This window comes from Drosophila subpulchrella, chromosome 2L (genome assembly GCF_014743375.2).
Source record: "Drosophila subpulchrella strain 33 F10 #4 breed RU33 chromosome 2L, RU_Dsub_v1.1 Primary Assembly, whole genome shotgun sequence".
NCBI lineage: Eukaryota > Metazoa > Arthropoda > Insecta > Diptera > Drosophilidae > Drosophila > Drosophila subpulchrella.
In genome coordinates, this window is record NC_050610.1 from 15,165,117 (window position 1) to 15,304,554 (window position 139,438).

The following is a 139,438-nucleotide window of genomic DNA, read 5'->3' on the forward strand; positions in this document are numbered from 1 at the left end:
GATTCGTATCGACATATTTCGCCCGCATTTTGTATTCCGGCTGTCAACGCCAAAAGTTCAAGTTGATCAGCCCCTCTTGTTGGCCCCTCACCTCCTTCAATCATTCCCGCCCCCGCAGTGTTCCCCTCTCCTCTTTTTCGGGTAACTGACATGAGCTTACGTTTTTACCGTCATCCCCTCGCCATCACAATCCGGCTGATTGATGGGCGACAGCAAAAAAGTTGGCACTTGCTTTGCAGTGTGTTTTGCCCGAATCCCCAGAACCATCCACCCACCGAACCACCCATCCAAAAATCGAACCAATTCTCGGGAAGGGGGTCCGAAAACACTAACCGAAATAAGTCATCGCGTGCAGAGCTGCCATCAGGCCAAAGCCAAGATTGATTAGTTATTGAAAAGTCATCAGCTGAGGGACTTGCGCAACTTGAACTCACAGATTTATACCCTGTAATTAACATACTTTTTATGTATGAATGTATGTACCATAAACATATTATAATGAATGTTTTCAAAAACATTTTTTCCTAAAATTATTTATTACAGCTAAGTAAACAGCAACCTATTTAAAAAAAATTGTACATCCGTAAAATGTAATATAATATATATATTTTGAATTCTGTTATATTACCTTTAAATATTTTGATGCACCTAATTAAATTAAACACTTTGTTTCTCAAAATAAAAATCCAAAAATTTTTTTAAGTAAGAATAAGAATGAAATACCAAAATTCTCGCTGTGTAATCACTTTGGGGCCTTTCCAAATAAGTCATAATGATTTTTGATCGATGCGTCCCAGTCCGAGGACGTCGGCGGATCATTAACAAAAATGAAACTACCCGAGGAAACCATCTGATGTTCCGCACCGCACTCCCCCATCGATTGTGGAGCGTTCCCCGATTCCCTGTGCATAATCATTTTCAATAAATAATTTTTTTCCTCTGCCCGAACTTCCACTCTTTGTTGTTGGCGTTTTTCGCCGCTTTTTTTTTGTCGGTTGGCATAATGACAGCATGACAGGATAAATTACTGCCAAATGAATGAGGCAAAATATGTCTTAAGCGACACACTCGCACACAAACACACAGGCAGACAGCCACGCCCACTTGGCGCTGCCAAAAGCCAAACATCAAAAATTGTTTTCCCTCTTTTTTTTGTTCCGTTGTGTAATTTACCACCAAGCAGCGATGGGATGGATGGTCGAGGGAAAGGAAGGCAACGCCCGCATGGGTAAAATTAATAGGCATAATAATTTTTTGACAGCACACCCAAGGATAACGCAGGCAACTCATCAGAGTCCTTTGCATGCGGTGGTAGTACATTTTTTTCCTGCCCCCGGAGTGGGGGAATACGTTGAGTGACAGGCAGGTTGATGATAAATGATGTCGCTGATGTTGGTCCGGGTTGTGCTTCGGCAACTTGCCTCTTGCCACGTCATGGAGGCAATCATTTGGGGTTCCCCCGCCCCACATACCCACCGAAAGTCCCCTGCAGCCCCTTTTCCCTGACAGAGACAGTCGTCGTCGTCGCCTGATTACTTTGATGACGTTGCCACATATTTGTGTGTGCTCCTCCTTTTGCCCTCTGCCCAGAGATGAAATTCATAATATTTTGTGCACTCTCACTTTGGGCCCATGAAAACCGAAACTCGGGTACATTAGCTAAGGGAATCAACTAACTTCAAGATACACCACTTAAGAAAAGGTAAAAAAAAGGATGTTGATAAAAAAGTAATAAAATAAAATAACACAACATTATTTCTCAAAAATTATCCATACCATATTATGGTGTATCATCATGGGATCATAGGATATCATCATTAGATAAAAAGATAATAAATAAGCTATTTTTAAAACAATACATATTGAATATATTCAATGCATATTTTATTTATAAATAATAAAATTAACATTTTTTTATGTATTATTCAGGGTATTACTAATTCTATGTCCAATATCTATTCATCCTTTCCGAAAACATTGGTTAAGTTAAGTGTATTATTATACCTTCTGTAATATTATATGCAATCCTAAAGCTGCGATGTACGAATCATCATCAAAACTCTTGAATTTAAAAATTTAAATATACAAAGAAAAGATCTTAAAACCCAAAAATTTTCTAATTTTTCCCATTTTTTATACCAGGCTTTATACCTTCAGTAAACTCAAGAATTTTCACATTTCGTTAGAGTATACACAGAAAAGATCCAAAAATCCTAGAATTTTCTCGATCATTCTCATCTTTTCCTTATTTTAGCTCAGCAAATAAAGTTGAATAATTAATTGATGAAATATTTTGGTGCGTGTGTCGCTTTGACATTGAATAATTGCTTTCCATTTGGCCAAAAACCACTCACGTGGCCATCTCGCTCTTTTGCTGTTATCTATTCAGTATAAACGTACGAGCCTAGAAAAACATGGAGACGAGAGTCTATATAATAAGTGGCAAGTCATCAGGATACAATCTATCAGAGGCGATGTGTCAATTTAAAGTGTGAGAAAATTGCTAGGGATAATGAATGATGATGACGGTTCGGATCGCAATGGAAAGAAAAAGTAATTAGTGCGACTCAATGATGTATGCAGTCTTCAATTTTCGGGAAATACTTATTTATGTATTTTCCTTTTTATACATAAAATAAAATAATCCCTGGGGAATGATTAAATTTTAAATTTTAAGGCACGGGAATAATGATTTCGGAAGCCACTTTGTATAACGCACACTGCAATTAACCAATTGATTAAAATACTTAGTTCTATTGCTGTGGAAATGAACTGAAAATGTGGGCAAAACTTGCTCTGCCGAGTGGTATAATTAGGTTTGCTCTAGTCAGCGCTAAATGCACACAAAATGTGCTTTTAATTGCGGGCAACCAAATGGTTTAATTTAATATGATAGTTGGCTGGAGAGTAGGACTATTCTGTTGAATGTTTGTTGATAATTGAGCGATTTTAAAACAGGCAGATTACGTATACGTAATATACGTAATTAACTCAACGCTCAATAAAAACCGAATAGAATCAACTGCAATTGTGAAACTGTTGGCCGTGGCATAGAAATTGAAACCGACATCCATACAATGGATTCTGAACCTGAAATGGCTCATAAATAAAACAATTGAGTTAAGCCATAAATCAAACACTTAATACAATAGTTTCCGCTTTTATTATTATGTGTTCGCTTTCAACTTCCCAACTACGCTGTGCACTCGCATAAAATAGCCATAAATTAAAATAACAGTAAAATAAACCACTGAGTGCGGAGTATTTGCCGGCAAAGGAGTGCTATAGAGCTATAGACATAATACTATGGTGCTATAGCTCTATATATGGTGGTGTGTGTGGGCCATTGTGAGGCGGCCTAAGCTCGCAAATTAGCATACAAACTGTCTGGCAGAAAATTCGCCATTGAAAGCGACCAGGTGAGTCGCACGATAATATTAATATGTACCTCACTTAATCATAAATGCCCGGCGACATGCGAGAGACCCCCCTATACCATCCGATATGAAAAGCAATTGATGTATGGTAGGTACTTGTGCCGCCAACTGCCAACCAGTTATTTGTTATTTTTTCTGAAAGCTCAGCTGGCAGACATTTCGGAATTGGGCGGCTCGGTTCCAACAAGTTGCATGTCGCTAACTAGTTAATAATAATGCTTGGGACAAAAAGTGGCAACCTGTGTGACGTGACGCATTGCATGACATGCAAGTGGCCATTTGGGCGGTGTGGGGTGGCCTTTTGCCACCCAAACGATACGATACGATACTTAGACCCAGATCGAGACCGGGCCAAGCAAACCGAGCCGAACCGAACCGAAACTAAGCCAAATTAGAAGCTTTTCATTTTTTGTCGGATAATTTATGACCGGCACTTTTCGAGTCAATTCAGCCAAGCGTTAATCGTCGTTTGACTCGTTTTGCCCGTAGGCCCAACAATGCGCATTACTGAAAAAACACTGGACTCCAAAACTCAGTTTGAAAAATATATGTTCTCACATATTTTGAATAAATTGGTATATTCGATATCAAGAAATTTTTATTCATACAAAAATCCTTTAAATTATTTAAAACATCTACAATTTTGTACAATGGTCAATTCCATTTTATATTTTTAAAATTTAAGAAATCAATAGTACTTTTTTATTTTCAATATCAAGAAATTTTTATTCATACAAAATTCCTTTTAATTATTTAAAAGATCTACAACTTTGAACAATTTTCAATTCCATTTTATATTTTTAAAATTTAAGATATCAATAGTACTTTTATGTAATTCTATTTCAAAATCGGTTTAGCCAATGAACGATTTTGAGAGCATTTTCATCTTAAATTCAAGAAGATTTGTTCTCGAACAATTGAGAAGATACATTTTCAAATTAAGAACACTTAATCCTGACCGTCCTAAATTTTTCTGGCAGATGTTTTTTTTAAATTTACTGAATGCATTTAATGAATCTTCCAAAAACATTTAGCTTAAATGAAAACTTTTTTTAAGATAAGACCAAGAGCTTTTACAATCTGTAGTCTCTTTATTGAGCAACTTAGTTTACAAGATAAGGTCCAAAAAGTTTGAAATCAACACACAATTAAATAAAATAGTTTTTAATAATAATCGTATTTTTGTTGATCAGTGAAAGAAGTCAAACTCCAGTTACCCAACTCCGACGAATGGAACTGGGACGGAGACCGGCACTTTGTCGCATTGTCGTCCACATGGGCTGTAGACTATATAAAGCCCGCCCTGACCAAGTCGCCGGCTACTGTTCGTACTGTTATTATTATTGTAATTTGCTGGCTCAGACCCCACGTTGACAGCGTGTCATTTCGGATCGTTTTGTTTAGTCATAGTCTCAGTGGTTCCCCTTCCTCGTGGCTGCCCTGCACTTTGTTTCCCCGCTTCGGTTAACTGGTTCGGCTGGGCTTTTTTTTTGATAAATTGTTATACGGCATATTTCATAATTAATTGTGAAATTATACACAGGCATATGTATGCAAAAATGTTTGGACAAAGCCATAATTTTCATGTGGCTGTTACTTTTTTGCTGTTCTATAAAGACCGTACAGTAGCTTGGTTAAATATTTCAAGCATATGTAGCGTTGTGCCCAAGAATCCTTGATACTTGCCGACAATCACTTTCAACTTGAACAACACGCACCGGTGTAGAACCCAGGCCTTGGCTCATATCAAAGTCGGCTGTCCAAAGTTTGAACTCTTACAATTCATAGGAATTAATTGGTTTCCATGGAGGTGCCGGTGTCCGTGTTGAGGAAGGAACCACTTGCGGACAGGGAATGCTGATGCGATGACGACAGCGACAACTACATAAAAGTTTGTGAAAGGTGAAAGCATGGCCGGGCAAGGCAATGCAAATCAGGAAGCGAGTTCAACACCTGCTCGAAAGCCCGAAGGGCGAAACGTCACTCGGCAGTCGAAGGAACTGAGCTGAGGTATAATATATAAGACCTGAGGGCTGCGAACAACTCCCCCACGGAAAACCAACTGTCATTGCCTTGTAATGGAGGTTGATTTGGCGTAGGTGGAGGTGACGTGTCAACTGTCAATTTGTATTTGATAAGCTGTCACTTGCGCCCGCCCCCCGAAGATTCGTACTGCCACACACAAATCACAACAAATAAACGCCAATTGACAGCGACAACCAAGTGAAGAAGAAGCAATCGGGATACAGTGAGCACTAACAAAATGGAATTTTTTTACAACAAATCAATTTGAGCAGGAAAAAAATATTGTATCTAGATTATACAATATTATGTGACATATCTAATATATTATAATATCTTACAGAACTTGAAAGTTAAACTTTAATTGTATCAGTATTTTTAAAGATAATCAAGACGCTATATTCCCTAAAAAAGGGATAAGGAAAATCTCATATTACAAATTCTAAAAGATAAGACTTGGAAATTAATTTATTTTGTTGCACTAGGGATTATACTTATTTATACTATCGCCTTATATTTAGAAATCTGCTGTTCGAGGTATACCTTTCCCCATTTATACGGCCGTAGGGGTCACACTCAGCAATTGAACTTTGTCATGGGAGGCCCATTTCTCCGTCCGACTGCTAAATGCTCGTGTCTGGAGAGTTTATTTGTCTTACTTATTTATGTTTATGTGCTCTTCTTAAGCGTTGCTAAATTAGGCGCACGTCCGTTCCGGGTTGGGATGGGATTGGATTGGGGTGGCATGTATATGGTGTGTGCGATATGGGACCTCCGATCGACCCACACACCCGACCGAACCCAACCTCACCCAAATAGCAGCTGTGCCTAATTTATTTCAGTGGACGTGCCCCCATTTTGCCCGTGGCTGCCGCCCATCGGTTCGAATCAAACCGAAACCCAGAACGAATCCCACAGTTTGAAGATTTATTTCATTCTGAAGAACATTAAAATTTTACAAATTGCTTTAATCAAATAAATTGCCGCGTTTATGGTGATAAATTGTGTTTGGGGCCAGCAAGTTTTTGATTCAAGATGCGTGAACACAACTTGGGAATTAGAGTAATGGAAAGTGCGAGAGAATGAGTTTAATGCAGTGTGAAGAAATTAGTGGAGTGATATGTGGATTCAAACGGGTTTTAAATCTTATTTTCAATAAGATATTTAAGAACACCACCTATAAGGGGATATCGATTTCAAAGCTGGTAATGAATTCTGGTTACTAAGTTATTTAAAGCAACTAAGAAAAATAAAAAATCATGTTATTTTAAATCAAGAACTATTTTAAACCTCGCACAATAAAGTGGCATCTGAACCCTTTAGCTGAGCCCAGACATATTAAATATAATTTATGATTGCTTCCAATTTATTTTCAACGCCAGCCGACCTATTATAGTGTTTCCATCTTCACTTAAGTCCGCTTCCGATAACGATAACGATAAGTATCTTGCGTGTATATATAACGCTGTTCACCTAAGTGACTCTTTTGCATAATGAATGAATGGACGGGTGAGTAAAAGACGGCGGGCTTTGAGAACAAGAAGAAACTTAATGACTTGACATCTGCAGACATGGCCACCATAATACTTTGTATGTAAATTTCGCCAATAAAGTAATTTCTTTTAATGAGCCGCGGGCTAGCCAGAAAGCAGCGAAAGAAATTGGGAATGGGGATGGGAATGGGGGAGCCATTAAGTATCGCATAAAGTAACAAAATGAATTAGGCCCCGACAAGATGATGATGATGGCACGATGGTGGTGGTGCAGTGCTGATGGGCCTGGGCCCACGGCCCCTATCAACTCGGTAGTCCCGATGCGCGGAAGTAATTGAGTTAAATATGCACAAGATGACAGCATAAATTATGCGCCTCACAAAAAAAAGAGTTAAATGTGGTCTTGTGGCAAACAAAAGGGTCGGAGGGAGGGTCGGCCGGTAAAAGACAATGACAAGAACCCCCAGTTCAGGGCCGAGATGGCAAACAAAAGGCAACAAATGAGGGAAACCTACTTATCAGCGGCATGGGAACCGCACTGAAACCCGTACCATTGAGCACTCAAGATCTTCTGTTTTCTGTTCCTTCAAAGGGGTTGCAATTTACCTCCTCGACTTGAAAAAGTGTGCATAACAAATTCGATAATGAACTATGAAATTTTCGCCAGATTGTAACCCTTTTTGGCATTGTCGGATATCCCTACCCCACATGTCACAGTTGAAATTTATTTTGCTGTCATAAATTTTGAAATAACAATTATTGCCATTTATAGCTGGCAGAGCGAATCCTTGGGATGGAATTCTATTTGCATAATAAACGCTTGTCCCAAAGGAAGACGTATTTCATCCTTGGCATTGTCATAATTCCGGGTAAGGGTAAAGTCTCACGGATGACGTCTGAAAGATTGTGGAAATGCTATTGTAAGAGGTTGGAAAAATATGTCATTGTAATTCTGCTTCTTCTAGAATTATGAGTTTAAAACTGAAGAAGAGGCATTTAGCGATGTAAATTTTTAATCTTACATTATAACTCCCTTTTTATACTTTTCATAATTTTTTTCATAAAATAATAGTATAAGTTTAAAAGTTAAGAAGAGTTATTTATATTTTCATTAATATTTCTTATTTTTTCTTATTTCTTCTTATTAAAAATTTTTTTTTTAGTATTTATACTTAATTATCGAAATATTAAAGGCAACTTCAAGAATATCCTCATCATAACTGAAAAATTTGTATAACTTCTAAAAATTACTTCTGTTTTTTCAGGATGTTCTATATACTGGCACGTATATTCTTAGAAAAGCATACAAAATAAATCAAGTGTGAAAATGGCTTGGTCGAGGTCATAAAGTAGAAATTTGTTCCACAATCTGCAGAAAAATATGTCGGAAATATGCAAATTTCCCTTAGTTTTCCTTTACTCCACCTCCTCATAATTTTTATCCCAAAAATTGTACAACTAGTGAGTGTGTGAGAAAAGTTTCGAGATGAGAAATCTGTGTGTACCGAATGCTCGCACAACTTCCTCACCTCAGCCATTTTCCATTTAAATGTAAATTAATGGTCAGTTAAGCTGTCAGCCATGGAGTTTTGGGTCTCATTCAGTCTGTTCTGCGGCTCTAACGATTTGGGTGGATGACGGGATGATGGGAATGACCATCGCAGCACATCACAGATTTGTGGTGTTAATTTGCTGTGAAATGTTGACTGACCAGCGACCAGTGACCGGTGGACCAGTTTACCAGTTGATGCCATTTGCCTGTAATTAATTGTCTGTGTTTAATGTGGGTTAATTTTATTTATGGCCAGCTCGTTATTTACATTTACGTAGCGGAAGGAGCTCAGATCTTCACACGGCATGCAATTACAGAATAATATTTCAGATTTCATTCCCATTTTTCTCTCAGCTGCTCCTTTTCGTCCCAGAAGTCATCGTTGTTGTCGGCAATGGTTTGCCTGCCCGAGACGTGGCAACACTGACAGCCCAGAGACAGCAAGGACTAAGCTTTTGCTAATGTCAACAGCAAACAGTTCAAATTGTGCAAAACATAAGCAAAAAAACGGCAGAGCAGCAAGATACTCTTTAGAGTATTTTAAAAATCAAACCTAGGTGGAAAAAGTCGTAACAAATCACTACTTGACCATAAATATCGTGTAAGTAGTAAGGCCAAGTTAATAATGAGATCTTAATCTGAAAATAAAAAGATATATATAAAATACTTATATTGTATCTTTACATAAAACGTATTATATATTTTTGAAACCCTTTTTTACCAAATAAATAATATTGGTCCAGCAGTCTAACTGCGGTAAATAAAACCTATAGCTCAAATAAATATGGTGTGGCTTACGCTCTGAAAATTCATTACTTAAGACATCTAATAAAGTTATAGAACGCTTAATAATTTTTAATCAACTTCTGTAAAATAAGATCGTAAAAATTAAACTAAGAAACCGACCATCAGGATGTACGAGATCCAGCTAATATAGGGCATTTCGAGATATAAAACTGCATTGCCAGTAAACTGGTGAGGGAGGAGCAACAAAAGGGCTGGAAAACAAAGGCCAAACAATAAGCAACAGTGACAGTGGCACTGTTGTCTTCTGCTCCACGTTCCCTTCTGAATCTGACAGTTGTCAACTGCTGTTGGCTGCCGCCTTTTTCGTTACTTCGCTGTCATCCTCCGACCCTCTGCTGTTTTTGAAATTTTTCCTTATTTCTTATAAATATTTTTTCGAGACTTTAGTATTGGGTGTGTGTGCACCGCTCCAGTTATGACATTCTACATCAGTTCGGAGCTCACCTACGTTGTGGAACCGCCCGGTAAATCTAGTTGTAGTCCTCACTTACCTAGAGTAAACTTGCAGCATTGTTGTCTTCGGCTGCGATCATAAATTTCCTTTTAACCAGTTTTGCAGTGGGGGAAAAAATATCATAAAATACGAAATGAAGTACGCTCGACATGCCTCGGACGCTGTAAAATTTATGTGACAATTTTGTCCAGAATAAATGACTGCAGACTGGCCAGAGAAGGATGCGCCATATGTGTATGTGCGCATTCAGGTTTGTGGGAGGGTAGCAGCGGGTGTATTAATTAGGTGAAATATATGAACACCACCACAATTTATAAAAGTGTTTAATGTAATAGAGTACATGTGTAAACAAACCTTAAAAAATATGAAAAAATAATTTATATTGAAAAAATAAAAAAATTGGCTTTTATATTTTACAAATTTTGGATTGTATACAAAATCCTCGATGGCTTAATTTAAATTTATCCTTGGTTAAAAAGGCAAATTTTAATGTAGAATATTAGAGAGTTTGACCACAAATTCATAGAGGCATCACACGTCTAAATCGGAATTCAAAAACTCAAGTTATGGAATCTAGAATTGCAGTTTTGGGTTCCCATTCTGAATGCCATTGCAATTACGGAAAAATCTAACATGAAAATGGGATAAAAATGTGACCATCGTTAAAAAGAAAAACTTTAATGTAGAATACTACAGAATTCCACCACAAATTTATAGAGGTATCCCACGTCTAAATCGGAATTCAAAAACTCAAGTTATGGAATCTAGAAGTGCAGATTTGGGTTCCCATTCTGAAAACCATTGGAAATTCGGAAAAATCGAACAAGAAAATTGGTTAAAAATGTGATACTCGCTTAAAAAAAAAGCGTTAATGTAGAATATTAGAGGATTCCGCCACAAATTCATAGAGGTATCCCACGTCTAAATCGGTATCCAATAACTCAAGTTATGGAATCTAGAAGTGCAGTTTTGGGTTCCCGTTCTGAAATCCTTTAAAAGAAAAACGTTAAAGTAGAATATTAGAGGATTCCGCAACAAATTCATACAGGTATCCCACGTCTAAATCGGAATTCAATAACTTAAGTTATGAAATTAAAAAGAGCAGAAACGAACATGGTTATAATGGTTATAGTTAGTTAGTTATAACTATGCTTTCCGAATTTCAATGCAGTAAATATTTCTAAAAGTCATGCTATCATATAATATATCATGTCATACATACATATATCATGATATATTATCAAATATAGCATGTAAGAAGTTTTTGTAGAAAAACTATATATTTTTCGGAATAAACAAATTTTATCTTTAAACTTTATATGTACCTTTTGTATTTCTTGTATTAGGTACCTAGAACACAATACGATTTCCCTTTCACTTCACTCTCTAACTTTCTTTCTATCGCAGAAATTAGTTGGGTTAAAAGGCACACAAGGAGAAGGAAAACCAGTCGGGGGAAGGAAGAGTGATGCAAGTCCTGGCCAGCATTTGGCTCCTGCGATTGCCAGTCCACAATGCCCACAAAGTGGGTGCCCACTAAAAACTAACCCAGTGGCGCTGGGTCGGAAAAAGTGGGGTGGCGACCATGGGGGTTGTGGAGATTGCGGCTAGAGAAGGGGAGGACGGAGGAGATGGTCGTTACTGGGGAGGGTTCGGCACTTCAGCACTTGGGCTCTCGGCTCGCTTTTGTCTGTTGTCGGTCATGTTGCATAAATCTCATTTTGGGCTTTATTTACTCACAAAATGTTCACGTTTCGAGCTGGTTTGCCCTTCCACTTCCTGTGTGCTGCCCCCCTCGCAGTCTCCCTCTCTGTCCGGCAAATAAATTCATTTAGTGGCATTTAGTGGCCCCTTTCACCTTATTGTCCGTGGGCCCCGGCCATCCGATCTCACCCCAGAAGATCCTGGGTCCAGGATATTGCCAGTGTCCCATGTGTGTGTGCATTTTATGGCAGTCCCTGCGTTTTTGCGGCCAAACATGAAGTGAAAATTACACACAGACACATATGGCAAATGTAGCGCAATTGTTTTGCCCCCAACCCTCATGGCCCAACCCTTGGATATGGCTGCTGGATTTGGCTTTAGTCGGCAGTTAATTTTCATATTTTCCAGCCGCACTCGCATACCGGACCCAAACCACCCACCGCCACCACTGTACGGACATTTCGTCGTAAATAAATTTAACAATTTATTTAGATTGCAATGACAGGCGGATGCTATTAAAAGCGAAATTTATGGGGTCCTTTTGGCGCTCTTCAAAGGGGGGAAAGATGGAAACGGAAGATGCACAAATGAACTTACTGATGGTGCAAGCACAGCAGACGTCCTTCAACGTATACCTAAGTTAAGAAAAATTAACTAATAAATACCATAAGTACATTCTTAGTCCCCATTTATAGAGATTCTTTATCATTTCAGATTGATGGTAATAAATACAAGTATAGACAACCATTTAAGAGGTTCCTTGGTAGTTCTGAAAAACGGAAATGCATTTTCCATAAATAAAACAGTTGCTGACAGCAGGCCATAAAAAATCTTTAGTTGGTGCAGTTCAAAGTTAAACCACTTGACCAAACAATGTCATCAATTAGAAATTTGAACTTTCTTCCTGACAGATTCTCGCTCAAGTACAGCACTTGACTATATAGGGTCACCAAAATAGATCCATAATATATGTATAAACAACATGCTATTTTATTTTCGTTGCCGAGCAACATGTGCAGTAAGCAGAATTATTTTATGAATATATTCCGGATTAAATAATTTATCGACAACGTTTAACTAACCCCAAAAGTGAAAACGCAAAGGAAGTTGGGGAAGGGTTAAACTATGCACTGGGAAACCACTTTTGCCGTCTTTGTCAAGCTGGTGGAGGGCAACCGTGCGTTAAACAAACTTCCTGCATAATCCCAAACCCATGAATCTTGTCAGCCATCGGAATAGAGGAAGTTAACCCCCGTTCGGTTTTGGATATGCCTTTGTTTGCCTGAAATTGACTGATTACCCACAAAATTACCAACATTTATTTGTACGTAATTTGAGACATTAATAAAAGTTCCTTTTCTGTTTGCTCTCGCCTTTGGGTTCGATGGCGTGGCGTTAGTTTGCCGGATGTTACCCCTTTTCATGCCGGCATCTGACAGTTGGCTTCTAATATTTCAAAATTTGTAACATTTGTTACACTCAAATGACATCGCTAATTAGCCCGAGACAGCTACGAATTTGCTGATGTTAATTAGGTTTTATGACCTCTACGGGAGATCAGGTTTGGGTTCTGTGGGAATTAGAGCACAAAAAATCTTAAATGTGTGGAAAAGGTTTAAGGGTTTTTGGTTACAATTTTTTTTAGAGAAGGAACATTTTTTGATGAATAAAAATCAGTAACTGAAGATTTGTTTGTCCAAAAATTCATTTTATGGTATATTTAGAAGTCGGTTAAATAATAAAACATATTTAAAATGTTAAAAATCCCTTTTCACTTTAAATATCTTAAATGGTACTTCAGCTCCACATGGCTCTGCCAATGCTTCCTGGCAATTGGCTGTAGTGCGTTATTTATGACCCGTCTGAACCCAAGTGTTGACGGAAGTTGTGAGAACCATTCAATTTTCTTGGGGTCCTCTTTGTTAGAAATTCGGGGAACTAATTGAGCGTGTCTCATGAGGTCTCGGCACTTGAAACAAACGGAGACGAGCGACCGGCATCACAGCCAAACAGACTGCGACTACCGAGAACTCAATTTACTTTTTCATTAAGGCCAGGCGAGGAGGATGGTGGTGATGGTGGATGGCTGCCAAGGATTGGAGAACCCGAGGTGGAGGGCACTTGAGTGCAGCTCCAATTATGGGGAGAAACTGACGTCAGCTCGCGGCTCGAGTCGACTCATAATGAAAACATTTAACCTGTCGTCGTCAGTGATTCAACATGAAAATCATTCCGCATCCCGGCCAGGGGATTCGGTTTTCCACTGTCTATCCACTTTTTCAATTATTCGAGCGAGATGCGATGCCCAACGCCAGGGATCCTTTCGAGGAAACAGAAAGAAAAAAAAAAACCGAAGCACTTGAGTGGGAATTGACAGAGAGGCAGGTTTCAAGTTGAGTGCATAATACACCTTTCCTTCTGCGCGGGCTCCTTGTTGTCATTAATGAGACGTCTTCTTCAGGCCCTGGAACGATGCCGATTCTGGTCCGGATCGGGCGTTCCTTTGGTCCGGGTGCACAGTCATTTCCACTTCAGGTTGTCAAAGACTTTGGACAAGGCCCCTCGTCATCTTTTGTGGCAGGCTGAGACACGCCAGGTACCGCGACCTCTACCACTCCACACCCCAAGGGCTAACCCCACACCCTTTTCTCGCAGTGTGTGCTTTGGACATTTCGGGCATTATGTCGCGCCTACTTTTTCCGCCTTGCGCCCTCCATTAAATGAGCCACGTCCGCGTCTTGCCTTTGATCTTACGCTTCGCTTCTAATTTGATTATAAACGCACTCTATCGCAGAACAAAATAGTCGGGCATGTTCTCGGACTCACACTCGGGCACTCCGTCTTCTTTGATACCCTTTATCGAGGGTAGAATGTTTATTAAGTATCTAAAAAAGAAACTTATATTAAAAAAAAATAACACAAATATAGTAATTTTTAAGATGGAATGTTAAATTTACATATATGATTTTAAGAAGTACAGATTGGCTTCTGTTATAATATTAAAATTATGTGTCTTCAAAAAAAATCTTTGAGTAAGGTATTGTATCGTATATTTTGACTTGACAGAATTTTTAACTTTTCCCAGGTGAACAAAAGTATTAGTATTACAAACTTTTTTCTTGACTAATATCTTTAATATTACCATTAGAAGGAATGCTGTATCCATAACTATATATCACCTATATTTTATCTCTTTTTTTTAATCATCCTAAAACCTTTTGAACATATCTCTCTGATGGATGTCTCAAAGTGCTGATATCTAACATTAGAATCTACCTTGCTCCCATCCTAAACATCTTTATTTTCAGCTCGAATGATCTGCGGCTGGGGCAGCACTTTTATTCCACTCACCCACTTGCAAACACACTCCAAGTCCATTCCACATCCACTGATGTTGATGCTGATGAGTGCGCGCCGCGGCTTACTCAATGACGCGTTGAAAGTGCCATAAAAAAGGACATGAAGACATCGCCGGGTCTTGGGTCTTGGGTCTTGGAGGGCAGACAGAAATGGAGAAGTCAGGTCTGGGGGTTAGGTGCTGACAGCATTTTAAATGAAATGAAAACGAGATGCTTTCACTTTGGCCCACAGCCGAATGTCTCACTTGGGTAGCTTCTCCTCTTGCCCACTTATTTTCGCTTAGATTGCCAAAGTAAGCAGAAGTAATGTCAGCGACCTACATGAGTATCTTGATTCTGGGCGGTGGATATATAAACTGAGTAAGAAAAGGGTTAAGAGACGATTACACAACAAGTAGAGGTTGATTCAAACCGATATACTTAATGAATGAAAATATAATATTCATAAAGTGGTTAAATTAATGAGCATATAATGCTAGTTAAAACCAGTTTCAGTTCAGTTTTAAATGAATTTTAAGCTCCAGTGACTTAAATTTGTTTTCTAAACTTCAAAGATAATTTTTGCCTGCTTGTAGTATCCTCATAAAAATATTCCTTATACCATAATGATCCATAAATTTCGGTTTAACTTTTTAAATTATATATGATATCCACTTATAAGCCCCACCAAAGAGACCGACCAGATGGCGAGGGAATCAACGGGTGATACTTTCGACGTTTTTTTCAACAAAGTGACGATAAGCAGGCCCATCAATAAAGTAACACTAAAATCGGAGATATGCCAGCAAAATGCGAATGAGTAGTTAACTCAAAGGAAGCGACTGAATGGCAATAACAGGTCCAACAAAATGCCCGACAGTCGTAAAGGACCCTTGTAAGAACAAACATGCCATGCATAGCTGATGAGTCCTCCGAACTTGAACAGATATACGGAAAAGTGAGTCAAAAACCTCGCGCAATAAAAACTAAATTATATCCTTCGGGGTTCAAGTGGCGGCGGAAAAAGAACAAAACGCTGGAGAAGCAACATGTTGGCCAGACGTGAAGTCACAAGCCTTGAACAGAAAGATCCCTCCGTAAGACTCAGATATATACCAAACTCACCGAAACTCACTGACAGACGTCGCCGACCCACGCACTATTTAATTTAGTACAAAATTATTATGCGCAACATTAGCACTCGTCTCGGTTTGCCTGGGTTCTGTTCTGGGCCTGGGTTCTTTATCGGGGTTGGGATTGGGATGGGGATGGGACTTTTGTCGAGTTCGGAGCGTGAGGTGCCTCAAATGAAGTGTGAATTTCGCTGTCAGCTCGTCATTCTCGACGGAGCAGGCAGAACACACAAAAAGTGCCGACTTTGGTGTTTCTTCCTCTGCTGTTTTGAATTTATGTAAATGCAGTCGCTTTTAAAATTGAGCGTGACGTTGAGTATCGCAATTATTTCGATACCCATAATATCCCAGTTAATCGTCTAAGAATGGAAATGGGAAAGCATAAAAAACCCATGAAAAGAACTCGGAACTTCAAAGAAAGCTATTACCGTAAAATTGACAAAAAATTCGAATACGTATCTACGGTGATAAGTTTATTCATATTTTCGTTTGCTAAATATTATGTTCTTTTTTAATAGGAACCGGTTAATAAATCATTTTCCCTTTCAAATATTTGCCTTATACCTTTTTTAATTACACCCCCTTATGGCACACAAAACAATGCATCATTAGTTAAGTTCTTTGTGATACGTACGGGTTTTGTAAAAATATTCACAACGTTCGCCATTCCATATATCATAATCAAACAGAACGAACCGGGGGAAAACATTTGCAAAGGCACCCAGCGAGCATCAGCAGAACAACAAACAAAATATTTATGGCCAAACATAAAAATCTTTATGACCTTCCCGATTCAATCAGAGCAGGGCAGAGCCGGAGCAGGGCGAGAACAACAACTGAGCCAGGTCCCAGTGCGGCAACAACGACTACAACGACTGGCGCTTCCTGGCGAACACAGGATATAGCCATCCATAAGGTGTTTCCCCTGGCCAACTGGCCCAAACCCCGCCTAGCCCCTCCCCCACCCCATGTGTGTTTGGCTTGATAAAGAGAACATAAATTATGGCCCTATATATCATGGGAAATCTATCGACAACGTTGAATTTTTATGGTCTCCAAAGGAACGGCGCAGTTTAACGAGCCGGCGAGAGTCTGGCCATGTTTATTGATTTACTCGCTAATTTTTCAGCATCGGCAAGACGGCGAGGAGTGCGGTCAATCAAGGACATCCGAGGACATGCCGTGCTGGGATCAGATGGGATGGGATCATCTCTCTCAGAGGCAGAGGCAGGCCATTGTCCTTGATTTATGGTCCGTCATTCATTGCCAGCCACCAAAGTTGACACTTCTGCGTATATCCCGGAGTTCGTCCTGCCATTGTCATCCAGTCACTCCCCTCGATGTCGTCGTTCGTCCTTCGATCTCCCTCCCGTTGCGTGCATCCTGACATTTTGACAAATAATTTTATTGATGCTCTGTTCCTCGCCGTCTGTGTTTGGTTTTTAATTGTCGCTCAGCTGCGCTGGACGCACGTGATAATTGCTCATTTTATGACGCATTTATCAAAGTGCGTTCCGAGGTCGTTCCCGTTCTCGTCCTCGTCCTTGGCATTGGCATTCCGATTGTCCTTTGTTCGAGGTGATTTTCTACAGCATGCTGCGACTGACAGCCGGACGAGTAAACTCCTCTATCCCGGCTGCCGATCCTGTACCTTGACTGCCTTCTCCGTCCATTTCTGCCTCAGATCCGACAGTCACGCGTCATTTATTTGGCCGTGACAGTTCCACTCCTGATTGCCATTTTCCCATTTCAGGATTTAGGGATATGCCGGCTAGAGTCTGTTTGACTTGGCAATTGAAACCAAGTCTCAGTCTCATAAAATCGTCTTCTTACCAGATGATGCTTATCTTGAGTTGAAGATTTAAGAAGTTTATAAAAGTGATTTACAAAAAATCAATTGACTAAAAAAATAAATTCTAAATCATTTTAGTAACTCTAACGGTGACATAGAAATACATAAAACAAAATAAACGATTTATATCATCTTTGAGCCCTGTGATCCCATACCAGAAGTTATTGCGTTCGTATACAAAAAATACCAGTGATTTATTTTCTGGATTAAACCTTTATCAATAACCGCCGTGTATCACTAGGATATGTCCTCTCTTTGGACCCAACTCCGTTATATCGGATGTTGTAGGCAATTAATACTTAATACCCAAAATGGCAATAAAAATTGATGCCATCATTTATCATTTTAGAATCCTGCACGTGTCAACTTGTAGGTATTTCCACTTTTTTTTTTCGTTGTTGTTCATCCTTTGTTCCAATATTTTTTAGAGGGGAGCATTGGGAACGATTAATTTGCTTTATTAATCCACCAAGCGATGCCACACAGGGGGTGTTGCAAGCACAACCCGCAGTTGGCAAAAAGGATCCCTTTTTTTGGTGCATTACCGTAAAATTTCAATGTCACCATTATTCTTCTCCCTTTTTGGGCAACTATTGCGAGATAAATCGTTGTCGATAAATTATCGACAGGCAGCAGGCGGAGCTCGGACTCGATTCAGCTCGGTAGTCACAGCGGGACACCCTCGGCAGCCCCTTCATTGAGTTCGGGGTACATTTTTTAGGGATCCGTCGCTGTTCCGTGTGCCTGTGCCTGCTTAGTTCACTCTCATACGGTTCTATTGAATTTATTGCAGTTTGTTTTTCAATTTTTTAAATGGCATTTTCGCCCTCCCCGGTTGGGAAGTGAGTTATTGTCTTACTGCATGGCACGTAGACGCATTCAAATCGGAAGTAATTATGGTGAAACATAAGCGATTTGAGGGGGAAAAACTGGCTGGAATTGGACCTGGTTGATGAAGCGTAAAAATATGCAGTACTAATACGTTTCCTCATATATTTTCTTTAAACAATTTTAGAAAAACAATTTAATGAGTATGAAACCAACAGGGAATTTCTACTTTACCAATATATATTATTTTTTAGCTATACGGACCTTTTCTTGGAAGAAATATTTTGAAAATAAATCCGAAATCTTCAAAGTAATTAATTTCTTAACATTATAATTCATATATTCCTATCCCTAGCAGGATAAAATATGTCTGCCCAGATAGCTTTTTTATGACTGGTGGAATGGTACTTCAGCAGGCGAAATAAAGCAATTATCGTGGCTCGGTTGGGGTTTCTTCTTCGTGCGTAAGTCAACTGAAAATCCGCAGACAGTTAAACGACTTTCCCTTACCAATGGCACCCACTTCACGGATATATATATACCTTCATATTGCCGGAGATAATGTCAAATTTATTGCATTATTTTTCGCTCCTTTTGCTCGGCAGTTGTTGTGCATGCGTGGCCCCAACCACAGTGCCACAGGCAACCCACCCACCGCCCGTTATGCTCGCACCACCAACCCACCAACACCCACCACCCACCTCCCACTGTTGTGCATAAATCAAAAGGTAAATGGCTGCATTTTTATGACTGCGCCGCCATCGTCGTCGTTCATCGTCGTTCGCCTTTTGCGCTGCTTCGCTTTTATCACACAAACATTTCTGTGATAATAAATGCCATAAAAATGAAGAAATATGTGGTTAATTTTATGTGCTGCCTCCGCCCGACCCCCAACCCCCCAATTGTTGTGGCTTCCAGTATACTTCCTTTTTATATTCCTCATATAAATGTTTTCGCGGCTACAAATTTCTCTTACTACATCTGAATATCTCTGCGCGCTTTTCCTTACGACTTCAGTGTGGATATCTAGGGTATTCGAGTTTCGGAATCCTTAATATAGACATATAAAATGAAATACATGTGAATCCAAAAGGTTTTGGAAAGTTCTTTAAGACTAGCTGAGCAAAAATATTTGTAGTTCAAATAAAATTCCAAATATCTGATTGACCATATTTCCTAGCCCTAACTCCTTTAAAGTCTAGTGAAAAATTAACTTTACGACCTAATTTTATAGATTATGTAATTGAACAAACTAAGAAGCTAAGTGTATGTTAATCGTATTATCCCGTCAAGACTTTCCTTTGCATAAAATTAAGTTATCAACGCGAAAATGCTCCAGGGTGAGCATTAGTCTAAAAGCAAATCGCTTTAGTCACGGTATCAAGGTGTTCCGCACTTCCGCATCGCAATTTCTTTGGCTTCGTGTAATTTATAATATTTTTGTATTATTTATATGACACCCCCCAGCCACCGTTTCGAGATTGCCTTCGGCCCACACCCGCAATTTGCTAGTAAATAATTCACATACAGAAGCAGCGAATTTATGACGCTGACAAAGTGGCCATAAAAAAATAACAAATAATAAAGGAAAATGCAGGGGGGTACGTGTGCGTATACTCTCTAACCCCACTGTACCAGAATATACAAATATTTTGGCAACACTTTTTTTTGCTTTGTTGCTGCGTTCTGCACGCAAAACCGCAAATTATGTCTAAGCCGGATCGTAAAGTATCGCAGCACGCTCTTACCTAATAAATCTATCATTTTCGCTGAAGGTCGGTAGAGTTTCCTCTACCTGTTTTGGTCACCTCACAGGTATTTTGCTGCCGGGTTTCGGCTTAGGAATTCCCATCGAAAAATGTCTAAATACTCTAAATCGGGACTTAAATAGCCGCTTCTTGGTCTCGGCTTATCGCCCATATTTACACAGATTTTAATTTACTAGAAAGGGGCTTTGATGGGGTCTTAACACTCATCTCGGGGATTAGGTAACATTTCCTAAGCCCCGATTTCCATACAATCCCTTTTTGGGAATGATGTAAAGATGTTTACTGGGTTTTAATACTCGGTTTTGGTAGAACCAAAGGATTTTGTACGGATTGTCAAGGTATATTTAATATCGATTAGGTTGCGAGATCAGAAGGTTCCTTCTTGAACCAGATATAGTAAAATCGATCCCAGCAATATATCTTATTTTTGGATTAAAACATATTTCAAAAGAAAAATAAGGCACTATTTTTTTGCAACTTTTTGTATATTACTTTATATAGTCTAGTATAATAATTATCTCAAATTAGACGTATTTAACGATTCGTTCGCATCTGGCTTAATAATTAAAAATATTATGCAAATATATACCAATTATTATGTTGCAATAAGCCAGGCGCAAAAAATAAAACAATTAACCCGCTTAGTAATTTATAATGTTCGTGCTAAATTTAAATAAATAAACGAGGCAAGTGCTAACTGGAAAATTCAATCCAATTGTAGAGCGATTAAGAATGCAGCGAAGTTAACCAAACCATTAAACTATTACCAACTTTCGGAGAGCAACACACCACAACACACATTCGCTTGTTTGATGTGTGCAGATTAATTACACACACACACCGTGGAAAGAGGAAAAATTGCTTGGAAAAACTTTTCGACGCGACAAGAAAACAACGATTTCCACTTAAACAGCAAACGGGAGCCACAAAAAAAAAGTAGAGGGAAAACCAACCGCAGAAGTTAATCGAAAAACGCTGAACAAAGGCCACAACAACAGCTTTATGTGTATGTGTGTGTGGGGGGACGGGGGTGGTAGAGAGGTAGAGTGGAAAAGCGGGAGAGCGACAAACAAATTAATTTTTATATGACATTAAAACGAGCGAAGCGAGGCGATGGAAATGGTTGAAGAGTGTGTTTAAGTGTTGAGTGGTTTGCTTTTCCGAGCAACAAATCTCGGTGCGAAGACAATGCGGCCTCGGTCGCGTCGCTGCCGCAGCGCTGCTGCTGTTGACAGCCCCATCAGGAAAAAGTTCCCCCAGAGAGCCAGAGAGTGAGCGTGACATATGTGCCAAGATAAAATTAATGTGCCCCCCAAAGCAATAGCAACAACAACAAACCGCTGAGAGGCGCTCTCAGCGCTCAACTGTTGCTCTCCAAACGAGTGTTGCCGTGTTGCAGGCCAAAGACTACGAGTGCCATATGATTGCATAGCCGTCACGCATCTTGGTGAGAGCCAGAGAGAGCGTGAGAGCGGGAGCGGAAAACCTGTCTTGGCTTCCATTGCAAAGCGCATGCGATTGTGATTGGACAAAAAGTACGCCATATTTGAAAATTATACGCAGTGCATCCCGCTCGCACCCAGCAGGCGGTGCTCCTCTAACGCATGCGGCAAGCGAGAGTGTGCAGCGCTGCTCGCCGGAGAGAGAGAGTGAGAGCGAGCGGAGAGAGTGCTCTCCCGAGCGAGCGCTTCACTTCGTAGGCAGTTACACTCGCCGCCGCATTCGTTGGATTCAATTCGAATTTTGACTTCGCAGCGTTCAGACGTGTTCGGAAAAACCTGAAAGCCATTCGAGTGACAAAAGATAAACCCAACTGAAAATACAACATACCCCAGTCAACTGTGGTCACCGATCGAGAGTGTTTCGTTTCGAAAATACGTGGTGAAAAGTGAAATCAGAGCCAAAACACCAATCGCTTGGCCAGCAATAAAAAAAGTGCCACCCAGACCAGAGATAAATTCTCTGCTCGAAACTACAAGTGTTGAATCGCCGATATTCTTTGGATTAACCTACGTTTGCCGACGCATTTCTGTGGATTAACCTCATCGACGCCGAAGCAAAGCTACACATTTGTAGCCTTGTCTCGCAACCTTAGTGGATTACATTTCAAAGAACACACTAAGCAACTAAAATGGTTGTCTTGGAAGGAGGCGGCGGCGTTGTTACCATCGGTAACAATCAGTACCTTCAACCGGATTATCTGGCCCCATTGCCCACAACGGTTAGTATTGACTAAAAATTAAAGAATGAAAAAAGAGTCTAGAATAAGTCAATATTTAAACATAAAACGAAAAAAGAATTGGTTAGAAAAAGGTTTTTAAAATGTTGAAAAGAAGAATTTTAAGAATTTGAGTTCGTAAAATTTTAAAGCAAAATAATTCTTAAAATTGAATCAGAATATCATATTGATATTTGTTGAGAAAATACAAAATAATTAACAAACTTTTACAGTTTTATATATTCTAGTCCAAAATTTGTAGATATACACTTATTTGTACAAAATTTCTAAATACTCAAGAATCGAAAAGTCTAGGAAAAAATCAAGAACAACTCTAGCTCGAAAAAAAATCAAATCATATTTGCTACTACAGATATTTAACTAAAAAAAAAGTTTAAAAGTTAAAAAAAAATATATTAAGCAAAAAAAATTCAGTAAAAACAAAAAAACTAAAGAACAACTTCCAACCTTTTTTTCATTCACCACAGATGGACGCCAAAAAGAGTCCCCTGGCTCTGCTCGCACAGACCTGCTCCCAGATTGGAGCGGACTCGTCGGCGGTGAAGCCCCTGCTGGCGATGGACAAGAACAAGACAAAGCCCGGAGCCTGCTCCTCGTCATCGAACTCGTCGAGTTCCTCGAGCAGTGCCGAGATCTCGGCCGCCAAATCGCCCTCCGGCCAGGCCAAATCGCCCAAGTCCAGCACACCGATCAGCTCCACGGCCACCAGCACGAGTCTGGGTAATACCAGCACGGGCGAAATCAAACTGGCCTTCAAGCCCTACGAGACGAATGTGCTGAGCCACCAGAATCAGAACTCCTTCAAGAGTAGCTCCTCGCTGGAGGCCGAACCCACGCGTCCCAGCTCCAAGAACTCCTCCTCCGCCCAGGAGCGAGTACCATCGCGCAGCAAGTCCAATGCCACGCCCACGGACGGCATCAAGACGGAGATATCGGTGCACGATTCATCCTCAAGCCGGAAGACAGTCTCCCCGTCGGGCTCCTCGCAGCGCGGTGCCAGCCCCATTGTGCGATCCGGCATGGAGGTGCTGAACAATGCCAACGGTACCGCCCAGCATCCCAAGGAGATGAGCAGCATGGCAGCGGCGGCGGCGGCAGCAGCGGCGGCCTACAAGGCAGCCGGACCCTATGGCCTGAATCACCTGTCCGCCCTCTGCTGTCCGCCCGGCATGGAGCAGCATGCGAATCCCGCCTTCCGGCCACCCTTTGCCGGAGGATTCTCCCACCATCACGCCGCCATGCTGGCGGTGGCAGCCAATGGAGTGTATCCGGGTGGAGCTCCAGGCGGAGGACCGGCTGGCCAGCCCAATCCTTACATCAGTTACCAGCGCATCAAGACCCCGGCTGGCGGAGAGGCCATAGTGCCCGTTTGCAAGGATCCCTATTGTCAGGGATGTCCCTACTCGGCGCACACACAACAGATGCTGATGGGCGCACCCTGTCCCGCCGGATGCACTCAGTGTGAGCACCAGAAGTATGGCCTGGCCATGGCCAGTGCCGCCGGATTGCCACCAGCTCATCCCTACTCCCAGGCAGCTGCAGCGGCGGCAGCCAATGCCGCGGCAGCCCGTTCCGCCCCCTACGTGTGCAGTTGGGTGGTGGGCGATGCCTACTGCGGCAAGCGGTTCCAGACCTCCGATGAGCTCTTCTCCCACCTGCGCACCCACACCGGCAATCTATCGGATCCGGCGGCTGCTGCGGCAGCTCTGGCCCAATCGCAGGCCCAGTCGCTGCTGGGAACCCTCTTCCCGCCATCCGCCTTGAGGGCTGGCTATCCAACGCCACCACTGAGCCCCATGTCGGCGGCGGCGGCAGCGGCGAGGTATCATCCCTATGCCAAGCCCCCGCCGGGAGCCATGGCCGGCGGACCCTCGCCCTTCGGCGCCGCTGGAGCCTTCAATCCCGCCGCCGCCGCTGCGGCAGCTGCTTTGGGTCCCTACTATTCGCCATATGCCATGTACGGCCAGCGCATGGGAGCAGCCCATCAGTGAAGTGACTTTCACCTAATGATAGATACCAAAAAAATGGATTAAATTGAAGATGAAACCAGAGATATAGGACGAAAGGGTCGCCCCCTATTTCCAAAACCCTGTTTGAGATACTTTCATAGAAAACAAAAAACAAGAAAACACAAAAACAATTGCAAAGGCTGACACATCTCTGGCTTTTGCGCTATTCTGTGATACTAAACTGTAGTTTAAAGAGCGCTAGTTACACTTAAGTTTCGCAAACAGAAAATATTCAACCACCTATAAAAAAAAAACAGTAGCAGACGCAAAATAGCAGGATCACTTTATCTTCTTCTCCTTTCACCCTAAATGTCTACAGTAATCGAATCGTTAGGTAAAAACTGCAGCAAACAGGAACAGAAAGTCCAATCACTCTCATTTATTCTCAAAGTTCAACCAAAGTTTTTTAAGTCTTAGCCGGAAAACATTCTACAACTTCCAATTTTGTTAACGACGAACCCATTGCTGAGATGTTCAAACATTGTTTTAGTTTTAGTTCGCTTTAAGTTCTATTAACTATTATTACGATTATCTACAAGCATACAACAAACCAACAATTGAAATAATGTTCTTTAAGTCAACTTATATGTAAACTAAGCATAATGAATAATTGTAATACCAACCAATCAGACAAAAAAAAAAGAAAATGACAAAAAAAAAAAACAAAAAAAATACGGAAAATAAAAATGAATATTTCATATAATTATGTACTGTGTGTAAATTCTATAAATATAAAATTAGATTTGCTAATTACTCCTTGATGTACGCAAAAGCCACAACACGATCTACACAAGAAGCCACGGAATATCAAACAAAAGTAATTTAAACTACATGCAAACACATTCGTATAAAACTGAGAAATATACAAGAGAAAAACATTTTTAAAAATACAAATCAAAACTCTTTTCTTTCGAGGCAAACTCTTTTACAGCTGGAAATATGTCCTTTGGCAATAATCTTTGCTTCGGTTATCTACATCGAATGGTTTGGCTTACTCACTTATGGGTCGTAAATATTGCTGATAGTGCTCCGCTCGGTTTTCAATTATATTTACATAAGCTCGAGTGGCAAATTCCAGAAACCTTATCATGGTCTAATTCGCTTTATTTCAAAGCGGTAATCTGGAAAAAAGTTCTAGGGAATTGTTTTTTTTAAGAAATTGTAATAACTTAAATTTTCAGGAAAGTTGGTAATTATAATAATAACCAGTTAAGAAGAAACGCCATAGTTGACGGCCTCGATTGTTAGATACAAGTTGCTCAGAAAAGGTAGTGCGAGGGAGATGGAGATATGCATGCAGCAAATCGTCTGTTTCCGAGATTGCACACTATTTTTTGTTATAACTGGTCCGATTTAAACAATTTTTGGCGGGTATATTATTGTTATAATCAAACAAAAATTCCATTTACTGCACTCTTACTTTTTTACAATGTCTTCTGATTCTTTTCAATTTCTAATAAGAAATCTTGTTTTACCCATCACAAATCATGCATTTGAAATTCAAATGATTAGTACTATTTATTTGCATTCTCTGTTGCATTTTAAGCGCACTCAATTATTCAGGATTCAGCAATTCGAATTCAGCCAGAAAAATCAAATCAAAATCGAATTTAAAATTCATGACGGCTGGAGGAGGGAAAAGCTTGATTGGGCAAGCCTTAATAAAACAGTCGCCGGCAACAGCCATAAAACACCCAAGCTGAAAATTAAAAATCAATAAAAATCACATTTGTACAAACAATGTATATAACCAAAATCAATTGACATTCAATGAGCGACTGAAAAAAGCAATGCATATATGTATGTACAATATAAACTTGCTGACAAAGCTAAATGACAAACATTATTCACAAACAATATGCTTCAGAAATATAAAAAAATCTCATACCAACCAGACAACTCAAACTTAAGCAACAATCAGCCGCAGCAACAATCAAAATCAATGGCGATATTTCGAGTGTATCTCATAAATAAATTAATTGTGACAATATTCAATTTATTTGATTTGAAATTATCGCATTCAGCTGTCAAACGCTCAACGACAGCGTTTTTTCAATTGTTTCAATTTCCAGCTGATTCTTTCAATCGCTGTTTTCATTCCCCCTTCGACCCACTTGAATGCTGTTTCTGATTTGATTTTGATTCGATGCGAACACAAAAATCGCTTGGCCCCAATACGAATGTGGGAATATGTTTTTCCGCAGGGGTGGGGTCGCAAGGGGGTAGACTTATCAATACCCAGCAATCAGTGTTGGCAAATGAAGTGCCGAAGTGCGAGCTGTTGATTTCAGATTGCTGGGGGATTTGTGTTTTTTGGAGCAGCTTTTATCGCATATAAAGGGAAAAAAATGCAAGCCCCTTGAGTAATGGATTCGATCATATTTTTTTAACAAAATAATAAAGTGGTAAAATTTTTTGTTATTTTAATGATATAAGGACATTAAAAATCAATATTCCTAAATTTGCCATTCATTTCCAATCAGTAGTTGCATAAATAGAAATATACAATTTATATATGTAAATAGCTTGTGATCGATCCCAAGGCTTCAAAAGAATCCATTTGTTCAGGCATCGAAAGTAACATCAAACCAAAGATTTTCACGTTTTAAGATATATTGACTCTAAAACAATTATAAGTCATAAAGTTTTTTAAAAAGACAAAGCTAATTTGGTTTTATTTTAATTGTATCTTAAAATCTTTGCCTAAGGTAAAATAGACTTAACAGCGGTTTAGAGTTATGTATCTAATCCCTTAAAGCTAAGTAGAAATCACTTGACCATGGAATGAAAAATCGCTCCGTTAGATTAATAATCATTTGAATTCCGTTGAAAGCTACGTTGGCTTTGGTTGTCTGACTAGAGCTCTCGTTGTTTCTGTCGTACTAAATTGAATTTATTTACATGCATCATATTTCTTTGTTTTGCCAAGCTGTCCATGTCCAACAATTTGTTTTGGGTGTCAACACTCGCCCGGCGCCTCCAAACAACGGCAACAACAACGAAATCAACATCAAAAGCAGCCACAGCGGCAGAAAACCAAATCCGAAAACCGAATCCACAACAAACTCGGCAACTTTTAGTTAAAAATAGTATGGCTCTGATTAGGAGCCAAGGGGAATGACGGGGGTACGACTCCAAAGTTTTCTCTTTCGTCTTGGAGCCAAGAGATCGTGCGACGCCCTGAACTTGGCGGTTCGGCGGGCTCCATTCAACTGGCTCGTTGGTCTAGGGGTATGATTTCCGCTTAGGGTGCGGGAGGTCCCGGGTTCAAATCCCGGACGAGCCCAAGTCGAAGAAATTTTTTGTTTTTTTTCTCACTGATGGTGCGAGATATATCTTTCAAGTTTTCGGTTAAAGATACAATAGATCGCTTATAAAATAACCAATATATATTGAATGCAACTATGAAAAACTACAATACGAGATGTTTTTTTAGACAAATTTCTGTATAAACAGAATTCTTTCACAATACAATTAAAATGCTGTATTCTGTCGATTTATTGCTGCACTTAGGGCCAGCCAGCTATCAGAAGTTGAGTCATAATTATTAATACTCTGCAATAATCGGGCTGTTTAAAGTCATAAATATAAAAATATATGGCATAGCTTATACTATGGCAAAACTTTTATGGGATCTTGTGACTGTGCGGCTAGCACCTGTCTAAATTTATGGGCTGGTGGAAATTAAGTCTAATCAGTGGTTGTGATTTTTTTTAGAGGTTCCAAAGTGGCTCTGCACTTTTAGCAGTTAAGTAACCCCCGTCAATGAACTAAACGTTTTAAAATATTTATTTTTTTAAATGCAAGTCAAAGTATATTGTTAAAGCAAAGAAAATGTTTAGTAATTGATAGAAAAAGATCACCAATTCCACTCTGGTAGAGTATTTGAAGGCTTTGCTTACCAAAACTAAAAAGATTAAAATCTACATTTTTTTCTTTTGTGATTTTAGTCGGCTCTTTATTTATTGGCACCTTAGAACTGACAAGTTGTCGTATGGTTATTGCTATAAAGTCGTAAAACCAATTTTATTACCCGAGACGTATACAAAGATATTTAAGATTAGGCGACATGAAAAGCAAGTTTGAAAATTTATGATCAAAATATAGTAATGGAAAATGAAAAGAACGTAATTGAAGATAAAGAATATATTTTGGTTTTTTTGTAACTTTCTTTAAATATTTTGTATTTGCTTTTTATTTTTTTTTAATAATCAGTATATTTTCCATGACTTCCGCGAAATCGGGCCATTGCCCATAAATAATACACAAATTTTTGACTGAGATTGCGGGAAGATTATTTGTGGCCCTATACAATGTCGACAGCTGTTCAGTGCTGTGATTTCGCTTGGCAGATTGATATAGTATTCCGCTGGCAGGTTAAGATTCGGTGAATTATTTAATGATTTATGAAGTGTCGTTCGAGATTAGCCAGTGAACAGGTCCTTGAGGTTAGTGCTCGCGAACTTTGCCATAATGAATGCTGATTATAGCTTATCGTTCATGGCTATTTATAATTCTTTACGAAATCGTTATAGAAATAATTCCTTGTATATTAGGAATTTGAATATTAAGATTAAAATATATTTGATTATTATAATTAATTATATTTTATATAATATTTATTGACTCTCCAGATAAAGATCGAAACCAAGGTTCCAAAAACAGGGAACTTGTTGCCACCTTTCATCCCCGAAGAGTTAGGGGACTGGTTCTAATAGGTGGCGAGACCCGTTCGCATGTCGGCCATAAATTAAACAACAACAGCAGCTGACTGATGTCAGTGTTGTCGTCGCAGCTAATTAACAGTTTTGTTATAAATTACACCGAAAGTCATTACAATTTTTCGTATTCTCGGCTCGAGTTGCCGGCCTCTTGGGGCGACACACCCATTTGGGGCGTCAATCATGCGTAAAGTGACACAGATGTGACATCCAGCGGGGGCCCACTGTTCGTAAGTGACTAGCGGATACATTTGTATCTTTAAGTCTGTGTGCCCACTGTCAACTGTCAACTCCTTAATAATTTTCCGTAGTCTTATTTCGTTTTGTATTTTTTTCTGTGAAATTCACGCCCCCGCTGCGAGTCGGTCCATAGTGTCCCTCCTCTCCGAATATCCCATGCTGTGTTGTGACATTGTTGCTGCTGTTAGGCTGCTTTGTTTTAATATTTATGGCTTCCTCGTGTCATTTTCATAATGTTGCGTTTGACACTTTCCCTCTGGGCTCCACAAACAAAACTCACACATCCCCTTCACATTCCATATTATCTTACATTATATGGGCGGTGGCCCGGGATCGCCCATCTTTTTCATTTGGCATCTCTGTTCTTTCTTTTTGTGATTTTGTGTAAAATGTTTTTGAAAATGACATTTGTTGCTGACACGGCGACAACTGTCAACGGGCACTCGGTAGGCATTTATATCGGATTTGTTTTAGGCGGGGTAAACAAGAATACATAGTAAAGTGGCGGATATAGAATGGAGGTTGTCAAGATGTTGGATTAGAATTAATTTATAGGAATGTTTAATTCAATTAACAAATGTCAAATAAATATTTTAATGTTTGTTTTTTATTCGAAATGCCGTAAATATTTTCAGTTATATAGCTAAACCTTTTTTTAACTTATAAAGATACTACAAAAAATTCATACCCATAAATTACGGCTGGGAAACAGGGAATAAAATATGATAGGAGAATGCAAGAATAAAATATACGTTCATTGGTATCTATAAACAAATATATGTAATGGAAAAAAACATATTAAATCGCGTTGAGAATTTATGGCCCTGCAAGGCCTTCCAACAGAAGCCGCGGCATAAATTCTTCAGCTGTGATTATTATTGCACCCAGCTAGCCACCCAGAGGAATACCTGAACCCGGCTGAAGCCAGCGGAAACAACTGGAAAGCGACAAAAACGAAATACCTTGAGCCAAGCCGATTTCGTTGTGGCACACTTCAAAGGCCAACCGCCGACGCGATGTATTACGTATTTTTCGGGGGAACTTGGCGCTAATATATTATTGATAGATATATCAGTGATATATGGTACGCTGGTCAGTGGCGGGCTTTTGCCTACGATACGTTAGATTGTAAATTACCCAAGGCAAGGAAATTCCGACTGTCCGGAAGGGTTTGTCCGCTTGACGTGGGCTGATTTAGTAAAATCAGGTCACTGGCATAAAACGTCAGCGGCTATCGGCGTTCGCAGATAAATTATACATATATCGGATATTGTTGCTGACAAATCCGTTAATGAATTTCTACGATCCCTGTTTACCCGATGATATGATAATTTTATTTCATTTTCTTTGTATTTAATTATAAATTATTAATGTCAAGTTGTCAGATTAAAGTTTATGTGGTGCGACTATCTAAAGTTGCAGTCGACTAGGGAATGCTCTGGGATATTATCATTTAAAGATTTATTACTTAATATAACTGTAATAACACGATTAAATTATACTATAAAATATACTTGGAAGTTGAGACCGTCTATATAAAAATATTTATTTATAAATTTATATATGTGGTTGGCTTTTCTAGAGATATGCCCATTGTATTATTCATTTCAAGGGACCCTGATTTTTTTAGGCCAGTACATGTATCCATCCACATACCCTTTCGCACTCAGAAATAAGCTCTTCGGCGAAGCCTCAACAGGGCATAAATATTTCATGCACTGTCAAGATAACCGATAGGCTAAAGCCGGCTGTTAAGTGTGATATAGTCAGAGCCAGAAGTTGCTAAATATGGGCTTGACCTGCTGCCGGCGATGCTTGTTGTGGCCGTTGTGGCTGTTGCTGCTGTCCGATGGCCATATTATTAAGCCAATTCAGCGGCAGCAGATAAATAAATAAAATTTGAAACATTGCCGCAACAATAAAAGGCGACAGTACACGATTTATTAAACGGAGCGGCTGCTGCTGTTTGGTTGCCCGGTTCCAAATGAAGAGGCAAAACACAACACCGGCGTACAGCAAAAGCAGCAGAGAAGCAAAAGCAACTGAAAAGCAAAAGCAAAAGCAGCAGCTGCCACCGTGCTGTTGCTCACATTACTCTTTTTGGCGTGGCCCAGGCTGGCAGGCAGACAGAGGGAAACCGACAGCAGATACAAAGATACAGATACATTCGCTATATAGAAAACACACAATACTTGAGGTTGAGGCCAAAATGACTAATGACCAGCGATTATCAAGCGATAAAAGGCAAAGAGAGCCAGCAGCAACAACAAAGATAATTTATTATTGTTTTAAACATTTGTGTTTTGCGTTCAAACGAGATACATTTGTCTCCTCCATGCCGTTTAGAAACCTTTTCGGCTTTTGTTCATTAGGGCGAATGATGAAATACAAATATACGTAATAAAGAAAGAACCAAAAAAGATTCGCCTTATAAACGAATACCCCATATATGCATTAATTCAGAGAGGTCTTTGTATTTTGGGCATATGAAAAAATTATTTTTATGCATTCTGTGAGGCGTAACTTTTTAGCATATGTTTCTGAGAGTGTTTGTGGCAACTTGTAATTAGCCGGCCCTTTATGGCTCGCGGTTTCTTCATTTTTCTTTACTACCTTTTGAGTGTTAAATTTTTGTTGGCTACCAGAATTAGTGGCGGCAAAGGCAGAAGCTCCACAGAACAGACAACAATAATAAACTTGAAGATTCATGAAAGCGGGCAAAAGGAAAATAAACAGTCAACGCGACGTAAATTTAAGACTTTCCGTATTTCATTTCTTTTGTTTCTGCGCTCCCCTAACCAGCCTTCTTCAGACTACTAACAAGCCAAAACTACACAAAAAATAAACGAATTTATGTATATAAGTAGTGGGTACCATAAATGGCTCGAGCTTGCATTACCCTGTTATTCAATTTTGTTTGGTTTCGTACTATTAAAACAAAGGGTATTTGTACACCTGTGCATTGGCTTTAAAAAAATTAAAATTTCCCTATACCCAAATATTTTCTTGGAACCTTTTTTGTGACTACCAACAGGTCACTTCTAACTTTCGAAACTGCTTAGCATACTCAACCTACAGGGTACCAACAAAGGGGTAAAATGATCTTAGCCCGATTGTTGTGGCGTTGGTTGCGTTGTAAATGTGAATTGGTCGAAATTAAAAATATATTTATGACTTAAGTGGCAATAAATTATGTTTCTTGTTAAAATTCTATTGTTTCAGCGACTGCCGGGCTGTAAAGTCGGCTGCTTCTGGCTTTCTTTTTCCCCCTCTGAATTTATTTTTTTTTTTTTTTGCTTAAATTATTCACTTCGTTGTGGCTACATAAATTTGCTCACCACTGTGCGGTTATGACATTATTTATGGTTCACTAATGAAATAGTCTTTAGAATTTTGAATATTTTTTGTTTGGGATGTGCTAAATATACTTTGGAAAAGTGTTCATAGATTAAATTTTTATTAAGGTGATAAGAAGATTCATTTGTTCAAAAACAAAATGCCACAGATTTTATTGGGATTTTGAGTGTTATTACTTGTTGTCTTGTATGTTCTTGTTGTGTCTTTAAGTGTCTAAGGTCATTTTGGGTGATTTGTTGCTTTTACACATAAAGGCATTTTTGGTTTCAATTTTACGAGCCTATTAATTTAAATATACTCTTTTCTAGAGGGTACGCCCAAACATAAAGGGAAAATTCATGGAAATAAATATAAATCTAATAAAGAGGAATAAAACCTTAATATTTTTGATGGTTAGAGTACTTCCACTTCGTCGAAGTAAAATAGTGTGAACTCGACCCCTTGAAAAGTGCATCTGATTTGTTCAGTTTCCGTTGATATTTTTCTAGAAATAAAAATTGATTTCATAACCACACAATTATGTTGGTCTAATCTAAATGAAGAGCTATTAAAATTAAAATTTATGGATCTAATGTGCCACATGCTCACAGAGTTCAAGAGCTGACTCGGCTGTCATCAGCTATTTATATTTTATATAAGTTTACGAGCTCTGCCGGATTCAAGTGATAATTTGTTGTATGGGCAATTAAAAGTTTGTTTGACTAACATTTGGTGGATTTTCAGTTTAGTTTTTATTCTTTTGTTGACAGCACCTTCCAGCATTTCAGAATTTGTTAAAAATAACTTGGGTTTTTTGACAAAGTCATGATAGACAATAGACTGCAACGTCTGTGTTTTCTTTAATAACTTTACTGGCATTACGCTACTTAGCTTCCAACCCAAAGACAATAAACAAAATTTGTGAGGAATTCAGAAGAGAAAACATTGTAGGAAAACAAGATAAAACTATCAGTTGAGTCTCGTGATTGTCGTGCCGCCCCAAGACAAGGTCTTACGTTCTTGAATTAGAGAGGATCTGTCTTAATTTAGTAGTCATTCAGTTAGTTGACTGCCTGTCATTCAGATAACACACATCTGAGAGCTTTTGGGAGATTTGTTGGATTTGTTGAAGCTGAAGCCAGATTTGAGCAATAGGTTGGTTATTGCAGCATTATATATATCTTGTCTTAGTCACGCGTTGTTTACAGATCTTGCCATTTTTATCACAATATTTAAGAGAGCAATTGTCCGTGTTTGTTTCTTAAACTCGGCCGAGTTGTGATATTATCTACTGTTTATACTTTTATTACGTGATTAATATATGCCGTATTAAAAAGTCTCCTAGAAGCCTTAGTTTTAGTATACCTCTTTATTATTTTGTTTACCATTTCTTTAAAATTTAGTTTGTCTGGCATTATACAAGTTTGCTGAAGGTTAAATATTCTTATGACATTCAAAATCCACTCTTAACCAGTACAGAGCATGCTAGTTTCCGAAAACGTAAAAACATTTCTCATATGCATATTTTGTGTGTTTTAAAGTCTCCTATATGGATATTAAATATGTTATCAATCATTTTTTAAATTTAATATAATACCGTATAATCCCATATTATAATATTTACTCTTCAAGTTCTTTGAAAATTATAGCCCAAGTCAAAAGATGTCTTAAGAAAGCTTTAAAGGTTTACTCAGCCCAAATCGGCGGTCAGTCAGAGCTGTCGGACATTATGGCCGCCCACCTTTTGACCAACCATCCTGGATCTGTCTGCCAGTGGCACTCCTCTCTTGGCCATTTAATCACAGTATTAACTCTTTTGCTGAGCCGCCTGTCACTCATGTCTCCTCCTTTCGCTTAGTGGTAGTTGTGGGACAGACGTCGATGTTATAAACACTACTGTCTTCCAACTGTCAAGTCGGTCTAAGTTTTTGAGCGCAAAATAAAAGCCGACCTGACAGCTGAACGGTCGACCAACTCATGTTGATGATGATGATTATTATGTATTTCGTATTTTCGCCGTTTCTCGTTTTTACTTTACCCAATGACACTCACACAGTGAAAATAATATCATTCGAAATATTGAAGAAATTTAGTAATTGGTGTTTAAAAATAAGCTTGTGTTTTTTAAGGGTGCTTACAAGAACTTAATTTTTAAGGTTTTATAATGTATAGATAGATATATGAGTTTTTGTTTTAGCAACAAAATAAAAGATAATGTTATTTTGAAGAAGGCAGTTTAAGGTGCTGAATTAAATTTTTAAGTTTTTTTCAAGATATATATTTGTTTTATGGTTCCTTTATTTAGCAACAAATAATAGACAATAGTTATTTTTCAAAAATACACTTAGGTGTAAGGTACCTATTATTTTATAATTAAAATCTAACTAGAGCTAACTTTCTCTCAGTGTTGTGAGACTCGGTCGGTCTTGGACACAGATACAGATACACTCTGTCGCCCAGGCACATTCGTTTAGGCTTTTAAACGCTTAGGTCGTCTTATGTTGGACTTAACGCGCTGCCCGATGCCAAAAGCCAACAGTTGGACAGCTGAAGACGCCTCAAAAACTCGATGGCGGCGGCGGCGGCGAAACTTGAAATGAATTTGGACGCGCTTCGGATAATGAAAACGAAACGAGGCGCGCGCGCGCTCCACAAATCGGACAAGCCAAAAAAACAAAAAAAAAATATAAAAAAAAAGTCAAGTAAAGTCCCAACCGACACAAAGAATAAAAACGTCAAAAGTGATTTTGCGCTTTGGTCAGCAGCAGCGACAGCGGCCAAGCGAAATCAAAAAGTGCCGCCGCCGTCAGCACCTCCCCCCTCTGCCGCCTACCCCCTTCAGACCCACAAAATGGCCAGTAACCACTGTTAACTGTTTTGTATGAGCTGATGAGCTTTTGGGCGCTTGGGACTCTGACATTTCTTTTTTTGAGCTTGTCTTTCTGGAAACGGAGTTTTGGTGTTTTTCTGGGTAGGGCTCTTCTTATTTTTGACCAATTTTGGTTAGTTTGCACGTACTTTACTCGGCAGTTTCTGGACCAAGGGTTTTTTTAGGGGATAAGAGTTACTTCTTAGTAAAAATTAATACTTTTATAATTTTTTAATGTTACAAATTCAAGTTTTCTATGTGTATTTTAAGCCTTGTCACAATTAATAAAATAAATAATAAAGAAAAATAATATCTATTGAGTTTTTTCTTTTGCTTTTTAACCTAATGCTTTTTAAACATAATAAATCAGTAGTTAATTTTCAAATTTGCCAAAAGTATACCTTTTTTTTCAATCCGAACTTAATAAATGACAAGTATAGGCAATGGCGATAAATTATTGACCTCTCATCCATAAACAATCGATAATTGCACAAAGGCAAAACCTTTACAGCTGCCTAATTCCAATTAGTTTCCCAGGCAATGAATTCGGGTTAAGGCCTGTCATTCCCCACGCACACACTAAACTCACGCAAAACTGCAGGCCTTTTCGCCGCCCTCTTCTTGCCAAATGCGAACCTATAAAAAATTGTTTATAAATTATTGATTAAATGACAATGCGATGTCAGAATTTGATTTATGGCCTGGCAGAAAGACACGCAAGCGACTCGAACGGGGAGTGTGAGAGTGGGCACGACAGCACATTGAAAAATTATTAAGCAAACAATAAAAGATGGCCGACGTCCCCCGCCGAACGATTTATGACAGCTAATTATGTATGAGAAGGAGCCCCAGAGCTCCCAGAAATGCCTGGCCCAAAGTTACACAACAGCCGAAACCAGAAACGCCATGGTGAAGGCGATTGTAGGGTGGGTGGCTCGTAAGTCCCCCCCTATATAGTCGTTTTTTTCTTGTATTAATTTATCATCGGAAAACGGCGAAACAAAAGTGACATCGAGTCACTCATCAATCAAAAATTACGTAATGGCCAAAAGAAAAGTAAGAAAAACTTTGCAATAAATTTACGATGAAATGGATCCATCGCCTGCTGGGGTTTTCGAGTTTTCTTGGGGTTACTTTCAATTAGCGGACTTGACTTTGTGGCCTTATCTTCAAAATAAAGAATATGCTAATTATTGGGTATTAAAAATCCACTTCAAAAATCAGGCATTTCACATTAGCTTCGGTATTAGTGACAACGGAATTCATTAAAGTAATTTTACCCCTCCCCATTAGGGAAATTTTTTCTCCGCACCTTGTGGCAATCTTATCATACCTAAGTAAAGGTCTTACCTCAAAGAACTCATTGAGTTCAATGTGTTTTGGGGCTTATTGACAAGATCAATGGTACTAGTGGAATATTTATAGTTTAAATGTTCCTATATGAATTGAAAGTAAATTCCTTTTATATCCTTTAAGTACCCAAACCGATTGCAGTTCTTGTTATCGAAACTGTCTGATATTACGGAGTGACGTTATCTTAAACAGGGTTCTTTAGACCTGTGATAGTTACCCAGCTAGGTACAAATAGCCTAACCTTACTTAACTAAAGTCTACGTGGACTTACTAGATGTAACTCACTTTTATCTTTAAGAACCTAGATTTGATAAAAGTCGTAGTGACTTATTAGGATTTACAAATCTTGGTGTTACATAAGAAAAAATGTTTACATTCTAACTTAGCTTGGCATACACTTTGCCCTCTTATTTACTATTTTATAATCAGCTCTTATGATTTATGATTTGTGGGACAAACACCTCAACAGTCTGAAGTATCCGCCATATATAAAAAGTGAAAAAGATTTACAGCGGACATCATCTGTCACACTGTGCTGTTCGCGAGGTGTAAATACCGGGGATTATGCTGCTACGAATGCTACTGGGCTCTTGGCAAATAGGAATCACAGGCAGTCACTTGGACAGGCACTTTCGTAACCCTTTTTTTCCTCATCTTCTACTGGAACAACTGTGCTAATATTTGCCAAACATTCAACGCTATATTGTGTGATATGAGTAAGTTGGGTCGCTTTCGAGAATTCTTTATAATGCCTCTCTGCCCGGCCAGTGTTTATCAAGTGTAACACGCTGTGTCTCTATTTGTTTTCCAACACTCGGTGTCTGGCTAAAGTTGATTACAAATCCCGCTTTATGGCAAACAATCCGAGCTGTCCCCCTTGACTCTTGACTCATACAATAACTGAAAGAGATTTACAGCCGTTGGGCCCGGGGCTCTATCTCGGTGTGTACCCGTAATTTCCAGTTACCAGATTTCACTTTTATTTGTGGATTTTATTAAATTCTTCTTTTTTTTTTGGCTTGTTAAAATAAATGGAAATAAATCTGCACGTCGGCCTGGTGGCATCGAGTTGATTTACAACGTATAATGCGCATTTTTCTCGTGTTTAACAGACTTAATGTCTGTTTATAAGTCCGGGGCGAGCTCTCTGGGTCCGTTTGTCTGCTCTGCGTTTGGGTGTTGCGTTGTCGCGCTATTAAATATATTAAACAAACTGATTTATTGCATTTTGATAACCTCTCACTGGGTCGGTTCCCTGCCTCCGTTCGCTGTCTCCGATTCATATTCGATGTCTAGGAGCTGTCGTCGGTCCTCAGATCCCGCGGACGTAAAAACCTAATGGCATCGGGCACAACTGTGCAAAGTGTCAGGCAACACCAGATGAAGAAGAACGCGTTTTATAATTGCCTTGGTAATTTATGGGCTATTTTTAACATATATACAGGCATATGTACCTCATTTACAGATTTATAGGTTTTTATAACGGGAGAGTGTGCCTTTAATGATTTTGTTTACAAACTTATGGTGTTTTTTTTGTTCGTTTTTGGTTTATTTCATTTCACAACATATTGCTGAGGCGCCAAAATTAATGACGCCAATAAAAAAAATTAAATTGATTCAGCAACTGATTGAGATGTATAAGTGTTGAATGAATTTGTTCAACATATTCAGTTTTATAGAAGGTATAGTTCCAATTTAGGACACATTGCTGTCAACGGTTTCTTTTTCTCTTGTCCAAAGATTAGCTGTTTTGACATTTTTGTGTCAAAATATTTGCGCATTTTAATTCTGTGACTAGAAGAATGTGGTAGAGGGTGACTTAAGCGATAGGTAAACCAAGCACTCGACATTTGACGCAATCTGCAAAGTTTGTTCACGTGTGACAAGGTTAATGTTATTCATAAATGGGCTGATGATGGTGTACCATAGTGTGCTCTTATCAAATATTATTCGGGATTGAAATGGCAGACAGCTGGATTGACAGTCAAATAGTTGTCAGAGGTACAACACTTGTAGGGAAAAGGGAGATACGCAAAATGCAAGGTAGATACTTTAACAAATCTGATAAAATAGAAATATATTTTTATATATATACATATATACTTCATGTATTAAGAGAGTTTGTTTTTAAACAAATTTAAGAGATAAAAAAAAGATATATATAAAATGTATATTTTATTATAAACTCCTATCTTTACGCTTCCGTATACTGAATATTTTTGTTAATTAGCTAAGTAAATCTTAATTTAAATAGGTTAAGTTTACCGACCCAGATGTCAACTAAAAGTGCTTCATCCCAACATTTCTCGGTTAATAAATGAAAGAGTATAAAAAGGAGAAAGACATATAGACAAGAGTTGGAATGAAAGAGCACCACCTTCTGTTGGCTTTCAGTCATTAAGTCATTTACATATTTGCCAACAAAATGTCAGCCATAAAATATAAACTAAAGCAACTGTGTGAAGAGCAGAACCCGCACAAAGCCAGAGCCCGTTCCCCGGCAAAAGCAAAAAGCCGGGAAGATAAATGAAGGCGCAGCTGCTGCGGCTACATCAACGCTAATTGCTCTGTGCATCTTACAGATACTCGACGAGCTGAACAGCAACAGCCAAGATACAGATACACGGGGCGCGAAGACTTGACTTGAAGATATATACGAAATCATAATTCATATTTCTCCTTTTAGTTTTTTTTTTTCGTTGTCTTCGTGTCTCTGGCGGACTTGTGATCTGTGTGACAGGGACGGATGGCGGCCAGCGACAGCAAAAATGTCAAAATGCATTAACATTTAATTGAGGCTAATTTAAGGCGAAATATTTCGCCTGGCATATATGAAAATTTATGCGTCTCATTTCGGTCAGATCTTCGTCAGTTCTTTCGCTTTCATTCGCCTGTTCTGCGCTTTTTGTTATATTTTTTCGTATCTGCCTGTCTGTCGGAGCCGGATATGTTTGAGAAATGAGTGCATTTTGTAAAAATGTCACATTACATTTAATTTATGCACGCCAACGCTGAAAGGCACTTTGGTATCTGTATCTTTTGTGTGCCCTTTTGTAGCTCCCCTGCAATGGAAGTGTGGCATGAAATTGTTTTGATGGCGATGATGATATCGCTTGTTTGTTTCTCATCTTAATGTTTGTCTGCGAAATGGTTTTACATTCTTGTTGAAAGAAATTGTAATATTATTTTTACTCAAACTGCTATTGCTTGGTTCCTACCGGGTAAAATACAAAAAATATTCTTAATATCTTGATTTCATTGGCTATCGATTTTTATTGAAATGTATTATATTACATTACCCTTTGCTAAAATAATGCATTTAAAATCATTAAAGAGTATAAAAATCTTTATTTTCCGGCAACAAACAGATAAATACCACATAAATTTCAAATTCCGAACGGGAAATTAATCCCAATCTCGGCACTTGGGTCATCAATCATTCAGTGGGCTGAAGAACGTCCTCAACGAACCTCGTTCCGCCCAGTGACAAAATTTGACAGGCCAGTTGGCAGGAGGTCGTCTGCCCCACTCGTCAGTAAGTGAATGCGGACTTGAGTCCGGACTTTGGACTCCGGACTCCGGACTTTGGACCACCAGCTGCCAGGATCGAGCTGCGGCTGTCAAGCTCTTTAAACCCAAAACGTTGTGGACGAATTGATTTTGCTCCTCTCAGCAGGACTCTGAACGAACTGACACTGGCAGGCGGTCCTAAGGACGGAGATGCTAAGATAGTCCTTTTAGCTACATCTGGCTATTTTTCATAAGATGGAAAATATTTAGGTTACCATAAAATAAAATCTAAAAAGTTTATTTTGATTTTATTTCATTTCTTCCGAAGCTTAAAAACAAAACACCAGCGAACAATTAAAATGGCTTGCAAAATTAGGTTTCCCAATAAATATTTTCACATTTAGTATGCACCTTAAAAAATTGTAACAAATACAATGATTTCATATACAATTTATTTTATCCATTGCTGCGAATATTATTAAGTTTGCTAATATTAAAATCAACAATTATAGTTACTTTGGGTCTTACAAATTTTGAGTTTAATATATTAAGTTATTAAGTATTATTAAGTTTGCTAATACTAAAATCAACAATTATAGTTACTTTGGGTCTTACAAATTTTGAGTTTAATATGAAATTCTAATCTTTGGTGAGTGAAATATAATTTATTTTAAATAAATCTTTTAAACATAAATACGTTTCAATTATAGCTGTTTTGAGGTACTTTAAAAATAAGTGTGATCTAGAGTTGCCAGCACTACCGGCGATGCCAGACAAAGCATCAACCACCTTGGACTTGTCACTGATATCAACTAAATGTAGAACTGGGCCTCAAAAGCTGGGCGAAGTGGCTACGCCCAGCAGCTAAACAAAGTTTGAATTGACTTTGTTAACTCGCCTGGTGGGCTCAAGTGGTAGATACGTAGACACTTAAGCTCGTGCATGCCTCCCCGTCTCTATGAGGCATGCTGTGAAATCTGCAAATTGCCGTGTCATTATTTGTTAGCATCAAGCCGAAACTCAGCCAGGATCCAGGACGATGTCGACGCCCCCTGGCCAACCTTAACCCCAAGAAGCCCTCGCGCACACATTGTGCTCGGCGTCAAAAAGTGTAATTGGCAGTCCGCCCGACAGCGGACAGTCGATTCCTGTGGATCGGATCGGTCCAGGAATTGTGGAATTGTGGAATTGGGGTGTAACCCACTGTCGGCTTACACACTCAAGTCAAGCGACCGACCCAACCGAACCGAACCGAACCGACGAGCTGGAACCGGCAGACAGTTGGTAACTGTCAGTGGGCATGTTCGACTTGACAGCATAATATTACAAATCCCTGCCGAAAGCAGACAGTAACGATGACAGGACGGCCGGCAACGCAACGGGGCAAAAGGCAAAAAGGACAACCGCAGAGCAGCCAGCAGAGAGACGGCACTGAAATATCCTATGCCATGGAAAGGCATATTTTATTCCTCCAGGTAACATGTCAGACTAGGGGAAATCATTTTACCCCAAAATTGCTTGCGGTTAGCCAAAGAATGGGTCGCAATTGCCCTTTGGGTGGGAAATTGAGCTGGCCAGGTCAGGGGTCTGAGCCCTGAATAAAATCACAAGTAAATTGGCCTCATTATATTCCATATGACGGTTCAATCAATCAAAAATTGATTTCGCTTTGTTGCCTGCGGGCAAAAGGGACTATCAGTCCTATTCTGAATTGTACTTTTCGTACATCCGTTTCTTATGAAAAATGAAAAACTTTTTGGTCATCTGAAGCATCATCAAAATCTATCTAAATATATCTGAATATATCTCTGTAAGAACAATAATTGTAAGCCGACTATATAATAACATTTGTTTAAATGAACTTTAAGTAAAGAACTCGAAAGTGAAAAACGGAACAGGGTTTATTTTTTATTTATAATGTTGTTTTATTAAAGTGTGCTATCATATCAAAAAATGTATTTATTTTAAGATACAGATATCAAAGAATTTTAATACAGTTCAATATTATTTCCCCAACAATTTAAACAATTTTGAATGAATAGTCGATTTTAAAAATATTTTAAACTAAATCCAGTTTTATATGTTCATCTGTTCAAAACCATATTCATGCCTTCGGGCTACCAAACGAGCTGCCATTCAATTAACAGACAGATGAAGATTTACCTCATCGCCAACTTCCATTTCCCCAATACTCGGACGGTAATCAATTAATGTTGTGTAGGGGAAATCACATAAATTTGCGTAACATTAAACGGATCGCGTCGTCGGCTTGAAACGGACGCATTCGATATGGTCACATTTCACAAATTTTACGAGGAGCCTTTCAAGTTGATAGAAACATTTACGAGGCACTCTAGCCATGGCCTCCATGGTCTCCAGACTTGGTCTGGTTTGCTTGGTAGCAATTGGTAAACAAGTTTATGGCCAGTCTGCATCCAACTTCAACTCCAACTCCGCCGCACAGTTTCTCTCTTGATTCGCCGACATGGCTATAAATTTATTGCACTTCCTTTTGCATATAATTTTCAAATTAAGTGTTGCTTCATGTAAATTGATACATTTACTGAATGTATTTTCCAGGCTCTTGGCTGATAGTACCAGCTACAGCTAGTTGGCTGTCGAGCTTTTAAGATTTTCAGCGGACGAGGTTGGGCCCATAAAACGCTGTTTTCCAATGATTAATGTGGTTCTTACCGTTTTCTCTAGCTGAGATGAATGCAAAGTAGAAAATTTAGCAGCAATAAATTGGTTAGATGTTAGGTGATCAAAGTCGTTGTTAGTTGGGCTGAAGAAAATTTATAAAAAAATGTATAATATAAACTTATTTCACACTTTCCCAGGCATGATCATTACTCTTTAAAGGTATACTCGTATAATACATATATATTCAATATTCTGTCTTAAATAATGCATTTATTATAGATTTATAGATTTATTATAGATTTTATTTGACACCATCATATCTAAACCATTGTCCTTTATTGGTTTTCCAACTTTTCTCATCTAATCTTCTGCATTTTTAGTCATTCCTTGGTCACTTGAGCTCTCCTCGGGCAACTCGGGACTTTGGCTTCCTTTCATTCAGCTGACAGTCACTTCCTGTCGGCATAGCGCTCCTTAAATCCCTTTCGACCCCCCTTTTGAGCCACCTCTGACGGCTCATTAGCATGTGTGCGTGGCTGGTCCTGCCTCTTTGCCCTCCGCTCCCTTGGCCTGCTATTAATTTCGCCAACTCTACCCGCTGTTGCCCTCTCTATCTCTCCTTGAGGCATTTACAACTTGGCCAAGTTGCTGTGTAACGCTTTGTATTGTTCACGCAAAATTTATTTCCGCTACGTCATGAACATCCTGCTGTCGTCGTTGTAGTTGTAGTTGTCCTCATCAACATCCTTGTTGTATTTGTTGTTAATTTACGTAATAAATACGCTTGAAAACGTTGCACGCACATGCAAAATGAATTACGTTGCTGGGGAGCAGCAACGGCAACTGCAACAGCAACAGCAACACCAACAGCAACAGCAACAGGAACAGCAGCAACATCAACTTAACTGTCACTTGTCACAGGGACGTTTCAGGGGCCTCCCTCTGGATGTCCTGGCAGCACTGTCGTCTCTCACATGTCAACGGGCGTCGCTTTGCTTGGCATTTTTGTGATGTGAAATGAAGCAACGAGGTGACAGCAGCAGCAGCACCAACAGCAACAGCAACGGCAAAGGGGAAGTTGCTGCTCCTTGCAGCGGCAGCATAAAATGAATTACTCGCGTGAACAACAAAAACTGTCAGAAGGCTGTCAGCTGTGGGGGCGACACGTGGGTGGGGCCCATGTCGCATTTGCAATCGCCCAGTGTTGCTGGTGTTGCTTGTGTTGCTGCTGTTCCCGGTATTGCTGATGTGTGTGCGAGGTGTCAGCGCATCGCATTTGAAATCCTCGCACACTGGGAAACAGTTGACAGTCAGCAGTCAGAGCAGCGACAAAGTATTGCTCCCGACAGTCAACGCCAGCGGCAGCAGCAACGGCAACACCCAACTGTTACGGCAGCAACATCAGCGACCCTGCAGCAACATGTTGCCATCGTTCGTGTCCATGGCCATGCATATGAAATGTGTGTGTGCGAAATCTTTTGTGGGTCCATGGCCCATGATTATCTTACCTCAAATTGCTTGTAGCAATCATGGAAAAAGCAACGTTGCGGTTGTCAAGCTCGTAGGGGTTCTTCGTTTTTTTTTTTTTTTGGTTGCAGCAATTTTCATTTTCGCACTCCATTATAAAGTAATTTTTTTGCATTACTTATGCCTGTCAACGTCTGGCGCTTTTCGCCGCTTTCTTCTTCCTGTTTCCGAGGAAACGGCAACGGCAACGCCCCACGACCATGTGGGTATCCTTCTCGTTGGCAAAGATTAATATGTTGCCGCCGTGCCGCTTCCTGTGCTCACTCGCTCACTTTGCCAGTTGCCAGTTTGCCAGTTTTGCCAGCTTGCCGCTGTTTGAACGCTCGCATGTGTGACAGTTTGCAAATGTGATTGACAACTGACACTGGCATATAAATTCAAAGCTTTCGCACACACTCAACCGTTGACAGTGAACACGGAGAGGACCATGAGCAGCAGCAGCAGCAACACCAAGCCCAACAGCAACAGCAAATGGCTCCTCCTGCCTTGAAGGCATGACAAACTGACAAACTGACTGACTGAGTGACTGATGGCCCGACTGTCTGCAATGCAGTTGGGTGTTGTCTCAACTCAACTCAACTCAGTTACAGGACTGGGAAAGTAATCGCAATTCATCTTATTTCCCTTGCAGATTGTAAAAGATTTGGCTTCAGTTTGGAAAAAATCGTATTTTTCAAAAAAAGCATTGTATTTTGAAGGGTTGTTTCATGATTATAAGTGAAGTAGAAAATACCGTTAAAGAAATTAAAACAAGATTTACAAACATTTTTTGAAGAGATCCAATCCGAAATTTTTTTGGAAATATACCTATAGAATCCAGGAATGACAGTTATAAGTTATAAGTTTAATTTTATTTCCAAAGATTTAGAAATTTTAAAAAAGGATTTAGGAATCTTTTCATTCAGTGGACTTATTTTTTATTTAAAACCAATTTCTTGGGAAGAATAAAATTGTTCTTATTTAAATATAAGCATTTTTCAAGGATTTAAATAGTTTTCAAACGGTTTTAGGATCAACTCTTTAGGTCCTAAGTATCCATGATCATAAAATGTTGAAGAATTTTCAAAAGACTATATTACACAGAATCAAAAGAGAGTTATTAAAAATACATCATCAAATCCAAATCCATTAATTGCAAATGCACCTGAACACTATTTCGGAAGAGCTCAAACCATTTGCTGGTCTCACAGAAAAGTACGATCATTAGGGTGGCCCGAAAACTCCGACAAGTCACTTCCCCGAAGCACTGGGCTCCATCTATACTTTGCTAGTTGCTTCCCGTTTCTTTCAATTACCCAGCCATGGCCTATAGAAACTAATTCCAATTATCATGACAACTTCCGTTTCTCAGCTCAAATTACCGCGGCCTAATTGCTATTTAGGGCTCCTTTCGGAACCTCGAGCCGCGTAATGTCCAATTATTCAAACAAGAGACGGGGCCCATAAATGCTGACACAACCGTCCGGCCCGAGACTGATAATAGACTCATCAGACTCCGGTCGCCATCATCGCCGCGCAGCAGGTAGTTCCTTCTCAAGGAGGGGGAAACTCATTTGGAGGAGTGCACTGAGAAAAACTTCAACTAAAATAAAAATATGGACATCACTCAAAAAAAGGAACCAAATAAAAACTTTGATAACTCGCTTGAATCATTTTTATATTTTTAGTTCCAATATAACAATGATAAATATGAATATATTATATTATATTATTATTGTAAGCAGTATTATAACGATTATAACTATTGCTACCAATCAATTAAATCGATACATTAATGACGGTTTTAAAAATAATACAATATTAATAATGATTACTCTATGAAGTAGGGAATGGTCTGTGCAATGCTGTTTAGATTATAGATTATATATTATAGATTATCCATTTCTCTCTGTGTACTAACGATAAGGCCTGAACCTGCCGCTCGTGCTGACGACAAATGTCTTGGGCGGAAGTGACACAACAGAAATCGCAGGCCACCGAAAGGGAACAAAAAATGCTTGATTATAAATGCCCGATGCCGCGAAGAAAATAAAACTAATAAATTGATGTTGATCTGGCGATGCTGGCTACCGTCCCGAGGCAAAACAAACGCGCCATGACAATGACAAAATCAAGCGGCAGGGCTGACAATGATGGAAGTGACAACGACAATGGCGCTGAATGACAGGAGGATGTGGATGTGATGGCACTGCAGAGTGAGTGGGGCGTCGGCGAGGGGGTTTCGAGGGGGGTCGACCAGTGGCAGCTGTTCGCTAACTCGACACTCTTGGCGTGACTTGTCAACGGGCATCATTCGGCTGCCGTTGAGGTTGAGGTTGCCGGTGATGCTGGAGCCCAGAAGATCATCATTCATGACGACGACGATGATGATGCGGTCTACGCCTTTTGTTTATCAAATTTCAATGAGATGGTACGTCCACGTCTGCAGTGATGTGATGGAGGTAGTATATCACCATGAACAATTTCTTTGTGCTCAGCTGGTTTGGATTTCACTATATTATTATTGTACCTTATTTATATTTATTTATATGTGATACCATAAAAGAGATTTTATGATCTTTCATATTTTCTAAAACACTATAGTAAACAACTAATCAAATGGGTTCCTTTAGAATTAAGAGTAACAAAAAATTTAAAAAGTAAAAAAAAATATTTAAAAAATTCAACCAACATGCATTTGTACTTTGAAAAAAAGAAACAGTTTTTAAGACTTTCGGAAACAATTTTTGATACAAAAAATATTTTTAAATTTTATTAATTTATTTAAGGTCAAACATTAAGCGTTCTAACGGTTGGTAACACTTTTCAGTTTACACAGTAATCACTCTATGGAAGGTCTAAAAAGTAACCCACCAAAAGACCTCTATATTATTACATTTCCCAACATAAACATTAATTTATTTTATATGTTTTCAAACTTCTTACGATATTCTTTCACACTTAACAAGGGTTCTCACTTTGATGTCCCCACTTGGATGTCCCCATTACTTTTGATTTCCACACTTGCGGTCAGGCTTATTTGGTTTTTGCCATCTTGGCCATAGGAAAAAGACGAGCAATTCTCCGTTTATCTGTCCTTCAGTCAGTCAGTCAGTCGAGTCATCGATCCATCAGCCTTTCAATCATTCACTCGTTTCGACTGTTGTCACTCACTCACACTCGAGTGGAGGGAGTGGAAGAAGCCGGGCCGGGGCAGATGGGGCAGAATTGAGGCAACCACGTTGCACGATTCCGTGGTGCGCTTCAATGAAAACAAACTGATATTTGCCTGACACTTGAGATTGATTGTCATCCATCAAGGGAGCTGCTGCTGTCGTCTGGGTGAGTGATTGAATGGCAAGGATGCGCTGTTTGCATTTCGAATTTACATGCCTGCCCCGTCCTCGTTGCCATCTTGACTACCTACCTACCCACCCCCCAAACATTTGGGCGTTGGCCTGAATTGATATTCAATTACGAGTTTTATTTTGCCTGAGCCCAAGGAGAAGCAAGACCGAAGGCTGTGGCTTTCACACTCGGTCCACAAGATGCTTGACCAACGTCTCCATTACCTGACAACCTGGCTAAAAGCGATGGTCCTCCTTGGGGCCCAAAGATCTTGTTTGTTTTGGCATGTGTTGGCCGGCAGTCAGAACCGCAGAAAAGCTGCCAATTCCGATTGGCCTTCTCGAGAGTCATGTGGTCAAGCAGCAGCTGTTAAGTTGCCATGTGATATCCAACTTACACGAAAGATACTTGAGTCAGTGAAAGGGATATTGGTTTCATTCATTTTTATTGCAGGCAAACCCATCAAGCCTCTATAAACATTTAAACATTTGTAATAAAAATCGTTTACACATTTTTTCAAATTAAATTTTGAATCCGTCTCAATTGCAATTGTATTTCAATTTGCTTTAATAAAAAAAATGTTCATATTGTCTATTTATTGAAAACATTTTTTTACTTTGTAATATCATTTTGCTGCAATTTATATCCAATCAATAACCAACTGAAATTTTAATTATTTATCAAGGCATTCAAATTGTTGTCGCGCATTTATAATAAAAATGTCGTCACAGTCAATCAATATATTGCTATACATTGTACGACATTTTATTAGATCATATATGATTGGCAATATTTCTTTTTAAACTTCCCATAATTTATTTGATATAGAAGAGTAAATAAATAGAATGCAACATATCTAGCTAAGCTAATGGCAAACTGACAAAGATCATTAGATTTTTAATTTTCACCTTGCATCCATTTGTTATTTTCAGCTAAACAGAACACCCAATATCTCATCCAGTCCGTCCTTTACCACTGCCACCTCTAAAGAAAGAAGACAAATACCAATTTTTCATTTCTGTTCGGTTTCCCCTTGAAACCGCCGGCCATTTTCGAATCGACCAAGTAGCGCATAAAGAAATTGAATTCATTAAACATTAGCTTCCTGACACGATCGTCGCCAGGCCTCCGCCGCCGGCAGAGACCTTAAAACATTTAGTGTCGCAATATGCAAATCCATAAATTTTCTGCCCCAGACAGGCGGGTGAGGGGATGCATGGTGAGATGGAGACCCAGTCCTCCGTTGCCGGAGACAAGACATACACACGCGATAAAGAAATTCGATTAGGCATCAATTTTAAATGAGACGCATTCCCCTGCCCCCTTTGCGTGGCAGGCCGCCTGCTGTGGATGCCACGTAACCTGATATGGTGACACTCGTCCATGTCGTTCACGTCGTCGTCGCGGTTGCAATCTAATTTATGACTTAATTATCGGGCCATATTTAATGTGTCCAATAAACTAGTCTACAAAATTATACCAACACGTCGTTGTTTAGGCTTTGCCGCGATCTGCGATGCACTGAGAACGGCAATCGGATGAGGTGATTTCAATTATTAAAGGAAGTTGAAGGAAAATTTCTCGAAATGAATATTTTAAAATTTTAAAGGTCTGTTTGTGTAAAATCCTAATAAAAGTAGTAAATATTTATCGGATGGGGGAGATATCAATTATTAAAGGAAATTAAAGGAAAACGTCTCGAAATGAATATTTTAAAATTTCAAAGGTCTGTTTTTGTAAAACTCAAATACAAGTGAAAAATATTTATAAGCCAAAAATAATCTTGAAATTATATTTGAAACAAGTGGAAATAAAAGTTTTTATCGCAAAATGTTTGCTAGACAGTTGAGTCTTTTGTAAATAGGAACTTTAAATGCAAGCCAGGCTCTGTTGATTTAAAGAATAAAAAAAATCAAGTTTTAAAAATATTTTTGTATCATTTTATTTAAATAAACCCAATGAATACACTCATGTTACAGTGGATTTTAGTTCTATGAGAAAAATATTTGGTTCAGATATTTATATGAATGAGAAATCAGTTTGCAAATATTTTCAAGGTCTCGAGTTCTCTTTAATCCATGGCAATTCAAATTGGTACATTTTTTTCAGTGCGGCGGACTTGGTTAGCCTTTAGTTAATGCGTATTCGGAGCGCGGGGAACTTGAATTTCAGCAACTCAACTCGCCAACTGTCCATGGTGTGGCCTCCTTTAATTCTGCGGCCATCAATTTGCTTTTAAATGCAACAATTTGGTTGCCATTGCGGCGGCACCACCGACAGAGTCCGCACCACGTCATCGTCACCGCAGCATGCAGCATTATTTTTTTTAAATACGTATTTTGTTTTTATTTTGGCAGTGTGGCAGTGTGGACGGTACGTTTGGCCGGGCTTGGCTTGCTGGTTCAGCAATAAAAATTTCGTGAAGTGGCAATAAAATTCCATTTAAAATGGCAGCGATTATGTCTCAACAGACCATTAAAGTCACTCAAATGACAACTACTACTTAGGCACTCACAGCCAACACACCGCACCACTTTCAGCATCGCCTTGGACGCACAGCAGCATTTATTTTGTATTTTTTCTTCAGATTTGTATTTTTTTGCTCCTTCTGTGTTGATCGTGGCTCGCAGATCGCGACATTTGATGACGGGCGCCGGACTTGGAAGTTGAACGTTGTCGCACAGTGGGGCACATTTTATTACCTTGGGTGGTGCCGATCCACCGTCGATCCACCGGCGTGGGTGTCACCATCAATAATGCGGCTTTGGAAAGCTAAGCGCACCAAATTTGGGATCACTTTCAACTATAATACCTCAATCGAAATTAACATTTCAATGATGTTGTCTGGCTTATTTTTAGAAATACCTGTGATATATTTAGAAAGTCAAGTAATAGATAAATCTTTATATATTTAATGGTAAAAAAACATAGAAAGTGCAAAGGTTTAATATTTAAATATTTTCTTCTTCGATTTTTATCTATTGTGGGTTTTACGAATTTTAAAAAAATTGTAACAAGTATAGGTAATTTAGGAATTGGAATTTTTAATTTTAATGTGAAATTCTTTTATTTTATTAATTAAAGAAAATATGACTGTCGACTAATCTAATGTTTTTACCATCATTGAAATATTTTCATATTTTATGATATTCCAAAATATTATTCCAAATTGCAGATATTCTTTTTAACCAGTGCTTATATTGAACTTTATTTTACTGTAAGTTCCCTTACTTTTCTTTAAGTAAGAAAAAAGTTAACTTCGAATTTAATAATAAATAAGTGTAAGTCCAAAGTTTAATGATAAATTACAAAATTCCTAATGTAATTTTTATCCATTGCTGTTTTTACGAATTTGTATTATTCAAATATTATTTGTTACAAATATAGTTCATTTAAGAATTTGAAACTTTAATTTTAATGCAAAAATTCATTTTTTATTGACATAATAAGTTTATCAAATAAATAACTATTTGTGTAAATATGATTATTATCATATTATTATTAACAATAAGATGGAATATTGTTTTAACCTTGATTAAAACCATTTTATAGTAAGCCATGAAATTTAAAGGTTTTGATGTTATATGAAATTTTAAAATTGTAAATCAATATATAGTTTTTTCTAACAGTGTTAATATTATACTTTTTTTTACTTAAGAGTCCCTTGTTTGCCTTTACACGTATTTATTCGTAATGATTTCCTGATTTGTGAGCCACCCCAAGTCTGTGTGTTCAGGCTCTTGAAATTCAATTACCTTTAGACCCCAGTCGCGTCATCAAGACTTTAAAACTCCAACCAAATTGCATTTTTCCCCCGTTTTTCTTGTGTGCTCAGCTGAAAAGTGGATGAAACTACCCCAGTGCGAATTTCCTGCTGACTCTGCATTTTATTATTTGATGGCAGTCTGGCGCGTCCTTGCCCTCAGTATGATATGCTCGTTTTAGCAAACGACTTTGCCTGCTTATGGCCCCGACTTCCTGGCCATTTTGGCACTGTGCAGTTTCTGAGGTTATGACATCTTCGTCGACACATGCATCGTTTAGATAAGTGAATTTTTTCTTCATCAGGAGTGCTCTCTAATTCCTGATGATAGGCATAAGTTCTATATTATATTTTATACAAGCAAGTGGGGGAAACGCATCTTTAGTCAGGATACTGTCATGCCCCGTGCTATGGGTACCCCCTGGTTACCTTGGATGGCAGAGTTGCACCAGTGAAACTCAATACAGAAAGGATGTTTGCTCTGCCATCCGAAATTCAATGCCAAAATGTGACTTTCAAGTGGTTTGAAGCAAAAAAGAGCGAGAAATACCAACTCATCGGGGACCCATCCTGCAGACCCGACTCCAGTTGATCCTCATTAGTGGTCACATGTCAGCCTGACGCGCATTTGCTGTATAATTTTGTCATTCATCATTTTTCGCCCATTTCATTTTGTGCTACATGCCGAAGGACTCGTATTTCACGCTCATCCCTGCACCATTCCTGTTTCGGTTCCCCCGCGGAGGAGTGGTGTCATCTTTTTCAGCGTCGGATGACATGTGACAACAATGTGGAACCGTTGTCATTGTCGCTGGTAGCTGTTTTGCTGTGACACCTCCCCAGCATTCCCCTCCAGGAATTTCCGGGGGCAGTGGTTCTCTGCTCAGCTAGGTGTGATTTTCAACAAGTACGTTCGTTTTTCTGCCTCAGTTTTCCCTTTTCCTACGCATCTCTGCGACCATGTGCCCTGTGATATATTATCCACCCGAAAAACACGGCGCACGAGTGAGTGATGAGTGACTGAATGGGCCTCACTAATGAGCGGACCGAGTGCTGGTCAGCAACTGTCAGTTGGCATGAAAATGTATCACATTCGCGTAGGTGGGTGCGGGGTTTTTGTTTGATTAGCCAGCGAAATTTGATGGCGACGGAAATATTTTTCGGTGAATCTTCTGTGGAAAAGTCTTGCTCAATAGGCAATACTCGCGTGGTCGGTAAAATACTTCAGGTTGGCAATCCTTATTAGGCGTATTCTGATGTCAGATACTATAGTCCGGCTATGAAAAGTGAACGAAGTGTTATCTAGAGAAGTTTTGAAAAAGGTCAGTCTTTGTAAAAAGATAACTTCAGTTTCAAAATAAGTTGTAGTCGCACGTCAACAGAAATAATTATTTAAACCATTTTAGCCCTTAAATTTATTCATTTATAGGTATATCTCTAGAAACTATCAATAAACTACAGATTATATTAGATTATTAAAACGGTGTTACTCAATAAATGCCCGGGAATTCTGCCGCCATCATTCATGAAGCATCGGTGGTTCAGTGGTAGAATGCTCGCCTGCCACGCGGGCGGCCCGGGTTCGATTCCCGGCCGATGCAAACCAATTTTTTAAGCAAATTATTAATTTTGTTTATCGTTTTTATTTTTTTTTACTTACCAAATAGCTTACTTTTTAGATTGCGAGAAAATAACCATCAAAAGACTCTTTAACCGGGTTAGTTTTTTCTAAATTAAATACTTAAATTCAAACATATTTAGAAAAGTAAGAAAAAAATTAGTTTGCATCGGCCGGGAATCGAACCCGGGCCGCCCGCGTGGCAGGCGAGCATTCTACCACTGAACCACCGATGCTGTTGGGAAAATACATATTTTCCAAGCTGAAATTTTTCTTTTGGCAAGGAAATTGGCGAACACCTCTGCAAAAGATGCACCTCTTCTTAGAAAACCGGATTGCAAATGTAACCAGACACAAAAGAGAGACTTAAACAGGTTTTAGAGTAACAGATACACTAATGTAACGCTTAAGCCATTAAAAACTATATGGTGATTAATGAAAAATAATTATGTTCAGAAATTAAATTTAAAATATTTGACAAAAAGTAAAAAAAAAATTTAATTTGCATCGGCCGGGAATCGAACCCGGGCCGCCCGCGTGGCAGGCGAGCATTCTACCACTGAACCACCGATGCTTGGTGATTTACTGCGCCAAAATTTCCAGTGATAAGCTTCCGACCAATAGTCTTGTTTGCCGTTCTAAAAATAGAAGGGGATGATAAGCATATTACCTATCTATGTAGGTATTAAATAAATTGGTAAGACACTTTTTGCCACCTTTCATTGTTAAGCACTTCTTAAATTTAATTATGCATTTTTTATAAGTATCTAAGCATGTTTGAGAGCATAGCATAGAATACAAAAATATACAATTTCACTTCCCAGAATCCCTCGCTTATCCAAACGTGAAAGACGAGTACCACTGACAGCCGTCTATTAACTTCTGTGAACTCAAACATCCATCTAAGAGCCTATTAGCAACCAGAGCTCAACTATTCATGAACGCAAACAAACAAACCTCTCAGGATACGCGGGCATCAAGAGGGCATAATTAAGGTAACCTGAGCTAATTTTGCGAGCACACCGCACCGCGACAGGACAGACAACAATTGTCGCCAGATTTCCAACCATTCCTGCCAAACAACCCTTCCAGGCAGGATGTCCATCATCTGACAGGCCCAACCCAACCAAACCCAACCAAACCCAACCAAACCCGACCAAACCCTTTGTGCCCCTGGCCCCGTTGACAAGCGTTGAAAAATATCAAATTTCATGCAATTTCATTGTGAAGTGGTGGCAGGAGCTGCGAGGAGCAAAACCAAAAGAAAGCCAACCAGCGCTTGGAAGGAATCCCAAACATTTCGACTAAATTATACCCCTTAAGTCATGAAAAGCACCTTACTATCTAAGAAAGATCTAAATTAAGCAGGATATTTTGTTGAAGTAATTTATCTCACATTTATTATAAAACCTTTCTACAATATCAATTGAAATATACTAAGATTAGAAACATGTTTTATGACTGTAATAAATTTTACCCCTTCAAACAGATGTTCAAATGGTATATCCCCACATTTCTGCCGATTACAGGGTACAATAAGAACAGACGTGGCGCGGGAATTGGGGGAAATATGACGATGGTTTTTGAGTGACAGCAGCGCGGCAACACCTAATTCAATTTAACAATTCATTTATCATAATCAGGCATCAAGCCGTTGTCACTCACAATTACGATCAAGCCGTAGTGAAGGCGCAGAAAAAAGGCCAACAAAAGGATCTTCCCCTCAATCTTCTCGTTCCCAGTTCTCCTTCGGTGTCGCCTGATTGCCCCGCGCTACTCGTCTTACCCATTCCTCATCCTTTCCTGCCAGAGGGATCCCCTGTCTCCTTCCTCCGACCCATTGTCCTGCGGATTCCCAGTGCTCAGTCCTCAGTCATCAGCCTTCCTGTCTCAGTCGCTTCCTGCCAGCCTGCCAGGACTCGCTATCTGTCACTTGGCTGCCAGCGGTGCAACGCAGCACGAAGTCCGACCAGTCATTGTCAGTTAAATGTTGAGAGCTACTCACATTTTAAATGAGACAACGGCGAAACAGCTGCGAGGCCTAAACGACTGGCAGGTCCCGGGAGAAAATCGAGAAAATGTATATCAGTCGAAACAATTGAAATTACTGAAAAGTTATGCAGGTAAATTCTGGAAAGTTCTTTCGGTATTGTGGTCCTTAGCGCAATAAATTTTCTCAAAACCCACATATTATATGCATTACACGTTTCTCCCCATAAAGAAAATTAGTTTTATTATACACAAAAAAATTGATTATGGGTAAAATGTACCCATACGGATAGTTACTTAACTGTAAAACAAGGTTAACAATTATTTTAAATATGTTTTTGTTTCTTTGGTTAATATTTATTATTAAAACTGCCATAAAAGAGAAAGTAACTATTTCGTTGGTCATATTGACAATTCGATGGGTTGAGACTATTTAACTATTTACCTAACAGTTTTTTTGTGTGTAGGACTAACAATAAATACATCTATACATAAACATATTTTATTTGTGGATAGTACCTAATTCAATATTTATTTTGCGCTGTGCACTACTCTAAAATAATCGTGAACTTTATAAGACGCTGAAATAAGGAGAAGTGGAAAGACAGTCAGAAAAGAAAGTTCTTTAAGTTTTGAAAAAATTTTACTACAACTAAAAAAGTATTTTCTTAAAAGTTCATATAATTGAGCTTAGACAACTTAAAATTAAAATAAAATAATAGATTTTTTTCTGTGTTCCGTTCTTTTTATGGGAATACAACTTTCAAACAATAATGCTCAATTTGGGTTACTAGTAGATATTTGCCTAAAATGTCCCACATATTCGTAGTACGTAAGTCAGCACATGTGCATATCACATATTTCGTGTTGCATTTCTCTGTGCTCATCTGCCACTTCCACTGGCCATTAATTTACCGGCCAACAGCAGTGACAGCGGGAACACCCGAGCTGCCCCTTGTGTTACGTTGCGTTACGTTACGTTAGGATCCCCTTTTCGGCGACCCTGTCCTGTCTTCCTGTGTGGCACTATCTGTTTGGGTCGTAGTCGCACCGCCAACCCCCTCCTCGAGCCCTTTTCGAGCTGTCAGCCAACAATGCTTTCACTGTCAGAAACAGCAAAGTTGTTGCTGCTGCTGTGCAATTTGTTATACGTTGCAATTGTTGTTGGTGCTGCTGCCGCTGTGGATTTTTATAACAATTTCTACCATATTTCCACTCCACCATAGCGATAGGACGTGGGTTGGGGGCACATAAGGATGGTCACATGTCAACAACAACGATGCATTCTGACAGCCCAATGACATTTTCTACATTTTCGTAAATTGCTTCGATTTGTTTGGGGGCCCCTGGTTGTTGCTGCCATCGCGGGTGTGTTTTATGACCGAAAGCAAAATGGGTCCCCATTGCGTTGTGCAATGGCAGCAAGGAAAGGATCTGACATCCACGTGCACCACACATATGTATTTATATGGATTTTCTATCGGCTGCACATTGTTAAGCCTTCAAGTTCGTCTTTATAAGTTAACTTAATATATTTTACCCAATTTTCAAATTTGTACTTCCCCATATTTCCATCAGTTTTATTATCAACGACTTCCTCCCCATTAATGTGTTTATTATAGCCATAAATTCTCATTAAATGTAGATATTTTGTACATTTACTTACACAGTTCTCTTTCATGTTAATTCGATTTGATGGCTTTTTTGAATGCGTATTTTTATAAATTTCAGCTGGCTTTTATAATGATCTACACGCGCCCACCACATTAACCCCATTTGCAAGCGTTTGTTTTGGCTATAAAATATGAGCCAACACGGCACTTAATTCTCAACGAAGCATTCTTTGCAACAGCCCCCTTGCACTGAAATTAAGGCTGTCAAAAGTATGTTGAATGCATTCTATAAATACTCAAATTAATTCCTTAGAAAGCTACACTACACTGAGTATTGAAGCTTTGCATTGTTTTGTTACCGACGTTTGTCTATTTTAGTAATACTTTGGTTATTTCAAATATTTATCAGTGTACATGTGCAACAATGTTGCCCACAATTGTGTTTAGCGTTAGCCTTTGAGGCTGTGAGCTTGTGCCAAATTGAATGGATCATAAAGCAAAGACACAATAAACGCAGCACGCGCGATTAGCAAAATAAGTCTTGGATGTCCGAGTACAGTCCCAGTACCTTGCGCAAAGTTCTATTTAATAATAATATTTATGCATGGCCAGGCCGTCAGACTAATTGACTCATAAATTAGCCAAAAGAACGGCGAACCCCCAGCCCTGCCCCTGATCCTCCAACGTTTTCTCTTTTATAAAATCTTGACAAATTCACCCGCATGACTGTGACACTTGGACATCAAGCACGGGGTCTGAGAAATCATGATGGGAACTGCGGCAGACAGTGACACAAAGTGCATTTGACAAATGACATTTCACAGACTGCCAGACACACACAATCCCGGGGTGGATATTCAGGGGCGGGCAGTGAGAGGGGTGGGGGAAGGCCTACATTCTGGGGGCCCCATCAAAACCAAAGTGTTTTTAAGTGAATTAGTTTCCTCTGATTTTTTCCTGTAAGTGCTCTATATTGGGGTAGCATGATTACAGAAGAATCGGGCTTAACATAATTAAATTTATTGTGCCTTTTAGGATTTCCTATATCGTGAGTAGATACTATTAATTGATTTATGACATCCTAAGATAAAATCGACACATGCTTAACCATTAGTTATTGCCTGTTTTGGTTTACAGGGCATTTAATATTCGCTTATTATAATTCTATTGGTTATGGTACTTTTACTTACAAGTACTTTGGGTTATTTCTTATTTTTATAAAGACTTCGGTTTCTTTTCTTTATAAGCTTTTCGCCGTTCAGCGATTCGCATTGCCATCACCGTCGTCTTCTTCGCCCAAAAGAAGATCTCAATTTCCACTTCAATTTGTCTGCTGTCACTGGTAATTGAGTTCAATTTACAATAATATGCTCTGACGTCCGTGCGGCTGAGCGCCAGCTGGGAGGCAGGGACATCCAACCAGATGGAGCGGGTGGTGTGGCAAGTGTACGGATGTCTTGCGATTGCAATTTGTACCCGCTGACTGCGGACTGCGGACTGCGGACTCCCGACTCCATAATACATGCCCCGATCCCAACCGAGACCCCCGACCCCTGGCATTCTGGAGTCAGCGCGGCATCTCTTTTGGGGGTCAGTGGCGGTGGACAGGGGGTTCAACAGTTTCCAATTGAGGGGGCGTGACTGCTAGAGGGATGGAATGGATATTGTAATTGATGCCCTGGTTATTGATGGCACTTAGTGGATTTGAAGAGGTTTGCGTTTCAGGAACAGTTGTACCGTTCAATGGGAGTCTTCATTCCTAAATCCATATTTTCTCTTGTCCTTAAAACAATCTTATGACAGAGACTGCCCAAGTCTTTTATAATAAGTATAAATCAAATGGAGGTTGATGCTTGTTATAGAAATGTTGTACTTAACTGGGAAAGTTCGATAGATAAATAAATAAGTAATCGTATATTTTGGAGTCTTTATTTCTGCAAACATATATATACTCATTTTCCAATGTTTATTGTTTGAATTCCTAATCACTTTTGGCTTTAGTAATCTTTCGTTTTTATTTTTCGTTCAGTTAAGTTATGCTAGTATTACATATGTACATTACTTACATCCAATTGTGTTATTTCTCAGCCAATCTTTCATAAGTAAGAAAAGCTTAGTGCATTTACAATGTTACGTTTCCTGAACACCGAATAATAAACCCTTTGTTATCTCATAGTCATTGGCAACTTCACTGAGTGGGTACAATTTTTGCAAACTTTTCAAATAAAGCCAAAGAAAACTACAAAGACCTTGGCAAAGGGGTTAGGGAAAGAGGCTGCTAAGCTGGTTTCGGGTTCATGCATAGAGCATAATAAATCTTTTTAACGAAAACAATAAATCGCATTTCACGCATACTCTAACACGGGCCCAAGCACACAGATACCAGAGGGGAGCCAAAAATAATAATGGCAAGACCTAGAAACGGCTGAGAAAAGAGAAGCCAAAGTGAGCCCGGCTAAGAGCAGCGAAGGTAAACCCTTTGGCCCGAAGAAAATTTTAGAATTTATGCATTGGGTGGAGGAATTCTCGCCGAGAGACAACGAAAACCCATGGGCCAAGTAATTTCTCACTGTGAAGCAGTCAAAGAGTTTCCCCTTTAGAAAATAAAACACTTAGTGCAATTTTCATACTCTGTAAGAAGGTATTTTAATTATTTAGAAAACTTAAGTAAAAAGATTTTTAAAATTGAAGTCAGGACACTTGACTATCTTTAAAAATATTAAAACGAAAAAAATATTTAATTATTTTTGAAGGGTAACGTTTAAAAGGTGTAACAAATAACAATAAGTTTTCAGTTAGTTTTAAAGTAATGTTTCAAAACTTTCTTTCAAGAATGAGATAAAAAGTGGAGAATATATTTTTCTACCTTCAGCTATTTATCGGCTTGGTACACGGTATACCAAAAGAGTAACTCCTGTCATTTGGGGTTTTACCTAGCCAAGTGCGGCAGTTAGCCAGTGTGAGTGTGATTACACCTACTTGAAGTCATATATCTTTCACTTTGCGCTTTCAACAGTTTGTGACGTCGTCTCCGTCTCCGTCTACACATTTATCCTCCACTCCACTCGAGGGGGCGGTTAACAAAAGCTCTTTGATATACCGCCAGCAACTCGACGCGACTCGACTTTCGAGACATGCTACCAACACTCGAGCCCTGTATATATACCATACCATACTATACCCTCGCCTCATTTGCTGCTGCCTCTGCCCGAAAAGCTCAGAAGTGGGCATGTCAGCGAAAATCACCGTAAATTTTCCGCATTGTTTAAAATTTATTACACTTTCAGATTTGCCAACGAACCGCACCGAACGTGGAGCGAAAGATGCCTGACTGGGGGGTGTTGGTGTGGTTGATGAGGAAGTCGTTCGGGGCACGCCCTTTGTTTGCCGGGGTTTCTCCGGGTCCGCCTGCTATCTCTGACATGTTGCTGTCTAATAAGTGTAACCAGTAATTTTCTTATCACTTAACCCGGCTCATGTAGCTCCCGTACGCAGCAACATGGGGCCTTTTTTGAATGTTTTAATATTTCAAAAAAATTGGATCCATAAAGTTAAAACGTTTATAAAAATTATAAAACATTTAAGGGTAATTTTAAGTCTTATCAGCGTTTATGACCTAAATGCTAGTTTTCCATAATTATGATAATTAGGCACCTTTATTACTTCATATAAATATTCCGTTCACTTATTTTAACTACATATGTTTGGTATTTTATTTGTTGATAGCAACTATTTATATTCTCCGCAGTCTGCTGCTTCACTGTTTTTTTGAAATGAGCATCGGGTATAAATATATACACTCAGTGGTGATTATGGGGATCCTTTGTTTTATCACGGAAGTAAGCACATACCAAAAAAACGAATTGTTTAAATTTATTTATTTATTATTTTAGACCACTTCTAATGTGGAGTTTACCAACATCAAATGCACTTCAGCCGACGTTAAATTTGTTAATTATGAAGACTGCCGTTTAAAATCTGTGAACAGGACCTACAAATATGTTTCTGTAAAATCGAGACTTTTTAAGTTACCGATTACTAATGCCACAGTTCGTATAAAAATCATTTACTTCAATATATGAAGTCATACAAATATCCTCATTATAGATAAACATATCACTGTTCAAGCGATTAAATGGCTATAAACCTTTTCTGTATAATGTTTCTGTGGATGCCTGTCGATTTTTGCAAGTACAAAAATCCAATTCTGTCGTAAAATATCTCTTCAATTTATTCCTCACTCAATCAAATGTTAAAAATCCAAGTTGTCCTTTCAATGTAAGTAACCTCACGAATCCTTTCAAGCCCAAATCAAAATAGATTATTTAGCAGGCCTATGTTACTGTGGATAAGCTTACTGCCAACTTTCTGAATAACCAGTTCACAAATGTTCTACCAGTTCCAGAAGGCGACTACCTTTTTGTGTTCAAATGGTTCTCTGAAAATATTTATCGTTCTTCGGTAAACGTGTATTCAACAATTTCCTGAGAGCTAGCGGACACTCAAAGTATTTTCCCGATTGTACTTTAATTTAAATACCCTTTTAATTTGTAAGAACACATTTTCTAATATTTAATTGTGTCTGAAAAATAAAAAAAAACCGGAATAGAGTATTTAAAAGAGCAATTAAAAGTAATTTGAAGTTTTATCGGGTAAAATAAAATATAAACACACATATACTATGTTTATGCTATGAATTTCATGCATTCTCCAATGCATGAAATTATAATAGCCCCTGTTTATACAACACAGACAAATTCATGAAATGATATTAGTAAAGCTGTCAAATTTTTTGAATTTGATATGGAGCTCTATAGAGTAGTAGGCTGTGAAGTAGGCTGTGCCTCAGCATTTCGTAAATTGGGACTGAATTCATAGTCAACTTTCGTGTGTTATCGAATTCATGAAACGGTGTTTATGCACACACGAATTTGCTCATTTCATGAATTGATTTCATGAAAAAGGCATAGCATAAACACAGTAATAATAAAACATTTAAAAGTAATTTAAGATTTTATCAGCATACATTACAAAAAAATGTCATTAAGGTATATATAATAACTGTCTAATTACGATAGGATTCTGATTTTAGAGATCTAGAGAGACCGCAGTTGGATTTTACAGTCTGAACGAATATATCGTTTTGAGATCAACCCCATTTTAGGGGTTTTCAATTATATATAATCAAAGCTATTAACCCATGAAATAGACAATATTGTCTGTTAACTTAGTTTTCCGCAATAGACTGTTTCATTGTCATTTGACATGGGCTCCAGATATATTCAATCAGTGGTGATCGTTGGGATCCTTTGTATCATTACAGAAGTAAGAGGAGTTAATTTAAATATCAGGACAACCAAAAACACAAGAGTAAAAATTTCTTTTGTTCCATGTATTAGATCTCCTCTAAAGTGGAGTTCACGAACATCAATTGCACTTCCCATGACCTTGAGTATAATATCTTTGAGGAGTGCTTTATAAAATCGGTGAATAGATCCTACAAATTTATCACTGTAAAATCAAGAATGCTTCAATTACCCATTACCAATGCAACAGTGGGTATTTAGATAATTTTTATTTCATTATATTTATATTTTTTTATTAAAAACTTTTAATTTAGGTCAATATAGCACTTTTGAAGCGATTAAGTGGCTATAAGCCATTCCTCTACAATGTTTCTGTTGATGCCTGCAAATTTTTAAAGACGCGAAAATCGAACCCTGTCGTTAAATATCTTCTAGACTTGTTTATTAGTCACTCAAATATAAATGGAACTTGTCCATTTAAAGTAAGTATGCCAAGCTGTAATATAACACTAAGATAATATTATCAATAACAATTCCGTTAGAAGCCGTACATGATTGTGGAAAAGCTTACAACCAACTTTATGAATAATCAGATGACAAAAGTTTTGCCATTTCCTGAAGGAAATTACGTTGTGGGAACCAAATGGATCACTGATAACATACATCGATCTTCGGTTAACTTATATTTAAGCATTTTTTCCTAAACGGTGTGCAAATTTGTAATACTCATGTTTTAATTGATTTGACAATCGGTTTTACAAGGGTGATAATTTAGCCCTTTTACATAAGTTATTACTTTACAAGGAGGATAATTTAACCCAGTTACATAAATTATACATATATATATATATAAGTATTACTTTACTCTAGCTCACTTGTGTTTAATGGTTAAATGTTGAAAAAAAAAATGTGGCACTAAAATAGTTATTTTATTATAAAAAACAAGTTTCGTATATGACATATTTGAAACTTCTTCTATTGTGGTGTGCAAGTAAAAATATGAATAAAACAGGTGGTTTAAGAACTCTTTTCATTGCGTATTTTGTTTTCAATTATTTGCTTACTTTATTTAACCAAACATTTTACAATGCCTTGCTAGCACTTCCTGGTCGGGCTTCTGCATCAATTAATTATTTCTCTAACAAAATAAAGCTATTTTAAGTGATAAATTTACATATCGGAAACATAAATATTAAACTAAATACTAATGCCCTAACGTTATCCCATAAGCCGGCAGATTATAATTTATGCATAATTTTCGGCTAATCCATACTTCATGTCGGACAACTGCATTGGCTTGTGGACAAACTCTGCGCTATCAAAAACATCCTGTTTTTGCGGAAAGCCCATTTATAAAATATATAGAGCCATGGCTATGTGTGTCTAATAGATACGGGTAAATAAAAAAAAGCTAAGCCAGAACCAAACTGGAATTTCGAGTCTAAGCTCTGACTGCATCCGCTTGTAAATCATATTAAAATATTTATGCTGCCGCCCCGATGTTTCCCCCTGTTGTTGCATTATTTTTTTGCCGTTCGGTTTTCACATTTTGTTGTGCCACCGATAAATTGTGAACAAATGACATTATGCACATGTGCCCCGGTATCTGAGTGTGTTTGTGTATGCGGTTTATTTAGTGCATTTAGATAAAGCGAGCGAAAATGTCAACTTTTGCGACTATTTTTCGTGTTCGTAAGTTTGTCGGGACTGACACTGCCACACGGCCACGCTGCTACTGCAACTGGCTGCAATTATCGTGCAACAAATCATGGCAACAGTGGTTATTGTTGCTGCCGCCGCTGTAGTTTATGGCATTAGTTGTGTTAATTTATGTCCCATTTATGAAATATTTACAAATTTTTCAGCTATTATTGCTGCAGAGCGGTTTTCACACACCCACCGCCCCCGATCCACCCCCGTTTGCCACTTTTTGCCTTATCGCCATGCCGCAAAAATAAAACAAAATATTTTGTAAACCATTTTTCAGCTCAATTCAGTGGGGATCGGTTCGTTTCTGTTCGTTTCGGTTGGGTTATTTATTAGATTTTGGCCCGCTCTCTATGACCTCCGCCGGATGTCAAGTCGCAGTTGCTTTTGTTGTTCCCCACCGGAGGTTGGGACTTATAATATTTATTAAAATTATGCATACGATTTGGCATTTAATTTATGTAATGACGGTTAAAGAGGGAGCTGGTTCCATTGAATGGCTGGACAATGCATGTGTAATTAGTCCCAAAACCAGTGTCTGAATAATTAATATCAATGGCTGGAATTTAGGCGTTGACTAAATCGATAGAAGAGGAATGTACTCAAATATTTTACTATCTGCTTTTAAGATGGAATTTTGATATTTTTCCAATGATATGTTGGTTTTTATCTTAACGATTGACCATTTATTGGCCATTAAAAATATTAGGAGTATTGTACACAGAAAGAAAAAAGCAAAGTACGTTGTTCTTGAATTGAGAACATTCGTTCTTAAAAACTGTGTAAGTACGAATTTCCTTTTTTAAGCTGAATGTTCTTAGTTCAAGAACGAAATTGATAGGAACTAAAAATGTAAAATGAGTTGATTTCGTTCCATTTTCAAGTAGATTTTGGTTTTAATACAAAAACATTTTGAAATCAAAATTTTCCAAAAATTTATACAATTCAACTAAACTCAAGCATATTGAGAACATTTTGGACTTATTTGTTTAGAACATTTTTAGCTTAGATAAGAACCTCAGAATTCTCATTGTGTGGATAAATCTGATTACACGGTAAAAAATATGTATTTTCTTTTAAGCTGAATGCATTATTTTGTATTATGAAATGTGACTTTTCCAGAATTTCCATGTGTAATTCGAGAATCTGGGTTTCTTAAGTATCTAAAACTCCACTCACTGTACTGTCGATTTCTCAATACACAAAACACATTTTCCAATTTATCTTCCATCGCAACTTATCAACCATTGACCAAGTCCGTACTTGGCGAGACCAGACCCAATGTCACAACAATCTCCAATCGATTCCCAGCACAATTGCAGTTGATTAAGATGCTGATGGTGCCCCCTGGCCACCTCGCTTCCCCCATTTGCTGGCTGTTGTGTAAATGTTTGTGTTATTGATTAATTACATTTACAACAATCAAAGTTCATTGAGTGATACCAATCAAAACAACGCCAGCGAACAACGAACAACATTGGCTGCAGTGCGATGCAATGAATCTTCAAGTTGAAGTGGCGGGGCCAAATGGACATGGAGCGATCGGAATGGCTGGCTGAATGACTGAGTGACTGATTGACTGAATGACTGACTGAGTGACTGAGTGAGTGACTGAAAGAGCGGAGAACATGTCTAATGTGGTGTTGCCCCTTGCTGGCTGATTGCTGCATGTTCGGCTTGTCGCTGCTTGTAAGGCATTTGTCTGTTTTGGGCTCCGCGTTGCTTTGATCTTATTTCTTTCTCCTATTTTTTTCTTGTTTTTTGATCTTCACTCGCTTTGATTGATCAATTAAATTCATTTGTAAACAACTTATTGCCGACGATGACGCGGCATAAAGAGCACAGATGTATTCCCCATCGGAGGAAGACGGCGTCCTCAAAGAGCGGCAAAGATTTATTTGGTTTGGTTTCTATTTTTACGCGGGAGTCGGTCGATCTGCGGGTCGGTTAAAACCACAACAAACACATCCCGCTGATAATAATTACCAGATGATTTGGCCTATCCGTATAAATTGGTTTTGAGGTTGCAGCTTGTAACAGGAATTTTTAAATTTGATTGATGCACATTCAATGTTTTAGTCTAGAAAATTATAAAGTATCTTCAGCATACTATGTGTATATTTATTTTTAGATGGCTTCGAAATTTAAGTGTATTTCTCCTTGATTTCCACAGCAATTTCAGCCACTGTGCTGGCCATGTACTGCAAGTTTATCGTACATTTTTATAGCTGTCAGTGCGTTGGCTGTCAAGTGTCAAAAACATTTGCAGCTTGCAACGCGCCAAATGCAAAATGCAAATGCACTTACGAACGTCTCTCGCCAAATGCCTGACAATGACAGGCCAACAGATGAAAATACAGAGATACACCAGCATACCTATATAAAAAGTGTACGTATGTACTGGCTCGACGAATTCGCATTGTTCGCCAGATATGTATTACACAAGTCACAGGCAGTCAGCATAACAGCAGTTGGGTTTACAATAGTTCCTCGTGCTCGAGCAGGGGCACACACATGACTAACCAACCAACCAACTGGCTGACTGACTGACTAACTGACTGAGTGAACGTATAGTAATGATGATAATGACAGTGCCGCGGGGTTGATGATGCTCTGACATTGCCTGACGCCTTGATTAAACTGTCATTTAACTTCATTTATTTTGACATAAAACTGACAAGAGACCCCCATTCTAAGTGGCAGCTTATTCAATTTTGCTCACCCGTCAGCGAACAAAGAGTATTCAATAAAATAATATTGAATAATATTTATTAGGTAGTCGCAGTCGCATACGAATTCAATATGCAATACCCGATGCGGTCATCAGAGATTGCATATTCAGATGGGTTACCCGATCGCAAAGTAACAAATCAATTCCACTCATCCGCAAGTCAGACCAAGAGGAGGCATCTCATTTATGCTAAATAACAAGTGATTAAAGTTCGTTTTGCGCCGATATAAAGCTGTCACTAAACATAAATTACAATATGTCAGTCTCGAGAACCTTTGACTTTTATTAATGTAAACATGAAAAGCAACACGCACGCCGAACCTCCGAACGATTGCACAACAGCTACAACATGCTGACACTGAAAGCCGAGATAAGTTACCCAGGCACACACACTGGGTCTTGAGACCCCGTCTCAGAGTCCCAGACCCAGTCCCAGTCCCAGTTTCAGTCCCAGACCCAAAGCCCCAACTCCCAGACCGAGCTCCACTTGGCAACCAACGCTGACAGGCAAAAGTTTTGTCCGAGCGTCGAGCTCTGTGTTTCTTATTAAAGAAACCGATGCGCAGCAGCGCAAAGAAGATGCAACACTTGAGGCTAGGAGTTTGATTATGGTATAACCGCGTACAGGCCTTACCTCATATGTTGTAAACAGTTCTTCTTTCCAAATTTGGAGTTGGTAAAACAAAATAATTATAAATAAGTTCACAAATATATATATAATAACATAAACTTTTTGTATATATTGTTCATATAAAAAAGAATACATTTTAAACTTTACCATTTTGGGAAGATCTTATAAAATATATCACAAATATTAACTAATTTTGGTCACCTTTATATTTGTTTAGTCAAGGTCAAGTGTCGTCTTCGACTTGAAGAAAATAAATGTCACGATTTTAACACATGAAAAAAGGAGTGAAGTGCCTTAAGATGCGTACAACGCTAAAATCGGTTGGGAATTATAACGTCGGGAGCACAATAGACTTCAATTGTTAATTAAGTAAAATAATGTCAGTTAAGGAAGTGTTTTGACTTTGAAAAACTCTTTATTAAAAGAGTAAATTAGTAAAAAGTGGCTTAAAAATATATGAAGTAGATAAGTAGATTAGAACAAATGAGTACATTACCAAGACATACAAGAGGTAAAAAAAAGTATATTTGATCTACATTCTAGAAGGGTTTTATCTACAGTCTAGATAGAACTTAAAGATAGGACTATTTCAAAATACCCCGTTTGGAACTGACTATAGAACTAGCTCTTGCACTCCGATTTTAACCATATATCCCATATTTGCAGGTTGTACTGTACCAACCGCCCCTCCCTGCTCATTTCGCATTCATCTGGCTATATCTCCGTATGCGCCGTTCTGGGCTTTTGTGTGTTTGCGCTCACTTAGCGATCATATCATTTTGACATGCTCGTGTGTTTAAGCTGTCAAATTGCCTGCTGTCTACGGCTGCTGTCTGCGATAGCTGCTGGCCCCATCTCCGTCTCGGTCTTCGTCTCAGTCCCAGTCTTCAGCTCCATCACCATCTCGCTCTGGCGGAGTCTTAACTATCTTTTCGCTTTACATGGACTAGTCGCGCACTGCTCGGGGCCCCGGTTGTCTATTTGTATCTGGACAGGCACTTCGGCCGGCCTCATGCCTCCTTAAGTTGACGTGTTACGCTGTCAGCATGGAGAAAACCTCAATTTCAAACTGTCAGTTTATATGTCAGCTCCAACTGACAGTTCTCCATGTTGTCGCTGTCTCTCTCGCAGCGATTCGTTTCTGTTCGTTGGGTTACGTGGTTTGGCATGCGCTCGCTTGGCTTTTCCAGGGACTCGGATACAGATACAGATACAAAGCCAGCGACAGCGACAGATACTTAGATGGGCATTTGAATAATGCGCACACAAGTCTGGCTTACAAGAGGGGCTTGCTTAAGGCTGCTCATTTGGCCATGATCCTAACTCTATTCATGGAGCGCGCCTTCTTCAGGGGAAACAACTCAACTCGACTCATTCGGATTGCCGTCCGCAAGGTGAATGGGCAAGAGATACGGATGCGGAATCCGGTGATCGTTTCCCCACTGATGCTTGATTAAGTTTTACAACCACAATTCCTGGAAGTCTGCAGACGCTATATGTAACCATGCAGTTGTACAACCGATGCTACTGAACTGATTACTCTTAAAAGCAGAATTTAGATTTGTATTCTCCTGCTTGTATTATTTAGTAAAAACTTTCCATGTTTTCGATAAGACTTTTTCCTTGAATGAACTAGACATGGCCATCATTGCATTTCATTTTTATCTGTGGGTCTAATCTTGTAGTAACCCTGACAGCTTAATATTAATATTATATTATACTAAATTGTCAGTACATTTCAAGGAAGTGTAAGCTTTACTTAAGACCTTAAATTACCTTACGAAACATCTGATAAATATGTAGTAATGAGGACATTTATTACTTATCAAGAAAAATGAACTAGCAAGATAAACTAGATTGCAAAACTAGACTTAAAATTTTTTTGTTCATTTTACATATCATTTAAAAGTTCTTTAAATTCTAAGAGAAGTATAAAAAATATAAAAAAATTTGTTTGCATCGGCCGGGAATCGAACCCGGGCCGCCCGCGTGGCAGGCGAGCATTCTACCACTGAACCACCGATGCTTCTTGCATTGCAGCGTCAAAATTTCCTAATATAAACGACGATATTTAAATGTATTCGTCAAATATAGCTATAAATAACTCCAATTATTTCTAAAAATCTTTAAAATGTTCTAAAAAAATATTTTGCATCGACCGGGAATCGAACCCGGATCACTCGCGTGGGAGGCGGGCATTCTACCATTGAACCATCGATGCCGCAGTGCCATGTTGGAAAAAGTGGCAAACAATAAGCTTTACGATCATTACATTAAACACTGCTTGAGCCTACAGTACCCATGTATGTATGAATAATTACTTCACATAAAGAGCTTATGTCAGTGCTAGCTACAGCAATTACTTCTCTTAAAATCTCCGTATCTTGAGTACTATTTGTCTATTACCTATTAATAAAACTGTGTACGAAAAGTTCATTCATCTAAAATAATGTATTCTCTGCCAAAAACCGCTTAGTTCACCCCGTTCACCTGAAAGACAAACCCTTTCTCAGGGAGGGACAGTTTACCTGGCCGTGTTCTTAAGCGATAAATAAAGTTGTGAACATTGGCTCGATTTGTTTGTAGGTAGGTCCGCCGTTCGGTTCGGCTTGGGTTCGCTTGGCATGGCTTTTAGCAATCGCCAACCCCCATCCCCATGGCCTTATAGCTGCCGCAGTGCCTCCCTCTGTATCCCCATATCCGTGCCCCTACTGCCACACCATACCATACCATACCATACCATCCATCCTGATCCCGAGCCTTGGCTTTGTCGGCCCTGTCGTTCGTTGCACTGCGTCGGACACAAAAGATTTACGATTATGGCGCGACTATTAAAAAGTTTCGCCTCTCGCACACCTCCGCCACCGCCACCGCTACCCCTCATACCTCACTCAAGCCCACATCCAAAGTCAAAATATTGTGTAAAAAATAAAAAAATAAAGCCAACAAACAGAGTGGGGCCTGGTTGCAGCCGGCTCTCTGGATCGATTAATTATGTGCGGAATTTGGTTTATTGAGTACGAACCGCCTTTAAATTGTCTAAAAGACCCAGAGAGCTGTCAGGGCATGTTCATTCGTTTCGGGGGGCGATCGCAGATCGCAGATCGGAGAACGGCGAACGGGTTTCAACGGCTGACTACGCCTGTAATTTATGAGTTTAACTATAATTTTGAACATTTACGCTGCGCCTGCGTGCGCTTGCAATATGACAATTTTACTGCGCGACAAGGAGCTCAAAGAAGGGAGCATTCAGCCCGGGAGTCGGGGAATTGGAGATCTGAGATCCCAGATGGAGATCGGGAAAGGGGAACAGGTCATATTTGGACTCTACATGGACAGCTGGTCAATTGAGTTGGTCCCAGTGTCGGCGTGTTGGCGGCGCAACCATTTTGTTGTTTTCGATTAGACTGTTAAGTTGTCAAGCTGAAATTGATTTGTAGCCACTGGCCGGTCGATTTTAAATTGCTCAAATTAATGTTACACAAGGTGTTGCTTTCGATGAGGTTACAGCCGCTCGGCCAGCGAGGCAAACGCGGCCAACTGGATGCTGATCGTAAATCGATCTGGCTAACCATGTGCCCGGCCTGCCAATGGGTGTTATGACTGCTGTTAGATGCCGGATTAATCGCGGTTTTGTACGAGTGTCCAAGCCTTAATCGATACTGATTGGCGTGAACTATTTGCCGGCCAAATTGCAGCTAGTTTTTTGGTTGCATTGGTAAAACGAATGCTGTCCTGATGTTTCTCAAATTTGCAACTACTACTACAAAACAAGAAAAAGAAAATAACTTAGAGAAGTCGAAGTTTAGGTACCCTCCCGACAAAATCCAATAAACACATTTTTTTAAAATATTTTTTAAATTAAACTTTTAAAAAGCTAATAGTTTCCAAAGAATTTTGTATTTTCCCAATGGAAATTGATAAACTTGTGCCATCTGGAATACACCAGAGAATAATTATGTTTATTTTGGATAATAAAATTTTTTTTTTGAAAAAATACAAGTTTGGAAAATAAACATTTCCCCATGCGATCGGAATAGTCCTAAGGGGTCTTCAAATAGCGAGCACTGCGATAGAGCTTTAGAGACGATGGCTTATTGACCGCATTGAAAAGCATACGGCCCTGTATGCTCAGCACGCCATTTATATAGTCAGCCGATAGTTTTTTGTTCAGCGGGGACTTATTATCTGGAGAATTTCCCATTGCGGGGACCTTATCCGATTTCTTGGTACCGAAGCCAAGAATAGAACTCTCAACATCCATTGCCAAAGCTAGAATCAACAGGAAAGTCCAGCAGAACAGCTGCTTTAATAGCATTTCAAGAGCTAGGGATTTTTAATTTTTTTCAAGAACTTTGATATGGTTATTTTTCTCAGTATGATATGAGTGATTGACACATAACACTCGGCAGGATGCAATCGTTACTGATCGGACCTGAACAAGTGCTTAATCGCTTTAACGAGCACCACTTCAGGGATTACCAAGTGTGATTTGAGCCCACTAAAAACCGCAATTAACTTGCTGGATTATCAAAATTTTGTTTGCGATTGCGAAATGCATGGGGACACCATCATGGCCGCATTGACTAATCATTTTTCAAAATCCATTCCGATTAGGCGTTATGCACACGTCGACCAATCCACTAAAGTTTCCAGCTCACTGATCTGTGGGTTGCATTGGGGCGGGTAAAGGGGGTGGTGCGTGAGTAACTAACCAACTAACTAACTGACTGACAGACAGATTCGGTCTCCGTCCTCCGGATCTGGCTTCAAAGGAGTGTGCGACGCCTTTGACGGCATCGGATTTGGATTTATTTGCCTGGCCCCGCCCCGCCCCGCCACTCGATCCGGAATTCCAAGTGCTGGGGGCTTGTGTGTGTGTCAGGCACGACTATAATCTGACATTTAATTAATAATAAAGTTGACAGTTTGTTTTGAGTGACTGTGACAGTTTTAATTGAGATTTGTTCTCCGAATACCCTGCACGGTTCGCAGCAGAGCTTATGCACAGAGAGGAAAAACCAAGAACATTGTGATTGAATTGATCACATTCGTTCTTAAAAACCGTGTAAGCACAAATGTTCTTATTTTGATCCGAATGTTCTTGATTCTAGAACGAAATGGTAGGAACTAATAAAGTGAAATGAGATGATTTCGTTCTATTTTCAAGTTGATTTTGGTTTTAATTTAAGAACATATTTGGATCAATATAATAACATTTTGATATTGATTTTATTTGAATTTGGGATCAAAAGAAGAACATTTTAGACTTGTAAAAGGAAAAAATGAGCTCAAATCGTTCTTGAAATAAGCTAAATACTAGATTGAATACCCTTCCCAAAAAAACGCTAAAATAATAATATTTGGCTTGTAATAGTTTTTTACTTTTATTGAATTGTAATATATATGGGATATGTATATAATATGTGATTAATTACAGGCTTAAATCTCTTATAACATTAAGGTATATATACAAGCTTATAAATATTTAAATCTAAGGTAATGTTTTTTATTATGTAATAAGTATTTGTGTAAGGGTGCACTAGAGAAAGAAATTATATTTTTAATAAGAATAGGTGAGTCTTCATTTTCATTTAATATTTCATACGCTCTATAATGGCTATCAAAAATTTTAATTTCTGATTGCTGGCAAATTATAAATACATTTTCATTAACCAGAACTAAATCTACAACTTTATAAAACTCACAACCAGATTTCTTAATAGCTAAGTAACATCCGTAACATTCCGTATAAAAGCAAACACTTATACGAACATGTGTACATACCATACATACATACATACGTACGTTTATTTTAGCACAAAAAATGAGAGTAAAAGAGCTGATGAACTTAGGAATTTATACTAACCTTCAAGGAATTTCCTTACGGACTCCATTTTAATATCCTCCAGGAACTTTGACAACTGCTCGTCACTTTCACTTTCCATTACTTTAAACTTTTGCAAACCAATCAAACGCTGATGAAATGTGCCAGCCGAATGGTTCAGAAGAAGAAGAGCAAAGTAGAAGGGTCTAACGCGTGCTTGCTGTTAACCGAAAGATACTAACGCGTTATAAAAAATCCGCAACACACCATTTCAAGTCGAAATGCAACTCACTTTTCGTTCTATTTTTTGTCCCTTCCGTTCTTACTTTAAGAACATATTGAGATTATTGGGTTTCTGAGAAGAAATGGAAATTGATTTAAGAACCACGTGATAAATGTATAACATTTCGTTCTTGATTTGAGAACAATTTTGGTTTAACCAAATTTTAAGTACAAATTCAACTTGATTCAATCACAAAGAGAACATTTTGAGCTCAAAAAATGCCGTTCTCATTTTAAGAACATTTTCAACTCAGATCAGAACGTCAGAATTCTCTCTGTGTGCGTTTTGGCGAGTGCATAAGATAGGCATTTCGGTTAATGAATAAATATAGAAGTTTCTTTTTCAAAGGTTAGTTTATATTGATGACAATACTTAGTGGGATAGATGTTTCTCTTTCAAAGGTATATTTATATTAATGACAATACTTAGTGGGATGTTCAGTTCTTTTATTATAATTTTGTCATTTTGAACGTCAGATAAACTTCAAAAGCATCTCCAAGTTTCTGAAAATGACATATATTGTATTGAAAGGTCATCTTAATGGTCTTGTAAGGTTTATAATTTATAATATTTACAATCAATAATGTATTTGTTTTCTTTTATTTGTTGTTTATTTATTTATATTAATCATTGCAACCATTCAAACACTTTAAAATATATGATACATGCGACAATCTTATCAAACACTTTAATTTGTATGATACTTGTAAAATCGTATTGAATCCTTGATAATGACCTTTTTCCACTTTATATGTTTAGTTTTGTAGATATACAAATAGGTAGTGATATACAAATAGGTAGGTGTATGCTAGACGAAGTACTTGTTCATTTTTCAATGTAGCGAAATAAACGAAATACTAAATAGAGATCTAACCCTAGGAAATACTTTCCTGGCAGCGGGCTGGTCGATGTCTTACCCCCAAGTAACCACACTCCCACTCGATCTTCATTTCTACCCACTTGTAGTTGGACATCGACAAATGACCATCGCTATCTGCCTTTGATCTTCAAGGGCTTCAATCTTGGCCCCTTCCCGAACCACTAATTGGGGTATTGGGGTGTGCAGGGCATTCGAACGGACTTGATATCCGAAACAAGCGGTGAGAGTCGGTGAGTGAATGAGTGAATGAGCACCCACCAGCGTCAACGAGGTGCCACTCAGAGAAGTCCAAACCACTTAAGTGCCTCAGGGGCCAAGAAGGGGAAATTACCAGCCAAAAAAAAAGAAATAGAAAATAAAAAAAAACGCACAACGAAATGGTCTTTCGGCTTTTGTGAGTGTAGTCAGCTCGATTGAGAGGCGATTAGCGAACAAAACAGAAGTGGCATGTTTTGATGATGATCAGCTGGGCACGTCGAATTGCCGGCAATCAAATTGGATGGTGTGGGGGGTGGTCCCGGGTTCGAGACCTCCGTAAGCTAGACACGCGTAAAAACGCTCCCCAAAACGACTTTTCAATTGAGTTGTTAAGCTGTCTGATGACTGTTGTCAAATGCCCCCGCCTCCTCCATTGGCCGTCCCCACAATTCGCTGTATGGCAAATGCTTGCGCGATAATTGAGTTTTATGATTGACACGACAACTTTGCTTTTTAAATTGACATAAATTTCAATATGTCGCATACAAAAGCGAGGGAAACAACTGCGAGTTAAGCGAACCGAAAGCGATCTATCTCCGTACTCCCCTTCTCCGTCTGAATATACATTCTGTCCCGGCGATAAATTGTGCAATAAATTTCAATTACTGTTATTTCGCCCGGCAAAGCGCCCCATAGAATCCGCACATAGAGTTCCCAACCCAGCTGTCGACCAAAAACCCATATAAACTATTTAAGTGAACTGAAAAAAATACGGAAAAAAAATGAATGTGGAAAAAGAAGGCGAAACAAGAAATATGCGACACACAAATTGTGATAAATTTTATGTTAAAGTGCATGAAATTATATGGCGACACATTTGGGCACTCATAAATTTTATTTAAACAATTTACAATTGTCATTCGAGAATTGCTTGTCGCAATTGTTGTTGTTGCTGTTGCCTTTGCAGTCACCGACTGGACACTGACTTTGTTGTTGGGCTATAGTTTATGTTGTTGCTTTTATGCGGCTTTGGCCTGCGAATTATTTATGTTTTATTGTCAGTTGGAGGTTATTATATTGCCATATTGAAGCACGTTAGCGCTATAAAAATAAAAAAGTCAATGATATGCAAGTTTGAAGTTACTGAAAAAATAATGGTATTGCGAATGAAGGTTGGGTTCAGTGTAGTGCAGTCGATGATTGGTATTTAAGGAGTCATTCGATGAGGTCTTAAAAATAATCAATAATCGGCAATTTCTATCAGTTTTATTTATTTATTTTTAATTTAAAAGTCAGTAACCGTCTAATTTACAATATACATTTAATTTGTAAATTCAACCTTTAGGATATACACAGAGAGACTTCTGACGTTCTCATCTGAGTTGAAAATGTTCTTGAAAATGGAACGACATTTTTGAAGCTGAAAATGCTTGTGTTGTGTTTGAACCCTGGTTAATTGGCGATATTTATATTGTGTATTCTTATTAAAAAGTTGTTAAATAAACTCAATTTAACTTTTCTCTTCTAATATTGAGAACATTGATACCAAAATTAACATACACGGTTTAAGAACGAATGTTCTCAATTCAAGAACAATATACTTGAATATTTCTCTCTATGAACACTTTTTTTAAATTTAAGGCTTATAAATAACTTTAATACACATTTCCAACTGTTTTGAGATGACAGCTGGCTTACCCATTGGTCACTAGTACAGCTGGTCAAACTTAACCATAATGGTTGGGTAAAACTGTTTGAGTCCCGATTGTGCACCAGTCATTTGCTTTCCCTTGGCATTTGTAATGTGCGTTTGATTTACCAGCTTAATTAACCCGGCGAATTGCTCCCAAACATTTCCAGTTGAAAGGCAGCAGAAGCAGCCACAAGTCAATCAAGTGCGAACATCAAAGCAAATGTCGCCTGCACTTTGCACATCGCCGGGAAGATGAAGGCGAACCGCTGCGAAAGTTTTGTGCAACCCGGATTCCAGAGGACTTCACTCAAAGTTCTCGCCCTCGTTTAGTCCAACTGACATGGCCAGACATTTGGCCCACCACTCCAATCCACTTCAGCATCCCAGGATCCCAGCATCCCGCCATCCAAAATCCAGATTCCAACATCCAACATCCAGTGACAACTTACTTTGGCATTTGGCTGTCAACAGGCTGTCAGACATTTAAACAATAAATGACCAAACACTTTTCATTATGTTGCTCTTTGCGGTTTTTGCCTGCAACAGACAGGAAAACCGACTTTGACTTTGGCTCGCAATTGGAATCCCAGTTTGAATCGGCCGGCGTTTCAAACGTCCCTTTTAAAATTGACTGATTCGCACAAAGAATGTTAGCCATTCATATGAAAATACCTCTCGAATTGAAGCTGATGTGGGTCAACTTGTGGGGCGGTCAGAGGTCAACGTTTTTACTGCTGTTACTGTCATAAAAACGTTGCCAACTCCGCAAAGACCCAAAAAGTTATGCCCACCCCCCCAGCTGAATGTGCTTTTCGGTCGGCGATACAAATGCGAACCCATTTCAAAAATGTTGACACCCAACATAGGGCAATTAAATTCATTTTTCATTCATTTGTTACGTGTGTGTGCATGGCTGTTTGTGCGTTGGACACAGTTGGCAGTCTTGTTGAAAGTAATTGACATATTGCGTTGCAAAATTTGAAAGGTTTTTCTCTTATGGGCAAACAGACAAGCCGTGGCTGGAGTTCCAAGGATCGGCATTTTGGGAGGCTGGCTAGAAACAGGAAATTTGTATTTTAGCAAACGATTTTATATACCGTCACTATGAAATTTTGTATAATATGCTCAAAAGGTTTTTGGTAAAGTGAAAGTTATTTTTGTGGACCCATCAAGGACCGATTTCTCAATGTAATGTTAACTTTTATCCGTAAATTAAATTTTTTAAGTTAAAATCTCAATATTAACTTGTGTTTTATTTGATCGACTGAAGGATACTGAATAAAACAGTTCGCCAGTTTTTTTTAAAGTTTAACCAACACAATTTCCCACAATTTCGTATAATTAACATCACATTGAGGAAATGGATTGATCTTATTAAACAATTGTCAAGTTAACAACATCTAATAGTTAAAATGAAAAGGAATCGATCTTGTAGAACAATTTATCTTCAAGTTTATTTATTTGACGGTTAAAAAACTAAAGTTGGAACATGCTAGTGAGAAATCGGTTCTAAGAAAAACGAGTGTGGATCATGGGATTATCTTATTTCAATACTAAGGACCATCTTTATGAACTCTGGCTGTCTTCTTCAGCATCGCCAGAAGTGTAATTATTTCCCATGAAATATCACTCACCGCACCCATTAATGCCCACAATCGATTCGATATATCCAGTGCCACCGATTTATCGCCTCACCCCCACAATCTTCTTGTCACTTTCAGTGTCGGTTGGGCATTAAGTGCGTTTCGAGGCCATTAATGGACTCTAAACACGTTGTTGGAATTCTTTGCTTCGGGACAGAAGAGCATTCGTACAAATTGCTTCACACACATTAGGGAGATTTCGAATGGCTTTCTCCTCGGTCCTTGGACACCAACGCTCCTTCCCGTGCCCACGCATTTTGTGGCACTCTGGCCTTCTCCATCGGCGGGCCATAAATTTCGTTTTATTTATGAGCATTTAATTTTTGTAACATTAATTTAAACATAACTGCCAAAACATAAATTAGCTTCCGTTTCAACTAATTATGTCCGCTGCCGTCCCGCTTGCAACATCGCCCGTTTTTCGTGGCAATCGCTCAAGCATGAAAATTGTTGACTGCACAAAAGGCAACATCAGAAACACCCCCGCACGGTCGAAAACCGCATAAATTTAAATGTATTCCTCGGTCGGCTCCTCTCCCTCTTTTCGTTTAGGGACTGTGTGAGCGCCACGTTTTATCTTTCCCTTTAAGGGGAGCGGGATTGGGAATGGGGATGGGGATTATGGGTCCACCATGGAGTGGGCTAGTCAGTTGGGGGCTGGAGTTCTTTAAGTGCCGTTACACATGCATCCGCACCGCCATCGCATGCATATAAATTTTGATCTGTTTTGCCGGCTGGCCTTTTGAACTGCCTCCAAATTAGTTGTTCATCCAGGCAATTAAACAAAATGGGACGAACCAGGGATGGATATAAAATATATGTTCTTTGATGTACCGACTCCAAATAGAATATTATGTTTTTGAAATGATCAAAACAAGATTTAAATTTGCAGTAGGGTTGGGAGAACTTAATCAACACTATAAAAAATCATAGCAAAGTAGACATCAATGGCAAAAACAAAGGAAAAGTACACAATATGTAAAATCATCGATAGTATCGATAGCACTATCGATGTATTTACCAACCCTTATTTTCTGCGCATTTTGAAATCGCCGTAGTTCATTTTAAAAACTACATTATATCTACTTTCAATCAATTTCTAATGACAATTAATTATATATTTTTAGCCTTGAAATAAATTTAGTTTTATGACCCGTAGAATTTTTAAAAAAAATTAATTTATGGTGCCGGTCAATATATCTTGCCCTAACTCCTTCAACAGTTCCAGTTGCCTGCTTCTGGTGCCCTGGAACCCGAAAACAAAAGCCAAATAAAGAAATACGGCCAGAGACACGGCACAAACATAATAATCATAAATATATCAGGCAGCTAACTTTCGGCTTGGCATAATAAAATCCAATTAAAAACCAAAGAAAGCAAATGTTTACGACCTGACACAGTCCAAGGGAAGGGGGACCGCAGAAGGGAGCCGGGGAAGCCGAAAAGGGCTGTCCGTCTGTCGACGAATGCATTGAGTTATGTTAATGGGAGGCAGAAAATATGTCTGCGCCCCCACTAAGAGGAGACCATGTCGAATCTTGGGGTAGCCATATTGTTCCGCAGTATTTCACATAAGTGTTGAGTCAATAATATTTTTGATGCCAAGGTTGGAAAAACAATGGATATTTATTGATGTATCATAATATATATCATGATATAATAGAAGTATTTAAAAGAAACAATTTACAAATAATATATTTTTAAATTATTTTTTAATAATATCTAAAACTCATAAATATTGTTTATAAACCCTATTTAAAGAGCATCTGTAATACGTTTACATGATGATCTATGTATAATATCTTGGAGACCATAGTTATATATCCTCATCATTTAGACATAGACAAAACGGTAGTCAACAAGCACAGGAGGGAACAGCATCCATTCCCAACTAACACCACATAATTCACAGGAAATGACAAACAGCTGAGCTCGAGCCATCAGGGCACCCTCCTTTGGGGGTGCAACCCCCAAATCCCCCTGCCCCTTGTCAAGTGTCAGCGTAAATCTTAAAATTCGCCGAGCAGAAAGTGTTGCCTTTGTGGAAATTGACTTGGCCAAAACCAGCAGCAGCAGCAGCGGCGGCAACAAAAACCAAAAGCAACCAACATCTGACCAGACTTGGACTTGAAGTGGGTGTGACGAGGTGGGCCGAGATGGCGGTGCTTTGCACTTTATTATTTATGGCTGTCGGGTTGAGTACGAATTCATTTTATTTATGAAGCAAGTCAGCCAAGCGACCAGCCAAACAGCCAAAAAAGAAAGACAGCCAAAAACGAATGGCTAACGGACAACTGTGGTCGTTGTGGCTTTCTCAGCTACTGAAAAACAAAAACACCTATATTTCCTCTTTTTCAGATGTGAGATGGTTTGGTTTTGGTTCACAACGGCAGTGGTTAATGTGGTTTAAAAACTTAACTATATTTATTACATTGATACATAAATGTTATTTAGTTTTCAATCGCCAAAATACTTTTGACGGCCAACCTAATTTATCCATTCAATTATATTAATATCTTTTTTTTAATCAGCACTAAGTTCTTAAAATGATATGATATTTACACATAACATAAATAATAAAAATATAATATATATAAAATATATCATTAAATAAAATGTTATTGAAATATATTTACTTAAGAGATCGATATACAAAATGGAGTTCATAAACATATTATTAAATATCAGATTAATGTTTGGATTAAATACAAAAGCCTTATTCCTTCTACAACTAAATTTAATGCTTAAGCTACCTAACCTAATATCTAAAGTTATTCCACTGTATTTACAGTCATATCTACCCAAGGAACGTAGTGCCATCCACAGTTGGTAAGTAACACTTGCACTCTGGCTCTGTGAGACAATAAGGCCACCCTTTCCTTTCAGTTCCTCCCACAATCCTCGACTTTGGCCACGTTCGTAGCAATTTTCGAGTCGGCTAATTAGCTTTGGGTGTATTGTTTATAAATTTATGACGCATGTTAAATGGGTTTAATTTATTTATGGCACCTTGACCGCCCTTACAAGAGTCCAAGTCCAAGACCACGACCGAGTCGAGTGGGTAAGCTTTGGCCAATTGAATTTTCGTTTGTGAATTATGTTTATGAGCTGCTCTGGTTCGGTTCTGGTTGTGGCGTGATGACTTGCTTTGGATGGGGGACATTGAGGCAATGTTCTACATATTTGTGCGGTTAATTAGAGCCGCCTCATGGCGGGGCGCCACCACAATAACCGCCCGACAAGAGACCCAATTAAAACTTCAAGTTGTCAGCCATCTAGCTATCAGCACCACCATCCTCCCCCGCCGGGTCAAATGGCTCTATTATGCGGATCCGAAAGTAAGGAAAATCAACCCTGATTATGAAAATGGGAATACAAAATTCTGATGACTATCATTATGAGTCTGGTGATTATTTAAAAGACACAAAACTCTTTAATGTGGCTATGGGATAAGAACGACTTAATTGAATGTTTTGGGAATCTAAAAGGGATTGGGTACATTCGCTTTGGAGGTGGATTAAAAATATATTTGAAAAGTTTTATTATAATCGTAACCTGGAGATAAGTGAAGATTCCTTTATAAAAAGTATATAATTTAATTAGTGCTTGAACCTATCAATAAAATAATTTTTGAATTCTCTACCATTTTATTTAAGATGTTATTAAAATGGGGCTTACTCATAATTTATTTAATTGTTATTATAGAAAATAGGTACTTGAAACAGATTTAGTTAGAACAACACAGATACGATACATATAAAAAATACTAGTGAAAACAAACCATTTTGAATGTTAGTTTTTTAGTTAGGGTATTTTTCCAATCGATCTTGATGGGCTCTGGGGTTTCTCGCTATGGAAGACTCCTTCCGAAGAAATTCGGTTGTCACACCCAGGCGCCAGGGCCGAATGATCAATGGCCGCTAATTAGTGTGTCCTCTGCTTCGGAAACTTTACACATGCTCGCCGGACTGCTGGATCCACTCCGCTGGACACCCCCATCCTCTTGACCCGAGGGGTTTTCAGTTACAAGTGCTGATTACGGCTATGCCTTTCCCTTGTTTTGTTGTTCTGTGTATTTTTTCCCTCTTTTTCGGGTTTCCCGCTGCGGCCGCAGGTCATTTATTATGTTGCTGTTGTGGGGCGAGACTTGAATTTCAATCATGAGCTGTTGTTGCTGCTGCTGCTGCTGTTGGGCCTTCGATTAGAAATTGCGATAATGTCCAATGGCGACAAAGTTTCCGAGGCGCCCAGAGAGAATGGCCAGTTGGAGCCCCGACTTTCCCCGCCATATCCCATATACCATATACCATACCATATCCCAGATCCCACATCCTCGCCCATGGGCGCCTGTCTGCAGTTTGTCAATGCGACGGCAGCCACAGGGCTTATCTGCACTTGGCTGCCACTAAATTATGTTTTATCTGCATCTGTGGGTCATCGTGTTACTCCCATGCACCCATACCTACATATACTTATATCTCCCGCGCTGTTGTGGTCACTTTGATCGATGGGCCCCGAGCGCTAATGAGCAGCAATTAATAAAGCCATGGACTTTGTTGACCGCAACAATATTCCAGTATATTTGTGTGGACATTCGGGAGAATAGAGACATCCGGGGGGTGACCAATGGCCAGCGACTTGTCGGTGTCCAGCTGATTAATGCCACGCCACGATAATGAGGTTTTGACTTGGGCCCGGGCCTTGGCTCGGGAATATGTTTTAATGCCCATTTGATTGATGCCCAAGGCGAGTGCAAAAGCGCTTAAGGCACTGCCAAAAAGGTAAGATGGGGGGAAGCATTTTATAGACAGCTGAATGGCTTGAGGGTTGATGGGTTAAGTCTTGGGAACACAAAAGGGGTTGGTCAACTTAATCAAGAATTAATCCATATAATAACTTAACGAATAAAGTGTTTCGGAACCAACCCAAATGAAGCAAAAATAATATGATCATTACATATCCTTACAATTGTTCTTGAATTGAGAACTTTCGTTCTTAAAAACCGTGTAAGTACATTTTGGCTTCAATGTTCTCAATGTCAGAACAAAATGGTGAGAAGAGAAAAGTTAAATTGAGATTATTAAACCACTTTTCGATATGTATACAATAGGTGAATACAATGGGTGAATAGTTTAGTTGTTGAGTTAAACAATGTAAATACCCCCAATTTAAATTTATTCAAGGACATTGAAAATATTTTTAACTTAAAAAAAAATAATAGTTTAGTTGTTGAGTTAAACAATGTAAATACCGCCAATTTAAATTGATTCGAGCACATTAAAAATATTTTTAACTTAAAAAAAAGTGTTTCTACTTATAAGAACATTTTCAACTCAGATAAGAACGTCAGAATTCTCTCTGTGTACATTATTTTATAATTAATGCTTTTAATTAAATTTGATTTTTCAAATGGATTTTCTAATTATTTCTATTTTATTTATAATTATTATCTATTTAAATTCCCATTGGTTAGACTAAAAATATTTCAAATAAATAATTATTAACCGTTTACAAGGCGAAAACCAAACTTATGTAAACACAAAGTCTATAATATTGCCTCAAAAAAAGTTAAACTGCCTTCAAATTTATATCCGGGGGTGACCATTTTTCAATCCAAACTTTCCATTCTATTTCGCTTTCGCCCTTTTCCTTTATTTATAAAACGCCCAAGGATAGGACAGCTGCAACGATTACCACGAAAAAAGCGGATATAAATATATTTAAGTTATGTAAATGAAATGCGCTTTGCAATTGCTATTTTGGCCGACCCCTCCCGCTACACTGCGCCAAAATACATATATTTCTGGCGCAGTAGTTTTTGGAACGCGAAGCGCGTGCAAAAATAATTTATGGGGCCCATCAACAACCCTTAGAGCTGAAATGATAGATGGCGTGCCAGGATGTCTGCCATCCAGCGGGAGTCGGGCTAAAACTGAAACCGAAACTGAGTCTGAGTCTGATTCCGATTCTGGGCTTGTAACTGAGAGTCGGAGCCAAAGTCGATGGCAAGTTAACCCAAAACCCGAAATATGCTGCGGGCGCAATATTTCTCGCACTCACTGTCACCGAGAAATGGTTGGAAAGTTGGGGGGGCCAGGGTCTTTCAGCTGGAGAGTGTCGAGCACTTTTCGAATTGAAATGTCGTTTTGGCTGGCGCTAGAATTTTTCATTGCCAATTGCTGCCAGGAGTGGCAAGACCGGGGTGAAGACGGGCTTCTGCTTTTGCTATTGCTTTTGCCAAGAGCTGCCATATTTCTCGAGAGCCCGACACAAATGTCACATCAATCTTGTGTCCAGCGTTGCGTAAGAAGTAAAGAAAATATTCATTTTGTTTTTTGCGCGCGGGTTCCCCCAACTTTGCCCCCGAAAAAAATGGAATCAAGTCTTCTCGCTGGCTGCTTGCGAAAATGATTAATGGCCTGGCATGTTGTGCGAATTTTAAATGCAAGACAGCGAGTGCAGAAAGGCCAAGAGGGGGCCTGTTGGCCAAGTATTTTGATTGAATGAACTTGCCTAAGGCGTTTGCATTTGAGCCCGTAAGTAATGGTACCGAATAATGTGGTTCCACAGGGTGCATACTTAATATATAGAAAGACAAATTGAAATAGTTTCATCATTCTTTGTCATTTTACTCCTCAACTATCATTTGAAGTCGCTTTGGAAGTAATGTAGACGTTGACAAACTTTTTTAAAATATTTATTTTAGATCAAGTAAGTTTATTTAGAAAGGCCGGTTTTTGTATGGTTCATATTTCTAATCAGATAACTTTAAAAGAAATTTGAATGCCATACGTATTTTAACTCCATCTTAGCGGTGGATCTTATTAACTTTCTCAACATTTTATGAGTACTTTTCATGTTTATAATCACATAAATTTAAAATTAAGTTTAATACCATTCCTATTTTAACTCCATCGTATAAGTGAATCTTATAAGATTTCTTCAAATTCCAAGAACCTTTTCCATATAATGGAAAAATTATTAAAACACTCTATTTATGAAATGCAGTATTAAATAGTTGCTTCAGCCTAAATATCCAATTTAGTTTTTAGTACAACAACTTTAATCAACTTAATAAAATAAAACTTTGTACTAGAAAATCGAATTTTAACGCCCCATAATGCAATTAAACCGGGACCCTCGACATAATTTGCCAAGTAACGTTGCCACACAAGCACAAGTTATCAAGTCATCAAGTGAGGTTGATACTCCCCCCTGAAAACCACCGCAGACTTGACTAGACTAGCGCCCTATCTCAAAAGTCCCCGCTACTCCACTGCTCACCTCTAACATGGCCACAACGTCATTTGCGCTGCTTAAAAGTTGATTCGAAAAGTTTTACACCGCAACCGAGCGGGGAAAGTGGCGGAAAAACTGGGGGAAAGGTGGGAAATTTACGAGACAGGAAGTGAGAGAGAAAGAGAGAGGGATCCTTGAACATGCCGCCGTCGACGCCTTCGCTTTTGGTCCTGGCACACACACACATCCACACACGCAATTAGGCATAATCACCTACACACACAATTAAGCAGACTCCCGCCAAAACACCACCTCTCCAACACAGATACTCATCGAGCTACCCTCGCACACATGCATCCCGGACCGGGTTATAACCTGCTTGCAACGCCAGCGTCGCCGTACAATTTCCGCAAGTCGTAAAAGTCGGTAATTTATACCTTTTGCCCCATATGCTACGGCATGGTAATTTGTTAAGTAGAGTTAAAATAATTGCTCGTATTTATAATTTACACATTTTGCCTTGGAAATTTATCGTCGCGCTGAAAGTGCGCTAGATACAGGCCCCAAAGGAGGATCCTGTACTCCAAAAAGCACAACTGTAAAGTGGCATGTTGGTTGGGTTTCGAGAGAGAGGGGTTTTCCAAAAGGGGCTTTGGGCATGTCGGCCAACTTGCCTCCGCAATTTTTCGGTGTATTTTCCACTTTTGCGCTGCGCTCAAATTTATGGCCACAAGTTGCCCCTGCTAAACTGAATGAATGAGTAAGTGAGCTCCTGCTTCTGGCGATGCTGCTGCAGCTCCTCCCTCCGGCAAAGTTGAAAGTTTTAGCCGCTATTAATTTCCCTCACCATCCCTTTTCCAAAGGGGAAAACCCGGGCGAGGGTTCGGGCAACCTCTCTGTGGGGAATATGAATTGCAGTTGAAGAGATTTACCGACCATTCGGGGTCCAGAACGAAAGAAAAACAATTTGATTTCGTTTGATAAATGCTGCCTATGGAAAATAATGAAATGCAAGTATTTTTTGGTTCCTTCCTAAAAATTCCTCTCATTGTTCCCGATTTCTCGATTATTTAAGAAATGAAATGCAAGTACGTTTTGATTCTCTTAAAATTCCTTTCATTGTTAATGATTTTTTGATTGTTTTACCTCTATTGGCTGGTAGCCTATATTGCAAGCCTTAGTTTTATTATAGCTTAAAAAGGATTTTAATTTGTTATGCTTGGATCATAAACATAAAGAACACATTTTAAAGGATCTTGAAATATGTTTTATTGCCTCTACATGGCCTTTCATTAATCATATGCTACAGGGTCTAAGGAAATAATAAGAGACAATGTAACATTTTATATGAACCCATGCCTTGGTAACATTCATTTTCCTTCCAAATTACCAAGTAACTCCATTTTGCACGAAATTTCGAAAACCATAAAACATTGTGAACGATAAATTTCATTTTAATGCCTGGAGAATTGTTGGGGCACGGCTCTTTTCCCTCTCAGTCGCACTCAGATACTTTGTGTGCTGGAAACATTTTATAAAACATTTATTTGCTTGATTCCTAGCCTCATTTCCGCCAGACATTTCGCACCCGCTTGGAGTCTCGGCCCAAAGCCCCTTTTCCCATCCCCCTTACAATTTCTACCCCAATTCAGCGGAAAAGATATATATTTTGTCTGCACTCCGCACTCTTCCTTTTTGGGCCATAATGAGGCCATAAAAAGGGTTAAATAAAATGTGCAGCAATTGCTTTGCAAAAGCCAATGGGGTCTAGTGTATACACCCCTTTCACCTCGTTTCCCAATGCCAACCATTAGGTTCCGACCACTGACAGCGAAAATTTGCCCGATTTTCGCGCCGTTGCTTAAGAATTATCGACGTCTTTTTTATTTGGTCGGGGAATGTCAGAAGAGGCGTTGGCTCTGGTTCTTGTGAGGGGAGAAGTGGGGGGAAAAGGCTAGAAAAGTGGGGAAAACGTGTGCGGCGGGTGGCAGGCAGAAATTACAGCTTGTAGCTACAAATTGCTTCCGTTGCAGGCACTTCGGGGCTCTTTAGTCGGGAGGAGGGCAGCCCAAAATAGACACATCAATGAAATTTATTAGTTTGCATGTGCAAGTGCAGCTGGCGGTGGTCGGGATTTTCCATTTCCCGCCGGACCGAGGTCTAATTCGCTTCCTCGACCCATCTCGTAAACTCCCCTGCCCCACCCCCGGAACGGATGTAAATTGCTGCTAATTTGCTCTGTACACTGAAATTAATGGAATCTGAAATGAAAGCCAGTTCGTCGAAGTGCCGGTAAACATGATTAATGCATTTGGGTTTTGCATTTATTCAGAAGGAATTTCGTTGAATTGATTTAAAAAAAACTGTGGTCCAGAGAATGACATTTAATATTGCAGTGTAGAGCTGACAAGGTTCTAAGCTATTAGGATCTATTAACAGTGTTTTTTATCCATAGAGTTATTGACTGAATAACAAAATTTAATTTAAATATTATAGAACCTTTACATGACATAATATTTTTATGAAAAAGTATTTGAACTAAAATAGTTATCAAGTTTTTAATATTTAATATATAGTATATAATATATATAAATCCTTAAAAATCATAGAAAACTATTTAAAATTAACATTTCCTTAAGCATCCATCCGAAATGTTCAAATGTACATGTTCCGGTTCACTTCAATTTTTAGGAGTTTAATACTCGCAGGTCTTTGATCTCGCCGCCCTCCTTTCACACATTTATGGGTTTATGATGCGCCCCATATGCACGACAAATGCAGCGAAATGAAACTTGAATTTGGCTTCCCGATCCGCCCACCTCTCCTACCAATCCAACCGCCCACAAACCCCCCACCCCCCTCTTTTTACCACTACCTCTGGCTGTCTCGCTTTTACGATGCCTCAAATGGTGTGATAATTAGGTGAACAGACGTCTGCCAACGTGTGTCGGTGCAACATCAAAGCGAACACCGCCGCCCCCTGCGCCCCTGCCACTCCCCCCGCCCACATTCCTATGTAGGTGGGCGTGTGCTTGTCGGGTTTCCGCCCCTGTGAAATGTGCGATGACGAATTCCCAGAACTGTTTGTTATGTCAGTTTACAATTGCTGGGCATTCCGCGGAACTAGATTTCTAGATTTAACAATCCCAAGTCCACTGTTTGACTAGGCGTCGACATTTCGGATGTTTACAAGTTGATGGGTAGGTTATTTATTTTTCCATCTGCTTCAGGTATATGGAATACATGTATTATACACTTAAAGACATATTAAACAAGAGTTAAGATGCTAAATATCGCAGGTGAACAATTAACTGTCAATCAATTCGCATCCGTAGAATGAATACTCGTCTAATAACTAATTTTCCTATATATCATATGGAAATTCACACAATTACTTACATTTCAAAGATATTTGTTGTACAATACAAAACAATAAAAACTGTAGTTTTTTATGATTACTTAAATCTAGCTATAACCCACTTCTTTGCGATTTCTGCTTGTGATTTATGTACTGGACAATCAAGATCAACACTATTAACCATAGTAATAACAGAGGTTAAAGCGTGCTGCAAACCTTGAAGCCGACTGGCCAAATAATACCCATGAACAATGTGGTCTGCCCCGCCATATTTGGTGGTTCTTTCCACCTGCAAACGGCAATAATGTTGCAGGTCAAAACGATTCAAGCGCCAACAGATCGGAACAGCGGTGTCAGCCACTTTGCAACTCGTTTGTTGCCCCTCGCTGAACCGTGGACACATGTTGCGGCATCGTTGTCCATCGTGAATATATCTATATATCACGTATATATCTATATATATTCCTGTCCTGAGCTGGTTGCATGGGGCGGCCTGTCGCTGATTAACATCGCCATCGTCATCGCCACTCGTGTCAGCAGATAAGCAACTGCCCCCCCCATCATACTGCCCCCTCTTGATTAATCCTATATATATAAAATACACTCCACTGCGAACCGGCATCGATGCCACAAATCATTGCCAAACATGATTTCTTATTATGGCCAGCTAAGGTGTGGCTGGAATTTGTGTTGCCTTCCAATTTAGACTTGTTATTTCTGATTTAAGTGCTTGTAATTTTAATTATAATTAATTAGGTATTTATAAATGTGTACAGCTTGATTTATCCCACAGGATGATAGTGGATAGCAGGTGAAAACTATGATATCATATCATACCATCCATTATGTTTAGAAATATAAAACAATTAATTAACATTTTGATTGGAGAGCTATCTGTGAGATAGAAAGATAAAAAAGATCCCCCGAAGATGCATATGTCAGCGCAAACAGATATATAGCCATGCGCTTAAGTAAATATATCAATTTCGTTGATAATCCGAACGTGAAAGCTTCCTGCTGAGATCCCCGTCCCCTCTATAAATGTATATTTTCCTCTATCTCTGCCCACACAGAGTGGGCCTCCGCTCATTAGCTGCTGCATTCGGAGATGCTGAACAAGCCACTTAATTTAAATTTAAATGTTTACTTCTCGCTATGCGTGTGTGTGTTGTGTGGGGCCAAGTATTTTGTCTGCGCTGCTTTTAGTGTTTATACCCCTCCTCAAACCATGTATCACTCCTTTCTTACACTGTAACAATATTATGGAAGTTATTTATAAGATGGATTTTGAATGTGACAAGTGTGGGTTACTAATAGGGTTGGGAAAGCATCGATAGCGGGCACCATCGAAAATTTTGGTTATCGATATAATCGATACCGAGAGAAACTAAAATATTTATACATTTTTCCATGGAAACTTAATGCTTGTATCTTAGTTCTTTTAGAAAAAATACTTTAACTAAACCTTAATTAAATTACTTTACTATGCAAGGACCAAACCATCGATAATATATAAATTGTAAATGAATCGATAATAGGACACTAAAACCATCAATAGTAGTGATACTACCATCCATCGATAGTAGTGATACTGCTATCGATATTTTTACCCACCCGAGTTAGTTGTAACGTTTAAAATTATTTTAATCTAGTTTCTCCAACTCTGCAAATCAGTTTCTTAGGCCTAGGATTTTTTTTTCAGTGCATCATCCGCTCTGTGTCACGACAGGGCAAGATTTATTTTCGGTATTCCATGGGCGACTAAAATGCGCTGTCAGCGCAGCAGTTGCTGCCATACGTCGCCATCGCATGACTTGGGCTGTGGCTGTGGCTATGGCTATGGCTCTATAGATACATTAGCTGATGGTGGTCCGGATCCGGACCAAGGGGACCCACAGAGCGATCGTTCCCGTTCCCCCTCATTGCACTTGACACCCGAAATTGATGCGCCACTGCGCCGAAGCCGGGCCACATTAATTAGGCAAAATATTGACACGCTGACGTGTGGTGTTGGCTATTGATTAACGCATCTCTTGGGTGTGGGTTGGTTTTATTGGATTATTTTTAGTGGGATTATGTGGGGATTGGTTTGGCTTAGTTCGGATCTTCACTTGTGCATTTTGTGTGAGAGTGTGGCTGTGGCAGGCTATTGAAAAGGCCTAGTGGATGGGCTTCTTCTCCGGCAGGTGGCTGGGAATGGGACTATCAGAGGAGTTCGGGGCTGGATTTTTCTTGTTCTTTCCACAGCCATGGAAAGGACGGAGAAGGCGTATGAGCAACTGCATAAAGGCTCCCCAACGCGCATGACCTAGGTTTTGGATAACGCTTGGGATTAGGCTACATGGGACTGCCCTTTTTTTGTGGTATTTTTGGTTCTTACCATAATCCCGAGCATTGCTCTTCCACTTGGCATCTTTCGGTCCGTATACCACTCCTTCCTTATCCACAATCTCTGAACTGGTCACCACATTCGAGTGCAGAGAGGGCGATGCCTTAGCCCTTGGTAACCTAACCACCTGAGGACTGCGTTCTGGTACCACGTAGGAGACCTCAATGATTCCCGAATTGGTCTTTAGTGGAGGACGTTCCTCCGATTTCATACCATTGGCGGTGGCGAATCGGGCACAACTCTCTGTGGTCTTCTTGAGCAGAAACCAGGACTGCTGGAGAACATTGCCATCTTCGATGAGTTTTTCGTAGCCATTTAAAATACGGCGCACATCTACATTTATCAGCTCCTCGGGAACCTCGGGCATGTCGCCAAAATCCTGAAATAGAAAGGAAGAAATATGTTTTCGATAATCTGAAGTATATCAAATTGATCCTTCGATCCCACCTGCGAGGTCTTGCGCAGATCCTCGAAGCGCTGGATCAGCTGCTTGATGTTCAGATTGCCCTTGGATCCCTTGGTGGCCCCGGCCCCCACCCCCGTTGAGGGATTCTCCATCTCACTTCCTTCCGGCGGATCGGTGGCCACTGCCTGGGCATCCACCGCATCCATGTTGGAGGAGCTCATTCGACTGAGTATCTTTGCCGTCTGCTCCATGAAGTTCGCCTGCCGATCACGAAGCTCCTGCAACCGCATCTTCAGTTCGTCGAGGTAGGCCAACTGGCGGGGAGTGGGTTGTCTGCTGGCCATTGTCAATTTTGCAATCCAAAGTTTTAGATTCCCTCAAACATCTAAATTGGTCCCAAAATGCATATATTTTGGGGTTTTTTTTTTTGGGCTATGGGTTTTTGTGTTGATCTTGTCGGACCTATTGTGTCTTAATGGGGATGTCAATGGGTTGAAAGCTATGACTGTAATGAGAAGGACTGCCAAGATCCCGTTTACTTTGACGAATAGTTATCACTCGCCACCTTAGATTATGCTGTGATCCAGTAACGATGGTGTTTAAAAAATCGGTGCTAAATATATTTATTTATATCCAAAACTTGCATCCCAAATTTCATAACAATCTGACCTATAATTTTGGATTTTTCAAGAGAGTTAATTCTCGCTCCTGGGCCCAAAAAAGTATGCAACATATTTTGTAATATTAAATATTAAACAGTGCATTTCTAAATTAACCTTTTTTAAAGGTGTTGATAAATAGTAGTCAAGACTATTAGTTATTTAAATTATTACATTATTATTTTATTATCTTATATTTTAATTTGTTACTCTAAGAGTATCCCCTGGTCGTACAACTATATTTTTGGACCCCGCTTTGGACATGGCCTATTACTCGTTATTTTTATGAGCCCCAAATTGAGATATCGCCTGCAATTCTGGCTGAGCTAACTAAGTTGTAACTGCCCGCTGCCTCACGAAACCGATCCCTCCCCCGACTTTCATCCGCCTTCGGTGGAACAATGGGGCGATGGGGGCAAGGACAGTGGGCGAGGGGGCTAGGGACCACTCCTGATACACCCATATATCTTCGGTTTTAGCCTCTTACTTGCGATGCTGCGGGTGGTTGGGGTTAGTTTGGAATTTCACGGAGGAAAACGTGCCGCTGCCAACGGCTGACGCCTACAATGAGGAAAAGGGGGCGTGTCGGCCACTCTGTGACTCCCAGACTGCTGTTGATTTCCCCCGGAGGTGGGCTCCCCCTGCCCCCTTCACCATGCCCCCTGATCCACCTCTCGAATCCGGCGAGTGTGCAATTGTTGTTTTCATATTTTAATGCCTTTTTGAGTTGGTAGGCGTGCCACGACACGATTCTTCTTGCCGATAAGCTGTTATTTTTATGGGCCCCCGCCGAATCGGATCGACTGGATGTGGAGTCGGTGGTGCAGGGTGGTGCCGGGTGGTGCAGGGTGGTGCGCCGTGGTGTGCGGTGTGGGCTGGCTGCCGACTTAAAGAAGTTAAAATTATTACACCGCAATTGTCTTGATCGTTGATTTATGTGCGCTTTTGTTGGCGGCTCTCTTGGCTCACGGCTTTGGTTATTTCATATTTTTTTTTGGTTTTCTTTATTTTTCGGAGTTGCCAGTTGGCCAAGAGGCAAATTTGTGTGGCTGTTGATATTTATTGGCCGTGTTCCGGGCATTGGCATCAATTGTGTATGCAATATGGGCAGTTGATTATGCCTCTCATTAGCCACCGTATTTTTGCCTTGTGCACGAAGTGGCGACAATTCCATTCCCATGGTTGTGGAATGGGGATCCTTATTGGATCACTAGCTTATCGGTTTGAGATACGTTGGCTGGTAAGTAAGTAAGTATGAAATATGCCGAATCTATGGTTGCATATACCTCAAAACTTTAATAATTTTATACACAGGGAAAGTTTTGACGTTCTCATTTGAGTTGAAAATTTTCTTAAAAATAGAACGAAATTTTCTCAGTTGCAAATATTTTCAGTGAGTTTGAATCAATTTGAATTGGATTTTATCCAGTCAGTATTGCATACTTGTCAAAAAGTTGTTTAATAAACTCAATTTAACTTTTCTTATCTCACCATTTTATTGAACCCAAAATGTACTTACACGGTTTTTAAGAACGAATGTTCTCAATTCAAGAACAATGTACTTGAATAATACTCTGGCGCATTGGCATTGGCGTGTGTTTTTATTTTTAAAGTAATCTTACCACACAAAGTTACACGGCATACAATTATACAATCTGAGTGCTACTGAAGTACAAAAGTAACGATTATGTTAATTATTCTTTTCACAATTCTTGGGCATTCTCTAATTGAGTTCTTGATGCGGCGGCTCTACTTCCTACTCAACATTTTTCGGTGAATGTCTGGCCTGTGTCATAACAGTCCGGGCCAGCTCATCGCTTCCTCCCGACCAAGCCCAATCCGAGTCAACCCAACCCAATTCGATCCAATCCGATCCGAGTCCCATTGTGCGACTCCAGCACGATTAAAGCCAACCGCATTCGTAGCCGCCTTCAATTGCCTGAAAACTTAATGATTTCATCTTTCATTGAATTCAAATTTGTTTCCCCATCGGGCCCCCACGATGTCCGATGTGCGATTTGCAGCTGTGCAGGGAGCACGATGTTCGGTGTTCGATGCTCGGTCTCCAGTATCCAGTATTCAGTTTTCAGTTTTCAGTTTGCAGTTTGGGGCTGCTGAATGTGGGCGTGCCTCCATCATACGCCCCTGGAGTTATTGTCGTTCTTCGCCGCACTGTTGATAGCCAACCGCCGCGGACTTGGTTGGCCGAGCCTCGAAAAATAACGAATTTATTATTTATTTCACCTGACAGCCCCAGCAACAGACTCTATAAATTTCCCTAGCCACTCCACTCCGGCCCGGAATCATATTTATGGCCCCATCTGTATCTTTCTGACGATGCGCATATGAAAACGAAATTATTGATAAGGCTTGCATAGCACTATACGTATGTATGAATGTACATATGGCATGCCCTTATTTTTCAGCTCTGATTGAAATACCGCTTTCGTCTGGCAATGCAACAGCTTCATTTGGACAACCAAGCAAAAAAATACAAAAAGGGGAAAAAAAAGAACTGGAGAAACCGAAAGGTGAAAATCAGCTGCAGCAACAAAGTTTATTGGCAACACACAAGGAGGTAAGAATAATAAAACCTTAACCCAATATCCTGCTTATGGTCATAATTTTTATGCTGCTTCCAGCGAAGAAACCAAAAAGTGCAGATCGACCGCCTGGGCTCAGCTTATTGCAGTTGGTCCAGGTCCAGGTCCAGCTCGAGGTCCATGGAACTTTCCCTCCAATCCCCAGCATGCCCCGTATTTCATTATGAATTCCTCTTAACGATGTTCCATTTTTCATGAGCGCATTCATAAACCTTTTTCTTATTTTCGACTTGAAGCGGATTGTTGTTTGCATCTCGCCGTTGCCATTGCCGTTGGTAAAAAAGAAGGAGATTCTGTCTGGCGGTTTGGCTGCCCCCAGCACTCCTCCGCCGCTCCGGTTAGCAAGTGAATGAATAATTGCACCAAGGTGTTGTAAGCAGAGCTCTGCTTTTCGAGTCCCGACCTGAACAGTGGTGCGTGGTCATTGCTATAACATAAAATTAAATGTAATATTAAATATTAAATATAACGGTTGGCTATAGTTACAATTTTCTATAAAACATTGATGAAATATCAGCAAAGGTTTCGTTAGCATGAGCAAGAAAGATTGTTTTTTTAATTTTTAAAAGTACTTATTGAAATATAAAATTTTTTGAGGGTATACGTTTCGAATAACTTTTGCATACTTTACTAAAGTAAATATAGGTAGAATTTATTTTAAAAGTTAAATGACTTTTACTTGCGACAAATCTGTATGATATATCATTACAATAGTAACCAAAATATTATAATTAATATCACTAGGTACTTGGGCTGACATATTTTAAAGACGATGCGATTATGTTGTAACTGTCAGTGTACCTGCTATTTTGAAAAAAAAACAGGTTGCTTTTAAGAAATGGAATTATTACATTACCTAGGTTTCTTAATTGTTCAAATAAGGCCAAAACAATTTATTCAAATATTTATTATGTTCTTTTGTCATTTTGAATTGCATCTGTGATTGACAATACGGTAAAAAATATTTTAACTAGCTTTGGTAAAAGTAATTTTTCAAATGCCAGTTAGAGGCCCCTAGGGAGACTTTAACCCCTTACTGTGCCCTCTGTTTCCGCTTCCTCCGTTCCTTTCCGTTTTGGCGAAAAGCAATTCCCTTTTACAATTCCGCGGCTCTATGGCTAAAAGTCTTGGGCTTTGAGTTACACTGGACAAAATTATTTATTTTTAAATCGCTATTCAGGTGTTGTTACTTGGAAATGTATTAAGTGTACGTTTCTGTCTTTATTAGATGCAGATCCTTAAGTTATTTAAAATTTTTTACAAATTAAGAACATTTAAAACGGTATATAGGTGAAAAAAAAAAGTATGACCAATCGTATCTCTGCAAATAAATAATATATATTGCTTTCAAGTCAAGTTTTGTATAGTTTTAAAATTTTTATAAGAGCTGATAGGAAAGTTTTTTTTGAAATGGGTTATTTCTGAACTGATCTAAATTTTTTTCTTGTGTTTTGAAGGGCTTCCTTGGACCGGATCGGCTCGGGCTGCTGTCAAAGGCGCAGCGGGCAGTCGTAAAATCGCGGCAAACACAATTGAAAAACGACCGGGCCGTGGGAGCGAGACGGCGATAGGTGGTGGAAGTGAGAGGGGCATATTGGTGAGTGAAGGAGTGCGGCGGCAAACACTCCACACTTGTCAGCAGCGGCCTTAGTCGATTGTGCCGGGTCCGAGACCCCCTTCCAGGCCGCCCCCCCCTTCGACGCCCCTGACTCACGCTTATGCCCACAAATCATAAATTGCCGCCTTAAAATTTATCTTCAATTTTCGAGACCCCATGTGGTGCTTAGCGAATGGTGTTTTGAAATTTATTGCTGCATTTGCAATAAATATTGTCAGTTGAGTCGGGCCAACAGAGGAAGCGAGATGGGGGAGTGGATTGAAGCGGGATGGCTATAATGGCGGCGTTTGCTAGCTTTTTGCATGATTGCCGCTGTAACGCCTCTGCCCAAAACCCCCTCTCCCCACCCCCCTTTTTGGACGCACTCCGCCCCTGGAAATCCCCCTCATTCGAGTGGTTCCTTCGCATCGTCCCCCGGATTGTTTATTGTTTTCGTGCATATTAATGTACGCTGATTGCGGGCCATGGTTAGCTGCGAGAGGGGTCGTTCTGCCGCAGGGGGAATCCCCCTGCGTGGCAGTTAGCAGCTGCCGTGCTGTGTCCTTTCCCGCCGAATACCCCCCTACCCAACCCACCCATGATTGTTAATTTACAGCGCGAGAAATTGATTGCCATTTTGTTAAGATAGTGTGTGCGAAAGAGCGGGGCTTTCAGGACTTGCGGGCCAAACGGGGGGCAAAGTGTTCCGCAGGGGTGTGTCCTTCAATATTTGCCGGTTAATTGTGGTTCCTTTTGTACTAACGTATTATTTATCGTCTGGGCCTGGGAGTGGGGCTAATTGGGGTGGAGTTTTAATGAAATCATCAAGATGAGAAGATTTGGCTGCTGAGATTTGGCAGGATCCTAAATCGTTTGATTTTTTCGAGTTAATCTTAAAGTACGTTATTGGTCGCATTACCAATTTTATTTTAACTTTGAATAGAAATTTTTTTTTTGAATTTATTAATATTACTGTGTATGGAGAATGACTGTACCCATAAAACTGCCAAAGTCTGTTTATATTGTTTCTTTATATTTTCATTTAATAAAAATAAAGAAAGCCACAAAACAAAAGGAATACATTTTTCAGAGCACTCAGCCCGTTTAAGGCTTTTTCCGAATTAAGCTGGCAACTGGCCATGAATCTCGATCCATAAGTCAATGGGTCATATTTTCTGCACCATCGACCACTGAGATCTTTGAAAGGCTTTTGCTCTGCACTTTCGCTTAGCCTTGAGAGCACCCAGTTATTGTAAGTAAGCTCGGAAAGCTTCGACGACTCGTTGGACGTCAGGCGGCATTGGCAGACCCATCAATCAATTGACAGAGAGCCCAGACATGGACACTCGAACCGTAAGCCTCGTAAACCTCGTATCTCGGGCGCTGCCTATCGAGTTCGAAAGAATGGAATAACTTTCCCTCCCACCCCGGCTCTTTCTGTCGCCACAATTTGTTTGCACTGCTGTCAAGCGTCGATGACTCTCTCCGTCTTCCTCTGACTCTTTCCCTTTCTGTTACCATGTAAAAAACGAAGCGGGACAACGGAAACACTGAGAAAAATAGGTGACTTTCAGAGAATCAGATCGAAACTACATGAAATGGGGAGAATTTACAGTTTTTGTTCTCGATGGAAAATTCCATCCATGTGATTACAAAATTTTTAACAAGAAATAAAAGCCAAGAAAATTGTAGTCCTTTGTTAACTTAGTTCAGGAAATTAAATTTTTAAGAGAAGATACGTCATTTCCTATTAATATATGAAGAATAACCTACTACATCAGTTTTATAGATCATACACTCATAAAATTATTTTTCTAAATACTAGAAAAATCGCCCTAACATTAAGAAAAGTCGCCCTAAATATAGGACAAATCGCCAAAGAAAATATGTTTTAGGGTTAATTTTTCTAAAATTTCTATTATTTAAGGTGAATTTTTCCGAGCATATGCTTTTAAAATTTTCTCATATTTGGGGCAAATCGCCTTATTTCGTAGAACAAAAAATCATCCAAAATCGCCCTTAAAACTAGAAAATCGCCCTTGAAATTTGAAATTCGGTAGCCTAACGGTCTAATGCGCTGAACTTTCAAACTCATCTAAATGGCGTGAGTTCGAGCCCACAAAGAGTCAACATTTATTTTTCTTTTTTGTGCAAGTTTTAAGAATTGAATTCTTAAACTATTTTGTGTGCAGAGGCAAAACAAATTTTAGAACACGTCAAAATAACAAATAAGTCTAATTGGGTAAAATAAAACATAATTTGTTGTCGTTAGTAAGAATATTTCTTAGAATTAGATTGAGAATTGATTTTAAGAACAAATTGAGATATGCACCCTTTTTGCGCGTCGCCTAGCGCGATGCGTCTTTGGTGCAGCGCTAGTGCTCTCAACTGCGAACCCAGCGGTCGGGAGTTCGATTCTCGCTGCGACCACGAAGATTTTTCTCAAGAAGTAAGTTGTTTTATATTTATGTTATTTCCCTGATTCTGTTTAATGACTACTTTTCAGTTCATATGACTCTAATTAGCAGTTTACCAACATGCGTGGAGCGGCCAAATAATAACCTTGCCCTTTTCTCACCCTCTCAAATTATAGTGAAAAAAGGACATTAAGTCAAATAATCCTAAAAAAAAATCCTGGAAAAAGTACCGCAGATAATGTTTGCCGAGAACCAACAAACATGTCCAAACACGATTTTTTTATAAAAATTAGTTTTAATATTTAGGGCACTTGCTCTTGTTTTTAGGGCGCTTCACCATAATTTCAAGAAATACCGCCTTTGATACTTAAAATATTTTTTCATATGTTAAGGGTATTTACCTTTGAAAAAAGAAAAATCGTCCTAGACTTAAGAAAATAACCCTAGATCTAAGAAAAATCGCCCTAAATGTAAGACCAATACATGCCTATTTTTAGAAAATGTTGCCCTTATTTTGTTACCCAGTCGCCATTGACCCCCGTTTTAGGTCGATTTTCCTTGTTTTTAGGGCGATTTTACAGTAAAATTTCTATGAGTGTATAAGATGACGATCGTTTTGGAAAACCACTGCTTCTTGAGATCTACTTAGGAAAAAAAATCCTATTTCGAGGAGTGTCCCAAAAATCGTTTTGATTTTTGTATCTTAAAACGGAAATCAATCAAAATAAAATGTTTCCAGTGCTGAAACCGGCAGGCCTTGCACAAAACCCATCGATTCGAGCATGTGACAGGCATCAGGCAGAGCTCATCAATCTCCTGTCGGTCCAAACAAAATATGCAATATGTTCACATTGCGGTAGGGAGAAACCTCAACACGAAAGGCGAGCATCGATAACACGGGGTTTGCGAGGGAGCGGCAAAAGTGAGATATACAAACAAAAATTAGAACTCTACCGAATACCGAACCCCTTCTTGTTACTGCAGCCTAACCGCATTCAGTAAATATTGTACGGGGCGAAGCAAAACCGAAAACAAAAAAATTAGAGAGTATGTGTTGACAGCAGTCATCAATCAAGTGACACAACTTTTGACATGTCAAATGAACGAGCGAGCGCATAAATTACAATGGCAGCAACCATATAAACGACCCCGAATGTTACAGAATCGGGTAGATAGTGACTGTGGGCCTCCAGTAGCCGATGAATAGGTAAACATGCCGGCAATTGGAAAACCGATTTCATCAGGGGAATGGGGGTATGGGGAAATGGGATGTGCGGCGTGTTAAATGTCATTACACTTATCGATAAGATTGATAAGTGTAAACGGTTTTGCGTGTCGCTGCTTTTTCTGAGTCATGAGCTGCACAACAGAAGCGCCGCATTTAATCACTCCGCAACTGACTCCCCAACTGAGATACTCAGATACACAGATTCCCGTACTCACACCTCTACGTAAGCCATCAGTTACGGGCCAGACAATCTGTCAAACAGTCACGCTGACAGGCATTTCCACTTAAAACAATGCCAAACAGCAACAGCTGCGGAAAAACTCCTCATTTCACTCTCCACACTACGCTGTAATTTATCCGGATTCGTCTTTGGGTTGTGGGAAAGCGGATGAGCCGGCAAGAAATTGAAGATAGTGTTTATCAGCCGGTGAGTACTTAGCTCGTTAGCCCCGTAATCGAGTGGATTGAGTTTATTACAACATTGTTTCTTAAAGAAAATACACTCAGGTAGTTCCAGAATGCATTTACTGGATAATTAAACCTTCGTTCATCAGTCAATAATCTTAAAAACATAATTTCCAAAAAAATGTTCACTAAAGAAGTTGGGTTTCTCCATTAACGTGGTTGTGTTTTATTATAATATAACTTCAGGCAGATATTAAAATTTTATATGGGAAATAATATGCTTATAAAGCAAGCTAGGGCATGAAAAATACCTCATTAAAGCTTAATAACCTGTTTATATTTGTTTATAAAACCCAAAAAATTGTTTTGAATTTCTTTTTCTCAGAGTTATAACGGTCTCTAGAGCCACTTCTTGCTGGCAACCAAGGCGCTTGGTTAAAATGCATATTAAAAGCAAAAGTTATCAACAGTTTGAAGTTTGTTTTTCACTTTTCACATTGCTTCCGCCGTGACAGATTTTACTTTTGGCGGATGGTGTGTGTGTCGATGGGTGTGCGGTGTGTGTGTGTGGTGTGTGTGCCGCTGGCAGTGACAAATCCTTTAGCGTTATTTGCGCATGTCGACACTTTGACAGGCGCCGACACATGCGAGTCGCTCCACGTACGCAGTCGGCCAAAGCCCCTATCATATTTCTTTGGGTCTCAGTGGATTCTCTTTGTTGCCGTAGCTTCCTGTCTGCCCAGCTTGCGGCAAAGTTTTTAATAAATTTGCGTCGTTTTCGGTGGATTTTATTCTGCTGGTGTTGTTTTTTTTTTTGCTTACGGGTGAGCGAAATCCGCCGAAAACATTTATTTCAATTTTCCCCCCATGTCGGCCAGGCAGCGCAACATGAGAAAGGAAAATTGCTGCTGCCAGAGTACTTTACAAATTTGTTTCCGTCTCAAGCGCGGTGACAGGCGAGGAGCGTTGACAGCTGTCAGTGGAGCTGGCTCTTGAGCCGGAGCCAAAAAATATTGACAGTTATCGTACGTCACATGCAAATCAAGTCGGACGCGGTGCAGTCGTGCGATATGTTCACCGCTGCCTCTGAAGCAAATTGGAAAATGTTTGTCTTTTTGGCTCCACAAGTTGGTTTATCCTAGACGGAAATATACCTTAAACCACACCGCGAAAAATCAGAGTTAAACAATTTTCATTAATATCCTAAAATTAAATACCCTAGTTTCCATTGTTTTCTTTAATTTATCACCGAATTATTAAATTTAAAATCGTTTTTATCGTTTTTATATATTAAATGTATCCTCAAACCATTATCAATGATATAAAACACGTAAAAAAATAGCTAGAAATAAATCTACATTATCCATGCGTACCCTTAAAAATTCCACTAGTTCGAGGTACTAAAATAAAAATAAATTGGTGAAATGTTGAAGAGCACTTTGTTTGCCAAAATGAAAAGCAGCGAGACGAAATGAAACGAGTTGAAATGAGAAAATCCTTTGCAATTAAGAACTGTCAACGGTCTTTTGTACACACAACATTCTTGGAATTGTTTGCGAATTCCCCAACACTCATTTGATTTACGATTCACTGCACCGTGTTGAAAGTAATTTGGCGCTCGATTTTCTTTTCCGAATTTCCCTGCCTGAATGCTGATGCCATTCGCCTTGACTGTTGTTCGCCGGGCTGTTTGTTGGCTGTCTGGGGCCTGACATGTTGGCATCTCTTTGTAATTGATTAGCCAGCGGGGTTATTCCCTGACACTGCTTGTCGGATCCAATGAGAACAGTCTCCGCTCCTCAGGGGAGATCACTTCGAGAGTTTTCGGGGCGTGAGTCCGTGTGTGATTGATGGCACCGATCGCTAAAATCAATTGATCAAGCAACACTTTTATGAACTCGACGAGGTCATGAGTCATTTAGAGAACAATTTGTAGATCTGGTGGTATATAAAATAAATGTTCTTGGACCACAATTTCTGAGTGACATATACGTTAAAAACATGTTCCGAAACCAAAATCATTATAGGACAAGCCTGTATTTCTAGAAATATTAGTTTCTAAGACTTGGAAACTTATTTAAAAAGAAAACCATGCTTAGTTGTAAAATAATTTTTTAGAGCCATATATATTGTATGGAACAACAACAAATACATATTTGCTTTTAGATTCTATCTTGATCAAATAACTCAACAATTGCCTTGTTTGCACTGGAATTATGTGCAGGTTTACCCTCATCCGTTCTCTTATCTGAGGCAATGTTGATGTTAGATTGCCGCATTCCGTTCACCGAGTGATCGATGAGGGACCATAAAGCTGCCAAAGTGTAATTCCAGTAGGCGCCGTCGTCGAGAGTGAGCGACTGCACTTAACTATAGAGTATCTATAAATCCTATTCGACCATGTTTATATTGTGGATATAGCTATAGATAAGCGGCGAGTAAGCCCAGTGATTTACAATGCTTGCTGCTCTCATCAATCAAAACCGGAATTGTCAGATCGTCGCCTTAAATTATGATCGCTCTCTCTTTCTCGTGTGAGATAACCCTCTTCGGTTCCTTTATGCCCCCCAGCATCGATCAATAATTCGCCGCTTATCGGGAATGCAATTTATAATACAAAATGGCAGTCGAAAGCCGCTCGAGAAAAAAGGGACCATAATTAATATTTAAAAGCTCCAGCTACAGTACTTCGCCCCCGGCTCCCCATTTCCTGGCCCATCTGGTGTGCTCTCCTGTTGCTTCATCGGCGATTCCAATCAGATAACATTAGCACGTCACATCACACAGCGTGCAAAAATTATTATTCATTGAATTTGTGATAAATGTGACAGGCCCAACAGCACTCCGAGGGGTCTCAACAATGCCGACGAATCGACCAGCCGACCAGCCGACCAGCCGACCGACCTGCCTGAGTTTCCAGGCCAATATGGCCAATACGGGCCAAGACCGGACCGAACCAGGCCGCATCGGAGCTGTCAAAAATTTGTTGCAAAAAGATATTATCTGGTATGGATGGGAAGGACCGGCGATGACGATGACGGACCCTGTCTTTGCCGCTGCGAGTCAGTGATGGCATTTCGGTGGGATTTGTCCTTTTTTAATGGTATTGAATTATTTTTAAGCTTGCTGTGCATAGAATCTTATTTGATCTTAACCTTAACCTTATTTTGATTTTACACAGAGAAAGTTCTGATGTTCTTATCTAAGGTAAACATATTCTTACAAATGGATCGATATTTTTGAGGTTGAAAATATTTTCATTTTGCTCGAATCATGTTGAATTGGCGGTATTTACAGTGTACAGATATCTCAACAAATAAACTAATACTCCAGTCAGAAGTGTATACTTATCAAAAAGTTGTTAAGTAAACTCAACTTAGTTTTTCTCTTTTCACCATTTCGTTAAATTATTAAGAACATTGATGCCAAAATGTACTTACGCGATTTTTAAGAACGAATGTTCTCAGATTAAGAACAATGTACTTGAATATTTACCTCCGTGTATGTTCAATCTGGGATATCCACAAATTCAAAGGTTATAAAATGATTTTAAAAATATATTTTTTATATATTTTATAATAGATTATTTTTACCATCCCGATTTTAAAACATTTACTTAGCATCACTGTTCAGTGTGTGTGCTCCGGGCTCATCAATAATGAGGCGACGAGGATGTGGCTCGTCGGCATGGTTTGCTGATGATGGTGATGACCATGATCGATGATTGACCTGTTTTTGTTTTGCCCATCTTTAGAGTGACGATTGCCGGCGAGTCTTCCACTGGCTCTGACCACACCCATTGACAGGCATGTGCAATGTGCAATTATTTGCGGAGAATCACAACAACAGGGGGAGTACTCAAATGGAATTGCCACATTGATGGATGTGCTCAATAAATTGCACGACGAGCATCAACTGTTTCTGCAGTCTGGCACTGGGCATGTGGCATGTGATAAGGCCAATGGGAGGTGACAAGAAAACCGAGCTGCAGAGCCTTTAAATGTCCAATAGCCGTCGACACAATGGCATCAAGACAGAGATTGAAGAGAGCTAAAAGAAATCAGATTGACAGTTTGAAAATGCTCGTGTATCAATCAAATGCCATTTGCATACTATGTGCTGAACCTTTACTGATCAATATTAAAATCATTCTCTGATTAAACCAGGATTTTTTATGAAAATCTCAAGAACTGTTACACAAAGCGCTGACTTTCCTGATTTTCTTATATTTTTCGCATATGCTACAGGGATCGGCATCTTAATCCCCAGCGGAATGCCTTTCAACGCGTGAATCATTGGCAACAGACCCCACTGTCTTCGGGGAACATTTTAATTATGGTTTTTAATTTCACGGCCCATATGGCGGGCTGTCAGGTGATTTCCCCTGAAATATGCGCAGAACTCGCATCTATCAAGAACGCTTCGTTGGAGGCACTGCCTCCGCGCGAAGAATGCGCACTGAGCGGTGAAATATTTCACTCTATTTCTGTTTTCGTCTTTCAGAATGAAATTAAGTGTTAATCTCATTTGATTTGTCATTTTCACATGACGTGATTTGGCGGCCTTCGCTTTGGCCCGTGATGTATGGGAAACAAATGTTTCTCTGACACATTTATTTGTTTAATGAGACGTTGAATAATTAGTTGGATATGGCACAAGCGCAAGAAAACACAGTCGAGTACAAAGGCGAGGAAAACAACTCGACTAGATGTGGATTGTGGATTTCCATCCTCACACCCCCGCAAACACATCAGTTGGCATAGCAATTTATAAATTATGATTGACGACTCTGTGTGCGGAATTGTGTGACCCATCGCAGTTAGCCTCTTCCCTTACTCCGTACTCCCCACTTTGAAAGCCCCCCGACCATCGTGTGGGACTCGTCAGACATTTTTCTATATAGTTTTTTGCCCTGGCCTCGGTCATTATGGCTGACAGCGCGCCTTCAAAATGATGAGTTTAGATTGATGGCCGCACATCACTCAGCGAGATGGCAGCCACACCGAGTGGGGACGGAATCCCTGGTGGGTTGTGCGAAGTCAAAATACCCTCTCTTAAGGATCCTAAAGGATACTTAAAAATATGCTAGGGAATATACAATAATATATGTCAATTCTCGCTAGTAATCTCAGAAAGTTTTAAAAGATATTAGGTATTTATGGTAGTTTTGGGTAAATATTACCCCTTTAGGATTTCTTATATTAATGGATTTTTGATAATAGAAAGACATTGCCTTCTAATGAAGCATTATATTTTTTAACGAGTTACTAAAACCAATAACCGATAATTGAATAAATAATTCAAAATAAATTTAAAAATCGAATTTCGAATTCTCTGAATCATTAAACTTTTTAACAAGTGATCAAACAAATAAATTTTCCAACAAAGCATTTTTTTGCTAAGACTTATTAATATTGAAAAACAAAAATTAATCAAGATATATTTAGCTGTTAAAATATAATGTTTTGCATTTTTTGATTCAAATAAAATTTTTTAGTATACCTTATTAAAATAGGGGATACAAATCCTATGAAATTGCTAATGCTCTCTGTGGTTTTGGGCTCAAATCCTCAAGCTCCCCTGCCTCGCCTGTTGACATGTCACTAATTTCAGTATCACTAAGCTGATTTTTCTAGAAATTTGATTTTCGCTCTGGGCCATCTCCCCTGGGACCGATGATTGATGTATTTGGCATATGAAAAACCGAGCCGAAAACCAAAACCCTTTTTCAAAACGTATTCTATGTCATTTTGTGTGCCAGAGGAAAGAAGAAATGTATTAATCATCCGTGGCGAAGCCAAGCGAGTCGAGGTGATAAATTAAGTTTGAAGACGATTGGGAAATGTCTGTCGAGTAATTAGTGAACTGAGCCGGGTCTGAGGATTGGGGATTGGGGGTCTTCGGAGTTTGGAGTGTCTTACCAGTTCCCAAAACCGACGATGATGCCTAGGAGGCGGCGGCCTAAGAGAGCAATAATGATGTGCCTGACAGAAGAAATGCAAGAGACCGAAATTAAATATGATAAAAGACCCACACAGTCTGTTGCCGTAATTAAGTATGACATGCAAAAGTATGAATTATCACTGAAATGTCAAAGTGTCACAGCTGCCATCAGGCGGAGATGGAGAATCTGAATCTGGCGGAAGGCATAAATAAAACCGGAGTGGAGAGAGTGCAAGAAGCCGACAACGAACGCCGCGTGTGGGATTAACTGACTTGAAAATTTATGATATGAAAAATTACTTTAGCCCCGGCGCACACACACACACACACACAAACCGAAAACTGCAAACCGAAAGATGCAAACGCAGAGCAGCAGAGATACAAATACACAAAGAGAGATGTTTATTTTGTATTTTATTCGTCGTCTCCCATTGAGCATCGCATCGAGAAATTTGTGGCCCCGAACAAATTTCCCAAAGTCTGTGTTGAAAAATTAATGTGCACAACTGTCAGTGCAGTGACAGAGATGCGATGTGAATGGGGTTCATATTCAGATACGGATGCGGATCGGATCGGTACGGGGCGTGAGGGTTGCTGTTGTGAAAGCTCTTGATAAATGATTTTGAAATGTGACAAAATGCTTACGAGCGGGATTAACGGGGACGAGACGACGACGGACCAAGGACTGTGTTCGCCCCGGCTGCGAAAAAGAGTTATTTGCCATCTGAGGGACCGGCAAAGTTTGTTTTGTGCCATCGGAATCAGATGGGATTATAGAGATTTGCTCAAATGAAGTTGTAACAGAAGTGGATGCTGCGATAAGTGAAGGGAAGGTGCGAGTCCTTAGCTAGACGAATAAATCCGAGCGTCAATAAAACTCAAATGAATTGGGATTTGTTTTGTTTGCACTCTGAGCAAATCAATAATGTTCTATTGTGATTTCGAGTAAAGATTATTTTAGAAATGAATACGGTCTCCGTAAGCTGGATAAAAATGTAGATTATTACTAAAACCGACGGTGATTTCAGTTAAATGGGGTGTTAAAAAGATTTAGTTCTTCAAAATAAATTCAGTTAAAGAAATAAAAGATATTTTATTTATTTATTTATTTAGTATATACCTTACGTTGGATATGTACTTATGAAGTTCTTTAGTTGTAGTTCCTGTCTTCCGATGTTAGTATTCTGAATCATTTTTTACAGACCTTAAAAATATTTCCCCTTACAAATCGACTTCTTTATATAAGAACCCCGTATAATTTGTACCAGCTTTCTTTTCTTTTGGTCATAGCTCATCAAGGCATCCATCAAGCGCCGTCGCGACACTATAAAGACTCGAATTCAAAGACGCCACGAGTTTACCCCTGAGATACCGATACTCCGACGTAGACATCAATGATCACTTGATCGGTGATCAGCGATCGACGCCCTGCGGCGTGTCCATGCCATCGATCTTGTTAGTTTTGACGCATCTGTAAGTGGCGGCGACAAAAGTCGGAAAGTGAAATGCTAACCGAAAGATCCCCCGCCAGATCGATGGCCGATGGATCGCATCGGGGCCAAGACATCATCAGTCAAGTGGCGCGACTGCGTCCATGGCCGGGTCAATTCGCGTGACAGCTCTCTTGATTTATGCGCCAGACACTTGAGCAACCCTCGAGATAATCGTCGAATTCCCCGCCAGGGTGCACACTATTTATCATATAATTAACCGAATCGATAATGTTATTACACTGTCTATAAATCGGACACAGCGAGATCGTAGCTCCGCTGATAGATTGAGCATACAGAGTGTGGCAGGTGTCTCGACGGGTTTGGCTGGGAAGTGGCAAGTACTTGGGCCACATTTGACACGACCGTAAACACAGATATAACCCCAGGGTAATGCCTCAAATGCGGGTCTAGCTAGCTGCCAGGGTGATCGAAAAATACGATGCCATTCAGTTAATTGAAAGTCCATATCAGTATATTTAAATACCGTATATGGAAGAGATAAGAGGTATATACGATTTGTGGGATGATCTAAGGCGATCTTATCTTAACAGAACTGAACCACTTAGAAAAATTCTGGTTCTCTTCAAGATGGATGATTATAAATCTGTACCTAAACTTGATTTATAATTTTTATGATATTAAAAGTTGTAGGTATATGGGTTCTTATGTTGTCTTCCGAGCAGTGAGCATCTGTTAGTCGGTAGAGGCGCCTTTCATATTCCTTTGTTTGGGGGCGATTAAGCGAAAGCGCCACTCCCTAACCTCCGAGCAGTGTCCACTTTCCGTTCCAGGCACCCCATATAAATCAATTAATTTAAACTGTCAGGCGGCTGTCAAATTGTGTTGCTACCGGGAGCGTTTTTCGTTTCGCTTTTGACTCGCTTGGCATCGCTGGGGTTTTATTTTGTTTTTTTTTTTTTTGTTGGGTTCTCGAGTTGCGGGGGAAGCCGGTAAAGAGACTTTGGGTACGGCGACATGTCGAGATTTACTGAGTGATTGACGACTTCATGTGTCATTAAATACCGTTAGCAGTCGCCTTTGTATGGCGCACACTGGACCGGAGTCATTTTTCATGCCACATCGCTCGCGTTTAGTGAAAGTCGCCTTATTTGTTGCTGCGCCACTTGTGGCTATCTGTGTGTGATTAGTTGCAATTAGACAAGCCGCCGTGGGGGCGACAATTACTCTCAGACACAAATAACTAAGTACCGCCTTCCAAAGCTTAAAATAATAATAAATGATTATGTACAGAAAGGGCAATGGTTTTCCACAATTTAATTCCTTCTTTGTGATCCAAAAAATACAGAATTATTTGTACATTTTTTTGTTTTTCCCAAGGGAAATCAGTTTTTCACGGCATATCTCAAGGTCCACTCCCGGGCAATCTGAATGGCCCTCTTCTGATTGACCTTCCATAAGTCTGCCACATCGTTGACCAGTGGATCGTCCGGATTGGGGGCACTTAGCAGGGCCTGGATCGAAAGGAGAATGGTGCGAATCTGAAGGGCCGGACTCCATTTGTCCTTTAGCACGTCCAAGCAGATTCGACCCAATCTATCGATATTGGGATGATAGATTTTCGTCAGGAACCGAACCATCGGCGCCTTCATGGGATAATCGCCCGGTAGAAACAGCTCCAGCTTGAAAATTCCACCTTCGAAGGGCGAGTCATGGGGCCCAGAGATGAGAACGTGGAAGTAACGGGCATTATTCTCATCCGGGATGGCACTAATCCCCGGAATGGGATCCGTCAGAAGACGCTGTGTCTCCTTCATGATTCGAGGAGACAGTCGGGACATATCCTAAATATAACATTTTATTTTGGAATTACTGGTTTGTTCACCATATATATTTACCTATTTTTCGCAAGAGACTTTCTAGAAAAAAAGGTTCTGATCAACTGGATAATTTTTTAGTAATGATATTTTCCGTTGGAGTTCTATGAAATATTGGTCTATGGCCTACTGTGATTATAACATTCATGAACTAACCTGTCATTCAATCAACTTGGCTGATTCGATTAGCCAAATAATCTCAATAAGAGCGAATCAAACGTTCAATTCCCATCCATTTGCAATTATCCTTCAGTGGGCAAAATTGAAATTGACTCGAGACGTTCGCCCTCGAGCTGCATTCCCTATCCACAACAATAAAACCGAACCTCATTCCCATCCCGCAATCCTTGAGTGCTTCTGAAATCCCGGGTGAACTGGCAATGTTAACTGGCACTCAACTAGCAGCTTATTAGCAAACTTTCCCATTGGATTATATAGTTGAATATTATAATAATCGAGTTAGGTTCGTGTAAGTGGGTGCTCCGCCGGGCTTGGGGGGGCATGGTTAGCAGTCAGCTTTCATGCACAATTTCCGTTTTCATGGCTCCGGGCATGAAAATAAGCCCACAGTTTACGAGACGACGACGGGGACGTCTCATGTTGGTGTAACAAAAAGTGGGCAACTTTTTAGAGCGACGACGAGGAAATACTTTGCTAAATTGCCAGGGCAGGGAATGTGGCCCCCCTGACCACCATCCTTTGGGGCCTGCCCTCGTGGAATGGCTACAAAAACCAATAACAGGACGTAATACACTCATGTGTGTGCGCGAGTTGGGGGCATGGGGACTTCAACTTTTACAAATCGTTAGCATTTCGCACGTTTATTGAGTTGTTTTTGTATGTAAATTGGTTGCATAACTTTTGCCATGGAAAGTGTCGAGTGGCCGGAATGGCAACACAAACGCAACCTAACCCTTACAGTGCTCCCGCACTATTCTACACTGGATTATTGTCTGTAGATTTTCAGATACGCAAACGAACATTCCCTGCCCGTCCGAGTGTCCTCGTGTGCATAAACTTTGATTCCACTTTGAATGCGCCATCGCATGCTAAACATTTTGGAATCCTTTTCAAGGGAGTTTGGATGCTAAGGTACCCTCTATTATGAAATATTTCTACCCGTAATAAAACCAACCTTAAAACGCACCTATTTCTAGATCTTATAACATGAACACAAACTAAAGAAAGTGAAAAGAAGTGACAAATATAATTATCCCATAAATCTGTATAATTATTTTAAACACCTTTCCGGAATGGTAAAGATCTTAATTTTTAGATACGCATAGGCTAAAACTGCATTAAAAAGTAAAGATTGCATGCGCAGATATCTTAAAACTTTCTAAATAATTGTCGGATACATCCATAAATGGATAAAAGTTCAAATAAAATTTTGTTAAATGAAAAAAAAAATTGAAATCAGTCAAGAACATTAAAAATTGTATTTTAAAAAATAATATCTCATATAATCCTACATCTATTGGTAAATATTAAGAAGAAAATTTTCTGACCATTATTATGATAAATATTTTCAGAATAAAAAAAAAGGATACAATATCTAAGTATATCAAAAAGATATTTATTACATATTTTAGAATTTATATTCTTTTAAATTACCCCTGGGTTTTCTAAATTTCTAGAATAAGAACTCTGATTGAACTCAATATACCCTCATCATCCGTGACTACTGTGCATAAAAAGTTTAAGCTATTTGCGTATCTCGCAAGCGAAGGCTTTTCCTAGTGGGAAAATGATGCGGGGAAAGGTCGCTCTGTCTGTGGTTGTCGTTTTGGTTTGGTTTGGTTGGGTTTGGTTCGCTTTGGTTTGCTTCGGTGGTGCATATTTGTCGTTTGCGGCTTTCAGCTGCAAATATTATAGCAAATTGAACTGTAAATAGTTTTTATTGCCCTTTGGCCGCAGAGTCAGATTCAAACAGAGTCGAGTCGAGAATATGGCTGGGATGAAGTGCAGCAAAGCTCTGTTTTGGTTTTCCAACTATATCGGGGATGGCCAGGCCGCAGTTTGTCGGCAGAAATTCCATTTTCTGGCCGGGACAATGAGGGCCACAAAATGAAGTTGTGGAAATTCACGCAGATTGACTCGGCGAAATACAAAAGCAAACAATTGACTTAAAATGCTGCAAAGTATTGAAAATATTTGGTAATCATAACTATTGTCATTTTACATTCTACCAAAAAAAGAAGTTACTTAATCATTCGGGACTTCCTTTTATTAATTAATAAAATAAATGTGGTATCAAGATTTGTTTAGTTTATCAGATTTTTTTTAACAAATTACCTCCATTGTTTCAATTATGGAAATTAGGCACCATGAATTCACTTAAATTTAAGCAAAGAATTGCCACCTTTGACACCGAACCAAGAGCAACATCAAGCAAAAACGGCGACACCCCCTCAGCGAATGATTAATGGCTGGCAAATTAATATGAAATTCCGTCGCCTGACTCGAGAACCGAACGTCGTCATCCTCGCAGAACACGAAACTAATAATTTGTGTGCCGTAATTTGCATAGATATATCATTATTATTATATTTCTTTCCTTTATTTCGTACACGCCTCGCATTTTCATCAATCAATCGGCGAGCAGGACCGACGGGGGAATGACATGACATGAAAAATATGTTTGCCAGTCGATGGAAAAATTATAATTTATAAAAATTTTAAGAGCAACTGCAACGTGCGCCACTCGCGCCATCAATCAAAAAATCTGGGTGGACATTGCAGACGGACGGAAGGTGGACAGATGGACGGGCGTCTGTCTCGGATCCGAGATTACGACGGTAGCCATCAGAGGACCAGACCAATGACCGACCCACCATTCACTTAACTGAATATTTAGGGTCGAAGTGAGAGTATACCCTATAAAGAAGGATTATTTGAAATTTTAAGTAAAATACATATATATTATCAATTCTTTAAAATTATACTCGCAATACTTTAGTATTATTAGAAGACTTACAACATTTTGTTTGACACGATTATAAGTCGTCCTTGTTTGCTTATATAATAAAAATGTATTAATATTATTGTAATTATCAAAACAGGGTACTTAAAGTGCCTTATACATAGCTATTTACATTCTTCAGTTATAAATGATTCGAATTACGGAACCGACAATGAGATGAAGACCATGACGCTGCTGCCCCAACTTCTGATGATGATGATGTTTGGTTCTCGCTCTTCAGCTATTGTTGGCCCGCCATGGCGGATGTTGAAAAATGTGAAAATTGTGAAAAATTCTACAACAATTCAAAATAACAAATGCCCCAGACGGAAATGCCGGAAAAAAAAGTATATTAGATTTGTTCCAGGCCAAGACGGGCAAGTCTGGCATCCAGGGGCTTCAATTTGTTCGCTCTCAAGCGAGATTAATGATGTTGCACACAGGGGCCATCTAACATTAAATGCCGGCTAATTAATGATCAAACTGTTGCAAGATACGACACGCCCCCAGAAACATAATGCGCCCACATTTCGCACGATTGGAGCTGAGAACTGAGTGACATAGTAGTCACTTCATGTGGATGATGATTGCTCTCGGCAGTCGCACTTCCCTTCCGGTTTTGTATGTCCCATGATTAATGAGCTTATTATGTACTTTCCCACTCGCTCAATCTCTCCTTCATCCAGCCTGGTTCCTGTGGACAAGTCAGAATTTCTTTTCTTTTTGGCACTGGCCTCATTATTCTTCATTGTTCATTTGGCGTAGTGTGCCAGTAAGATTTATTACCATCCCAATGTGCCAGGAATGAAAGAGCTCTAAGGTTATGTTCAAATATAATGGGAATAGCGTGGAAATTTATAAGTTCCATATACTTTGCAGAGAACACCTTAAAATTATAGTTATTCTTCCTTTTCAATCAGACTTATCTAGCGAAATTACCTTATTGTATAGAAGTATAATAATAATATGGTAAATGGTAAAATATTTATAATAATATAATCTTTGATTTCCAAAAATGATGTATAAATATTTTCTCAGGATAAATCTAATATTTTTTATTCAGAATAATTAATTTAGTTTTAATAGTCCCCAAAAATGGGAACGATGTCCCCCTGATAAGTGATTTTAGATGAAATTGAAATTTAAATTTAAAAATCTTGTTTTTCATATGAGATCATTTTAATCCCCAATAAGTCTAAGAGAAGGCCAACACTACCAACTATATTATTATTATCTTTAATATTTTACCCAGTGCGTAATGAGTTAATGATAATGAACGTTTTAAAAGACTCAATTCATTTTGCTGGCTTTCCCTTTGAACCCATCCATTTACTCGGTCGACGCAATATCTCGTTCCCTTAGTGGATTAAAATGTTTATTGGCCACTGAGCTCAACAATTTGCAGTATTTCCAAGCTGAGGCCACAGCAACATCGCAACATCGTAGTGGCAACAAAATCAACGAACGAACGCGCTGACAGCTGTCAACATGTCGTATGATTAATGTTGGCCAAATGCGGTTGCATTTTTGTGCGTTGCGCGCTGTAAATGAAATGATAAATTGGGTGTGCAAACATTTTTGCCTCGTCCGCCAACCGGTGGACCAATTTTGAGCTTAATAACGAAATGAAAACAGAGCAGGCAACGTCGGGCAGCGAGAAGTCCCTCAATTAAATTGCCTTTCACCAGCAGAATGCCATTCAGGAAACTTTGCCACATATCCGTTCGTTTATTCCCCACTTGGAGTTGCACAAACAGTTGATATTCTTGTTGTTGTTGTTGCTGTTTCTGTTGCTTTTGTTGTTGCTGTGGCACACCTTTGTTGACACCTTTGGCCAACACAACCCCAACCTCGTTCGCTTTCGTGGCGTGTGTGAAGTGGCATGTCCACATCCGTTTCGCCTCGCGTTTGATTGATTGAAACTGCAGTTGCAACTTGCTGGCACCAAAAGGCGTTGACAGCTTGCCTCTGGCATTGGGTGAATAGAGGGGGAGTGCTCCTTACAAAGTGCACAAATCAACGCTAATAATGTGTGACCTTTGCTCTCGTGTCGGTTAAACGCCACTCGCTAGATTTCGTTTCAATGGAAATCAATGAAATGTCTGAACTGAAAGGTGAAATCAAAGAGTTTAGCGGCTGCTTTCAGTTTATAATCATTAATAAGATGGCTTGACAGCTACGAAAAAGAGGAATTAGCATAGTAATGAAAAATAAAGTCAGGTTACGCTGAAAAAACATTTTTACTATTTTGTCTTTGTAATTTATTGCACTACAACATTGTAATGAATCGTAAGCCATCCTTGATACTTACAAATGATGGAAAATATTCTAGTAAAGTAAAGAATGATCCCAATAATGGAACATTAAATATTTTTGAGCCCTTTGATTGTTAATCATATTAAAATTCTCAGAAAAATTGTGAAATGGGTGATGTTATATCTACAAAACATTTTAAGAACTATACTATAGTACCTTAAATATAAAAAAAATTAACTAAATTTAATTTTAAGCAATTTTAATTTTTCTTATCTAGAAAGTATTACCTGTATATCTTAAAAATTTGTGATCTTCGGAAAAGTTATACAAAATTCTAAAATCGGAATATTTTGTTTTTCTAGTTTAATAATTCAGTGGGCCAACAAAAAATCTATATATTTTTTATCTGAGGCTCACATCTATGGTGTTCACTGTAGTCAATAATTTCAGCATTGTCACCTGCACATGACATATGCTCCTCCACCTGAGTTTGCACTTCTCTAATGCGTACAAATTGCCCATTTACATCTTGGGAACCGAAATCCAGCCCGTCTTCCGAATGGGGCTTGATATAGCTGCAAGTTGAGTCAATTTCCTGCTGCAACTTCAAATGCACAACTAATAACATGACGAGCAGGGAACTTGGCCTGCCAGGGCAAACATTATAAATGCAGCCACATAAATGCGTCATAAGGCAGCCCAGCCAGGAATATGGAATATGGAATCAAGGATTGCGGGGTGGCGGGCTCTCAAGACGATGATGGCAGCGTCGCACAATATGGCCAAAGGCTGCAAGCGGCAACAACATAATAAATTAATTATATGCAACATCAGCAACAGTGCCCCATTGCCCCCCATACCCGTCTTGCAACCACATTCGCTTGAGTGATGTGTGGCATAAAGTCGTGAGCGTGAGCGTCTATTAGCAGTCAACGTTGACGACGTACAACGATCCACCGCCACGCCCCCCCCAGGCCCACCGCCCCCTTTACCGCTTCTTCTTCTTCTCGACAAGTCGCACACGAGCGCGAACAAACAAGGGGCGTGGCAGGGGGGCAAGGGCAGGGCAGGGCAGGGCGGGGCAGGGCAGATAGTTTAGCATGTGTGGCATCTCGGAAAGGCGAGCCAAGTCAAGACAAGTCAAGTCAGGAGTAGAGTTGAGTTGAGTTAAGTTAAGTTGGTTTTTTGCGGGGTCTTGGGGCTCGGTGGGGCTGGTTGAAGGGATGATCGGTGGTTGGGGAACACCGGAGCCAGTCAAACGGGCAATCCATCCATCAGCCGCTGGCAGACAGCAATTGCAAGCTGCAAGTTGAGCGGCTCTGTAGCATGTCTGATGTTGCTGCACTAACCACAGCGAGCCGGTTATTACCGCTGCAAAGCTGCTCCAATTTTCTAGGGATTTACCCAGCGAAAGGGATTCGAATAGGTCCTTGAAATGGTGGCTGATTGGTCACGGGAGATCCTGCGAAAAGCTCTAGCTTCGAGGTATTAGCTTTACAACGATCTTTTTATTTTACATTTTTCTTTTTAATTAATCGTATGTAAATAAATTTTAAGTAGTATATTATACTATTATATATACTTTATATACACTCTATTTATTATATAAGAAAATGGGCTTTTACTGAATATTACCTTTCATATTTTATTTGTAATCTTTCTGCTTCAATATCTGAATATGTATATGCAAGTACAAACGGTTTCATTAAATAATATACTAAAGACATATTAATAGAAAGAAAAATATGATTTTCTTTTCTCCTACATTTCCCCATAACTAATTTTCTTAAGCTAAGGTGTTGATTTTTTTAAGTTCTTATGATATAATATATTATGTTCCTTTTGCAAGGGTGTTTTATTTTCCTATCTCTAATAGGATGTATTAAAGTCTTAGATTTTATTTATACCTCAGGTCGTATACTAATTTCTTAAGATTTATCAGATTTTAAAGGATTTCTAATCTTCCTTGAAAGAGTATTCCCAGTTCGATTTTAGCCAAGCGACTTCGCCTTAATAATTTTCGCATTGTTGCTGCAAAGACGATGCCACAAATGTTGCTGACGTTGCTGACTGGCCAACTTGAGGAGACGCTGGCCATAGATATAGATTGCACCGGGCTTCGAGGGGCAGGGAGAATGTTCTGATTGGAAAATCAAGTGTGTGCATCGGACGGGGAGAACGCTGGTGGCTGGGGCATGTTTGCCTGCTTTTAATGGCCCCAACTGACAGAGACTGCAGCTCCGCTAATTGCGAATGCTTGACGCATGTTGCAGCCACTCATGGGGGGGGGGAGATGGAAGGGGGCCAAGAGGGGTCTAGTGGGGGCGGAGTGGCATGTCTTTTGCTTAGACAGCTCCACTTCGCTGCGCTCCTCACTCAATTCGTCTCGAGTCCTCGCAGCTAGCAGCTCGAAGCGCTGCGTGATTTTTAATTAGTTTTCTTAGAAATTAAATTGTTAATTTGATCGACGCATTTTCCGCACTCCCCCCAGCTGGGCAAGGCCCTCAATCTCGTTGGCTGAGCTGCTAAGTGGTCTGTTGCTTTGACTTCATTATGGTGTTTGGTGTTTGGTGCTGGCAGTTCGCTGTTTGCTGTTCGCCTGTTTGAGCTCTTTGTCTGCTCATTAATGCCAATTCTGGCGCGCCGAAGTTGACGCCTGCCACCATATCGCCATATAGCCATGGCCATAAAGCCAAAGCCATATAGCCCCCCCCTTAACCCATCTGCCGCCTTTGGTCACGGCCATCAGGGAAGACAAGTTGCACTCGTGACTGAGTGCGCGAGTGTCGGTTGTTTATGGGTCTTACGGGGAATGAGCTATTCGGAAATTGCGGCTGCGAAGGGAAAAAAGGGGCAAAGTGGTCTATAGTCAAACATATTTTGCAGTTAGGGGAATGCAAGCTAAGAAATTGCTTGTTGACATGCAACTTGTAAGAAGTAATCTAAGAATGGATTGATGGATGAATCATTAGGGGGGATCAGGATGGTGGAGGCTGAATGGTGGAGTTATGAGGTATGATTTCTTATTCGCCAGATTTATAAAAAGATGAATGTGTAGCACTAACGAAATTATTGTTTTTAAATCCAAATTTCAGATTGATAATTTTTTAAGAATTTATAACTATCTGCTGTTTAAAAATGAAACGATTTTTAAAGTCTAAGTCTTTCATGATATTAAAAGAAAAACCATCCACAAATTAATATTACAGGATTTTTGGAATACGTTTAAGGCACAATAGCTAGAATTATTTATACGAAATTGACTTTCGATCGAACAGTAAACCAGGTTTATCCCTTGTTTTTACATACAAAGGGCTGTCAAAGTTTATTCGTTGTCAGACTAGAATAAACTAGTTTACCAGCAACCCCAGCGCACACAAACTTCCACCCTGAAACATCTCAACTGAATGTTGCCCACGACCAAACAACTTTCGCCTCCAATCAGTCAATCAATCAATCAATCAGCGCTCAACTGACAATTTCGAGCCCACTCTCCCGGAGCGAATGCCACCACCTCGGCGGCTCAGTCACGCCCTTTACGGTGGTGCACCATCAAAGTCCAGGTGGTTGAGGTGGTTGAGGTGGTTGAGGTGGTGTGTGGAAAGGTTTTGTGGTGCATGTGCATGGCAATTAAGGCCGAAATAAAATAATACACCGAAAACGCCAATTAACCTTTGAATGCCATGCATGACCACGTAGCCTGTGCTGTGTGTGTGTGTTTAAAGGAATGGGTTAAATTTGGGGGGCCCCATAAGATAAAATAATTTCCCAGACGCATAACTCGAAAGTAAAATATAAATTTAAATTATGCATGCACACAACGAAGGACAGAGTGACTGAAAAGCACCCGGATCCGTAGCCAGTGCAATTTATCTCACGCGGATCGCAGATACATATATACACTCCATTCATCCTCCCAAACCCTTTGCCCAACATTTCGCCTGCATTTCGATGGCAAGGGCCCTAAATATGAAATAATTTATGATGCGACATTTTCATCAGCAATTCGTTAAAATTCATGCATGCATGCATTTTTAAGCAGTTCCCCCTGCCGAACAGCACTCACTCCGCCACTGAACCACCCCTTTTTGGTGCCGTATTTATAAATTTATTAAGCCCTAAAAGGAGGGGATCACTCCTTGGCCCTGGGTTCGCCAGACAAAGCCAGGCGACGACAACACGAATCGCATGTAAAATTCTTATTTTAATCGATGCAAATATGCAGCGGGGCAACAACAATTGCTGATGACGCTGATGGTGGTGCATGCTACATGACAGGCGGTGGTGCAGTGGAGCGGTGGTGCAGCATGTGTGTGTCGTCGGGGAGGCCTGTGGCAAAGGGAAAAGAAACTCGGCCATCGCGATAATAAATCAATTTTCACAATAAACAGTTGTGTGCCCTGGCGGCAGACGATGTCGATGGCTGACTGTACAGTGGGACCATAAGCTGGAAAAAAATATAAAGATTCAAAAAAATCCTCTCAAGAAAATTCATAACATTCCAAGGTATGTCAAAATCACGGACAAATTTTGCTAACTCTGTTGATAAAAGAAGTTTTTAAAAATAATTTATTCTAGCCGATTCCTGAAGACGTTTGTTTTTTGCACTTAAGGATTAGTTTCATATTCGCATGGAACATTTATGAAATATTATTTCTAACAATCCTTGGACTTTTTCCCTTAAAAAATTCTGGACAAGAGCTAGATAGCCATATTCAAAACTGTACGAAATAGAACAAAAGAGCAAATCGGTACTGAATTCCATCAAAATGATCATCATATCCTATCAAGTTTTTCTCTGTGGTCTAAACTTTTCGCTATTTTTTTAACTACCTTCCCATTATATTAAAATTAATCCACCTAAAGCCAAAAGAGATAGAATCTTGTTAGTTCAAAACGGACTTTTTACTTAAAGGGGTCAGAAGAATGTCATTTTATTTTCACTTCAAAGCTTTCTGTCCTGGCTCTACTTTCCATTCCTTCCGGTATTATAAACGGGAGGTCTTCGACCATTTCGCATTAGTTCTGTGATGGGGTAGCTACCGCCTTGAGCTACATCATCGGTGGGAGGACACTGGGGAATATTTCCAAAAACGGGAATGGCAGTCATCACGACAACGACCAGCACGGCAAAAAGAACAGCCTAAAGGATTTTGTGCGTTAAATAAATATTATAAAATTTCTTAATTGCACTCACCAATAACTTCATCTCGGCAGATATTCTGAACATGAGTTCTCCCCAAAGTGCAACAGCTTTTATACCCCAGAGCAGCTCCTTATCGCCACCAGAAATGGTGGACTATCAGCTATACTTTGCTCGGTTACAATCTTATTTCTCAGTAAAATGTAATGCATATACATAATTCCAATTAATCGCAATAAAAAAAAAACATTTCACAAGATAGGGCACTTATTGTACACCATGATCTGTTGATTTTATATGAATATACTTACAGGAACAACAAATATGCATCTTTTTCTCAGAATTTCGTTTACTGGGAAATTTGTAGAGAATTAAGTAATCATTATTTTTGATATGATTTTTAATGTTTGCTTCCACTGTGCAACTCTTTTGCTTTTGGTGCGAGGGGCTTACACTTCTCGCACCACTTCAAGTCTTGGCAGCGACATAATAAATTAACTGAACTGCAATTATTTTCACATTTTCGCAAAGTGAATAAAAATTATAGAATTATGTGGAAGCGATAAAGGGGGCGGAGTGCTCTCAAGGGGGCAGGTCGATAGCGTGGCCGCGAAAGTGAGAGCTTATGTAAGGGATTAGCTGGGGACCAAGCAGCTGACGTCTGACCCTTGCCCTCATACACCTCACACCCCCCCTCCACAATCTTGAGAGTGGGTTTTCCCCCTCAGAAAAACCAGTCCAGCCTGCAGTTAATCAAAATATCAAATTAACTGTCGTGTCTGTGGCAAATAAATCAAAATAAAAGCCGGTCCCAGGCTTTGAGCCCAGCTGAACTGAATCGGGCTGGAACTGTGCCCCCCTTTGGAGCCCCTGGCCCCAGGGCCACCTCCTCAATCAAGCCAACTGATGACGCTCCCCTATGAAAATTTCACATGCAGAGACTGCCTGATGAGTGAGCTGAATTTATTATAGGCCATGGCGATGGCGATGTACGCGATTTTATGAATGGGCACCGAGGTGTGAGCGGCGGCAGGAGGCGGCAGGCTGGCGAGTTCGGTGTGTCGTCAACGCCTTTGGCGGTGATTATTCAATGTCAAAACTTAATGTCCCCAAATTGCAGTTGTTGTCAGCGGTCAGCCATGAAATTGAATGCATGTCGCCCCGGCGCAGAAAGCGAATGCTGCGGCAGCTGTTGCATAGTTTTAGGCGTGACACATGTCAGCTCCCCAGCCCTCGATCGAGGGCGATTCCCCAATCCCGCCATCCAGCGATTATCCCCCAAAAGCAGCCGGCACTTTAACCAATCCGGAAAAAAATAATAAAGCGAGAAAGCTGGCATTGTGGATGAAAAATTGAAATACCCTTTCTGTTAATTATTTCTTAGGTATTAGCAAGATATTGTGGCTCCAGAATCTGATTATACAAAAAACAACAGAGGTATTCGGTTAAAAGCTACAAGGTAAAAATGATTGTACATTTGAAATATAGAGAGCATTTCCTTAAGTGGAAATTTTCACCAAATAAGTTCAAATTCCTAAAATTATTAACGTCTTTCCAGGATTCTAAATTCTTTATTTAATTAAGCAATATTACAATCGGAAGAAACCAGAAATCGAATGCAAGTAAAAATTTAAAAATGTTATTAAATTAATGAAGATAGAATGGTTTTGTTCAGTGGCGAATCCTGGAATTAGTTGTGTGGGGCATATAACAAAAATTGTTGAGTAGAAATCAAAAACTTGGAATTCAATATATATTTTAATTGTAATACCCTGTTAATATTTTTTTGGTTTTACCTTTTATGCCTTATATTTCATATATCATATATATATGGTGTATATACTAATAATATATAAATTCGTAACAAAAAAAATACAAAAGTAACACGATTTTGGATTCCAAGTTTTCAGAACTGCTTTTGACCAAAAATATCTCCAATAATAAAAGTTTTCAGAACTTTTATTGACCGAAAATATTTTCAAAATGCCTTTCTAAGCCTTTGTAACCCTCTGCAAGGGTATACCAATAAACCCCAATTCCTGGGTAGCCAAACTGAGCCCGAACTCAACTCGAGCTCAACTCATTTGCCAGCAGCTGCCATGGGGCATGTCCAGTTGCAAGGAGGGCATGGGGTTGGGAATGGAAAGGGGTATGATGGTATGGGGTATGGGTATGGAGCTGGAGAGAAGCTTGTTACCATAAAATTGGTGTAAACGAATTGCAGTCATCGTCATCGTCGTCGTCGTCGCTCTGTCGGCATTGCAAAAGTCCAAATCGCTCGTGGAGCGCGGGGTGCGTCATTGTGAAATGTCTGTAATTTGGACAATTTGATGAATGGTTATTTGCCACGAGATGGCAAAGTGGTCATTATTCTTTATCTCCTTCACTCGCTCCTTTTCCTCTACTCGGCTGCATTTTTTCGGTTCCATTTTTTTTGGCTTAACGTTTTACTAACTTTTTCATTGCACATTTGGTGCAGCTTTTTAGCATTTTTTAGTCACCTCTGCGGCAGCGGAACTAAGTGCATTGTTGGTCGGAGGGTATCATCAGTTGGTCATTAGGTTGATGAAGGGCAGTGTGGTCGACATAAAAAAGGCATCAAATTGTGAATTACTTTTCGTAATATTTCGATCTATCATGCAAGGTCCAAGGACAGTATTTAAATAAATTACTTTCTTAAAATGTTTAGGGGCTGAAGCTAAAAACTTTTAGCGATTGAATAGATAGATAGAAATGTTTAACATATTATAAAATATAATTTTAAAATCTCCTTTATTTTATATAAGTTAGATTCATCTATTAACACCACTAAACGGGCTTCAACTGAGAATAAAAAACAATATTTCGAATATATATTCAATGGTGCATTGAAATTAAATTCCGGGTAAGCTCCCTTATCCCAAAGGATAACGTCGAATTTTTCATGTATCTCCTGCTTAATATCAGTGTAGTATTTTTTTTGTTTATGGTTTTTACAGGGTATTTGCGATATTGCTCATGTATAAAGCCAGTTGCCCTCCTTGGTACTTATTTTAATGACTCGCTTTATGGGCGAATAAATGGCATCGCCGCTCGTTTCATAATTCAATAAATTCCCAAAGCGTTCACCTGACGGCTGAGGGCAGTAATATTGTCATTAACCCCTTTTTCCCCTTTGTTAATGGGGCTTGTGTGGAGCTGATCACTGGGCAAAGGGGCATTCGTGATCCGTTATCGTTTGGGGCCAGAGCGATTGCAGTCCACAAAATGCATCCACATCGGATGGTTGGTCGTTTTGGCCGGTTGGCTGGTTGGCTAGTTGGCTGTGTGCGGTCGCGGTCAGCTGGAAGCCATCTGTTTGGCCACCCCACAACCCCCCTCCTTGACCACAAGCCGGCAACGCCCCTGCCACGCCCCCGCCCCGAGATCGCCCTTGGGCATGGCCAGAATGCGTTCCACATGGCGGCAGGCCTAATTACATTTCTCGGCAAATGGCAAATGGAGAATGGCGTGATTGCACACGCAAATGCGCTCTGTTGTTTATATGCGTAGCAAATAGATTTATGCGCTCGTATTTTACACGCTTAATTCCTTAAGGCAAAACCCCCACAGCACCAGCGGAAGAAGCAGCTGAAGCACTTGCTGCACTACACGGAGAGAAAAACAATCGAATTGGTAAAATAATAAAAATATGGTTAATAAAAAAGAAAAAAGTTCGAAATTGAATTTAAAACATGCAATTGGCACACCTATAATACTGAAAATACTTACTGAAAAATACTTATGTTATCATATATTGTATAATATGATCTGATGTATCAAAACTTCTTTCGGTGCCCTAACCCTCTCTCGTTTCTGGACATTATCCCACTATTTCACTGAATGGATACGCCAGTTCCTGCCTCTTCCTCTGGGCACTCTGCGCATTGGGTCCCTCTATCCATTGTGGGGAGTACGTGAGACCCGCGACCAACGACCAACTCGTGCAAGTACTTAAATTACCAAATGAGTTATGCCCTCGCAAATATTCCAGAAATGTTTAAGAAAATACTAGGGGGCTAAACAGTTGAGTTAAGCACAGTGCAATGAAATTGAGACTCTGTGGGCAGATAAAAAAAAATTATAAAAGATTTTCATAAATATTTCGATAAAGAATATTACTCATGGTAGACCATGACGACGTATAAAAATGCAATTAAATAAGTATTTGCCATTTTTGGATTGTTGAGTCATTGCGGCCTCTTAAAACAGCCACTAGAAATCCAGCCCCAGGCTCAACGACCTGATCCCCCCTCACTCGGGTGTCGCTGGCACTTGCTTTGCCGTTTAATTTTCCGACCCACTCATTAATCAAATGTTGCCTTATTTGCATTGGCTCTGCTTCATCCATTTGGCCCCCCGTCCCCAGTGGATTCTTCACCAACATGGGATGCGAATTCCCGGGTTTTATAAATGGGCTATGAAATGGTCTAGGCATCTCACCCAGCCACCATGCAGCTCCCTCGCCCAGTTTCCTCAGGCCGCTTAATTTATTTGTAAATATTAACACATAAATTTTTCACTACGAACGTTTCGCGATGTTGTTCAGGGGATTTGTGCGGAGCTCTCGGGCATTTATCAATATTTTATTGGCCCCATAAGCTTATTAATTGTCCGGGTTACCTTTTTGTGGGGGATTTAATTAGCCTGCAGTGGCATTGTAATTGCATTACCAATACTCGAGTAATCCATCAGTTTCATTGCGATGGAGGCGATTGGAGAAAAAAAACCTACATACGAAGATGCGTGCGTCATTCTTGCGCATGGTAACACTGACCACAAACGGACTGCAAGGACAACGGTGACGGGAAATGGAATGGGATGAAATGGAATGAAACGGAAGGGGGCCGGGGGAACGGAACGGACTGGTGGCTGCTCTTGACAAGTGCACACGAATGAGTTTCATGAGCGGGACTCATCCGGACAGACTCCGGGAATCAGGCACATGGGATGTACTCTGTTCCCTACTAAAGGATATAGTTCGGAACAAGCCTGGTTGGCGAATACAATTCGAGGTCTCTAACTTTTCTACCTAAAATAAATTTTGTGCGCATGTAAGGAAAATTCTATTTGAATTTATATTGTATTCTTTTAAAATAAATGATTTATTATAAAAATGCTAATGTTAAATTAACATTTTTGTATTAATATCGATTTCAGCTCCTTCTTTCTATTGTATGCCATTCATAGTTAGTAGGTGGGTATTTTTATTTTATATTTTTTTTATAAAAATAATTGTATAATCTTTTCTGTTTTTTACTTACGTTTAATACAAGTAATATAAATGATGTGACTTTATACTTTGTCACTGATACAAAACCCTTTAACATTCGATTATTTGAAGTTGGCTGCGAGCAATATCGATATTTAACATTTTAGCAGAGTTGCCAGGTTGGCCACTTTACAACAGGAGATACTTTTAGATGCTAACGACTATTAAACAGCTAGCCGTTACTTTCGAATACTAGTTGCTATACATTTACACCAGAGAGTTATACTTACATATATATATATGCATAACAGAGTTACACTTAATTATACATATAGCAAGTCACTTATCCTACTACACGTAGGTTGTACGTCTATTTTATTTATTAAGCAATCTTAAAATCGAATTTGAAAAGATAAAATTTTTTTTTGGTAATCCTGGAGTTATAAAAACAACATATAATTTTCTTTCAGTTTGCAATATATGATTATTTTGTTAGGTAAAATGCAAGTTACCAATGATTCTTTCCTTAATCAGACTTGGAGACTTGTGTAAAGTTTGTATCCACTTCAATTAACCAGTAATGTTAGGGTATTCCGGCATTCCTCTTCCGGCCTGGCTGAGTGACAGCTGCTTGCCAGTCGGACATTATGTGTGACTGCAGCTAACCGTGCTCGTACTCCCAGTCCAGATGGCTCCTCCGCCTGCCTGGACACATGAAGATGACATGACTCTGCCCGCCCCTGGCTGTAAACTCTGATGATGGCCTCTCCTGGCAGGCAACTCATGCTGAAAAATCCTGTTGACGAGGATAAAATGCAAAAACAGACCGAGTCGAGTCGGGCGAAGAGGCGGAGTTGAGTTAAGTGAAGTGTAGACACAGTGTCGGGCTTTGCATCCAAGGATGGGACTTGGCTTGGGATAAGTTTATTGTTGTATGTGCCACACGAATTGTTTTCTGGTCAAATCTGTCACTCGGCCTGTCCAACTGTCACAGTCTGAAAACGAGAAGGGAAAGCCATGTTGGGGAACGGAAAGGACATGACATCGACCCTAAAACCAGGACCTGTTAGACTCTAACCTCCCGTTGTGAAGTTTTGATGTTAGAGATTGATGATTGTATTGTGTTGATTGTGGAGAATGTGTCATAATCTAATGGCAGGGGAAATTGAAAATAAAATCTTCACCTGATGAATGAAGGATGGGGGAAAATGTAAATTAAACCAATTTTATCCCCCGTTCGTTGTAAGCGAAACCCCTTTGATTAAGGGGTCTAGCCAATGTGAAGTTTCCTCAAAAGATTGGGCTGAGAAAATAGACCCCCGCGGCTTGTGCTTATGGCCGATTACACACAAAGACATTTCGCCGACGGCTGCCTGGGATCGATCCCCGATTTCCCCGATTTCCTGGGGGGCACCATGCTGATTTCAATTTCTCGCAAGAAACGCTACAAAATAATAATGATGACGATTGGCCCGGTCCGGGCATTATTTTCCAGTCAAGTATCTCGGGGCCTTGCGCATTTCTTGACTTCTCAATGATAGAGCCCAGCATTTGTCGGCTTCTTTTCTTTCGCCAAATTCTTTATTATTGTTCACTGGATGCTGTGGATTCAATGGATTCAGGGGATTCGGCGATCCATCGAAGAGACCGCATGTGGTCACAACTCCAGGCCGAAAAAGAAATAAATGGCATGGCATGGGAGAGAAACCGTTCGTTCGTTGGTTCGTTCGATTCATTCATGAAAACCCTCGACTAATTCGAGCTGAAATGTGTGAACAACATCGGTGGAAGGCAACCACCAAGCAGGCTCGTCTGTTGATTAATGTATGAACGCAGAGGCGTCCCCTAACCCCCTCCTCGGTACCCCCTTCAGAAATCCAGTAGCCATGCCGCTCTGTCGATCGGGCTGAGTGTCATTAAGGTTGACTGGAGCGCAGCTGGAACCGCCTGCGGATTCGAGCCCGGTACTCCTAACTAGAACTCGGGCGCGGAGAAAATGTCAAATCGCTTTTAGCGCAAAATGCGATTTGGTGTAACTCAATACGGTCCCAGTTTGTTGGCCGTAATTGCCGGCCAAGTGAGTTCATTTGAGCGATCATGCATCATGCATGATGATGATGATCGAAAATGGGAATGGTACGGGCACGGGTTCGGTTACTGGGGATCATATGAGCTCTGGATCTCTGCTGACGGGGCGTAAATAAATCCAATTTGTTGCGCGCGTGAGCGTTTGACTGTTTTTTTTTTTTCTTGCTTTCCTTTCCAGATCGGTCGTTGTGCCTCTTCCTCGACGTGGCCATCCATCTAAGATGGTATAATGTCTTGGCTTTCCGGTTGCCACAACATGTCAATCATGCTCCATGGCATATCAAACGCATTTTCCATTGTTCGAATTGATATTTTCTTGTTGATTTCTTTGGCTTCGTTTTTTTTTTTTTTGCTATAAGTTATTGTGATCGGTTCGTTTTGCAGCTTTGGCTGATGATTTTATAATGGGATTTGACTTCATGCTCGCCTTGGCCGGTTAGATGATCAAGTCGATGACGAGGCATGGTGGCGGATGAGTTATGGCCGTAAAGTGTGACGAAACCGTCTTGATTGCGAGTAATTATGTATTTAGTTTAAAGAGGAAAACCTATTTTTTAAAGATCATTAGTTATCCAATGTTATTTTACACTTTAATCAGGCAAAGTGATACAACATTTTAGAATTCTTTTTTAAATATATATTTAGTTGGTTTTTTTAAAAAAACCGGTGGTTTAATCAGATAACTTTTTTTTATCCTAAGGACTGACAAGTTGTAAAAGAAATCGATAAGCTATAAATTAGATTTAACCTAAGGAGGATAAGAAAGTATATAATAATCATAAATCGATGTCCTTCATAAACATTACACCCTTATGAGAACATACTGTATCAACAAATCCCGAACAGAATATATGCGATATACCAGATCATAAATAACCGAAAGTGGAAGAAACTGCGCGTGGAAATGGATGGTGGAAAATGCCTTCGCATAATACCAAAGTTTTCGTTAAACGATTGCCGAGAAAGAGGGGGGCGAATAAACGCAATGGGGAAATCCAGACCCAGACTCAGACCCGGCCAGAACCCACCGAGAACCACTTGTTTTATGGCCAGCTATATTTTTGCATGCCGAGGAAAGAGGGGGGGAAGCACCGCCGCCGCCTGAGAGCGACAAAAAGACGTTAATCACGTTGAGTTATGTGACATTCTTATATCTCTGCGCCACCAAAGTGTCACGTACGCATTTGTTCCAAGCCAACCGCTTCGGTGGAGTGTGTGGGTGGGTGGTTCAGTGGTTCGGTGGTGCGGTGGGTGGTTGGCAGTAGCTGTTGCTGCTGCTGCTCCTGTCAGTTTGCCATTGTTATTTGCTGCAATTTTGCAGTTTTCTTTTGCCTGCTTGCCGCCTCGTTTCTTTTCAGCCAGTTCGTTTGGGGTTTTATCGCCGGGATTGCGAACAGAAACCGAACTGAACTTCACTACTGGCAGCTTCTTCTTCACCAGCATATGCCACACACTCTACAGAAGGGGTTTTTATTTTCTCTATTTTCTTCTTTTTGTTTTTGTAAAGTTTTCCGTGATTTTTTCCACACTCGTGTGTTACAAAACACAACACTAGACAAAGGGGATTTTTCTTATTTTGCCTCTGTCATGTGTGTTTGTTGATTTTCGTTGTATTTGTTTGTTTGTCATTTCTTTTGTTCTTTCCTTGCTCTCTGCCATTGTCAACACTCTCTCCCCTTGTTTGCGGCTGTTTTGGGTGCAAATTGCACTTTTGTTGGAACAAATGCGATGGAAACAATGCCACCAGCAACGACACATTGAAATGAAACGAACGATAGACATGGGCGGAGGGTGTGGGCTTCCAAGGGGGGAACAACTCCTTTTCATTTCGCTTAACTTTTCACTTTTTCAACTCATTTCAGGCAACAGAACTTTCTCCATTCCCCTTAGGAATCGTGCCTGTTGTCTGATTGTCTGCCTGCCGTTGACAGTTTGACTTATGCGACTTATGCAATCTGGAAATTACTCTTTTAGTTGGTTCTCCCGGTAAATGGTATTTTTCTGCACAGATGAGAGTTATAGAGGTTAGAAGATCGGTGATGTATGGTCTTTGTCTAAGAAAAATAATTAAAAAAAAAAAAAATTTTTTTAGGTAGTACTAAAATGCGGGTTATAGCACTAAATAATGTTCATTTCAAAATCACTAATGAAATCGTAACAGTGAACTAAAACTGTGTTATTGACTTTATTGCTTGGAAAAGTTAGAGTTCGTATCAACTAAATAAAAAAAAATAAAACTAACCGACGAAATATAATTTTTCCCTGTATCCCGGTAATTTTCATAATTTTGACAAATCACTCCTCATCAGCGGCCGAAAACGAATTGTCCCAAATGGTTTAGAAAAAAAAAACAGCGAGCAGGCCAACGAAAAGTAAATTAATTACACGTTTCAATCATTTTGAAATGTATCTTTTCCCTGGCCCAAATTGGGCGCATCATTTGTCAGAGGCCATACTCCCCCGAATATTCGGGATCCCCCAGAGCTTTGCGTGCTCGTGTCAGTTGGCCGGGTCGAAAGGCGTCAATGGCGTCGAAAAAAGATAGTAGGAGGGGTGCCATCTGGGGAGTGGGTTAATCGAAGCCCATCAACTCGAAGGCGGCGGCAGAAGCAATAATCAAAAGTTGTAATTATATATTATTTATTTTTTATTTGTTGTGCATTACTCACAGCGAGCATCGATACCGATATAAGGGACGCCGATTCCCAGCTGATTTATTGTTGATAAATTTATGAAAATTATTCTTTACGAAGCGACCCTTTCTGGCCAGAACTTGCTGCCTGGCTGCCCAACTGCCCGAACTGGCTGGAACTCATCAATATCATTAATCATAAAATTAAGTATCATTTATATTAATTTATTATTGTGCCACAGAAATTTCAACAGAGCATTCGTTGCCATTCGCAGCACCACCGCTGGCTCCACTGATTTATCATATAATGCTCATTATCGTCCTCAAATTTATCATGATGATGTTGTGCTCATTTTCGTCAGTCTCACGTCTCTCTATCCCCCTCTCGCTCTGCCCGGCTCACTCTGTCTCTGTCTCATTCGCAGGCCATCATTAATCAGCGGCCCATCCCCCCTCTCTCTCGCTCGTCATTAGCCCTCTCTATCTCTCTCTCGCTCCTTTCGTGCCCAGCTCGGAGCGGTGTAATTAATTATGGTCTTTTGTATTCCACCGACAATTTTCAGTGCTTTATGGCCCTCCTCTCTTCTGTGCTTATGAAATATTGTGTATAAATTGGAAGCACTTAATCATTTCGATTTACATTTTAATTAAAATATTATATATCAAAATGGGTCCCCCATGATCGCATCAAGCCGGGCGCCGGCCGCCAGGGGGCGCTTAACCCAAAACATGTGTCCGTTGGATAAAGCCGCAAAGTGTTTGGCTTTTGCGGGGGTTTCCCCCATTAAATAGTCATTTTTAAGCTTTATAAACACGCAAAAGCAGTCAATTAAATGGTCCGATTCATTTGCAGCTCAGTGCAAACATTCTACATCCGGTTTATTTCGTTCATACGGGGGGGGGACATTTTAATCTACAACATTGGGTGTCAAAGGGCATTCCAATGAAAAATAATAATGGAATCCTATGGCCCACTCAACAAGAAAGGGACTCAAAGGCGGGTCAGGCAGGAGTCATGGCCGAACAAACAATGAATGGCCTGAAAGGACCGGCTCCGGGCCAAAACAGGAGCCAATCTTACACGACCAGCTAAAAAATTAAAACGAAATGCAATGCCCCGGCCAACACAAATCGAAGAGGGAAAATGTCTGGGGCTCCTTTGGCCAATTCACAATTTAACAAACTAATAAATATTTTGCTTTCGCCTTCCGGTGCCACAAGCTCTGAGCAAAGGACATGGAGTCCTGGGCCTGGGAAAATGGAGCAATTCCTTTGGCATCTGCAAAGTGCAAGGGACTCGAGGGCGGGGGGAAAATGCCGGGTGGGGGGATGCTAAGAAGGGTCGGGCAGAAATATATAAATCAAAGGTTGCACTAAACTTTAGCCTGCTCGATGTCGTTGCCAGGATAACAACAAGAACGATGAGTATTGCTGGTGAAATGCGTTTAGAGATGGCAGCGTGAGTCGTGAGTGATAGAAAAAAAAAAGGATCAAAATACCGAAAAAAAATACTATGTATAAAAAAACATTTTATAGTTTTAAGAATCAATGTAAAGCCTCCATTTTAAAAAAGAAACAACGTCGACATTTTTTTTCCACATTGCTAGTATAGCACTGGTTTTTCTATAGAACTGACATCGCCACTATTTCCAATTGTTTTTTTTATATAGAGAAGTCTTATATAAAAAGTGAAATAAAATACCAAAAAAAAAATACTTTGTATAAAAAACTGTTTATATGTTTTATGAATCAATGTAAGACCCCCATTTTAAAAATTGAATTTTTGTTTCCACATTGCTACTATAGCACTGGTCTTTTTATAGATCTGACATCGCCACTATTTCAAAATATTTTTTTTTTTTTATACTAAAAGCTAAATTTATTAATTGTATTATTTTGATCAAGTGTTGGACATGTATATAGAGAAGTCCTATTGCTTGGCTGGAATTTTTATGGTTGCCAAAGCTTCTTTCTTTTTTTTGCAGTGCACAATGGGATGCAGGCCGACTTAGTTCGTGTCACACTGCCATCGCCAATGGGATCAGCAGAGGGAAGCCTTTGGCTGCTTGATAACTTGATAGGTGCTGGCTGCATTGTTGGGTGTTCCTGTTGTTGCTGTGCTGCTGCCAACAAGGACACTTCGGTGTTGGCCTCAAGAAGGAGCAGGATAGCGACTGGGGCTCCGGGATCCGCACATGGCTTGCAACTGCCAGGCTGTCGGATATGCACTGACATAAATTGCTTCAACTGACAACGCCGGCGGACAGGAGGGGCGTGGGGATCTGCAGGATGGATACTGCCGTGCCCAGGACCTTGCCCCATGATTACTGCCTCTGTCTCTGTCGCTTCCACGGTCTCGGCGCTGGCAATAACTTTTCTGTGTCCGGGGCCCCGTCTGCTGCTTTGGGGTAAAATTAATATTAAAATGGAAGCATCGCCTTCGCCCAATGTCCGACGCATTGCAATGCCAGCAAGGACCTCCGCTTCCCCCAGCGACACTCAAAAAAAGAGGCTTTCTATATTTTTTACGAATTTTCCCAACCTTTAAAGCATAAATGTATCTTAAGTGGGAATGTAAAAAATATATAGGAAGCTGAACTTAGTTCTAAACTCGTTTTGGATCAATATTTGTAAATAATATTATAATATATTGTATCTCTAATGTCTAATTACTTTAAACGGAAGAACAACTCTTCTTGATTTTATTTGATTTATTTTCATTTTAATGATATTCGAGAAGTTTAATTAATTGATTAACATATTTTGTTCAGATTTATTAAGAAGCTATAATTTTTCTTCAAGTGCACTCCCTGAATCCCCCTCTACGTGGCTGATGGGGGCACTGCCAGGGCAAAGGACATTTCCAATTTATTTACGCTCAGAGGCACTTTGTCTGCTCCGCTCTTCTTGGCCAAACTCCTCTGATGCTCCTTGTTCGGACTGCTCGGCTCCTCTTTCACTACTTTCTCCCGGTCCTTTCCCGCTGCATATGACAGTATTTGTGTAGCTTGTCAGGGGGAAAACAGATGGGGAGAAAGGGCGAGGGATCAGAGGTCGAATCTCTTTGCCTCTTTGCTAGTCTGCCTCTTATTTTTGACAGCAAAATGTTCCTTCTGGTCGTGTTAGCGTGAAAAGTGTTGAAAGGTGTGAAAATGAAAATTTACTACTTGGCCGCCAAGATTTATGCTGGCCAATATTTTCGCTTGCTCCATGGAAAAAGAGAGAACGAGAAACTTTTAAGGGAAGGATAAATGTCCAAGGACTCTGGTGACATGATACTTTGATATAAATAAAGTGAAGGGAGTGGAAGTCGCTTTGTTGTCCATAACTTTCTCTTTCTTGGATTATATTTTTTGTACGATAGATGCACAGATCCCAACTTCAGCGAATAATGTTTTTTTTTATATTTTTCTGCAGAAGTTAAATTTCCTCCAGAGCTCTAATATCAATTTCCGCTCTAGAACACGATCCATGCAAATGCCCTCCCACTGATTGCCTTATCGATTGCCGCCAACCTGATCCAATATTTCACGTCTGTCTGTCATTCCCACTGTCGCCGATTGGCATCCGACTTGACATATCCCCACAGCAGCGGCAACAAATCTTGTGTCAAGTATCCCGACACGCACTTGATAAATTATTATCTGCAGTCTGGGTGATGAAAGGCAATGAAGTCAGCAGGAGAGGCAGGGCGAACTACCCATCGGTGCCCTCAGTGCCCTGCACTTTGCACTTCGGGACAATTTCTATTTAAAAGGATGGGAGTTTTTGCAATGGGATTGGCATGCAGAGAAAAAAATATTATGGCAATGCAGAAGTCGGGGAAATTCATTTTCTCTCAGCTCAATTTTTTAAATTATTATGAGTATTATGAGAATTAGGCTAACTTGAGTTCGGGAATAAATACATTTATTTAATATATTTCCAAGGAAATTCCAAACAAATCACTATTATTTTGATATCATATTTAAGTATAATTTTTAGGTGTCCAAAAGTATGCAACAATATATATTATGAGTATTATGAGTACTAGGCTAACTTGAGTTTGGGAATAAATACATTTATTTAATATATATCTAAGAATATTCCACACAAATCACTATTAGTTTGATATCACTTTTAAGTATAATTTTTTAGGTGCCCAAAAGTATGCAACAACATATTTAAACTCAGAAGTACAATCAAATAATTCAAAAATAAAATTCACTGCATACTTTTAGGCACCTAAAATCACACTTAAATGTGATTTCACCCCCAATAATTATAAAATGATTGGGAGATTTTTAATTTGTGTAAAACATTATGTTTTGTCCTGTTTTTTTCCAGTGCACCTGGGTCGGAAGTCTCGAGCAAGAACAAGAAAAACTGGAAGGAGCTTCACCAGCAGTGGCCGGAAAAGTGTCCAGCAGCTCTCGAGAGCGACGCATAAGTGGAGCGGTAAACAAGTGACCCGACCACGCCCACTGGCCGCCCACAAGAAGGCCGCAGGATGCTGGCAGTCGAAGAAGGAGGAGGACAGCTGGAGGAGGGCCTGAGCCATGTGGGCGAACTGCTGGCTGCAGTCGCTCAGCGGGCGGGCGCCATTTACCAAGTGTCAAAAGCAAAGCTAAAGCTATTGTCGACATGACTTTGGACGACAACAACAGCAGGAAGAGTGCTTTTCCCCACCGAAAAAGTGAAATGCTTTGTTGGCAATTGCCGAGGAGTTTCCCGGAGAAGTCGGAGAACTTGCAGCTGTGCTGGTCCTGCAGTTCCTGCTCGAGGAAACACCAGAGGAGGAGGAAAATCAGGAGGAGGAGAGCAGCATGTGTCAACTTCTTTTTCAAACCGAAGAAGGGATTTTCCTCTCCGGCGGGTCAAGACGAAGGCGGCCCCGATAGAAAAGTGGGTGACAAGTAACCGGAAAATGTATTTTATTGTTTGCATCCGGACATTTCGTTTTTCCGACCTCTGCCCTCTGACCGTTCGGGCGATTCCCCGCAGCTTCGCCAAACGACCAGTGACTTGGTCTTCTGGCACTAAATTTGTCGAGTAATTGATGATATTGCACTTTTCCCCACTAACGTTCGAGTAGGAGAGCTGCAGATGTTCCGAGAGTTGTGGGCGTTATTGTGGTAATGTCCTGGTTGCGAGAAGTGGCAGGGTAATGGATGGAGATATATGTTCGTGGATACGGGGAAAAGGAACTGCTGTCCTTGACGCCTCGAATGGAAAAGGACTTTAAAGGCAAGTTTTTTGTTTGTCATCCATCCAAGCAAATGTATGGTCTAAAGTCTTTGATGGCAAATAATTTGTAGTCGACAAGATCATTATCATATGAGGATCAATAAGGGATTCGCATTGTAAATTAGTTGAGTATAAATTTTATCATTAAATAATTTAAAATTTAATTGTTATTTTTTTGATTTACTTCGGATATTCTCCGAAATCGAAAAATAAGAAAAAGTGCGAGATATCGTGTAATATTACTCTAGGTAAAAGCGAGACTGTCATATTTATAACTCCCCAACTCCCCAACTATTTAGAAATCAAACTGAATTTTATGAAAATGATCAAAAACATTTCTTATGAAAATATTTTGTGCTAACTGCTAATTTCCATATGTTATCCAAGTTTGTGACCTCATTTAAGTTTTAGTTTTCTAAACTATACTAACACCGTAAAAATATAAATATATATGTAGGTACTATAACATACGAAGAAAGAATTTGAAAATACTTTTTGAAAGCCTTACATTCCGACTGATCCATACACATATTTTGGTGTATTCCAATAAACACCGATCCTTAGTCTCTGTCCACCGCCCACTTACCACCCATCTGAGCCAGTTCCAGCCAGGCTAACTTGATAGATTGTCTAAATGTGCTGCGTATGAATGAATGAATGAATAAGCGAGTGCGAGTGTGAGTGCGAGTGCAACCCCCCTGTTGCCATCCGCCAGTTGATGGCCACCTCGAAAACACCCGTTGGGTCCGCCTGATGCCTCTCCGAGATTGATGGCCAAAATGGCTGTTGAAACAACGGCCAAAAGGGGGGCGGGGCTAACAGGCAGCAGCGACTGCCGCTCAATGAAGAAAAATAATCACCAACATCATTTATTTTCCGTTTTGCCTGCCGACGTCGTACAGCACACATCAATCTTTTGCAACAGCAACAGCCAACTATCGACCATGACCAGGCCAGGCCTGGACTCTGGCTAAAGGAATGGGAATGGATTCGGGGACTTTGTGCCCGTGATGTATACTTTTGTGAGCCTGACAGCTTCTGACGTGGATGTGGACGTGGACGTGAAGCCAGGCTTCAGCCTGATGTTTGATGTTTGATGCTAGGAGCCCGCAGGTTGGTGGCTGGAGGACTGGAGGAGCATTGGAGCAATGGTCCATTGGAGGTATGGAGGCTGACAGACGACTTTTGACGTTTGCCTGCAATTAACGATGCCATCCCACTGGCTCAGTGTTGAAAAATGACTACAGCTGCAGGTGAAAATGGCACGCCGGAGTGTTGGTTAATGACACGACAACAGTTCGAGTCAGCCAGTGAGGCCAGTGGAGGTCCCCTCCCCCGCATTTAAATCATTAATTCCACTGACGAGGACCCCACACACGCAGCCCCATCACTCAGCCAGAGTGATGTCAAAGATAGACGAGCAGCCCGGAGCAGCGGAGGATGTCTCTGGACGTGGAAGTGGATGTGGACGTGGATGTGGATGTGGATGGGGATGTGAGCCGAGTCGCGTCCTCGTTTGCTGAGACTAATTTGTGGCCCTCTTCTGAGACGCCCACAAAGAAAGGCATTACACTTTGAGATACGGGTTCTAAAAATCTGAGGTATAGTTAAACTTAAGTTTTTTAAATATTAAAGTCCAGAAGACTTGGGTATAAATATCCCTGTGATGTCTTTAAAGCATACTTTTCGGCACTTTCTTAAGAAATGTTAAAACCTCTTGAGATTTATGTTGCTATAATTATTTCAATATCTATACCTTAAGATTAATATTTCTTAAAATAGAATTTAATAAATATCTAAAAACTTGGGTCTGTTAATTATCCTAAGAATTCAAACATCACTTGAATAATTTCCACAAATTTCATAGCATACTTTTCAGCACATAAAGGCACAAAAAATTCTCTATCCAAATAAGATTTTCCTCAGTGCAGCCACAACTTTTTGATCCTTGGCTGAGGCTCGTTATGTGACTGGTGACTTGGTTTTGTTGCAAGTCACTTGAAAAGTCATTAATCATTTTGGGGGATTTCGCTTTTTGCGCCATTTGGGGCGTAGTTGTGCGCCGAGCTGTCGGAGTCGCTGGATTTCGACTCGCAGTGCTGCAGAAATCCATCACGCACCCAAATGGCAGCCACTCGCATCAGCCGCCACCCGAAACAGCCAACACATCCAAAGAGCCAACAGCCAACAGCTAACAGCCAACATCAATGTCAACGTCAGGCGGAGCAGGACGCGGATGTGAGCGCGGACAAGGCGACGGCAGCGACGTCTGACAGGCGGAAGAAAAGAGCCACCCATCAAGTGAGCTGGGCAAAAAGGGAAAATACTGGGCGGGGTGGAGCAGTCACTGAATGAAAGTGCTTTGTGATTAGGAGTCAAAGCATATGCTTTTTAATTTGCATGTCAGTTCGCGGTGCCAGAGGACGTTATACACGCTCGTCGTGGATTAGGATGCCTGTCTATTGTACCTTGGGATAGTCAGCGGGTTACTATCCGAAATTAGTAGTGTTATGGGGTTTACGAAACATTTATTGTAGCTTCCAAGTCTACATAGGAACCAGATTTTGAAAAAGATATACCTTATAACAGCCAGAAATATTAAAAGTAAGTTTATTGTATTTTTTATGTGATTTTGTGTTTAGTTATGAAATAAATTATATGTTTTAAAATCCCTTTAGCCTTTTATTCCAGTGTTGTAAGTAGGATAATTTACTTGACGGTTTCGTGCAAACTCTGTGATTGGGTAGCTACCGCCTTGGGCTTTTTCACCAGTGGGTGGCCACTTTGTAAGCACATTTCCGAGAACAGGAATGGCGGTCATCAGGACAAGGGCCAGAACGGCAAAAAGCACAGCCTGCAGGAGTTATAAATATTAAATACATTGATTACAAGTTCCTTAATATAAGCACTCACCAACCAATTCATTTCGGTATATTTTCTGAATATAATTTTCCAAAGCGTGTTTCGCTATTTATACCGCAGCGCACATTCTTATCACCTTTACAAATGGGTTATACGCTAAACAAGCGATTATCAAGTGCTAGGTCATATAGTTTCCCATTAGAACTAAATATAAAGCAAAATTTTCAAAGAATCGAAATTATATGGAATTGATTCTCGACGGGAGAGAAAAAAGTTTACATAGCATGTCTGTAGGTTGGGCCACTTTTCTTGAATGTCATTTTGTCATTAAGCTTTATCTCTAATCTTTGATATATTTTTCATTTTTTTTTTTAAATTTTTTTTTTTTTGTTAGTTTCTACTACAAACACGCCTAAGGTGGACCCTCTTAATCCAAATCCCAAATCAATTAAAAGTTGTATCTTACTGTAGAAAAAAATATTTTATAGCCATGGTTAAGAGTTAAGCATCTTGTGTTTGACACTTTTTTATTAACATTATTAATAATATTATTATTTAAAAATTGTACATCTTTATTTTAATTTATTTATACAATATACTAACTTAACAAGGTAACCAAATTGTTTTTATATTTTCTACATAAAATTATTGCGCCTCTAGCGGCTATTCATCGAAACAATGATTCTACTTGTAAACTACACAATTTTCTACAGAAGTTACCAAAGTCCACAACCACATAATCAGATGGTACGTGTCTTGACTATTTACTTATTCAATTTTCATCGGTAGAAAAGTATGCTACACAAAATTTGTTTTGAAATGTATGCTACACAAAATGTATTCTTAAAACCCCTCGCCAACCATACAAATACACACACAACCATATCCTGTGTCCACCACTAATTTGTTTATAAAAAAAAGCAGAAATATTGTATTTTTTTAACAGGATATTATCTGTTTCCATTTAATTTTACAACATTTTAGAATCCATCTGACACATTAGTTAGCTTATAATTAATTTGCCTCCAATATAATAGTTGTACCTAGATAACTTTTTTATGTAGAGGAAGCTTTCATTTTTTGAAAAGGTGTACATTGTACATATAAACGTTAGGAAGCTAACACATTTTTTCGAATTTAATGGCAGTTTGTAATACGGGATTTGTTTGAAAGAGACCGCTCTTGACCGACTTTTAAGATGACTGCATGCACCGGTTTTTCGTCGTGATTTATAAAACCGATTTGATTTTAATTTTTCTGAGAAAATGATTATCCAGTGAAAAATTATCTTCTTGTTCTTTTAAACGCAACGATAAGTACACCACAGCCATTTCACTCAGAGAATAAATCAAGGACGAATAGTTCAATATGAATGAGTTCATATGCCTTTCTAGGGCTTGCTCAAAATATTAATATATATAA

General features: G+C 39.6%; 5 protein-coding genes, 6 non-coding genes and 1 pseudogene across 12 annotated transcripts; 5 read left to right on the plus strand and 7 right to left on the minus strand.

Moving 5' to 3' along the window:
* The first annotated feature begins 22,135 nt into the window (after window positions 1-22,135).
* On the plus strand, window positions 22,136-25,454 carry LOC119547183 (zinc finger protein Noc). Its single transcript, XM_037853918.1, has 2 exons — window positions 22,136-22,610; window positions 23,096-25,454. Exons 1-2 carry the CDS (start codon window positions 22,521-22,523, stop codon window positions 24,617-24,619), a joined length of 1,614 nt encoding a protein of 537 aa, XP_037709846.1. The 5' UTR covers window positions 22,136-22,520; the 3' UTR covers window positions 24,620-25,454.
* A 2,397-nt stretch (window positions 25,455-27,851) lies between these two features.
* On the plus strand, window positions 27,852-27,923 carry Trnap-agg. The gene has a single exon. It is a non-coding gene; the product is annotated as a tRNA-Pro (tRNA).
* Window positions 27,924-53,456: 25,533 nt separating this feature from the next.
* Trnag-gcc lies at window positions 53,457-53,527 on the plus strand. The gene has a single exon. It is a non-coding gene; the product is annotated as a tRNA-Gly (tRNA).
* Window positions 53,528-53,709: 182 nt separating this feature from the next.
* On the minus strand, window positions 53,710-53,780 carry Trnag-gcc. The gene has a single exon. It is a non-coding gene; the product is annotated as a tRNA-Gly (tRNA).
* A 267-nt stretch (window positions 53,781-54,047) lies between these two features.
* On the minus strand, window positions 54,048-54,118 carry Trnag-gcc. The gene has a single exon. It is a non-coding gene; the product is annotated as a tRNA-Gly (tRNA).
* A 6,139-nt stretch (window positions 54,119-60,257) lies between these two features.
* Window positions 60,258-61,634, plus strand: LOC119547184. Its single transcript, XM_037853919.1, has 5 exons — window positions 60,258-60,587; window positions 60,895-60,985; window positions 61,040-61,195; window positions 61,254-61,424; window positions 61,479-61,634. Exons 2-5 carry the CDS (start codon window positions 60,920-60,922, stop codon window positions 61,632-61,634), a joined length of 549 nt encoding a protein of 182 aa, XP_037709847.1. The 5' UTR covers window positions 60,258-60,587; window positions 60,895-60,919.
* A 902-nt stretch (window positions 61,635-62,536) lies between these two features.
* LOC119546316 lies at window positions 62,537-63,156 on the plus strand (annotated as a pseudogene).
* Window positions 63,157-69,476: 6,320 nt separating this feature from the next.
* Trnag-gcc lies at window positions 69,477-69,547 on the minus strand. The gene has a single exon. It is a non-coding gene; the product is annotated as a tRNA-Gly (tRNA).
* A 124-nt stretch (window positions 69,548-69,671) lies between these two features.
* Trnag-ccc lies at window positions 69,672-69,742 on the minus strand. Its single transcript has one exon. It is a non-coding gene; the product is annotated as a tRNA-Gly (tRNA).
* A 20,933-nt stretch (window positions 69,743-90,675) lies between these two features.
* Window positions 90,676-91,946, minus strand: LOC119547425. 2 transcript variants are annotated; one of them, XM_037854282.1, is made up of 3 exons: window positions 91,479-91,945; window positions 91,023-91,410; window positions 90,676-90,950 (listed from the first exon to the last, which is right to left on the minus strand). In XM_037854282.1, the coding sequence occupies exons 1-3, from the start codon at window positions 91,779-91,781 to the stop codon at window positions 90,802-90,804; spliced, it is 840 nt and encodes a 279-aa protein (XP_037710210.1). In that variant the 5' UTR covers window positions 91,782-91,945; the 3' UTR covers window positions 90,676-90,801. The 2 variants fall into 2 exon arrangements, with proteins under 2 accessions (XP_037710210.1, XP_037710211.1); XM_037854283.1 differs by having other exon boundaries at window positions 90,816-90,967; window positions 91,479-91,946.
* Window positions 91,947-109,028: 17,082 nt separating this feature from the next.
* On the minus strand, window positions 109,029-109,758 carry LOC119547313 (ubiquitin-conjugating enzyme E2 N). The gene is made up of 2 exons (XM_037854110.1): window positions 109,639-109,758; window positions 109,029-109,584 (listed from the first exon to the last, which is right to left on the minus strand). Exon 2 carries the CDS (start codon window positions 109,579-109,581, stop codon window positions 109,126-109,128), a length of 456 nt encoding a protein of 151 aa, XP_037710038.1. The 5' UTR covers window positions 109,582-109,584; window positions 109,639-109,758; the 3' UTR covers window positions 109,029-109,125.
* Window positions 109,759-119,721: 9,963 nt separating this feature from the next.
* LOC119547438 lies at window positions 119,722-120,161 on the minus strand. The gene is made up of 2 exons (XM_037854299.1): window positions 120,033-120,161; window positions 119,722-119,978 (listed from the first exon to the last, which is right to left on the minus strand). Exons 1-2 carry the CDS (start codon window positions 120,063-120,065, stop codon window positions 119,802-119,804), a joined length of 210 nt encoding a protein of 69 aa, XP_037710227.1. The 5' UTR covers window positions 120,066-120,161; the 3' UTR covers window positions 119,722-119,801.
* Window positions 120,162-139,438: the final 19,277 nt, after the last annotated feature.

Coding starts and splice junctions, on each gene's coding strand:
- LOC119547183 (XM_037853918.1), top strand. CDS start 22,521: ATGGTTGTCTTGGAAGGAGGCGGCGGCGTTGTTACCATCGGTAACAAT. Junction 22,611..23,095: donor TGGCCCCATTGCCCACAACG/GTTAGTATTGAC, acceptor CATTCACCACAG/ATGGACGCCAAAAAGAGTCC.
- LOC119547184 (XM_037853919.1), top strand. CDS start 60,920: ATGAGCATCGGGTATAAATATATACACTCAGTGGTGATTATGGGGATC. Junction 60,986..61,039: donor TCCTTTGTTTTATCACGGAA/GTAAGCACATAC, acceptor TTATTATTTTAG/ACCACTTCTAATGTGGAGTT. Junction 61,196..61,253: donor TACCGATTACTAATGCCACA/GTTCGTATAAAA, acceptor TCCTCATTATAG/ATAAACATATCACTGTTCAA.
- LOC119547425 (XM_037854282.1), bottom strand. CDS start 91,781: ATGGCCAGCAGACAACCCACTCCCCGCCAGTTGGCCTACCTCGACGAA. Junction 91,411..91,478: donor ATCTGCGCAAGACCTCGCAG/GTGGGATCGAAG, acceptor TTTCTATTTCAG/GATTTTGGCGACATGCCCGA. Junction 90,951..91,022: donor GAGCAATGCTCGGGATTATG/GTAAGAACCAAA, acceptor TCCAAAACCTAG/GTCATGCGCGTTGGGGAGCC.
- LOC119547313 (XM_037854110.1), bottom strand. CDS start 109,581: ATGTCCCGACTGTCTCCTCGAATCATGAAGGAGACACAGCGTCTTCTG.
- LOC119547438 (XM_037854299.1), bottom strand. CDS start 120,065: ATGTTCAGAATATCTGCCGAGATGAAGTTATTG. Junction 119,979..120,032: donor CTGCCGAGATGAAGTTATTG/GTGAGTGCAATT, acceptor AAAATCCTTTAG/GCTGTTCTTTTTGCCGTGCT.